The sequence below is a fragment of the Tachypleus tridentatus genome, chromosome 13 (genome assembly GCF_004210375.1).
Source record: "Tachypleus tridentatus isolate NWPU-2018 chromosome 13, ASM421037v1, whole genome shotgun sequence".
Lineage (NCBI taxonomy): Eukaryota > Metazoa > Arthropoda > Merostomata > Xiphosura > Limulidae > Tachypleus > Tachypleus tridentatus.
In genome coordinates this window covers 55,493,188-55,637,366 of record NC_134837.1, presented here as the reverse complement: position 1 = coordinate 55,637,366, position 144,179 = coordinate 55,493,188, and the positions used below count along the sequence as shown (strand labels likewise).

At 34.0% G+C, this 144,179-nt stretch overlaps 3 protein-coding genes and 1 long non-coding RNA gene across 6 annotated transcripts in view; all 4 read right to left on the bottom strand.

Moving 5' to 3' along the window:
* The window catches only part of LOC143238628 (uncharacterized), a 6,363-nt gene extending 4,808 nt beyond the window's left edge, over positions 1 to 1,555 (bottom strand). For all 3 annotated transcript variants that reach the window (XM_076479016.1, XM_076479017.1, XM_076479019.1), the window contains exon 1: positions 1 to 1,555. This exon is cut by the window's left edge and continues 3,143 nt beyond it. In XM_076479016.1, the coding sequence (XP_076335131.1) occupies positions 1 to 1,457 (1,457 nt within the window). In that variant the 5' untranslated portion in view covers positions 1,458 to 1,555.
* A 31,748-nt stretch (positions 1,556 to 33,303) lies between these two features.
* On the bottom strand, positions 33,304 to 71,429 carry LOC143240027 (max dimerization protein 1-like). Its single transcript, XM_076481790.1, has 6 exons — positions 70,657 to 71,429; positions 70,218 to 70,305; positions 62,728 to 62,757; positions 49,209 to 49,323; positions 48,274 to 48,451; positions 33,304 to 35,761 (listed from the first exon to the last, which is right to left on the bottom strand). Exons 1-6 carry the CDS (start codon positions 70,763 to 70,765, stop codon positions 35,616 to 35,618), a joined length of 666 nt encoding a protein of 221 aa, XP_076337905.1. The 5' UTR covers positions 70,766 to 71,429; the 3' UTR covers positions 33,304 to 35,615.
* Positions 71,430 to 78,771: 7,342 nt separating this feature from the next.
* LOC143240028 (uncharacterized) lies at positions 78,772 to 85,175 on the bottom strand. Its single transcript, XR_013021525.1, has 3 exons — positions 81,518 to 85,175; positions 80,113 to 80,566; positions 78,772 to 78,886 (listed from the first exon to the last, which is right to left on the bottom strand). It is a non-coding gene; the product is annotated as an uncharacterized LOC143240028 (long non-coding RNA).
* Positions 85,176 to 103,921: 18,746 nt separating this feature from the next.
* Positions 103,922 to 143,631, bottom strand: LOC143240025 (myosin regulatory light chain 2-like). Its single transcript, XM_076481789.1, has 8 exons — positions 143,439 to 143,631; positions 126,513 to 126,761; positions 126,016 to 126,091; positions 125,353 to 125,457; positions 122,888 to 122,963; positions 115,492 to 115,540; positions 111,858 to 111,974; positions 103,922 to 104,261 (listed from the first exon to the last, which is right to left on the bottom strand). Exons 1-7 carry the CDS (start codon positions 143,439 to 143,441, stop codon positions 111,861 to 111,863), a joined length of 672 nt encoding a protein of 223 aa, XP_076337904.1. The 5' UTR covers positions 143,442 to 143,631; the 3' UTR covers positions 103,922 to 104,261; positions 111,858 to 111,860.
* Positions 143,632 to 144,179: the final 548 nt, after the last annotated feature.

The window sequence follows — 144,179 nt, the reverse complement described above, 5'->3', positions numbered from 1 at the left end:
TTATTCTTTGAAAGAGCCCAGTTTTTACCAATTACTTTCTGCGAGTTTATTTTGTTTGCAGGCGTTAAGTAGACAGGTAGGTGTTTTCGTTCCCTTCTACCTTTAATTTCCTCTTTCAACGATATGAGAGTTTCGTCATCATTTTTTGGAGATTCCATTTTTTCACGAGTCTTTTCTTTCGACTGGTTACCGTGTGCATATAAAGTTAGCACCTTGTATTTTTCTTCGATTGAAGACATATCTGATATTATCTCCATTTTAATAACTTCTGTTCTTTCTTCATTCTGCCTTTGCTCCTCACTTATCCGTAGCTCTCTTTCTAAAACATCCAGTTTATTTTTAAGGATACTTCGTTCTTTTTCTTTTTCGCGTAGTTTTGGATATTCATTTGCAGTTTTTGTTCCTCTCACGACATTCAAGTTCTTTTTATTTTGTTCTCCTTCTTCCTCTTTATTGCAACCAGTGCATTTCTCAGTTATGTTAGCCTCTTTTACGACTTGTGGTCTTTCACTTTCTCTCACCTTCTCTGCAAGAAACTCGCGAGTATTCAAATTTTCGTCCTCCACTTTATTTCTCCAAGAACTGTTGCTTGGAGTTACTTCTTTCTGTTCATCATTTTCCTCGTCAATTGCTTTTAATTTGGCGCCTTGATAACCGCTGTCAAAGTAATATTCAATTCGAGGAGAGTTATCAGCTTTAAGCATATTACTACCGTCTTTGTTCTCGTCAACAGAACCGCGGAGGTCGTATTCCTTATATGTGTTTCGACTTTCCAGTATGGTGAAAGGAATATCAATAACAGATAAGAGATTGTTTAAACTTGAACACTTTAAGCCTTCAAGGTAACTCTCGACTATCTTTTCTTCACGCAGAGGAATAAGATTTTCTAGCGTATTAAACCCCAGTTTATGAATGTTATCCATTTTAATCATTCTAAAAACATCAAATATTTCAGTATCCTTCGCTAGTAAGATTTCACTTGAATCGGAATAGTTGAGTTTTTCGTTTAGTAATAGCAAGGTTCTTACACTAAATACTTCCCATCTTTTAGGGTGAAGACTTTTAATCGGTTCTATTCCTTTGACATTGTTCGATCTTATGTCCGTTGTTGTCATGTAGTTATAACAGCATTTTCTTAGTAAGGCTTGAGAATCATCCAAATCAAGAGGTTTCTCACGAAATTTACTAGACATTACCTGAAAACTTTCATGGTACGAAGATAATCTATCATTCTTATTTTGAAATAGAAGTTCAATCTTGCGCTTGGATCTCAAGATATGATTGTTTATACTAGAATCTAACGTTTCGTTGTTTTCTACATAATTAATACGTGTTACAGCAGCAGGCACTATATCTATCTCCATACCATTATTATTATTTCGCCACGAGCCTCCAATAAAAACCAGAAACACAAAAATAACAACGCTAAACAATCCCAGGGAGAAAACACTAGCCATCTTTCGTCAACAAATCACTACACTTTGCCAGCTCTATTAATATGGACGAGAAATGAATGACTAATAATTCCGCTACCCAATATGCATTGCACTGTCGACTTGCCCAATTAGGTTCATTTACATGGGCTTGAGCGACATCGTTTATGTACTTCGAAGATTGTTAGTTGTTCGTGTGTAGTTCGTTGCATTATAATGTCACCGGGGGTGGGACTTTAATTTTAGTATAACGCGTGTGTAAAATTTTAAAGGACGTAGAATGTAAGAAATACTTTGACGTTAATAACTAATCTTGGAACAGTAAATATTATGAGTGCTCGATTTACTAATAATATTTCAGATTTAATGTTCGCATTTTGGATTTCTAGAATTCAAAATCTTGGCTATTTTCATCCATGTAAATTCTGCGTGAAAGAGAGATCACTGCCCCACTTGTCAGGAACTTAACAGAAGAGGAAGCTTTTATTGAAATTTGTGCAATATGAGAAGTTAGTATTTTTTAATGTGATTACTAGATAATTAATATTTACGATTAATTTATCAGCTTGGCTTGTAAATCTATTAATCTTTTCAGGGGATATAAAATATATATATGTATATATATGTCTGAGAACAAAACATAACTGATCTATGTAGTAGCTGTTAAACAGTATTATTCTGATAAATTATAACATCAAAATTGTTTCAAATGTTATGTTGTGAAGTTATTGCTCTTCATTGGAGACACAAGCATGAGTATATATGTCAGAAAGAAATATCCTTCTAGCAGCTTTCACTACTGTTTACACGCATCTAAAATTGTACCACACATTAGAATTGTTAGGTTGGTTTATGTACAACATAGATAATGTTTTTTACCTTTCAGATGGAACTAAAGACTCCCTCTAGGTGATTATCTCAGGAAATTTACAGATGAGCTTGATGAACATTACATCACGTCACGGGTCAGTGGTGGACCTGAGAATTATGGATACTTACATGGAGATGGAAAGTCCTGTTTTAAGATCAGAGGATTTACCTTTAATTTTATCAACAGTTAGAAATTAAACCTTGATGAAAAATAAAATGTTGGATATTTTATTCCTTCTCAGTATACCATTAGGGTAACAAATGACAGAAAAACATGTGAGGATATGAAAGCAATAATTATAATTAATAAACTTGAAAGCAAAAAATACCCCCCTCTTTTTAAATGTATTTCTGATCCAGTCTAACAGTGTTTTACTTAAGGTGCAATGATGTATAATGTCAAAAGAGAGAAAAGTGAAAAATGCTAATTTATAGAATTTGCAGAATAATCATCTTATATGAACATTCCAAAGATGTTTGGTATGTAGAAAAATGAAGATCGTATTCTTGAAAGATCTAAATGAGCTGCATCTGAATGGGCTCATTTATAATAAATGAATGTTGAAATGTATAATCATTTTTTCTTGATTGTTGTCATGGGCTGTTATTCCACTGCTGAATCTTGTTAATTTTATCAGTTGGCTAAGGCTTAATTATGCCTATGGTAACAGACAGATTACAGCTACTACTACAGAGAGTAAACCAGACAGAAAAAGTAGTTCAGCTTCATCAGACATAGAAAATAGTATGTACAAAACTTTACAAGCTATTTATTATAATAGCAAATATTATGCTAGCTATGGTGGTGTACAGATTTTATATAGGTCAATAAAAGCATGAGGTAAAGTCTTCAGTATAAATCTGTCGAAGACCGGTTACAAAACTAAGAAACATATATCTATACATTACACAAACAGTAAGAAGTATATTTTAAAAAAACATGGTGATAATTTCTTCTATTGATGAACTGTGGCAAGCTAATTTAGTAGTTCCATACAGCTAAAGTTACTAAAACAATCAGTTTAAGTATTTGTTGTCATTCCAACCATATGCTTTCGAAATATGCATGGATGGTTCCTGAAGTATTTGTATAATACAAACACTGAGTATATGCATGTTTAAACGTTCTTAAAGAAGTGCATTTTTATTTGATTACATATATAAAGTATGGTGTGGTAAAAGCACTGGATAAAAAAGCTATAAAAACGTGGAGACTAATTAGTGAACCACACTATCAAATAAGGAAGATACAGACTCAAGGCCTTTTCATGAGTTAGCTACATATACATTCTAAGTCTTTATCTGAAAATCACAGCTGCGATTTCTAATGCTGGACAGATGTGGTGCATTGAGATAAAACTAATTGTTTAGATAAAGTATTTGATGAAATTAATCAATGCCATAAAAATTGTTAATAGGATGGTGATGAAAATCAATGAGTAAGTTAATATTAGTAAGAAGCCCTGAGTTACACAATTTGTCATTATATACCCTAAGTTAATTGTCTTAAATGATTTTGCAATAGTTATTAGATAATGAACAAACATAAGAACTGTAAGGACCAATGACAAAGTGGATTTTGTTTACAGTCTGATGGAAAAGCCCACTTGTTGATAAAATATTCCACTCATACTAATCATTCAAATAAATACTTTTAAAAATAGATCTTTTGAACTTCGTAAACAATTGGAAAAACACTAAACATTGTGTATACAATTCAGTGTTTCCAACTCAGCAAACAGTTGCTCCAGATAACTATTCTGAATCCACACAAACTCCTTGTAAATATATTTCTGATCCAGTCTAACAGTGTTTTACTTAAGATGCAATAATGTATAATGTTTAAAGAGAGAAAAGTGAAAAATGCTAATAGTACTAAAGAAAAAGTAAAGCTGATAATGTTTATTGTGGAACTACTTAAAGAAGAATTGTTAATAAAGTTATACACATTATGACCATGATAATTTAACTGCCACTGTATCTGTGTTATTAAACGTAATAGAAGGCCTTATTAGTAATCACCTAGATTTTCACAATGAATAATTCAATGATTAAGAAATAGTGTTATTTCGACAAAACCCCGAGAGTTTAAATAAAGATGGACTGTTTAACACTGTATAAAGAAAGACGTTATTTAATTTGTGTTCTAGTGTCTCTGTGTGAGTTCTTTATTCCAAAAGTAATTTTTTTTGAGTTTGTGGCTTGCGTGCTCTTTTCATAAAAGAACAACCCTAAGTCCAAATAGATTTCTTTGTAATGAATGTAAAGTCAAACCCTTTGACAAAGCCCTTGGGCTGTTCACACATCCGTTACAGGTGACGCACTCAACAAAATAGTTTGGATACACCAACAACAGACTGTGAGAATTACAAATAAGAATACAATAAGATAAAATAAGTAGACATAAGTTGTATTTGTAGACTTACAGCATAGTAATAAGTATCTAAAAATATGGCAGCTCCTATTTATATACTGCTATGGTAGAATACCCATGGCCAAAGTCTAACTTGGATTAAGAAGCTGTGACAAATCAACCCCCACTATTACGCCCGTGAAGCATTGAACAATCTGCATTTCACAAGCATTATACCACTCATTTGAAGTAGAATTTATATAGAAAGTTTTAAATATGTTATAAATATAGCTGCTATAAGTTCAGGTGGACTGGCACTCAAAAACTCAATATACTCAGGCTTAGAAAGATAGGAAAAGAAAAATGTAATATTAGAATATATTAATGTAATATTAGAATTAGAAAAATGTAATATTACATTTTAATATGATGACTTCAGCGAAACTGTTTATTTTTATTATTTATCTTGAAGGATAGTACAGAAGTATAGAAAGTGAGAGAGACACCAAACACAATACTAACACATATTCACCATCAATGGAGTATAAAGGTGAGTCACTTAAACAGAAATTACATGAGCTAGAAAACAGACTTTACAGAACTTATATAGATCCAAATGAATTAATGATACAAAATACTTTAAAGTCTGACTATAAGTGACGTCTAATTTGTAGCATAACTAGCTGTAATGTAAATGAAGCAAATATACATTACACAACCATATTAGATTTAATAGAAATGTCTGCTAGACATTTGGTCTACTAGACCAAAATTACAAGACAAATTTACTGACCTCAGCATACTGCTACAAATACAGTAAGTAATGAACATTGAAAGAAGCTGATGAAAGCAGGAATCAAATAAGCCCAAGAGTTTAAAATAACTGTAATAAGGTAGGGCTTATGGCAAAGAACTGTTCTTAGGAAAATATTTGTGGATTAAACTCACATGACAACAAATCACAGATGCCCACCAAAAATAGAACATGAAAACCATAAATGCTCAAAATTGCAAAGGAAAGGTTCGTGAAAAAATACTATTAGGAGCTCAGCAATTGCTTGGAGCTTACAAAAATGCAATTCCAGCCAGAATTATGAAACAAAATGATAAATATTTCTGGTAGTTTGGAGTAAGAAATTGAGTTTTAATAGTTTCAACCAAGTTACATCAGTAGTTGTAACTCAAACAGAGGGTATAGAATGTTGATTTTTAGTTGACACAAGCATTCAATTTTCTTTGCTAAATTCAAACTTGTTAATGAAAAATTGGAAGTTTTAACTACTGCTTTGAAAAAAAGTATCCAAAATTGTATTAATATTTTTGAAAGAATAATCTGTTAAAACCCTAGGAAGAATAGGACATTCGGAACTTGACATTCATTTTACGTTGGTAAGCAAATAAATTTAGAGACAAATAGTATTTTAGGAAAATACTTCTTACGAGATTATGACACTGAAACGTCCTTTATCAGAGTTGGAATGCTCATAGAAATGGAGATCTTATATTCTGAAGAAGCTGCATTTTCAGATTTGTGTGCTAAAACTATGACAACTGATAATTTCTTGCGGACACTGAATGCCAGCATTAACAGAGTTAAGGATCAAACGTCCTCCTAAATACAGCGATACACGAAAGAGTCGGCATGGTATCAAATGTTCAAAGAGAAATCTAGTTAAAGAGAATAGATAGAAAACCCTAAGTCTAACAAAGTCATTAGTAGTAATAATAATGAAATAACATTTCAAAGAATGCTAAAAAGAAAGTAAGTGGAAATAAAGTAATTCAGAGTAAGATTAATAAACTTAAGCAGGAAAACAGTAAGTCAGGACCCTCTGATGACTCTACTACACTTATACATAATGCAAGCAATAGAGCATCCCAACAGGAGTGTTTGATAAAGAGTACCTGTAAGATTAAGTAATGTAACTGATAATGAAGTATTAATTATACCTGAGATGGAGGAGTTTGTATATCTGTTTGTATTAGTAATGTGTCTGATAGAGACAGTATGCCTCTATCTGTAAGAGTACCTGTAAGATTAAGTAATGTAACTGATAATGAAGTATTAATTATACCTGTAGAAATAGAAGGAGGAGTTTGTATATCTGTTTGTATTAGTAATGTGTCTGATAGAGACAGTATGCCAATCAAAGTATTAAACAAAGTGAGAAAAAATAATACTACTTACGCATATTATGGATTGTAAAACTAGCACATGAAAGAAAGTAGCGAATTTAAAACAGCAAAACAGAGAATTTACTAGATACAGGCATCACACAGTAAAATAGATTAGAATTCTCTCTTAGAAGATGTAGAAGAGAAATATGAACAGAAGCTAATAAGGTTGCTATTCGTATATAGAGGCATATTCACAGAAAATGGTAGTTCTAATGGATGTACAAATACGGCTTAACATAACATAGTATTAAGTGATAACAAATACTATGGTATTAAGGTAAAACTGAAGGAATTGCGTGCACAAGGTGTAATATAATATAGTAATAGTCCATATGTACCTCCAGATTTACTAGTTTCCAAACACGATGGCGGCAATAGTTCTGTATGGTTATTAGAAAGATTAATAGTGTGACAGTTACATACACCTATTTATTACATAAACTCAGGAGATGTTAAATAGGTTAGGTGAAAGTGGACTTTAAAGTGGATATTGACAAATAGAGATCAAGCAAGAAGATAAAACTCTGTTGTATTTGTACTGTTTTTACGTAAGTACCAGTTTAATATAATGCCATTTGGTTTATGGAATGCTCCTTCAATATTTTAGAGGTTAATAGATGCTGTACTAACTAATTTATAATATTCAGAATACTTTGTTATTTAGATGATACCATATTTTTTGGCGAGTTTTGAAGAACGCATAGAAAGATTAAGACATATTTTTGACAGGTTGTGTAAAACGAATAAAAATCTAAAACTTAGTAAATGCAGTTTCTATGAAAAGAAGTCGAGTATTTACAGTCATGTGAAAAGGTTAGGACACCCTACCCCCTAATAGCTAGTGTTACCCCCTTTGGCTGAAATAACTGCAGTAAGACGCTTCTTGTAGCCATCTACCAGTCTCTGACATCGGTCTGAAGAAAGTTTACCCCACTCCTCAATGCAGAATTCTTTCAGCTGTGAGTTGTGTGAGGGGTTTCTTGCATGTACAGTCCGTTTCAACTCACCCCACAGAGTCTCAATGGGATTAAGATCTGGGCTTGGACTCGGCCATTCCAGAACTCTCCATATCTTAGTTTTCAGGCAGTCCTTGGTGGATTTACTGGTATGTTTTGGGTCATTGTCGTGTTGCAGGGTCCAGTTCCGCTTCAGCTTTAATTTTCGTACAAATAGTCTCACACGATCCTCAAGCACTCTCTGATACACAGTAGAATTCATGGTGTATTCTATGATTGTGAGCTGTCCAGGTCCTGCTGCAGCAAAGCAGCCCCAAACCATGACACTTCCATCTCCATGCTTCACAGTTGATGTGAAGTTCTTTTACCTGGAATGCTGTATTTGATATACGCCAAACATGTCCTCTGTTCTGGTGTTCAAATAATTCAATTTTGGACTCATCTGTCCAAAGAACATTATTCCAGAAGTCCTTGTCTTTGTCTAAATTCTCTCTGGCAAACTTCAGTCCGGCCTTGACGTTTCTCTTAGAGAGCAAAGGTTTCTTCCTTGCACACCTCCCATGCAAGTTAAACTTGTGCAGTCTCTTTTTGATTGTACAGGCATGCACTTTCACACCAACAGTAGCCAGAGCCTGCTGTAGGTCCCGTGATGACATGTTAGGGTGTTTGGAGATCTCTTTTAGCATATTGCGGTCTGCTCTCGGGGTGAACTTGCTTGGACGACCAGACCTGGGCATGTTGGCAGTTGTTTAGAAAGCCCTACACTTGTTGATTATTTTCCGGACAGTGGAATGGCTGATTTCAAAATCTTTTGGGATCTTTTTAAATCCCTTACCAAACTCATAAGCTGCTACAATTTTCTTTCTGAAGGCCTCAGACAGCTCTTTTGCTATTACCATGGTGCTCACTCTCACTTCAACAGTCAGGAGCACACCAAACTAAATGTCTGAGGTTTAAATAGGGCAAGCCTCATTCAAAATGTTGAGTAACGATCTTCTAATCACGTGCACCTGGTGTGATACACCTGTGTGTGAGGTGAGCCATTTTAAGTGGGAATAAATGTGGGGGTGTCCTAACTTTTTCCTCAATTAGAATATGCATTTTTGTAGCATTACATTTACAGAAGATCTTAAAAAGTCTTTTCTACAGTTTTAATTGTTTAGTTATATTCCTATAATCCCTCAGTATTGTTAAAATTGAGATTAAATATCTATATATCCAAAAATGTTACAAAAATACACAGGCTTTCATAGGATGTCCTAACTTTTTCACATGACTGTAGATCACATGGTAACTGCAGAAGGTGTAAAACGTGCCCCCAAGAAACAAGAAGTTTGTAAAAATCGCTCAGTACCAAAAACAGTAAAAGAAATTCACGCATTTTTAGGATTCCTAAGATTTTTATGTGAGATATATCCCATATTTCGCGAGCCTAGAGAGACCCTTAACTGAATTAAATTTTAAAAAATGTAACAGTTTGATAGACAGATAAAAAAACAAGAAGCATTTGAAAAACTATGAGACTCCATATTAATGGACCCAATTTTGAGCTACCCAGACTTTAGTGAAACATTCATTTCGATTTTAGATGTTACAGATTTTGGTACAGATGCAGTTTTTCTTTGATAGATTGTTTAGGCAGAGTATTCATGATGAAACTTTGCAGAATGGACAGCAACTGCCTGTTGTGGAGAAACAAACGTCGTCCTCTACGTTTATGTCTCCACACCACTCAGTTGCTCTCCATTCTGCAAAGTTTGAGCAGTTTTGTCTCAATTATACGAAAACGGTAAAAAAAACGCCATTGCTTATCAGAGTAGACAGGTTGAGAAAGTTTAATTACTCCATAACTAAATAAGAATGCTTAGCTGTAGTGCATAGTATTAAAACTTTCAGGTGTTATTTGTAAGACAGGAAAGCTTCCATAACACAGACCATAAACTCTTGAGGTGTTTAATTACCTTAAAAGAATGTATCGTCTAGATTAGCTAAATGGTCATTGTTACTGCAAGACATTGATTTCAAAGTTATACATAGACTGGGTGAAAAACATTCGATTGCAGAGGCCTTAAGTAGAATATAAATTGAAAACGTAGGCAACAATAAAAACCGAGAAATCATTACAATTTTATAATTACAATCAGAATTGTAAATAATTATGATATATTTTGGGATTTAAACCATGTAATTAGTGAGAAGAAAGATGAAACGATGAATGCCTTCAGGAATAAAATATTACAGGGATGAGATACATAATACATCTTAGACTATGCAGTATTATGCAGAAACGTAGCAGATGAAGAGCATAACAATAAGATATTACATATAGTCATACCTCACAGTTTAAAGTAAAAACTTATGAAAACTTATTGCGTTACTCCATTTACAGCTCACTTAGCATTTGCAAAAGCTTATAGTAGAATCAGTGAACGCTTATTTTGGGTGCATTTTAGAAAATACATTAAAATTACTGTGAGTCATGTTTATAATGTCAAAAACGAAAAACTAGTTCGTATCTAAAGAATGCTTCTTTACAAAGGATGCCTAGTTTAACAACAACTTTCCAGCTAGTGGCTATGAATATGTTATGTCCACTTCTACATTTTATGCAGGAAATATATACGTTCTAGTCGTTTCTGACTATTTCGCTAGATTTCCAAAAACGATCTGTTTACCTGATCAGAAAGCAGAAACAACCATTAAAGCATATTTGAATCAAATTGTGGATAGGCATGGCATACCACAGTATATATTAACAGATCAAGGTACAAGCTTAATTTCTAAGCTAATGAAAGAAAGTTGTAATACACTAAATTTATAGAAAATAGAAACCATTGCTTTTCACCCGACTGCAAACGGTAAAGTAGGTAAACTTAATAGAACATTATTAGGTATGATCTTTCAGTATTGTCAACAAGATCAGAAACCTGAAATGAGCACGTTGTTTTGTTACTATTAGCTTACAGGAGTGCTGAGAATGATTCTACATAAGGAAGACCTTTCCCTCCATTACATGTTTAAAATGTAATGATAATTTATGCAAGAGATATAATTCCCCTGAAAAATTAACTTTGCGACAGATGAAGACTACAAAGTTGAAATGGTGCAGAAAATGCAAATAGCATTTGACTTAAGCGGCTGACACCGTTAAAAAAACGGATAAATAAGAAAAAGCAGATAAGTGAAATAAAATTAGGTAATCAAGTTTTATTAGATACACCTAATGTTAAGAAAGGAAATGCAAGAAAAAACTAGCAAAGCTATCGAGATGACTATTTACGGTTATTAAAGAAACAAGTCTAGTTAACTTTGAGATACAAGAACATACAGCAAACGTAAAAAACTAGTACATGTTAACAGGTTAAAGCTAGCAAGGACTTTTAAACCATGCCAGTATGAGCAATTGAAAGACGAACCTGAAGTAAAAAAACAATGTAAAAACTTACAAAAAAAAAACTGAAGATACCAGCGAGCCTGAAATATGTTTGTTCGTTTTTTTTTTAATTTCGCGCAAAGCTACACGAGGCCTATTTGCGCTAGCCGTCCCTATTTAACAGTGTAAGACTAGATGGAGGCAGCTGGTCATCATCATCTACCACCAACTCTTGGCCTACTCTTTTACCAACAAATAGTGTGATGGACTGACATATTACAACGCCTCCACAGTTGAAAAGGCGAGCATATTTGGTATGATGGGTATTCGAACCCCGACCCTCAGCTTGCGAGTTGGGTTCCCTAACAACCTGGCCATGCAGAGCCCGAGACTGAAATAACCCCTAATGTTGACGAACTCATGGAGATGGAAGAACTTATACTAAAAAAAAGAAAAGAAGAGGGTATTACACTGGGTGCTGAAGTCGTAACTGCTGAAGATATTCAAATTAGCGACCCTAGTGATGTAAGTAGCAAACTGAAACAGAAAATGTACCAATTATACCAGTAAAAACGCAAGCCAATGGAATCACTCATGAATACAACTTACAGTCATGAAGCCTAGTAGCGGATCAATCAGAAATAACTCTTACACCAAGAACAAAGAGAGTAAGATGTGATCCTCGTATTATTTATTACATATACACATGTGATGTGAAAGTAATTAACAATGACTCAGGCAAAATGAAAGGTAATGTATCGGGAGCATTCGACAGTATGATAGAGTATCTGAAGAGATATGGCTAGGATGGGTAGAGTATATTTGTATATACTATTGTACATGATTTACGTTTCAATATGATATTGTTATGCGCACTAATAGTAGACATATTCATAGTTACACCAGGACCTTTGTGGTACTAACATTAGAAGTTGTGACAGGAGAAAATGTAAGTATTGTTCCTGTTGGAAACAAGATAGGTATTGTAAGCACAGAAGAAGGTAATTTCATGTAGTGATAAATGAATAATTGTAGAAGACATACCATTTCTGTAATTTGTCAAATTATTAATGTGATTAGAGTTAGTAATATTTGAAGGCTCGCTTAACAGTGATGTTAGAGTAAATTTTAAGCTCGTAAATATGATAAAATAACAACGTTCTCAAACCTAAGAGTAGGTATTATGATACAGTAATATCTAAAATAATGAAGATGGTATCAATAAGAAATTATAAGAGACTCGTAAGAGAATAACACAATGTTATCAGAAAACTGTTGTTAGAAAGAACTAAACAACATACAATACAGCGTTGCTATATTCGATCGTAATCGACAGAAATATGGTTTAATTAATGCAGGCTGAAGTATTCTAAAATTATTATTTGGAACCACAACTTCGTACGATTTAACAGAATTACATAAAAAAGTTGAACAGCTAAGATACACTTCCAAGGAATTGAATTCCACGATCAGGAAATAAGTTTGTTTGTTTGTTTGTTTGTTTTGGAATTTCGCACAAAGCTACACGAGGGCTATCTGCGTTAGCCGTCCCTAATTTAGCAGTGTAAGACTAGAGGGAAGGCAGCTAGTCATCATCTCCCACCGCCAGCTCTTGGGTTACTCTTTTACCAACGAATAGTGGGATTGACCGTCACGTTATAACGCCTCCACGGCAAAAGAGCGAGCATGATTGATACGACGGGGATTCGAACCCACGACACTCAGATTATGCGTCGAACTCCATAACCCACATGGCCATGCCGGGCCAAGGTAAAAAGAGATGGAAAAATATTCAAAATTTACGTTCTGAAACTATCGAGGTAGCAATATTAACTGACTTCGAATCGCAAAATTAAGTAGATCCCAGATTATTACGTAGATCGATGACAAAATTGGATTAGATAAAAAGGCAATTCAAAGACGTTAGTAAATTATAATATAGAATATTAGTAATCAAAGTAAGAGGCAAAACTAATAAGTTTAGTTTGATTTAGTGTCAAAAAGTTGAGTGCGTCTAAGTACTAAACCTGAGAACGAGATTATCTATACATTGATGAAGAAAGAACAGTGGAATATCTGAAACCGACATTCGAAACAAAACGTTAGCCTTGTGAAACCGACCTTCGTAAGACAAATCCAAAGAGAATCAATACGAAATGAGAATGAAACAACACGAAACGTATTTGTTATTGACTTTTATAAATGTATAAATGTAACTTGAGAAAATGTGTTGTGTGTTAAATTTACAACTTCCAAGTTAGAGAAGTGTAATTATTCAGATCGAAGGTTTTCACTACAGCAGAGATATATGAAATTAAGGAAATGGCAGTCAAGCTATTCCATGAGTTGAACTAACAATTATAATTTCCAACCACCGTTTCCCCAGGAAATAATTTCAGAGCAGGCAAAGTGGGCTACCACTTACTTGCACGGATTGTACCGTAAGGGGGCCCAGTTCGAATTTATGGAGCTAGTCACTTTGTGCTGGAGTTTAAAAATAAACTAAACAAACTGTATGCAAAAGAAATAAAAAAAGATCAAAGTGATGGCTCAAATTACACAACTGCCTTGCATCAGCATGGAAATGTCGGAGTGTCCTACATACAGGAGTCTACTATCGGAGTGCTCTACATACAGGATTCTACTATCGGAGCAAATGAATCGCAATTGTCACTCTCATCCATAAGAACATTGGAAAGTGTGTATATTACATACCTGGCTGAGGAAATCCTATACAATTTAAAGTTTTACAATGAGTTATAAAATGTAAAAAAAAAAAAAGGGCCCGGCATGGCCAAGCGTGTTAAGGCGTGCGACGCGTAATCCGAGGGTCGCGGGCTCGCATCCCCATCGCGCCAAACATGCCCGCCCTTTAGCCGTGAGTGCGTTATAATGTTACGGTCAATCCCACTATTCGTTGGTAAAAGAGTAGCCCAAGAGTTGGCGGTGGGTGGTGATGACTAGCTGCCTTCCCTCTAGTCTTACACTGCTAAATTAGGGATGGCTAGCACAGATAGCCCTCGAGTAGCTTTGTGCGAAATTCAAAAACAAAAAAAAAAAGTAAAATAAATCAATATTCTTTTATTGTTTGATTTATTGTAATATTACTTTGTGGCAGTAAAGATATAAATAACCAGTGTTAATCCAGATATAATTAGTATGTAAGCGATATGTGATATATATATATATCATAGGTATCACTTTGTAGTACGTTTTACTGAAGGTTGTTTATTCACTAATTTTAGAAATGTTTGGTATTATGGTATTATTTTAATGCATAAGTATGGATTAATTGGATTATATCAAAGCATATGTATGTTTCTGTTTGGCTTTTACTTTTCAGTGTTTTGTGTAAAAAGGAGACTACATATAAGTCTTTATGTAGGAACTTTGATTAATTTTTCATATTAGAGTTTGTTGTTATTTGAAAAGTTCTGTAAAAAGTAACTGTTAACTGATGTGTGTCCTAATGGAAAAATTCGTTTTAGGGTAATTCAGAGTAAATCATTGTTAGATGCCTTGATAGAGTTAGATAAAGGAGATTTTGTGACGAAATTTTTATAAGCGATAAAAATTCCTAAAGAGGGAGAAGTAAAATATTTGTGAAATAGAAATAATAGTTATATAAATATTTAAAAGTTTTCAAGTTTTATAACAAATATACAAAATGTATATTATGGAGAAAGGAGCAGACAAAAGAAATGTTATGAAAACGTGGACAGTAACTAGTAAACCACACTAACAAATAAGAAGATATAAGCTTAAAGTACATTGCATGAATTAGCTAGAGATACATTCTCAGTCTTGACCTATGAAGTGCAGAAAATCACAGCAACGAATTCTAACGCGAACAGACGTAGTATGTTAAGATAAAACTTCAATTGTTTAGATAAAGCACATGACGAAATGAGTAAATATCATAAAGAGAAACTGTTAACAGGATGGTGATGAAAACCAATGAGTGAATTGATATTAGTGATGAGATATGAGTTACATGGTTTGTCTTTATATATCCTAAGTTAATTGTTTTAGAAAAGATGGAAGATCTCGCACCAGTTGAGTTGAAAGAATTACTAATTAAAAGTAGACCTGCTGAACTTGAACAATCAGAAGAACACTAAATATTGTATATATAATTCAGTGTTTCCGACTCAGCAAGCAGTACTTCCGGGTCATTGTTACGACTCTAGAACACGGAAGATGGCAGTAATCCAGAATGTACAAGAAGTTTGCCATAAAAACTTCTTGTAAGAATAATATTTCTGATCCAGTCTAACATTGTTTCATTTCAAGTTCAATGATGTATAATGAAAAGAGAAAAAAGTGAAATCGCTAATTACACTAAAGAAAAATTAAACCTGATAATGCTTATTGAGGAACTTCTCAAAGATATCTTAGAAGAATCATTAATAAAGTTATACAGATTATAACCAAGATAATTTAACTAACACTGTGTCTGTGTTATTGAACGTAATAGGAGGCCTTATTAATGATCATCTAGACGTTCACAATGAAGAATTAAATGATTTAGAAATAGTGTTATCTCAACATAACCCTGAGAGTTTAAATAAAGACGAACTGCTTAACAGTTTATAAATAAAGAAGTTACTTGATTTGCATTTCGTTGTCTCTGTGTGAGTTCTTTATTTCAAACGTAACGTTTCTTGAGTTGGTGGCTTGTGTGCTCTGCTCGTGAAAGCACGACCCTAAATTCAAATACATTTCTTTGAAACAAAAGTCAAACAAAACGACAGTTACATTCCACTCATAGATAAAAAAGAGGTCCTCAAACAGACTTAAAAACAAGGTCGAAGACCTTCTAATTTTTAAACAAATGTTGGAACAGAATTTGGTAATAGACTGCTTTAATATTATCTCAAGGAACAAGACATCCACTCGGAGGACTCAGCAGATAGCCCAATGTGGCTTTGCTATAAGAAAATACATACACACACAAGACATTCACTTCTTTACTATATATAATGAAACAAAAGCCTTAGTATTAAAATGAGACTAATAAACATTAATTGCACAAATCAAAACTTTACAAACCATATGGAAAAAAGGATTTTTAATTCCTTTTAAATGATCGAGTTCGAATTAATAAAGAGAAACACCAATTTAAGAATGGATATGTACCTGTGTGGACAGAAGAAATATTTACAATTTACAAGAGTGTAAAAACTGCAAGACTATCTCGGAGAAGAATTGGATGGAACGTTTTACGAATCTGAATTACAATGTGTTAGTAAGTCCTTAAATGACATACATGCTGGGATAGAAATATTACATGAAGACCAAGAGATAAAACAAATAGTGTTTTATTAAATGGAAATGATACTCAGATAAGTTTGATAGTTCTATCCGTCAAGTCGATAATGATTGGTTGTCATAATTAAATGGTACGTTTACTCTTTTACCTCTCATTTGAAACGAATCGGTTGTATATTATGTTACCCAGCATTATTTCTATGAACTATTTTGTCAACAATACTCTGACGAATTATATTGGGTTGAGGAATAATTCGTGAGCGTTTTTTCAAGTTAAAAAAATATATTCATAAATGAAACGCTTTCGCAAAATATTTCATGTCATTTGGTAGATAATTTTTTGCTCTAATAGATGGTGTGTTTGATTTTCATATGTCTTTAATTTTTGCTTTCATTTTCAGCTCATTAAATGGAATGTCAAGTGGACAAAATCGAGCGTTTTCGACACCATCTGCTTTTCGCATTTAATTTCTTGCAATTTCGTTTACAACAATGCGTACTATATACCTAGGTATTACATGAAATAAAGTATCATAATAAATGTTTTGGGTGTAATGTGTTCATGCATTGAAGTATTGTATAGTCTTGCATGTAATGCTTGAATGAAATTATTTAAAAACGCTCACGAATTATTCCTCAACCTAATATAACACATCTGCCGTAGAAAGTGACCTTACTGGTGCAACAGCATCCACTTAATTGGTATAACTTACCTGGCATAGGATGGATAATTTTCTTTCCTCGCTCTATTGGTTGCAATAAAGTCATTTATATTAGAATGGGTCATTACAAAGAGCCCAAAGATTTCATTAGAACGCTAGATCAATTAGAAAAGTTAGTTGTTTTTTTTAATCCCACACTTATCCTGTATTTGGCTACAAGTTAGTGTCAATGTGAAAGAAGGATCTTCTACATTATTTGAGCCTGTATTACTCGGATGTTAAAATACTATTATAACCCACTATAGCTTCTATTAATATGCATAGAAGATTTTATTCACTCTATGTTTACTCAAATGTTGTGGAACCTAGAAATAAAAGAAAAACGTTGTAGGTCAAACCACCAAGAGGTTAACTACATTAGGTCAAACCACCAAGAGGTTAACTACATTAGGTCAAACCACCAAGAGGTTAACTACATATATATACTTATACTTTCGATATAACGTTTCGGGCAATGCTTTCCTTCAGGTATCACTAACCGAACAATCAATCCGCAAACGATAACATTTTAAATTGAAGGTCGCGTGACAACGTAACAAGTGAACAGAAATAACTATGCTTACAAACACTTGAAACAATAGAAAGTTTTATACACACATTCTTCTCACTATATATACATAGATACATCCACAGAATAGATTATTAAATAGATACATAATTCACTGTATAAAACCATCTCAGTGTGGTTAAAATTAAAACGAGAAATATTACAAGAAACTAAACATTTCATGAAGTCCATTGGAGTGAAAAGTTCCCAGGTCAAAAATTATTTTGTTTTCTTGTAATTTGCAGTTATGTTTGTTTGTAGCGCCCTCTTCAAAATAAGTATTTTGAAATTGTCAAGGACATGGTTATACAAATGAAAGTGTCGGACCGCTGGTTTGCCTGCGTTCTCTAAGATGTTCTCGGGTACGTTTTGCTAAAGTAATAAACGTCACGGAGTTTAAAAACAAAATATTTATACAAATTATACTTCTGATAATTTTCTGTTATTCGGATTCATCTTTTTATGTTCGTCTGAAACATAAAGAAAGACTTCAAATAGCTTTAGACCAGAGGTTCTTAACCAGGGGTGCCCGCACCCCTAGGGGGTGCGAAGATGATTCCCAAGGGGTGCGAGGATGCCCATGAATAATTAAAGCAAATCTATATTTTTACATAAGAGTATGCTTTATATTTCTCCTAAGAAGAAACATTGAAATTAATTTTTCATTATGTACCCTGAATTTTTGTCTTGAAAAAAGGTATGCTGTATGTATGAAGATTAAAAAAAAATTTTTGATTACATCAACTTTGTATTTTTAGCTTTTTTTATATTTAAGTTTCCAGGGAATGCGAAAAATGATTACTGATTTGAAAGGGGTGCAAACACTGAAAAAGGTTAAGAACCACTGCTTTAGACAGATGCTCTGGGTAAAATAGGAATGCAAATGGGCAATATTATATAAAGTAAAAAGAAAATAAAAGATTACTAGTAAGATATCTGGTAAAGATACGACACGTGATTTACAATGTTAAAATATTTCGAGTCATATTACTTTCTTTGGTCACGCAATAACATCGTTGAATGTAAGTAATGGTTCGGCCTGTAGTCTCGAAGTTATAGTAGTATTTTGTAAACGTGTAAAAACATTCATCCATGACAATCGTCTTTCGGGATGCCCTGTAAGTCACTGTTTTATATAAAATAACTTTACATTGAGAAATAGAAAAATGTTAAAGAAAACACTGTTTTCTTTCTGTTATCTTTTAGGTATTTCCTGATGGTCTGTGTAACAAATTTAATATTATTTTAATATTTATGTTTGATTCAGTTTAATATATATTTAGAAATGGATGTAACTTATATTGCTTAACTTATTGCATGTGTCTATTTTGCAGACCGGCTTAGAAACGGGTTAGAGCACTTTGATGACATACATTTTAGAAAAGAAAAAGATGAACTTCATTTAATTATGAGTTAACAATGTCGTCACACTGAGAGATGCTAAATAGAAAATTCTAAACACCGAACAATTTGCCAAAAGTGACGTGACTTATTAACAATTAGTTTTCGTGGTTATTATTTCTTGTTAGTAGTAACTTGATTTCAATAATTCTTAACTAATCACAGAAAGCGTAAAGCAAACAAGAAATTCCAAGTGTTATCCCATAAACAGCAAGTGAAACGTGAGTTTTGCTCAAAAAGGTTGTTACATATTCGAAAAATTTGATTTTGGGTCATTTATATCATTTTAAAACTAAATTCACTTTGTGTATTGCTCTTAAATTTTCAAGTTTTATTTCTCTACTACTCTACATTACCTGAGTTCATTTTGAGTCAGTTTAATCCCTTGAACATGGGAGTATTCTGAGACTTGTTCCAAACGCAGTGTCTGGGGTGAGGTATAAAAGCTAGGGAATTTAGTGTTACTTTTGTGCCCTACCTGTTGGCGACGCGTTTTCAACTCTGTAAATATTTTACATCTTATGCCAGGTCCTACTAACGTAGGTTTGATAAATCAGATGGTTGCCTACGATAACGCTGGGTTGAAACAAGGCAGTATTGCAAGACGATTTGGTGTATCCAGGCAGACCGTCAACAGAATTTTCAGAAGAAGAGATGCAACCAGAAGTGTGAGTCCCAGCAGACCTACGAGCCACTATAGCACGCGATGACCGCCGGATCCTCACCTCACCATTGCTCATCAAAACCGTACAATGTACTCCAGGTCGATTGCTTTTGAGTTACGTGTGCAACAACTGATGCGGATTTCACGCCAAACAGTTAATCGACGGTTGGTGCAAGCTGGATACAGAGTAGGACGGATGGGTAAGAAACCTAAACAGACAACTAGACACCGCAACAACAGGCTGCAGTGGGTTCAGAGATACTGTAATCTGAAGATCACACACTGGAATCATGTAGTTTTTGCTGACGAATCCAGATTTCCACTCTACTCTACTGATGGACGGATACGAGTGCGCAGACTTCCTGGAGAACAGCTGAATGATAAAAATGTTCAACCCAATGTCGCAGGAGGCGGAGGTTCAGTGCACATCTGGAGTGCATTCTGTTCTGCAGCTGTAAGCCAATTGGTCATTCTGGATCAAAACGTCACTGATGCTGTGTATTAGGAATCCTGGATCGCCATTTACTGCCATTTGCCCAGGGTATTTTCCAGGACAATTTCCGGCTGCAGCAGGACAATGGAGCAACCACCTGTAAGTCCAGATACCAACCCGATAAAGTATATCTGGGATGAACTTGGCCGTGCAGTCAGGAATAGGAATGATTCCCCTACAACCCTACAGCAGTTACGCCAAGCACTGACTGAAGACTTGAATAAAATTCCAAATCAAAGACCCGTAACGTTATTGAAAATATGCCGTGCAGCCTAGCGGACATTCTTGCCGCACGTGGGGGCCACACACGTTATTGAGTTAAATATTCTAATGCAAATGAAACTGTTGCACGTTTACTGAATGTTTCAGATTGGTACTAAATATTTTCACAAAATTATAGTCTTATTTGTTTTGACTTAGAAGCGGAGAATAAAAAAGTTCATTTTTGGTGGTACAAATCTTAAGTTTTACAGAAATTTCCGTAAAAAAGACATAATCATGAAATATTACACGAATGTTCATGTTATAAACATAATTTCCAATAATTACCAAAGGAAAGACATTGTACACATTAAAAACACAAGAAAAATAACAAATACGGGACAAACCAGCTCACAATATCACATGTGACAACCTTTTTGAACAAGAGTGTATTATCAATAGGGGATTCTTAAGCTGTCCACATCTTATATATTTTAACCAATGCGAGAACAAGTCCTATAACTGTGTCGGTCCATTTCGTTTGGCCTGGTATCAATGTAAAAATTATTTTTACTAAAAAATCTTAGTAGAAATATTCAATATCAATGGACTCTAAAGAAAGACTGTGTTGGACCCTGAACACATGCCTTAAAATACGTTGATGTTAATTTCATCTCTTAAACCTACGACACCATGCATGGCCTGTGCTCTTGGTTTGGACTCAAGATGTGTTCTTATCTCAGTATTAATGAAAATGCACGAGTACCATTAGGTTTAGCACTTGATAACAATCAAGCATCGTCATCATGCATTTTGAATATAATCTCCGTCTGCCAGATCACGATTTTATCATTGCTGAAAGGCACCAGCTTGTTCCTTCAGTTTATAACATGATCAATGAAGTTAACCCTTTCAACTCTTCCGTAAGATTCAGTGAGCCAAAACAGTGTCATTAAGCAGTGGAAAGCATCACAGCATTAACACATTTACCAATGCTAGAGATATCGAACATTTATTTACCAAGGAACATTTCCAGAGTGAGATGTGAGATGCTAGTGATGTTTCAAAACCAATCCGTTTTGCAAGCATCGATGATAATCCCAATTTGAACCTTAGGTTTTTGAAATCACTCACTGTTGGTTGCGAATGATTTCAACATCAGGATTTGGATGTGTACTTGGAAGCTACGTAATATATAAAAAATTGAGCATTCTTGGGTGCCCCACTTAGCAAGTGCTTAGTGTTTGAAATTTTCCCTATAGAACACTGACTAGCTCTTTGCAGACAAATAAAAACATTATAATAAATAAACACGCGGGAAAATATTGAAAAACAGCAATGTTTTACTTTGTGCAGCATAGATAATGATTGACATTTAGAACAGATACTTTCCACAGAATCTCACACTTGTTCTTTGATCGAGAAGAACAAAATTCCCTACATTTATGATAGAAGAACGAGAATAAAGTAAATATGATACATATCTTACTATTAATCAGTACAATAGATAGAAAGTGTAAATTACAAAAGTTAGTTAGAATTTCATTTTATAATTTTATTCGCAAAAATAAAATGAATTCAGTGCTCGAATTGAGGAGAAACGAAAAGGAACGACGTTTATACCGTTAAAACAAATATGAATTTTGATCTGCTTATTCACAAACTCATGAACAAAATGGAAATTACCGAGAGTGAGACTCCACTTACTGACTTAGCTTCAATTTAGGCACGTGTGTTACAGTTGTACTGATTCTGTTTCCATCAACCATTGATAAAGTTGGATTTTAGTCTCCTTCTAAAGTTTGTTTCATACGAAATTATTATTAAGTCTTAATTTTGACCTAATTAGTGACTGATCACTGCGGTAGTAAAGACACGATATTAATATATGAGAATACCAGTATACACAGTATGCGAAAAAAGTGTTAGAATAGCGCTTCTCAATATTCTCAACATCAGGCAGGGGATCGGTGTTTCCATTAACCGTTGAACAAGAAGCCATCGTGATTTATGTGTCAATATTTGTTGTTGTTGTTGTTTTTTTTATGAAACCGCTCGCGTCAGCAAAATTATTGTAATGGACTAATGCCGATCAGTGGACCAGTGGTTGCGAAACACTGATACACAATATGTGGTCTATGATCTATTCTAAACTAGAAACTTTTTATTTATAGCGATAGGTTAATATAAGAAAAAAAAAAATCTTTTATACGTTGAGCCAGCCCAAAAAGAATGTGAGGATTATCATGTATTATCTTGTTTCAGTGTATCACATCAAACAATGAATGTCCTTCAGCGGACATATGATATCAGAAGAGTGTAGAGCACAACATTAAAATCAACAGAGTTACTCTGCAGTTTAAAATTAATTTTTTCAAGGACATGATACCATATTGTTTAAACAAAAGAAGAAAATGTACACAATAAAATATGTTATTTAGAATGAGTACATTTTTATTATTTATTTGTCTGGAATTAAGCATAAGACTACACAAGGGGCTAACAGTGCTCTGCCCACCAAGGGTATCGAAAGCCGATTTCTAGGGGCGTGTAAGTCCGTAGACATACGGCTGTACCAGCGGGAGCTTTATTATTCGTTACTCGCATTGTGCATCTTAATATGATGTACCATTTTTACCTATATTATTTTGTTATACCTTTTAAAGAAATATTATGTGCGCTTATTAAAACACAAAGGAAGTTCAACTTCGATCTATTTTTTATTTTATTTTTTGAAGTTCAGTAAGAAATTTGTAAAGTATATTTTGAATGATTATTTTTAAATTTTGGTATAAAATACAATTACTCGAAGCATGTGTTAGTAAATTTAGTTTTACATGTGGTGGCTTTCACAATCTTCCGTTATATCATAAAAAAATGCCCCCCAGTGGTACTGCGCTAGAAACCGGGTTTCGATACCAAAAGATAGACCATTGTGTAGCTTTGAGCTTAATTCCAAACAAACAAAAACAAATCGTTAAAGCCTTCTTGATTTTGACTCTCAGTGGCTCAAAGGTAAGTCTTAAAACTAATAACGTTAAAAACCAGATTACGATATACGTGGTGGGCAGTACACATGTAGTTTATTGTGCAGGCTTGGGCTTAAAAGTAAATTAAGATTTTAGAACAGGGAAAGGTAGGAAATTTTACGATAACAAACACCAAACTAACAGAAATGCATTCTATAAAGAAACAAGTTGCGGAACAAAGATAAGAAAAAGTGGAGAAATACATGTGAAAAGATCGACGATGCATGATGTATATTATTAACCAAATACAACTTAAATTCAACTCCGAGTTAATCAAAACCATAATGGAATCAATGAATTTACGATCTACCTACAAACCTGCTAGGATGTATGTATTTTAAAATCGGATGAACACATGAAAATGTGTGCAAAACATCAAGTGCATTAAAAGGCCAGTGGACTTCACAACAGTGTGGATCCAAAATCAAAGATAGAAGAGCTGTCATCCAATCTCTAGTAGGCGTTCAATGCATAAACTTATTGTAAGTATCCAATAGTACCCTCTCTAATCTAACAACGTGTTAATAAGTGATCTATAATGTGTGAGTATAAAATGATGTTAAAAGAGACCTCACTTATCGTCTTAGCAAAATTCATTGAAGAAGTAACAGCATTGTTAAGAGATATTTTAGAAGTTTCAGTTAAATCATTTAAACTTAGTTATGTCTCACAACGAATAATTTTATGTTTTTAATATGGAAGCTCTTCAGGATAATTTTATATTTTAGATGTGTATGAATACAAGAGTTTCCAAATTACAGTTTTGCATGTCATTCGAACATCATTCTCTGAGTCAATTCTTTATTTCAATCACAAACTTCCTCAAGTTGGTTGCTTGTGTGCTTAACCCACAACTTCATAACCCGGATTTAAATAAATTAATTTGTAACTGGTGTTAAATTTTACCTTAAAACGACTATTCCACTGGCCCTTTGTTACAAGTTTTATACTTTTCAATGCCAGCTCACCAATAGTATTATAAAGGTTATCTATTCGAGTTCTATGGACGATATAATGGGTACCTGAACATAAATGAAGTGCCCAGTCTAACCTGAGGATTTGGATTTATCGGGAAAATAAATAGTGCAGAGAGTGATCCTCTACGAATGAAAAGTTTAAATATTCGAAAGTTTCCCACGAGAAACCGAAATACAAACCGATATTTGTTATCTATTCGAGTTCGAATTTCAATTTAAGTTTTTAAAATTTTTTCGATTTGATTTTTTTTCTGATTTTATTTCATGAAAAAGTATCAGCTTTATCAGTTGGCCCGGCATGGCCAAGCGTGTTAAGGCGTGCGACTCGTAATTTGAGAGTCGCAGGTTCGCATCCCCGTCGCGCCAAACATGCTCGCCCTTTCAGCCATGGGGGCGATATAATGTGACGATCAATCCCACTATTCGTTGGTAAAAGAGTAGCCCAAGAGTTGTCCGTGGGTGGTGATGACTAGCTGCCTTCCCTCTAGTCTTACACTACTAAATTAGGGACGGCGAGCACAGATAACCCTCGAGTAGCTTTGTATGAAATTTAAAAAAACAAACAAACTTTATCAGTTTATTAATTAGAATTCAATTCAGTTTTCTATCCATGTTTTAATCAGTAGAGGTGATATGTGCAATTAAAACTTTCTCAGGATATGATGTCCTGAATACAACCTTTAACATTCAGTCATTTAAACAAAATGTCCCTTGTCTTCATTATCTTCAGGACGAATATTCATTTTTAATACATTACATCTGTTATGTATAATTTCAAATCCCTAACTAGTAATAACTGGAGAATATCTAAATGTTCAACTGAATTGTTGTGTTAACGAAACAAACAAGAAACTCACCAAAATGGTTTGTATGGAGATGATTATCACTGTACGTTTTGAAAATATTCATCACAAAGTATACACTCATAATTGTATTTTGTACAGTAATTTTGCACGCTTATCTGTATATTTATATATAGCCTAAAACAAAGGAACTCTCCAAATCTGGTGGGTTGAGCAGATAGCCCTTTGTGGCTTTGTTATAAGAAAAACACACACAAACACACTCTCCAAATCGTGGCACCAAAGCATAAAAGTGTGAGCTATGCTTTAACCTTTAATCATTAATTACATACATCGATGACCACTACTTGAGAAACAATCAGTTCTCTCATGTACTGAAAACAAGAACTAATATGCTATATCTGATATACACAATGCAAAATACTTACTGTAACTCTTGTATATTATTAAAGACGAAACATTATTGATGACGAGAAACCCACTTGAAATAAAAAATGTGTCTCAGAACGACTGGTATGGGTATTAACACTTTTACTGATAAGCAGAGAACAACGTTTTCACCTTCTTAGGTCATCTTCAGGTTAACAAAGAGAGAGTTTGCAACTCACCGTTGCCGGGCACATATCTTAGGAGCGAGAGTACAAATGGATAGGGGATTGTAGGGGATGTTGCAGTTGGATATTAGGTTATTAATTGGTAAAGGTATAAAGGTGTTCCTTTACATTGTTTTAATTTTGGTTTTAGTTGTTGTATAAGAAGGACTTCTTTGATTTTGCGTTTGTTTATATTTGTTTCTTTACTTAGTATCTGGGTGTTTTCTATGGTTATGTTGTGTTTATTTGATTTGCAGTGTTCAAAAACGTGTGAAGGTGTTGGTTTTTCATTCTTTGAATCTAGTTTCCATTTTTCTGCTTGTTTTCCATTATAAAAGTGGTGGCAATTTTAGCATCGTATTTTATAAATAATGTTGGTGTTGTGTTTGTCAGTGTAGTTTTTACATAGTATGGACTTTAGTTTTGTGTCTGGTGTTTGAATAAATTTGGTGCTTACCCTTCCATGCTCGCCCTTTCAGCCGTGTGGGCGTTATAAAGTTACAGTCAATCCCACTATTCGTTGGTAAAAGATTAGTTCAAGAGTTGTCCGTGGGTGGTGATGACTAGCTGCCTTCCCTCTAGTCTTGCACTGCTAAATTAGGGACGGCTAGCACAGATAGTCCTCGAGTAGCTTTGCGCGAAATTTAAAAGAAACCAAACCGAGAGAATGCATAATCCAGTATGGGTAATTTTTTATGTTATTTGGTTAGTGTTACCTGTTCACATGGGAACTTAATGTTGGGGAGTATCGAGTTAACGTGGCTGAAAAACTAAGTGTGTATTCTGTAGATGTTAATCCAGCAATTGTATCATCAACATACCTGTACCAGTATAGTGGTGGGTGTAAGGCTGAGTTGATCGCTTGTGATTCAGTCTGTGTCATAAAAATGTTGACTAGAACTGGTGACATGGGATTCCCATACTTGGACCATCTATTTGTAGGCAGTTTTGGTTATTGAACATAAAGTTAGTTTTGATGGTAGTGAATTCTATAGGGGTTGGTAATTAGTTGCTGAGGATGTGTATCAATGGGTTGGTTATAAAGTTCTAAAGCTATCTTGCAGGCTTCTGTGGTCGGATCTTTTAACTATGAGGTTTATTGGTGGTTCGTTGTGTTGGCGTCTTTTTTGTTCTCGACATCTTAATTTATTTAGTTTCTTGTTGTGGCGAACCTTCTTTTCGTTGCCGTCCTTACTATTGATTTGATTTATATTGCATTGTATGTGTACATAAATGTGTGGTTGAATGCAGCAGGCCAGTTCATAGCCTAGATTCATTTTTTGTTTCTGCAGGTCATTTAGTTCTTTATATTTGGAGTTTAACATGGCTCTTTATAGTTTTTTCTGCAAATTATGGATAATGTTTTATACACTGGTTAAAATTATTCGTAGCTTTATATTCACAAAAGAAATTCTGCCTGGAAGACCTAGCTGGAAGACGGGTGATCCACTCTACACAAACTGAAAACACCAACAAAACAACGGAAAACAACCACCAAAAAAAAGACAACTTCAGCAACAATTCCACCGATATCAAACAACCCATATTTCCAGGTAGAACTGAAAACATCTATTTCCCCGAAACATCTGAAAACAGTATCTTAAGCAGCTTTTTCAAAGAAATGTCAAATAAAACCATCAACATAATTTGACGGAAAAGAAAACTAATAAACAACCTCACACGAAAAGATACTAATTCTATAAACAACTTAAAACACGACAACAACATCAAAATTCTAAAAGGAGATAAAGGAAATGCTATAGTTATAATGAATACAAATTAATACATTCAAAAGATGAACAACATCTTATCAGATACAAACAAATTTAAACTAATAAACACATATCCAACAAAAAACACATGCAAACCAATTAAACAAAATACTACTACAAATGATAAAAACAACACAATCTTAGAAAAACCTTTATTCTTACCTACTAAAACTGACTCATGCACGCCACAACTATATACAATGTCGACCTATGAATCATTTAACTACAGACTCGGTAAATATATAGCGTGGGAATTTTCTAAATATGGAATATCAACCGGCTCCTTTTTCAAAGACTCTTTTAACTTTAAATCTACTCTTAATCAACTAAACCATAAAGCCTTAATGGCCAGTTTTAATGTAATCTCCCTTTTCACAGAAGTCCCAACCCCTGAAGTCTGGAAGATAGCTTTAGAACTTTACATCTCAGACCCCATCCCATTGATACACATCCCCAGTAACCAATTAGCAACTCTTATAGAATTCACTACCACCAAAACTAACTTTATGTTCAATAACCAAAACAACCTACAAATAAATGGCCTAAGTATGGGGAATCGTGTGTCACCAGTTTTAGCTAACCTTTTTATGACACAGGTTGAATCACAAGCGATCAACTCAGCCTTATATCCATCACAATACTGGAACAGGTATGTTGATAATACAATTGCTGGATTCACATCTACAGAACAAACACTTAGTTTTACAGCCACGTTAATTTCATACACCCCAAGATTAAATTAACCTGTAAACAGGAAAACACTAACCAAACAGCATTTCTTAACTTCAAGATCACTAGAACCGATACACAATTCAAAACAGAAATCCACAAAAAAAGCACCTATACTGGATTATACATTTCCTTGGACTCAGCACATGAAACAAAACAAAAACTCAACATATTAAGAAACCAAATAAACACAGTCACAAAACTATGTTCACCAATAGAATTAACAATGAAATCAACAAAATAAAACAACACTTCATAAACATCAACAAATTTCCTCCAAAAACCATGAAAAAAGTTATACGCACACGCCTAGACCAATAACAAACAAACAATAATAAATTCCAAGATACAAGAAACTACAAAACCTTATACTGCTGCATACTATATGTTCCCGCCATCAGCGATAAAATAACCAACATTCGGTTAAAACGTGTAACAAAACACAACATTCTAGTAAACACCAAATTTATTAAAGAACCAGATACAAAACTAAAATCCATACTATGTAAAAACTACACTGACAAATACAACACCAACATAATTTATAAAATACAATGTGATAACTACCACGACTTCTATATTGGAGAAACAAGTAGAAAAATGGAAACCAGATTCAAAGAACAAAAAGTCACCTTCACACGTTTATGAACGCAAATCAAATAAACACAACATAACCATATAAAACTCCCAGATACTAAGTAAAGAAAGAAATATAAACAAATGCAAAATCACAGAAGCCCTTCTTATACAACAACTAAAACTAAAACAATTTAAGGAACAACTTTATACCTGTACCAATTAATAACCTAATATCCAACTAAAACACCCCTACAATCCCCTATCCATTTGTACTCTCGCTCCTAAGTTATGTGACCGACAACGGTGAGTTGCAAACTATCTCTTTGTTAACCTGAAGATGACCAAGAAAGGTCTAAATGTTATTCTCTGCGTATCAGTAACAGTGTTAATACCCATACCAGCCGTTCTGAGATACAAAGACGAAGAATGTGTTAAATACTGTGACGTTACGTGACTGTATCATTGGAAGAACAAACAACATGAATACCAAAGTTAACGTTTCTAATACAGTAATGTATTTGTTTTGTGATCTCATGACAAAGGGTTTGATCTAAAACTACAAAAAAAATATATACCTATCGTTTTATACAAACCATTTATATAAATTCACATAAAATACAGTTAGACATATACCAAAATGGCTCGAATTATGTCCAGAAACCTTCAGTGACAGACCATGCTTGTCATGACTTAGTATCATTCCTAACATATAGGATAATAACAAACTTTTAGTTTTAACATCTTAAGTGTAAAACGAATTTTTTACAAAATTCACGAAAATTAGAAAAGTTCATTGTAGCAACAGAAATAAGATGACATGTTATCAAACGGTTCTCCCTTAAGTTACAGTTATAAAAAACAACAACCCATCTCATATTAAAGATCCAACAGTCTAATACGAATGAGAAAATGTTATCCGCTGTTAAGTATTTTTGTGATCATCAATAAAACAAATAAACAAACGGTCTTTTAATGGTAAATAGGTGTATATTGCAGAGCCTGATACTGCTGCAATGCCCATTTTCTTCGGCCTTTAGTCCAGTACCACAATTCGTTGGATTGGTTTGTTTTGAATTTCGCGCAAAGCTACACGAGCGCTAGCAGTCCCTAATTTAGCAGTGTAAGACTAGAGGTAAGGCAGCTAGTCATCATCACCCACCGCCAACTCTTGAGCTACTCTTTTACCAACGAATAGTGGGATTGACCATAACTGTATAACGCCCACACGGCTGAGAGGACGAGCATGTTTGGTGCGACGTGGATTCGAATCCACGACCCTCGGATTTCTGGTTGGATTAGCTGAAAATGACACTTTTAAGAAAAGTCTAGTTGTTAGGTTCTTTATATTTCCTAATTCATTGTTTATCAATGTCATTTGAGTTAAAAATCTTATAGACAGTATCAGTGCGATTTAGAAATCAGTGTATGATAATCACTGCAGACGTTTTGATTTAAGCATTAAGTTCGTTCACAAGCTGTACTCTAAAACCACGATGTTTTATACATTTTAATTGTATGGTATGTTTTGTACTTGAAATGAACGATCTATAGAATAATAATATGACTGATTGATATTTTAATGTTAGTGTTAATATTTTAAATTATTTCTAAAATAGTAAAATGATGGTTAATAGTAAGTCATCCATTTATTACATTTAGCTGTAGCAAAATGATTTACTACCGAGTTCATTAACTATTTGTCAGAGGTAGAAATGAAAACAGAGCTACACACATGTATATAGTGTAGTATAAGAATATTTTACGCCTCACATTATTATCGATGAAACATGCGTTTTATATGTACATACATACTTATACAGTGAAGCGGTAAGTTTTCATGTTAAATTATTGCATGTTATTTAGATGTTTAAATAACTGTTTGTGAAAAACTCGTCTTCTTCAGGATGATAATTGTAAAGAGTGTGCTATATAAATTAAATATAGAAGCAAAAATCCGAACTACAGCATATTACGTATAATAAATCATAACAAAATAGTTGTAGAACTATGATATGACTAGTTCGTTCAGTTTATAAAAACGAAACATTACATATCATAAAATTCTTTCAGGACAAATAATTGTAAAAGTATGCAAGTAAATAGTGATATGCTTTGTTTAAAAACGTATCAAGTAAGATAGTATATACGACAGAAAACACGCGTAATAGCTGTCTCTTTAAAATACTGGTTTTACTTACAACTTTTAAGGACATGCAATTTAGTCATGTAAACATACGTTACCCTATTGTACTACCTACCTATTAATACCATCCGCCTATAGAAACACTATCCTTAATAACACCATCCGCCTTTGTAAAACACGTGTTATACACAAATGAAAACTAAAAGAACAAGTTGAAATGTGTATGCAGTTATGCGGAGCTATAATAACTCCATTTGCCCTTGTAAAACACCCATAAAATACGCCTGATAATACCACCCGCCTACAGAACCTGCGTAACACTGTTCGCAGGGATCGAATTATTACATGCCTGACGAAATTAGCCATTTAATTGGTTTTCCCGATCGTGAATCTGTCGTTCGTTCGTAAGCAGTACTGGCATGGCCAGGTGATTAGGATGCTCGACCCGAGGGTTCGAATCTTCGTCACTCCAAACATTCTCACCTTCTACCGTGAGGGCGTTAAAATGTGACGATCAATCCCACTATTGGTTGGTAAAATAGTAACCTAAGAGTTGGCGGTAGATTGTGATGAATAGCTAGCTGCCTTCCTTGTAGTCTTACACTGCTAAATTAGGGATGGCTAGCGCAGGTAATCCTCATGTAGCTTTGTGCGAATTTCAAAAGAAACAATCCAACATCATCAGTATTCCTTTAGTTACGGCCATTGAAAGTGAACATATTGCATGGATTAAGTAAACAAAATAACATTTCATCAAAAGATGTAACTTTATATGTGCCACATCGGGCTATATGTTTTGTCCACCGAGGAGAATGGAACTCTTGATTTTAACGTTGTAAATCCAGCGGGGGACAACTTTATATGAGATAATCTGATGCTTTTGATAGATTTTCCTCCAATAAATGTATTTTTATTTTACTATTTCTACCCCTGTGTTCGCCTATAGTAACTGTCTTCTAGTATCCAACTATGATGTTATCCCGTCCCAAAAACAGCAGAATCATCTGGTGTTACTTCGTGGAACTATAATACTACTTCTACCATAACATTTTAAGTTTAATACTAAGGTTTATTTTACTAGTTCTGCGAGTTCTTGTATATTAACTTTTCTTTGAATGTAACAATATAGTTCAGGGCGAAATTTCCAGTGACAATTCAAATGAAGGTACGCATTCACAAATTTGCATTTTACAAGATATTCAGCTTTACAACGAAACATTCGAACTTTTTGTTCAATAGTAATCTCTGTAACCAGATTAATGATGTAACTATTGGTTTTAAACTGGATCCTTCTTCAACTAATATTTTTATCTCAACGAAATATATTATACAGGATGATACTCCATAGTCTTATAAACCATTATATAATTAGAGGTAGCTAGATGATACTTTTACCATTTTCAAATTACGTTCTTTTGTTTTTGACGATTTAAACAAAAATATTAGATTTACTGTTGAACATCAACAACATAAATCTCCATTTCTAAACATAATATTGCATAACTGCGAATATAATTTAAATGTGAAGTTTATCATAATAAATTATTTACTGGTCATTATTTTAATTTGTCTAGTTATATCCCAATTGTGTTCAAAACAGTAAAAATTTCAGTTATCGTACGTAAAAAAAAGTCTGCTAAACCAGAATTTTCTATGGAAAAAAAAGAGCTTTATTTTTCCTCTTGGATAATTCGTGATTATTTGAATAAATAACCTAATAAGCTGTTGTTGATTTACCATAAAGATGTACAATAGGCTTTATGCGCTCTTTCCATCCAAAGAAATAGAGGCACTTAATGTTTGATAGAAAATTTCTGATTTATGAGATAAAAAGCCAAGGAAGGCCCATCTAACATAAGTTCACAATAAATTGATAAGCTTAAGTTATTTTTTTCTTTGTAGGCCTAATACTTGAGCAGTTACAAAAACTTGCTGACAACAATCAATTGCACACTGTCAAGACAAAGTTGTATTCAAAGGTTTGATATTGACCATCCAAATATGAGTTTCTTTCTTGACTTGAAGATGGACATTTCTTATAAAGAACCTTAATTTATAACTTCAAAACTACTGAAGATTCAATAAGTCAAGGCATTGTAAACCAGAATCACATTATATTTTATACTATTTCTTGTTCTCTTGGTGGATGTTCTTTCTGATGATCCTCTATTACTGTCTTAAAAATATCAATTCATTAGATACATTAACTTCATATATTTTTAAAAAATTTTATTTTTCAAAACTGAGAAAAAGAAAATAAAACATCAGATACATCAAGTTAACTATATTTTTGAAAAACAACAACATACATGGTATACCTAGCATGCTGATAGAACGTTTTTTTTCCTTCACCTTAAAAGGTATGACAATTGCACACTAAAAACAAAATGTTAAGTACCATAAGAAAGTGATAGTTTTTAAGAATTACAATAAAATGAAAGTGTGTTTACAATTAAGAAATGAATAAAAAGTATAGTTAAAAAAAATGGATAGAGTTAATAAAATATCAGGTAAATGAAAGTTTCAATAATCAAAATATTAATGAAATATGAATTACATATGTAAAATGCCATATGCTTAGAGCAATAACACTTCATGGGCTCCACACATGAATTATTTATCTGTCCTTGCCTATAGCAGTAGAAATGCTAGGGTGGACGTGAATAATTAAACATGCCGCTCATCATTAAGGGAAATGCAAATATAATGCCCCTTTATCATGACTAAACTGAAACAACTTTCAAGGTGACTAAAAGTATTAAATTACATAATAGTCAGTTTAACATTCAATTTGCACCAAAAGTATGAGCTTTCTACTATGTTTGCTCAAATAGTATTGCTTTTCTGTTCATTCCAACAAGAACAATGTATACGTCCAATTAACAGGGTCAGATTTTCCTAAACAAAGGAAACCTTGTTTTGTTTTGACATTTTATATTACAGTTAACAACCTGAGGCAAACACACATATACAAATATAATTTACATAATTTTGAACATAGTATGCATGTTATTTTCAATGTTTCATCAAAAACATTGTTTTATATAAAAGATTATTACAATTACCTTAATCTAATTGTCATTTCAACACAAAGTATAACTTTGGAAAATATAATAACAACAATATGAAAAGATCTATTTTTTTTTCTAAATTTAACTCAGTGCTAACTTGTAGAAAGCACAAGATTCAACCTTTAAGGCCATTTTGGTTATGTTCACAGAATATTATTTGCATTTCTGGTAGCTACATGTAGTGTCTCTCATAGAAACAAGTTTTTTGAGCATGCTTTAAAAGAAATTCTTGCCTATTCAATGAAATGATTTAGTAACATATATAATTTGTTTCTATCTGTTATATTAATGTGTTTAAAACATCAAAATAAAAAGAATAACAAACTTGCTGCTAATATATTATCTGAATGTTAATTTTGTCTATATTTATTAAAGAAATATGCAAGTTACATAAAATGTTAAAAAATAACACCCGTTGGTTGATTTGTACTCAATATTGATGTTAATGGGAGAAACTACATCCACACCACAGTACTGTGGTAATGTTTTCATTACAGACACCACAATAAGAAACAGGGACTGACCATTACACATATACACACACACACATAAGGAATATCCTTCTAACACAAAAGAAATCAAAATTTAAAAACTTCACTCATAAATTCAACTTTCTATTACAATGTTTCTCCTAGAAACCTTAAAATCCAATTTATAAATAAAATTGTCTTCACTGAAAAGCAGATTGAAGGAAACTATGGTATGTGAATGTTTCTTTGCCAGGTTGAAAAACGTTTTAGTGCTGGTTAAACTACACAACCAAAAGACAAGCAAAAAGCTGCTAAAATATAAATCAACAAGAAACATTAAAAATTCTTCTTTGCTTTTTTTACATTTAAAATAAATAAATTTAGGATCACTCAATTAGTTAATAAACAAAATACATGCAATGTTTCACATGTTGAATATTAACATTCTTATATAAGAAGTCCAAATAATATTGTCAAAATATTTATACAAATTTACATAAATGTTTTGTTTAAAAGTTTTATTGTTTCTCAAGAAAGACATATACTGCTTCAGCAGTATTATGAAAATTATGTTTGAACATTTGTTTTTATATATAAACTACACTAATGCATGTACACATGCACACTCACATATACGTTATGTATACTGAGGTGTGTGTGTATATACATACATACACAGTCAAGATTATAATATTTTTCACTTGCAAAAAACTCTCTCTGCCTGTTTTCATTTGAAGAGGAGATAAAGAACGTATACTCGGGTTACAGACCATAACATCACAAATAAAAGTACGCTTGAAATAAGTTTCTTTTAGTTCAGACACCTGAAATGATTAGAACCCACAACTGTCCTCGATATTAACAAAAAGGAATAGAAATTACTTTTAGAAAACAAATGTAAACCATCAAAAAATAAACTGTATGGAGAGACATTTTTGTTCTTGCAAGGTTGAACCATTACAACTCTTAGTCTTGAACCGAGCGGTGTTAGACAGAAGCTGTAACCAGCTCTTCCTTCAGTGACAACCGTTTAGTACTGATGGTGAATCCGCCATCACTAGTTTGGCTCTGAATGCTGCTATGGTCATCCGTGTCGCTTTGGTTACTGTTATACCCCAAGATATCCACCTCGTCTGTAAACAAAGACAGACATTTTGATAAGTCGCCTTTAGTACTGTTACTTAAATCAACCATTATTATTTTATATATTAATACAATAATCGAGAGGGCCGAAACATTTTTGAGATGGTCTAACTAATTTCAGAATAACTGTCAGTTAAAGAGCTAATAATATTCAAATTATGCTAACATTTAATAAAACTGGCACATGTTTTTATGACTTTGCAAAAAAAACAACAACAACAACAGTTACAAAGAATAAACCACTTATAATCAGTCTACATTTTGTTACCGATGTTTAGTAATCTTGTCTTTACTAAGTAAATATCACACCTTACAAAGAAAATAAAGCCATACCACAACACCTTGAATGACTTCATTTTCCAGTTTATTTTATGTAATTATCTACATAAAATATTACTGCATACATTCTTTTATAATTTTATAAATTATGTAATACAAAAATAACTCGCTAGTATTTTATAGGTGGATATTTTACAAAAATTCAGGGATAACTATATAGCATAGAGATTTAAAATTATCTTGGGGTTGCTGTTACACTGGAAGAAAAACAACATTCACTCACGCATGTATTTGTAGGGTATCAAGAGATTTTATTTTGTATATGCATTGTAATAATAACAAGACAGGTTAGTTTCTGTGAACATAAATATAATTACTAATTAACAGACCACGTTTCATACAGTGCAGAGTTAAGTCTGACCCATACGTAGCTTATAACAATATGTAAAACAAATTTTGTTCCTGGATAGTATGTGTATTTCTTAATTGCTTATGTTGTAAAAGTACAGAAAATAGCCATTATTTCCTTCAAACATTGCTTTTGTGACCTGGATAATGAAATTTATTTATTAATCTATTTTTTTTTATGTAAAAACAGACAAATCTGCACATTTTCATTTACATAAGGTTTGAACAAAACAACATGTGAATCAAGATTTACATGTATTTATACTAAAGTTATACAGAAATGAAAAATGTTTAGAAGTGAGTAGTTTTTCGAGATTTACGACTGTAATGTAAATCACTTTCACGTATCAGCCCCCCAAGTCACAAAAGCAAAGTTTGAAGACAATAATAGGTCTTTTCCATTTACTTTGGGCATAAGCAATTGGGAAAAAACACTTTCTATCCAGGAACAAGAAAAAGTAAAGATTTTGTTACATAGTGTGATCAGTGTTCCGTATGGTGTTTCTAAAACTACGTTAGTTTAAACCTTACTGACACAGTCGAATTTAAATGTGTATCAGGCCGTCAAAATGCAATATAGTCTTCATAAAATCTTACTGGTACATCCATACTGAGACATCTATCAAGTGTCAAACTGTTGTTTACACATTCATGTTGATTTATCACAGCGTCAACGAACGACGTTCTAAATATTTACCCACATATCCACCACAATTCCGAAGAAAATACACGTCTTAATATTCCATCAACTTACCTCTGATTTTTAGAATGTTACGTAATTATATCTTATAGAAAAATAAATTACAATATGGATAACAGCTGAGAAAAAAAACACTTTTTTTGTAAAAATTAAGTTCTCTGGTTAATGCTCAACTACAGTGAGAAAGAGTTTCTTTCTAAAAGACTTATTATTACTAACTGTGCTGCTTGCATCTTTTTATGTTCTATGATACACTGTATAACGAAATATGCTTACTTCACCTTTGTACCCGATACCAAATCACAGCTGTAATACAAACATCCAACACCATGGCACAAATTATAATATGCCCTGGTTTTTACTAAGACCCAAATTGCATTGAGGGCACAACGTCTATCCAGTTTAACCTCAACTTTGTTGGCTCACATGATTAAGAAAATAAAAAAAATTAAAATTCGCTGTATGCAGCCAGATGCGGGAAACTGGTTGCTCACAAGTAAAAAATATAAATAAATAAATAAAACAGCAAGAAATAATATGTATTACACTTTATCGACTGCATTTAACTTCTGTTCGAAAACTTTAGTGTAAATCTTTCAGTAGTGAGATTGCACCTATAACTTTCAAGTTATATTAAGCATTTATGACTTCTCACACGCACTATGAAACTGGAATAGCAAATTTTCCTGTGTGACCAGGGAATGACTGCTTTCTTTCCGACCATCCTTCAGAAAGTTCTGTTAATACATTTTTCTTCCCTGAGGGACTTTCTTAACATGACATGTATAAAGTTCGATAATGAATTCCGTGTACCAACAAATCACGAGAAAAAATGACCCCTCCCCATGTTAAACTTTAATTATGCCACTACAGCCATGGCCATGATAGTAAACTTACTAAATTCACTTTAAGAATAACTTAATTTCGCGTACGGGGTAAAGAGAAACAGCAGTTTCTGAGCAGCCCTGATTATCTTTCAAGCCTTTTCGAATTTCTTTCTTTCTTCTTGAAAGTTTTAGGAAACACACTACCTTCTATAGATTACTCGTTTCAGTTTAACTTAAAACTACTCTACTTCGTCAATTGAAAACAAAGCTCTCTTTTTAAGCCTTTTTTCCCCCTACATCATCAACCATTAACTGAATTTTGCCTACGTTTGTATACGTTAATTATAATTTTTTTTTTTATAATCCTTGATGTCATGGGTTATAGAGATACTATCCTGTTAAAAGTGCCTTTGTTAAAAAAAAAAAAAAAGATAATAAATTCTCTATGTAGAACAATACCCTTCTGTTTAGGCACCGAAACATTCAGCCACTCTATAAATCGTAGGGGATCTGAAGAAGGTAGGGAGTGAGCGCTGTTTAAAACCAAAACAAGCAGTCAACCCTGTAAAAGTCAGTGCCCTAGGGAGCCAGATACGCCTGCTCTCACCCACCAACTCTCATCCTTGTCAAAAGTCACGCACAGTACATTTCGGATTATTCACCGCGTCCTAGTATACAGGTCAAGTTCATGGCATCGTTCACCGAACTTTTATAGTTTGTACCCAGGCGTTTCCATATATATACATTTTTTTAACATCAAGAACTGTTATTTTCAGTTTATGGGCTAGTTCTAATTACTCTCCTGACTATCTAAATCGTGAGTTTATTAAGCACGTCTTATCCTTGAAACAACAGATTGTTGCAAAGAGTTTACTTATTTGCCTTTTGAAGTATTTCTAGTACACATTATCCGCGAGATACACCTTTTCATTGAAACTCTTATCATACATAACACACACGCCTTATCTGTTTACAATAAATGAAAGTACACGAAACGTACAATGCTCTATTCGCTCAAACTGACTGTGCCCTCTATACAATTTGTATAACCATAAAACAAATTGAATGCTTTCCTTCGCTTAAAACCAGAGAAAGGCAAATTTCATTGCAAGGTAGGTACATTGCCGAAAACTTTGATATTGACCAGTGTGTTAAAATAATATCATTTTAAAATTTTAAAAAAGTTTTAATAAAAATAATTACATTACAAGTATTCTTTGATAGATTGTTTAGGCAGAGTATTCATGATGAAAATCAGTGATGACGAGAAACCCACTTGTTGAGAAATTTATATGCAAAAACGGCTCGTTTGGGCTGAGAAAACTCTATGTAAAGTGTTTTCTCAGCCCAAACGAGCCGTTTTTGCATATAAAATTCATGATGAAACTTTGAAGAATGGACGGCAACTGTGTTGTGGAGACACAAGTGTAGAGTTCGACGTTTCGAAAGTCTTCCTCCCTTCGTCTTCAGGTCAGTGTGTGTCTGGTAGGTATTTGAGTTAAATTATTATTTCGTTGCCCCCGAATGGGGACGAAAAATAACCCTGGGCGTCAGAAACTTGTTTCTCTTCACCCCACACGCGGCAAGTTAGTTTAGCACAGGATTTGAAACTTATTAACTGAGCTAGAGTAGAAGTAAACAAAAATCCACTTCACTATGGAATTAAAGGAACAAAACAGTCTACAGTCTCTTGACATACTCATCACTAAACAAGCAAGACAAATAACCACAACTGTATACAGAAAATCCACCTCTACACGGACAGATACCTACACTTCCAGTCCTATCACCCAACCTCGATAAAACATTGTATAATCCAATGCCTAAAAAAGAGAGCAGAAAACATTTGCAATAAGGCATCCGTCGAAGGAGAATGCCAAAAGATCGTAGAGTTTTAAACAGAATGGTTACACCTCCTGCTTCATCAAAAACTTCTTGAAGAAGATCACGATAGAAAGAAAAGATCAAAAAGTCACCGCCATTTACCTACAACATTTCAGTGAAAAACTCAAAAACATAGCCCAAAAATTCAACATAGAAGTCCAGTGGAAACCTACAATACCTTAAGGTCCGTTCTGATAAAAAACAAACAGCGACCCTACAAAAAGAATCTGTAAAACGTCATCTATGAAATTCCGTGTTCCTACAACGATACATACATTGGAGAAACGGGATGAAAACTTGCGATAAAAATAAAATAACAAAGATAGTACAAGACTCACAAAAACACAAAATTCAGCCACTGCAGAGCACGCCACGTCAACTGGACACAGAATAAACTGGAAGAAAACTAGAATAATCGACACAGACAAATTCTGGAAGACAAGAAAAAAAAAAATCATTTTACATTAACACTATTAAACCTTCACTAAACAGATAATCTGGACCAGAAGTGAGTAACCTATGACTGTCATTGGTTGAATCTACAGGAAATCTCTCCTGCAATCAGAAACAGTGATAATCCAACCAATCATAACACGCTCTCCACAATCCACCAGACACTATAAATGACCAATAACACCTACACACACACACACACACACACACACACACTGACGTCGGGCTGCAGTTTGGATCTCTCTGCTTCACCACGAATTTTATCTTAGGGAGTTCTTTTAATAAAATTCTTCCTCACCGAAGTAGCCCAGCTGTCCTGCTCCTCGGCATTCCTGTTTTCTCAGTTTTCTTTGACAATAACAAATAAAGATTTTACCTTATCCTTCAAGACGGGTTTAACCTAAGAACGCGTGTGGGACTGAAGAGAAACAATAGTTTCTGAGGGCCCCTGGTTTGCCTTTTGGGTTTTCCCATGAAGGTTTTTAAAACCAAAACTGACTACGATGATATGTATACACACACACTGACCTGAAGACAAAGGGCGGAAGACTTTCGAAACGTCGTCCTCTACATTTGTGCCTCCACAACTCCACAAGAGGCAGTTACAATCCATTATACAAAGTATCATCATGGTCACGAAAGTTAATGGACTTTGAATAAGGCTTATGTCATTTTTTTTGCAAAAAAAACAACAACACACAAACAAACCAACAACAACAAAACCTTTATAACACTAAATATGACAAAAAGTAGTATTTGGTATAGAAAAGAAAGTTGGGCCAAAGCCATCTTCCAGAAATATGACCTTGGAAGCGAACGTGTTAAGCAACCTCGATGATTTTATTACAGAAAACTGACAATGGCGAAGTGAATACAGTTTAATGCCTTATCTGGGTTTGGAAGAATAATCTCTCTCTCCTATTGGCCTTCAAGAATTGACTGCGGTCAATACCCAGCTGTAAAGTCAAAGACTTTTATTAAAACATATGAAGAGACGTAATTTCGGGGGCGGGGAAATTTTCAAGGACGTTCTCATTTTGTAAACACAGGAGATTCAGGCGCGGACTATCACGTGGAGCGAGGCTGACATTTAAACATCGGAATAAAAGAACTCTAGATATATATGAAATGAATCAGTTTCCTGACGATTGTCAATCATATTATGTTTCCATTAGTAACTTTAAACTCCATATTTTGTTTTTCTATATATCATAACGATTATTTTAAGTTTTACAACACTAAAACTGCAATTTTTTTATCCTATGAAACAAAGCAAACCTATACTCAGAATACACACAGAATCTATAAAACAAAAAAAAATATGCTTATTCACAAATAATAAAAGACGATAACAAATTAGAAATTATTTCTCTCGTGTATTGCGGCATACAATTATTTTTCATTACGTTTTATTTAAATATATGAAACCGTTTTAATTTTATTTCTACTATTAGTTTAGTTACGGTACTGAAAAAATAAAAATGAAAAAAAATGTCTTGCATATAAAATGTTTTAAATAATATGTATATTTGTCGTTTCAAATCTCAGAGCACCAACGTTCCCAATTCATGGATACCGCAAGTTACTGAAGTAATAAAATTAATCCCAGCTGGAGTACCCGGATGGACGTTATGTGAATTCTTGATTAATGAAAGGTTATTTGAGGACATGAAAAGTTGCTTCCCTTATATGCAATTCTATAAACAAAAAAACGCCCATAAAATCTGTATTATTTGTTTTGTTTTTGAAATTCGCGCAAAGCTACTCGAGGGCTATTCCTAACTTAGCAGTGTAAGACTAGAGGGAAGGCAGCTAGTCATCATCACCCACCGTCAACTCTTGGGCTACTCTTTTACCAACGAAATTATAATGCCCCCACGGCTGGGAGGGCGAGCATGTTTGGTGCGACCGGGATTCGAACCCGCGACCCTCGGATTACGAGTTGAACGCCTTAACACGCTTGGCTATGCCGGGCCTATAAAAACTGTAAAGCAAAATATGAAAACCAAAGTTTCCCTGTACGTCCGCATAGACCTTGAAAACCTTTCAGCCACATATGGGATCTAATATATACCACAGGTTTTGAAGGCGGCTTCGGAAGTAGAACCCTCAGTGCAGTGAGGGTACTGTCTATCAATCTTAACCTCTGTTCGCTAGTTTAACAGGAAGTAATTATAATAAATAAGTAATCAAAAGAAATATAAACTAGGAAAGCGAGATGTGGGTGCCCATCAATAGAGAGCGAAGTAGTTAATGGTTAAAACTGCAATTTTTTATGCATCTCCCAATGAACTCGCTTAAGAAACCTTCAAGAAGTAATGGTAAAAAACGCCCGTAAAATCCATAAAACTGAAAAATGTATGTACTCCCGCATGGTGAAAATCAATCCACAAATAGTTACATGAACATACAACAGGCAGTACTATTCTCTTTATATAGATTTACTAATTATGTTCAAAGTTAAGTGATAAAAGACGCTAAAATTGAAACACAAGGAGACTATAGAGTGACTATGCAAATACTTGTGAAACTTAAATCTTCCTGTACAAGGCCTGAAACTATAATCCTGAACAATCGTCATGTCAGAACCATAAGATTTCAGCTCTTTATCGAGAAAAAACATGAGAAATTCGCACAATCTAATTACTATTATATGCTGAATTGTTGGAAAGGCTTGAAGTAACGGTTAAAATCGCGAGCGGTTGTTGTGAAATTTGGCTACAAGTAGTTAACCGGTTAAAGCAAATTCTTTATGACTCAGATAAGTTTTAAATCTGAAAGTGAAATATAGAAATAACAGCGTTTTTTCTGAATTAAAACAATCACAATAGTTAAAATTGGCTTGAGTTTTGTGCTAAAAAATAGCACACAATGAAAATTTACATCATGCGTTGATTTTTTAATGATTTGTGTTTGAATTTCGCGCATAGCTACTCAAGGGCTACCTGCGCTAGCCATCGCTAACTTAGCAGCGTAAGGCTAGAGGGAAGGCAGCTAGTCATCACTACCCACCGCCAACTCTTGAGCTACTCTTTTACCAACGAATAGTGGGATTGACCATCACATTATAACGCCCTCACGGCTGTGTTTGGTGTGACGGGGATTTTTTAAATGTTTGTTTGTTTGTTTTTGGAATTTCGCACAAAGCTACTCGAGGGCTATCTGTGCTAGCCGTCCCTAATTGAGTAGTGTAAGACTAGAGGGAAGGCAGCTAGTCATCACCACCCACCGCCAACTCTTGGGCTACTCTTTTACCAACGAATAGTGGGATTGACCGTCACATTATAACGCCCCCACGGCTGGGAGGGCGAGCATGTTTGGCGCGACTCGGGCGCGAACCCGCGACCCTCAGATTACGAAGTGCACGCCTTAACGCGCTAGGCCATGCCCCCCCCCTATTTTTTTTTAATGAGTTACTCGTTAACAACTTGGGTAGTTCCATTTATTCAAAAAAAACGTAGTTTCTCTTGAACGCGAAAATTAAACAATTGAGCTTTTTTGTTTAGAAGTGTATGGAAAATAACAATGATATTCATAAATCATTTAAGAGTTGTAATCTTATCACAAAGACTGAACAATGATAAGATGATACTGCGACTGGATTTACTATTTCGTTCCTTATATTTTAACGTATGTGGCGGATGTACCGTTATACGTTTATTTTAATATCTACGTTTTTTTCACTTTGATGCATATGACGCATATTGTTAGATGTGTATTGCGCAAGTCCCGCCTGTTTTCTGAATTTGTAGAAAATTCTCAAGAGCAAGAATCAACAATATGCAGTTTACGTGTTTTCGAACATTGTTGCACATTCAAGAATCTGACGTGATTGGTATGTAAAACCGACGCGCGGAGAGACAAATTATTGGTGAGCTACAATCAGTATACGTTCGTACCCCCGTGGAACAGCGGTAAGTCTTCGGATTTACAATACTAAAATAAAGACACAGCAGATGGTCTAATGTGGCTTTGCTACAAGAAATCACACAGTATATTATAAGCCTCGGAAGCTATAATTGTGATTAACATTTATTACTCGGAAAACTACAGAATTTGACTAAGTACTTTTATAGGTTTGGAGCATTATAAATCGTTTAACTCCTGTGAATTAACTTCGGGCGTTAGTATTTCTACGAGGACACAATATATTGCCGACGGTGTAAGCTTACGGGTACTTGAAGCTAGTCTGCCGTCAAGAGATGTATACAGGTGTATCAACAAATAACTAATTTGCTTTCCGTGCTTGTCAATAAAAGATTCAGTTCCAGAGAAGATACACGACTCAGTACTGTTTGAACTTTGTAAAATGTTGATATTTAAACCATCATTCGTAATAACTGTTAGTAACAACCGTTATTGTAAATTGTAGTTTTTGTATTTTAAAATATATTCATGTTAAGAAAAACAAATTACGTCAATCTTGTTGGCAAATATCATAAATTTAATACTTACATTTAATTAACTTCTAAATTAAAATTAAAATGTTCGGTTATTTAAAATTATAATACGCAACACAAGACCATAATCAACTAAAGCAATATATTGGTGTACAATCACCACACAGCAGTACATATCAACTACCCCGTATCCACTGAGTTTGTAATGGGATCATTAGCCAATCAAGTAATATGCCAACTTCCATCTCTATCTTATTAGGTTCATTTTTTTCAAATCCAGTAGCCGGCCCTATATAGCTTTTTTTTTTTTTTTTTTTATTTGGTGACAATTGTTTTACCTATAAATTCTGTTTCCTACTAACACAAACAATTTACTGAAGTAAAACAAGGTATTCCAGAACATGACACCAAACATTCGCTCGTCTTCTTTGACACAGAGCCAAAAGTGAAGATCAATGCTACCATATGTTGGGCATAGATCCTCGTAAAGGGTATATCACCAAACTTTCTCTGACAAAGATCCTCGTAAAGGGTATATCACCAAACTTTCTCTGACAAAGATCCTCGTAAAGGGTATATCACCAAACTTTCTCTGACAAAGATCCTCGTAAAAGGAAAATCACCAAACCTTCTCTGACAAAGATCTGAAAAGGTTTCTCTGAATAATATTTTTATTTTTACCGTTCACGTAAATATATAAATAAGTTTATGTTTTGAAAAAGTTCATCCCCACCTTACCACACCTGTACAATGAAGCACCTTTATTACACGTCTCAAGGGCAAATGCAACAAGCAAACGAAACAAAATTGACAAAATTATTATTTTTGTAGATTAATAATAATTAAAACAATAATGTTTACGAAAAACAGAAAACGGAACCGATTCCGATCCACGCATATTTTATTTGTTATATTGAATCTGTATTCAGTAAAAAGACCAGAGATAGTCTAAAATGGATCATGCAGCAAGGAAAACTGAGTGTGTGTTATCGCATTTCCGTGTTTTTTCTCCAGCTTATTCGATGTTAAAAAGTAATGTGAACACATAAGAACAAGTGTGTGAAAAACAGATTTAAGGACTCAATCATAAAGTATATTCGCTGCCACTAAACAGTTATCTCAGTTTCTTTCCGATTAATAATCCGTCACTCATATCTTGTGAGGCATGAATGTACAAAAAAAACCAGTAACAGTGCCATACTAAAAAAATCGCACAATTAAAAAGAGTATAATTAAAACAATTATACTGAACAGGTCAGGAAAAGTGTAAAAATACAATTGAAAGTAATCGTGATTCGATAGATAATCCATTTTACAATCTGTATAAATATGGATTAAATAAAATCCAATGCTGAAAATGTTACCTTTAAAATTATCGTAACTAGCAATGTGCCTAAACAATAGTGCATGGATGTAAGACAAGTTCAATGAAACCTTTTAAAAGATGCGTATTAATAAATGTTTTAAATTTTTATTTCGACTTCACTTTTATATTAATTTGGCTCGGTTAGGCATAAATTCATCCGTCCATATAATTCTTTTTAATATAAAAAGTGCTTCTTATACCCAATGAACACAGTTTCACATACACGAGGGCGAACTTATAAAGTACTAAGTCCTGAGAAAAATGTACGGGCTTTATTATTAACACTGAAAAACAAACAAACAAGGATACTGTTGAAAAGTACTTGAGATACAAAGACACTTTTAACTAAGAATAAGGCCCGGCATGGCCAGGTGGGTTAAGGCGTTCGACTCGTAATCTGAAGGGCTCGGGTTTGAATCCCCGTCGCAACAAACATGCTCGCCCTTTCAGCCGCGGGGCGTTATAAGTTACCATCAATCCCACTATTTGTTGGTAAAAGAGTAGCTCATGAGTTAGCGATGGGTGGTCTTACACTGCTAAATTAGGAACGGGTAGCTCATTCAAAACAAACAAACAAACAAACTAAAAATAATGCACTCACCTACGCTGTAAAACCCCATGCGCAAGTTTAATATTAAGACACCTTCACGGCAAAGCCATAATACACTGAAATCTCGCTGAAACCGAATCACGACAAGGCGGATCTCTCACGCACTTCAAAATTTCAGGCCTATCATAAAAGTTAATTAATCAATGTGAATTATGTGTGTTTTACCCTTGATGTCACTGATCTGATTCTTCAATGCTTCTCTGAAATTCTTGTGAATATCAACATCGTCTTATTGCTTATGATCTGTAACAATGTTCGAAAAACATTAATATGCATATATTAATTTTAAAATTTTACATTTTTTAAATAAAATTTGTTTTTTGTCTTCGTTTATTCACGGTTTCTTGACAATTTGGGGTTAAATGGGATGTGAATGAACATGTCGCGGTTTCACTTTATGTGGATGGCTTGACAGGATATCAAATTTCAAATACCGTGGCATGTATTTACGTTTTTGAGGAAAGATTTTTTTTCACCTTCCCGAACTGGGATGTTCGGAGATAAGATCATCCTGCTTCGTGTAGTTCATGTGTATGGTATAGTAATTTCGGGGGATTTAATGATTATAATGTCTATGGTTGTTAGTGTATGCTGATTAAAGGATCTGTTGAATATCTGTCCCGAGACCCAGCAAACGTCCGGAGGAAGAAAGAGGCAAAATAAAGGTCAAGGTCAGGGCCGTGGTCGTCGATAATGGTGGTGACGTCTCTCATCTGTGGAGTTTATTTGGAGGTGAGAAGAAGCATGTCGGCAGTGTTCGGACAAAACATCACATCAACGGACCCTTCAGCGGGGCCACCTGTGGCTGCTATGTATAAATCCAATGCCGTGGCTAGGATATAAAGCCCAAAAGAGAGCCAGTGAATCAGTTCTGGTTTGTTGTTGGGGGGTTGGGGGAGGAGGAAACGGGAGGGCATCGAGAAAACCCACTTTCACAAGACGGGCGCCGAATATTCTACCTACCTGTCCTGTGTCCAGCGCTGAAAACATATCAGTGTATTAGTAATGCCTCTTTAGTGTGTTTAGTATTCTTTCATAGGGGATTGTCATTAAACCACTTACAGAATGAAGAAAAGTAGCTCCTCTTTTGTCAAAGAAGTATTTTGTTTTCTTGTTGTCTGTTAGTCCTAGTAGAGCTGCTCTATGCCAATCTATTTCTTTCTTTTTCAGACTTCCTATGTACACACTACAACTTTCGTTTGTTTTCTGGTTTCTCTAATGAGAACTTTATTAAATATGTGCAAAGATGTACGAAAGCTAAATGGTTTCGTATATCCGAGAATATTGTATAAATTACATTAATTCTTATCAAATAGCTCTCGCACAGCTTTACATGAAATTAAAAACAAAAAATATTACTACTTGTGTGTTAATTTTTCATCAATTAAACTGTATGCTTACATCTGGTGAAAAAAGATTGCGGTTTAAAAACAGTCATTAGACATTAAGGCATTGTGGCACACTTACGTTTAAACATATATCCAAACAAATATATTTACAAGACAATGCTTTTCAGTTCTAATCCTGTGACTAAATTCACACAGTATATATTTTTTAATAAATGAAGAGGTTCACCTGTTTCTGAGGGGGAGCTGGCATAGAGGGAGGTAGACGAACTACATTCACTGACACTTCTTCGCTTGTAGATGTGTAGATGAGACCCTAACTCGTCTAATCTCCGCCTTAGGTGCTTCTGTTCTCTTACTAACTGTTCTCTTTGCGACTGTTGTTTTTTTTCATTTTCTTCCAGATTCTGAAGGATAAAGATTCATATTACTATGTTAACGAAGTATTGTATTTACCTTTTTATATCCACGGGTAGTTTAAATAACTGTAAACAACAATTAATTTCTACAATTAAATAAAAGCTCGGAGTGAGGAATTCTGGAGTGATGTTTTAAAATTTATGAAGTTATTTTACCATGAATGGATTGCAAAAATTTTCAGTTTACTTCCAATGTTATTATTCTTCACATAATTCATGTTTTGATTACCAACTGTATTATATATTTTTCTTTAATTTTCGTAATTGCTGAAGTATGCCTTAATAAAAACCAGCAAGTAAAAGTGAAAACCATTTTGGCGGTTAAAATTACTGATATTCATTCAAGCATTGCACTTTCCAGAATACACGAGGTCTAAATCCTGAACTGTTAATGACAAAATAGCAATGTTGGTGAAACAGAAACAGGTTAACTGCTACACATACGATATAGTTACTGATCATATTAACCACATTCATCTCTAAAAAGTATGCTCACATTTTTTTCTTTCATAATCTATTCAGTTATAGTACAGTATCTAAAAATCCACAAATTCCACAAACACGTTACATCAGCTTTGCGGAAAGTGAACTATTTGCACGCAATTAAAACAATTCAAAAAGAAGTCCCTTACAGTACATTTCTTTGTGATTATGTAAGAATAAGCGAACTGTTTCAATTAATAACTTTATTTTTAAAATGCGAATAGATGAAAACGTATCTACCAAATTCACTGAATCATATTACCTTAATAAATAACCTGGCTTTGGTCAAGAGACCTAATGTGGTATGACGACTAGATTCAGGTCCTAAAGGTACCAAGCCCTTTAGCTTCTCTAAGCAGTTCCGCAGGTGGGCTCGCCTGTGGATGACAAATTCTAATTGATAAACAAAACTCCAAAACTTCATCTATATATGGGAGTAATAATTTGAAATTTAGTTTACTGGTTGTAATAGTATTTATTATCAAGCCTAATAATTAATATTATGAAGTTACAAGAAGCCCTTAAGCGCTCATGTTCATATTATGCATATCGCTTACAGAACTTTGTTTTCAAACAAATAATAAAAACACATTAAAAAGTTTATCTGAAGTGTAGTGGCCTACTGCCAGAATTATCACAAAAGTATGTTATAATAATTTTATAAATTTAAACAGTCACACTGGAAATCTTGAGTTGTCACATATCTCAAAAGGATTATATTTTAATTATTTGTCTCATACTTTGATAGTGCAACTGAAACTAAACATGACGATTAGTGTCGATCCTTTTAAACAAAAGCTAATTAAAAACGTTATGAACTTGAGTAGGGCGATTATTGTAAGACACACAGAATCACAAAAGCGAAAAAACTTACTACAATAAATAATCACTTCAAAGCTTTAAAACATCATTAAAGTAGCAACAACAAGAATACACGGTCTACTCTTACTTTATATACAAGACGTTTTAAGAAATGCTAGATAAAGTTATTACTTTTATATTATAATGCTCTCATGTATTTCACACAATACTGGAGCACAAACACCAAGTTCCTTTTAATTATTTTCGATGAAACAAAGATTTTACGCATATAAGAAGTGTGAGATTTGTAAAGCATTCACTCAATAGATTCACCATTGGAATCAGGATAGAGATGCAGTTATTTAAAACATGTTACCGGGATAACAACATGATTTACGTTAGATCTCCGATACATGGAAACTTGTGAAAATCATACTATATATAAAGTATGCCAATGGTTTCCAAACTTCTTCACTCCATGAACCAGCAAAATATTTGGTGAATCATTAGGAACAGTGTTGTTTCTTAATTTAATTTCAAGAAACTTTGAAGTGGAAGTTATGAGATTTAATTATTTTATTGTGACCTAGGAATGAAATAACATTCTATTTCTGACACAAGTATAAATTTCATGGAAATCGAATATTTCACAAGACTTCTTTTGCGTATCAGCGGTTCGGCACCACTAAATCGTTCTGATATAAAGGTTCAAACTGCGTTATATCACGACCTTGGGAAAGACAGTGTTCGTTTGCTTTTTAATTTTGCGCAAAGCTACACGAGGGCTCTCTGCGCTAGCTATCCCTAATTCAGCAGTGTAAGACTAGAGAGGGAAGGCAGCTAGTCATCACCACCCACCACCAACTCTTGGGCTACTCTTTTACCAACGAATAACGGGATTTACCGTAACATTATAACGTACTCACGGCTGAAAAGGCAAGCGTGTTTGATGCGACGAGGATTCGAACCCGCGACCCGCATATTACGAATCGTACGCCTTAACCCACCTGGCCACGCCGGGCCTGACAGTATTCGACAAAAACTAAACCATATACTCGGATATTAATGACCTTTACAAATCACTTGGTCTTTTTAATTTAACGAACAAACTAGCTAACCCATTCTGACCTGTTGAAAATGCAATAAAACTAAAGTATTCGCACATTATTTTTTTGTGTGTTTTTTTTAGGGAGTTGATGGGTGCAGTTGTATCTATTCTTTTGCATTTCCTATATTCATCAAACACGTGCACCTCATGAGTACAAGCTGATAGTAATCATCGTTGATCTTTTCGCTACGAAAACATAACCATCAGCACCAAGAGAGAAACCCCAGCGGAATGCGGAATAGGCCTGGATTCCTCATCGGATAAAGGATTCTAGTTACATTACAGACCGGAATAGTTCAAGTGTTAAAAACGTGTGAAAGGGAGAGGTAGTTTACACAGGTGTGTACACCATGCGTGCAAGGGGAGGGAAGGATTTTAAGTTACTGCATACACCAATTTCGCAGACCGTTTTATATATAGGTTAAACACTTTGATGACATACAATTAAAAAGGAAATGATAAACTTTCACTGAATTCAATTATGAACTAAAAATAGCGTCATATTGTGAGGTACAAAAGAATTACTGAAGAGATAATTCTAAATAACAGACATTTTGCCAAAGTGACTTGTTAACTGTTGGCTTTTGTGGTGGTTACCATTTCTTGTTAATCCTTAATAACATGATTCTAATAATTCATAATTAATGGCACAAGTAAAAAGCAAACGAGAGATCCAAGCGTTATCTCACAAAGATTAAGTGTAAAGTGGCTTTTCTTTGCTTCAGTCTATCAATACATTGTTAAAAGCGGATACTAAAGCCATCCACATCTTATACATTTTAATCAATGCGATAAGCCCTATAACTGTGTCAGTCTTTTTATCCTGGCCTGTTGCCAAAGTAAAAAAGTAAATATTTTAACTGAAAAATCTTGGTAGACATATTCAGTATTATTGGAATCTGAAGGAAGACTGTGTTGGACCCTAAACACACGCTGTAAATAACATGTTGATGCTGATTTCATCTTTTCAACCTACGACAGCATGTGCTCTTGGTTTGGACCTGAGATCCAGTTGGCCAAAATAGTGTCATAAGCAGTGGAAGGCATGACAGTTGTCATAGAGATATCGAAAATTTACTCACAAAGAAAAATTCCTGAGCGAGACGTGCAATTGTTTAGATGCAATGGAACCAATTCAAGTTGTAAGCATAAATGGGGAACTTCATGAGATCTGTATCTAGACTTGAGAAAATCTAGCGGAGAAAATGTTGCCTTACACATCCATGTGGATCCAAAAATGGAAATTAATATTGAAATTGCTATCTTTAAATTTGGAAGACTGTCATTTATCAGAATAGTGAGCCATATCTTACACTGCAAATTCAGTAAGATCATCAAAGTACAGTCACTGCTTTTCTTCAAAGACTCAACAAGCTGTCGATGGATGAGAGAGATTCCACTTCTAATATAATATTTGTCCATCAAAATTTTCAATTCATCACTTTTAAACATTTGAGCACATAAATTTTCCTGATGCAAAATGCAATGAAAAGATGGCAGCATGGACTTCACATTATTTACAGTGAAATGCTGCTTCAAAAGAGAAACAAACCCTAATTTCGCCCCAGTCATGGCGGGAGCACCGTCTGTAGTGACAGAAACAAGTTTTTTTAAAAATCCAGACTGACTTTTTTTGACATTTCAAGAAATTTTTCAAAGATGTTTTTTCCGCATGTTCGATCTCGTAATCCACAAAGACCAAGCATTTCTTCCATAACTTGAAGATCTGAAGTTACATATCGAACCAAAAATAACAACTGTGCAGTGTCACTAACATCTGTTGACTTATCTAGAGCTAAAGAAAAATAGTCTTTTAGTTGTTCAAGCAACTGATTTTCTGTCTTTCACTAAGTCTAGCATTCTACGGACAATTGTTCTTCAACTTAATAGCAAATTATTTACCTTTTGAAGAATATCATCTTTTATTTTTTAATTATAATTTTCCAACAGAGTTTTAATGACAATCAATATTTCTTTTACTAGTTCAGCATCAGAAAATTATTTTTTTGAGCTAGAATCCAATATACTTTATAGTTAGCTAACGTAACTAGTTCTGTCGATGATAAAATCTTTTCAGACCTCCCTTTTGTTCATGAAGTTTTGCTTTCAGACGGCTAGTTTCATTCATACGATTTTTGCTATCAACTGGAAATTTTACATCAAATTCGTTGTGAAAATTGTCAAAGTGTTGCTTAAGGTTGTATACTTTTTTATTCCTAAAAACTTTGTTACAAAAGACACACTGACTTATTATTTGCTTCAATCACTGCAAATTTCAACTCCCAACTTTCATTAAATTTTCGTTTCACGTTTTTCTAGTCACGCGCCATTATCGGCAGTAAACTGTATTTTCAAAGTATTCATCATCATCTGGATGCTTTCGTTTTCGAATTATCCACTTATTCATATTATGATATTAAAAACAAATTATTTAAACACTTGAAAGTTGCACAGTAGAAAGATGTTAGCAATCGTATGCAAAACAACGCACACTCGATAACAAACATTTAAACCAGATTGACGTTACAAAATGGGCGGAGTTTGTAGCAGTGATAAAACGCGCGACATTAGTGATGACGTGAGGCAGAGCAGTTGCTGATTACCAAATTTGCAATAAAAAATAAATGATGAAAAAAGTTGATTCTAAAACACGAGCTGGCCACAACTGTGCTATCCACATGTGGCCAGTGACCATAGAATTGCTCATCCCTGCGCTAGTGTAACATAATTGTTAAGGCTACAAGTTACATGCAATGAAAACATCTTAAGTAAACAAACTGAATAAAAAACAAAATATCATTTTCCTCTTTAATATAAATGCTTTCTCGAACACGAATATTAAATACAACAATTAACCGAATCATTTTTTGTATATATATATATTAATAATATTCTTATGTCTGTCAGCACAGAACTTTTCATCCAAATTTCTCGTAACGTTAGGAAGGCTTTATTCATAGGATTCTGGGTTGTTTGAGTTTTGCATTCAGAATAACATAACCTGTTTTTTCCTTAATCAAACTTTTTAATACAACGAGTATGCTACACGATGGTACAATGTCATTGTTAGTATATAACGACTAGCTTTAATTTTAACTTTTTTTTTTGCAAAGTATTTCACATGAACACTTAACCCAAGTATAATTTTCTAAAAAATAAACACTACACTAAATGCAATTCTTATGGGCTTTCTCGACTTAGTTAAGTCTAAAATATGCATTCATAGTTCTTTATAATCATGTGATTTTGAGAACAGACATTCAGACGTTTTTGCATATACAATGAAGTTTTCCTTCATTACAACTTTACTTTTACTTTGCAATACTTTAGCTTCGGTTCATTTCATAGAGTGCTATAAACATTCTTAAGCTACTTTTTTTCTTTCAAGTATGAGTTTTATTCTTAGTTTCTTTGTTTCAACTCGTGAAACCGTCTCATATACTGAAGGTTCATATAACTGTTTCACACCTTGTATACTATTACTGGTAACAAAACATTTTATTATAAAATTATTTGAATGGAAAAAAAATCAGAACTAAAAGCATTTGGGATAGGAGGAAAAATCTGCATTACCTGTTCCTGCATTCCATCACCGAACGTATATGTGCGTCCACCTACCCTGTGAGTACAGTGTATGAGTGATGGAATGAAGAAACGAATAAGGCAGATTTTCCTCCCATCCCAAATGCTCTCTAGTTTTTGATCTTTTCTCATCCCAACACCCAAACAATTTTATAATAGAATTCTGTTACTAGTTTCTACAGTTTTTATGAGTTAAAGTCTTGGTTTCCAGCAAGGTTTTTAACTCATTCTATTCTACTGGATATGGAGCCATAACTCTTGAAGCAAGATAACTCATAACCAGAATACTGAACGGCATGGGTAAGGAGTAGATTACCTTACTTCATTATAAAGCACATAACGACTTCGATCAATATTGGATTAATTGCTGCTTTAGATATGAAAAGGCCCATACCAGGGAGTAACGATATGTTTTGATGTGCAGTCACACTGTGGTTTACGAATTACAACTGAAGAAGAGCGAAGATGGAAACCGATATTTTTGCAACCCGTCTTCCAGATGTCAAGGATGGTCAGACGAACTTAGAGACAATATTTATATTATATTAGTGAAGGGCTTTTCGTTTCTATTTGTTTGGTTGAGTTTTACCGACGTACTGGCATATGCGCAAACGATACGTAACGTACAGGCCGCCATTGTTAACAGATTTATAAAATGTAATCCTTACTTTGACCTACAGATAAGTGTATAAGTTGCCAAAGTAGGGATTAATTTTTATAAATTTGAAATTGTAATTTTAATTCTTGTTTTATTACATGTTATAGCAGAGTCTATACTTCATTTTAGATTAATAGTTTTTAATACTTTTCTCTGTTTACTTATGTTATACTTGCATAAAACATACAATTTACCTTTAAAAACAGTCACGTGATTATTGATCGCTATTTAGCGATATGTAATTATACCGATTTGGGTTGAAAAGATGTTTAAGTGCATGTATGATGTGTTTATCATTTATATTATACTCGTATATTTATATATTTTCATCAGCATATCGAAAGCAGATACACAGAGACCAGCCAAATAAGCTAGAGAAATCTCGCAGCGATAGTCCAACTGTCTAGGCGTCTCCACTGATGTGATCGGGAGGTTATATAGTAGACGAAATAACTGTTGTTTTAGAAATTTATGAATTATTATAACTGAAATGTTAGCAACCTTTTCAGCATATCATTAGTATATATGTTGCATAATATATTGTAATCAATACTTTGAAGGATCAGATAGAAATTCTATGGGGTGTTTAATTTTTACGGCGAGTGAATTATTTGGAATCCTTGTCGATCCCTACCACGAAGTACTACCTCTACTTAAAGTAAAATACAGACTTTTAATTTACTGTTGCACAAGTTAATTTATTATTTCGTTCTTCTGTAAATATTTGACTTTCATTGCATTACAAAATGCCTATTCAGTAATAATTAAATACTACTACAATGTAAGAAGTTAATACAAAACAGTTGATGGAAACTGAATCACTAAGTATACAAAATGATAATTATGTATACAGCGATAAATGGTGCATCAGCCTAGCAACAACTTCGTATGTATACGTATGTATGGTTGTCCAAGTTCAGGACTCAATCTTATATGGTGTTGATAAAGAAAGAAAAAGTTACATATGATTAAACTATCGCTGTTAGAACATTACTCTGTGAAAGGTTAGTTGGTTTAGTGTTTTATGGCACAAAGCAGCTAGGCTACCTGCGCCAAACGTCCGGTAAAAAGGTAAAAGTAAATTCAGTAAAATTCATAAAACGAAATTAAGGTAAAACAAAATAAAGTTAAGAAATAAATAAATAGCATAAAACCAATGTTTACATCTAGTTTACAACGTTAAGAGAAAAACTAGAGTGATTCAAGTTGTAAAGGACTTTCTGTAGCGTGACTGTAATAATCATAACTCGCCAGGAAGACTAACAGGTAAGTACAAAAACCACCGTCAGTCACCTGAAGTTGGCCTTTCCAGTCCTGATTTCAAGTTACTTACTGTTACGGTCAGTTTCTAATTTCAAATTGAACTAGATGAACTGTGATTTTTAAAAGGGAGCAACATTAAAAAGGTCTAATGAATAAATTAAAAACTTAAATGGCATTAAAAAGATTAACGGCCTTTAAAAAACTAAAAACATTAACAAAATGGACAGTGTCACCATCACCAATGACACCGTCTAACGTTATGTACAAACCTTGGGACAGAACATGCTTAAAATGGTGCCGTCGTTATGAATCATAATTACGATATGACGTCTTCGAGTGACCAAACCATTGACATTGGAAACATTGAAGAGGATTTGGAATGTATGGCCGTACTCTGCAATTAAAATAACCTGCCTTGATGGCGGGAGGCGCACGTAAATGTCAGAATGAGGACATTAGTCGGCACCATAATTCCATCTTTGCGAGTGGATATATGCCTCACTGCAGAAACTCCTTGGGTGGAGAAACCAGCAAGAATTTTCGACTCTGGGATGTTCTTCAAATCCTTCTCAACAATAACTCCTCGTGATGAATTCAAAGTAGCATGAGGTGTAGCCTCTATAGTTATATCCCTAATAGCCTTGAATGCAACAGGAGTTCACTGTGTTGAGATGTGGATGTTTCCACCAATATGTCACCAGATCGAAGCTTTTTTACTGAACTTTGGAGAGCCAGCAAGACCCTCTAAATGAAAAAGGGAGACATTTGCCCTAAAGATTTGTCTGAAAGCGAGTACAATATAAGAAAATGAGGTATAACAGGTGGTACAGATGGTGAGGATTGCTGCTCAGAATCCTTAAGACATGGTTGTTTTCCTATTGACTGTTTTTCAGTATTTTATTAAGATTTTTAATTAGAGTATCCATAATAAAGAAAGGGAAATTTCGGTGCCCACTGACCCCACCCACCATGGAGCCCTACGAGGGAACGCACTACAATGTCAAACAAGGACAATGCAGCAACGCCAGGGTTTCGTGAGCACTATACCCAAACACCAGCATCAGATAGAATGTCCACAACACCTGTTGAGAACATCCAAACACTGGTACTTGGTTGATCCTAGCCCGAGTTGACCAGCCAATTGACCCAAGGGGGCCACCCCAAGGCCGTCCCGTCTACAGGAATTCAAGGCCAAAGTGATGTGTTAGGGTTGGACCCCTAAACCACCAGGATCCTCTCCTCCCCTTCGCGGGTTGCTACGCACAGCAAACACGTGGGTGGATGTTTAGATCCTTGAGGAGGTAAACTATAAGAACAGAACCTTCTCTGGGAGGTCCCCTCACCACGTACAGGAATCCACACCGAGGGGCTCTGTGAAATGTTCTTTCACCGAAATTACATGCTGTAAATCAAAACGTGTCCATAAAAATAGTCTGTTGATGTGTTAATGGCCTAATTAACCTGTTCACATCTTTATTATTAATGTATTCGTTTACTTTTAGAACAAATGAACCTGTGAGTTATTCCATCAATGGAAGGTTATTTTGAAATATACTGAAATTATTTCAGTATAAAACACGTATTATCGATAGATCACGAGTATGAACGACACGATAACAATACATCAATAGTAAATTTTGCAATCGATAACAACTGCCGATAGTACCTTCAAATAAACACTTTTTCGATAGTTTGCAAATTTTATTTATTTTTTCTATTCGTTTTATTTTATTTAAGCTGTTTCGGTAATTATTTTTGTTTCATGCTGGTTTTACGATCACTACTTACCTGTAAATCAAATGCAAAAAAAGAAACTTTTCTTTTGGCGAAAAACTTTATAATGATAGTTTTATATCATTATGGAAGAAATAATTATTTCCTAAATCAAATGAGCTAAATTAAAAACGATTGTAACGAGTGATAACATTTTCACTTTGGTTACTTAAGCAATCTTCACACATTGATTGTCCTTTCTGCTAAAAAAAAAAATCATTTTTATACTTTAGACCAATGAACTGAACTGTAGGGATTATATTTGTTGATATTCGTTACAAAATGGCGACACGATGAATCTGACTGATAATTTATATGTAAAAACGGCTGGTGTGGATAGAAAAAGCTCTATATAAAGGAGCGAACAACGTTTCGACCTTCTTCGGTCATCGTCAGGTTCACAAAGAAACAAAGAGGTAACTGACCGGATAGCTAACCACATGTCTGAAAGCGGTTGTGTAATTGAGTGTAGGAATGTAGAGGGCGTGCTTAGATGTAAGATTATATTTATTAACATAGGTATAAAGGTTCCTTTGTATTGGTTTATTTTGAGCTTGAGTTGTTGTATAAGTAAGGCTTCTTTAATTTGTATTTGTTTATGCTGCCCTCTACATAGAGCTTTCTCTACTCATACCAGCCGTTTTTACATGTATATTTTTTCTCTACAAGTGGGTTTTCTCATAATATCTTATATCTTGGTTACAAGAGATGCTCATCCTTCCAGACTACATTTGTCAAAAAAAAAAAAAAAAGGTTTCAAAGTAAACCAGGAAGTAGAGAATCAATTGAAGATGAAATAGAAGGATAAATACTTTGCATTAACAACATTAGGTTGGACGAGTACAGCAACGCAGTCTTATATTACAATCACCAAGCGCGCTGATTAGAAATGGAAAGTTATGAGCCCTAGATATGTTAAGTAAAAACATGTTAATAAACAAGAAATGACTGAAGTCTAGATTAGATCAATAAAACAACAGAAATTAAACAGTACGCCGCACAGTAAAATATCATTATTCATACCAAAATGTGAATAATATCATTATATTACTGACTACAGATATGCAAACAAAAACAGATTATACAGAATTGAATAAAGTAAAGCTATTGCAAAATCTAATCAGAACTTTCTATAATTTTACCAGTAAAATGTAAGTAATAAAAGAATAAAACCTTTACAACTTTGTTAACTTAAAGCCAATACCATAGACGAAATTGTTTTTTTGTTTCTTTTTAATTTCGCGCAAAGCTACACGAGGACTATCTGTGTTATCCGTCCCTAATTTAGCAGTATAAGATTAGAGGGAAGGCAGTTAGTCATCACCACCCACCACCAACTCTTGTGCACTCTATCAACAAATAGCGAGATTAATCGTGACATAATAACGCCCACACGGCTGAAAAGGCGAGCATGTTTGGCATAACGGGGATTCGAACTGCGACCCTCAGATTACAAGTCGAGCGCCCTAATTACCTGGCCATGCTAGTTCATAGACGAAATTATCAGCACTACCACCAACTACATCCAGGTTTCTAAAGGTTACATATAGTCACTGCCCAAACACCTACTTTTAAATAACAAAAGGCGGTTGGTTTTCTTCAAAATAACTGAAAGCTTTAAATATTATGACAAAAATTTCAATTGGCTCAGTTAGTTGTTTGAAGACAAATCAACAATTCTGTTTGATGACTTTTGTAACTGGTTTTATTACATTCACCTACACGTATCAATTCTTAAAGCACAACTTGTGACTTTTACAGTTATAGACATATGTTTAGGATCAAGGAAAAAGTGTAATATATAATGAAATAATATGATAAAAAATATTCAACATAACAAAACTTAAACTAAGTAAATTCTGACATACTGGAAATTGATTCTCAATAAATAGAGTTATGTGCTACTACACACTCATATATTGTTGAATTTGTCCAATAGTACGATCTCCCACATTATCGCAACAGTGACTAGTACTAATAGCGTCGCTGTAGACAAAATAATCCTCAGTAGCCAGCCACCCCTATGCTTGATGTGTTATGCGTAAAATTCTAATTGGTAATATTGTTTAAATTCGTATACACTTCACGATATCATCCGGAAAACGCAATACAACTTATAAAAGTAATACTACACGTAGATATGCAAATAACCACACATACAGTCAAATATAACTAATGATATATAACTAACGATATAATCTACAGCTACTCTACAAATGATATGCCATTCTTTTTACCAATTGTACCACATAAGCATCTTTGTACTTTCCAAACAGATGAACTGATCTCTTTCTACTTACAATGATAGGTTTAGTAACACAGCTCAAGTTTTATTAAAACACAACTATTTTTCCTGTAGGCTTGTAGAACAGTATTAAATAATAATAAAAAACAAATGGGTGATCACTATTATAAACTATCAACATGGTTCACGATAAGAAAAATTTAGGTTAAGCACTAGGAATTAAAAAATAACTTTATATTCACTTACTGACTTTGTATTTTATGCATAAAAATAGTACAAATTACGTAATTCATTGTTGTTTTATGTGGATATAAGATCATTACAAATTACGTTATCCCCACGTTATCTAAATCATTAGCTGATGTGAAATACTTTATGATAATCATATATCACAACATATATTAAAAACACAGTAATACCAAAACAATCTTTAAATAGATGTTTTACAATTGTTTTAAATTCCATCATCAGTGTTAGAACCTCCAACAGTTAATTCAAAACATTATTACTACAAAAGTAACTATCTAATGAGCGAGTTATTTTCATATTTAATGGGAAGTTTAGAAGAAACAGAATTAAATGGTTAACAATATAATGAAATATACAATGAAATGTGAGGTAAACACATCTATATAAATATAGTAGTACTGTCTGTTGTTAAGTCCATGTAACCATTTCACAGGGTGGATCCTCACCAAACTTGATATGGAAGTTCACTGGGTCCATGGAGAGATATATATAAATTTTAGCAGTTTTTATGAGCATATTTTGCCACCATTTCAAACTTCTCATTAGATTTTCATAGCATTTTTAGCATGAAGGTTTTATAGGTCCAAGGGAAAAATACATGCAAATTGCAGTTGCATCTTTTGTGTTTTGCAGTATTTATGGGTTTTAGATGTTTTACTGTTATGTACAAGAGAAGCAACTTTTCCTGTCCTGAGATGGCCTTTCATTAATCATGAATTTACATAACTTCTGTCCAGTGGACAGGTAACCCTCCCTACCACTAGTGTTTAAGAAAGAATTTAAGTGTAAAAACATTATAAAGAAAGGCTTAAATATAAGTATAAATACAGCATCTTTAAAATAATAATGATAATAATTATCAAATAAGAACACTGATAATTTGGAATTGATTAAATTAATGACAACAGGAAAGAACTTATATTGTTTAGTGTTGGGTGATCATTGAAAATGGGGAGACTTTTTAGTAAATAGTTTGTAATCTGTGGCTCAAGAGTAAAGAATTGTAAAGTTTTCTAAATTTGTGGGGCACTGTGCAATTGCATACAAAACTCTACTGGATTAGTTAGTTTGTATCCATTTCTGAAATTCCCATGTGCTTTTGAGCACATATTTGTAGGATACATGTAGAGCTACCAATACAGGTAGCTTCAAAGCAACCATAGGTGAATTTATATACAAACCAGAAGCGCATAGGAATAGGTACACTGTTTTTCATTTAAAACATATTTTTAATTCTTAACGTTGATGTAAATAGTACATGCATCTTATATATAGATATGTTTGACTGTTTTGTTTTTTTTCAATTTGGGATTTGATTGTAAAACTTGGTTTGGCCATGAAAGAAGTTATAACAACTAGTGAATATTTTGACACAGTATGTGCCATTTTGGTGAGTTTTATTTTATTTTTACAATGTTTTAGGTGACAGAGTGTAAGAAATTTAGGGCACAACAATTGCTTTGCAATATGTTACAAGTCTGTGAAATTTATGAGTGAATACAGAGGTAGTTGGGACAGATACTATATGCTCTGTTCAAAAGATTTAGTACAATGTTATGTATAAAACATTCAAAACAAGTATATAAACTAACAAATGTTTTCTTGAGGTAGAAAAATTAGGTAAAGAGATAGCTTTTTAGATACCCAAGTAAACAAATAAAGTTATTGTATTTTCCTCTCACATGTGAAGTTTATATATGAATATTGTGCATTTATGGATTTTAAAACATTTGAGAAAATATTACCCTTGTTAGCTATTATCAAGCCTCATAACTGCTTTCCTTTTTTTTTTTTGAAAAATATAAATACTTTTTTTGTAGTAATTACATTAAGCAATACTGATTTACAAACAGTATTATGAATTATTTCCCTTTCATATTCAATGGTCCAGTAACATAATGAATCACTTCTGTACATAATTCTTTCAATGTAGCATTAACTATTACCAAAAAGGCTACTTGTAATGTTTACATTTACAAAAGTCAATAATTACTAAATCTGTATACTAAAAAATGGCAAAAAATGTTAAGAAATTAGTTTGTTTCACTTACCAACACCAGTAGAAATTTTTATCAAAAACTTGCAGATAGTCAAATACTTACCTATTCTTTTCCAGCTCATTGTGTGTTGTTCTGTAAAGAGAGAGAGAAAAAAGTTAATACTGCATAACTTTTTTGATTACAGCAAAATTACTTTTGTTACTGTACATGCATCATGGAGTTTTGATTACCACAGCAAATGTAACTCTCAACATTGAATGTTCTTACTCATTTCCTATCCTAATGTTACCTGTGGATTCAACTTTCAAATTTAAAATAAAGAATCTGCAAACCTTTATATAACTAAACTTATATAACTACAAATTATTACAACCTCACACCTATTCACTATAAGAACATGCAAGGAAATTTTAAAAACAATAAAACTTAAATCTAGTAAAAACAGTATTACATACATATCTTTATAGTGTTAATTTTTTAAATTTTTAAGTAAGGACCCTAACTACATCTTAATTTCACTGTTCAGGTTTCTTGGTTAGGCCATGTTTGAAGTAGTGTTCAGTCCTTGGTACCTTACCATCAGAAAGGTGTGGAACTGTTGGAAAAAATTCAGTGGGTGGCTGCTAGGATGATACCTCATCAGAGTAGTAGATATGATACATATCTATATATTGATAACTCAATACAATATGTATCTAGTAAAGAAGTTTTATCGATGGTTTGTTAGTAAAAATAGTTAGTAGTAAAATAAAAATATATCTATAATTATTTCATTATTGTTATTTTATATTACTTTGTATTTTGTATTTTTGATAAAAGAAATGAAGATAGCATGTATTACTTAGTATTCTTGTTCCTTTACTGATTCATTAATTTTTAGCAAAAATACTTTATTAGAAATTCTAATATTTTTCTGTACAAAAGACTTGTAATATTTAGTGAAAGCTAGCGAAATTTCATCAAGATACGTAAATTGTATCTAATTGGCAGATGCATCGGTAAGTCATTTTGGCTTCACAGTATAATACTCGCATTGTGTAGTTGATTATCATACCTTCAGTGTTGACACAATTTTTTTTCATATTAAATACTGAGCATGGAAGGGACACAATTATCAATTTTTACAGGGTGTCAATCATCTTCAGCCAAATTGGTTTTATCCTTTTAACAAGGTAGTTGGCCTTTAGAATGGCTTGATAAATATTTGAAAAGGGCTGTCATTTAGGTTTTTTTATTAATAGTTTTGTAAATGGGACAGTTGCAATGGATTAACAAGTCCTTTGTTGTCTTAAATTTTATTACAGGTGATAAATAAAATAGAAGTTGCTTATTTGGGGTAAGGCTTTGCTAACAATATCCCTAAACTCAGTTTAAAATTATCTCTACAAAAGGTAATAAATATATATATATATATATTCTCTCACGTTTCTTTGACTAACTAAAAACATGTTAGCATATGAGTCACAAACAAGCCATTGAAATTATAACAGCTGGGTAACAGAGGGTCACTTCGTTATAGTGGCCATTCATATGTTACCAAACATAACCAAAGAACTACATGCCTCACTTTACTTATAAAATCATTCCATAAACTTGTAACTCTTTTACAAAAAAGAAAAAGTCAAGATCTGGACATACAAGGTTTAAAATTTTTGGAATATATAATTTAGGTTTCTATTTTAAATACATCAACTAAACCAAACACTCATATGCAGGATATTAAAGTTTAATAATTTCAAGTACCTGAATTAAGTCACTTTTAGTTCTGGTGACTTAGAAAAACAAATACAAAATTTCCAATCACTTTTCATGGTTAACATTTTAAACAAGTATATTGTTTTGGCTCTCTGCTATTTTTGTTAACATAGTGATATACCTCATTTTGTAATAGTAGAGATGTAATGGGCCAATAGTTGAACCAAACTTAAGTAGCTTCTAGTTAAATTGTCTTATTTTTTCATCTTTATTGATAAGAATAATGTTAGCAGCTTTCCAAGATTTGTGAAAATAACCAGCAGTCAGAAGATGTTAAATAAAGCAGTAACAGTGGAGCAAACTATCCAGTAACTTCTTCACAAAGTAACTAGCAATTCAAAGATTACCAAACAGTTTTTTAAATTCAGAAGTTAACAATGAGATAGAAAGAACTATTCTAGCCATTAATTTCTGTACTTATGAATGTTAAATGACTTTGTAAAGCTGCTGTTATCAGACTCTAGAATTTTTCCTACTATAATAGTATAACACTGTTTTATAATTTGTATATTGAGTACAAATGTAATGTACACTCAAAGTGCAAAGAGTGTTTTTAATTTTTGAGCAGTGTGTGTGTGTGTGTGTGTGTGTGTGTGTGTGTGTGTGTGTGTGTGTGTGTGTGTGTGTGTGCAGGGACGCGACTAGTTTGAATTTTCTTTCTTTTAGTGGATAGCTATATGGATGGAAAAAGTTAAATCTGACTTTAATGCTGATCTTAAGTTTGTTTTTATTTGAAGATTGACACCATTTTATATTCCTAATACTTTTACAATAATATGAACAGTTATGAAACAATTCAACAATTCTTCAACAAACAGCTGCCACTAAGCAAAGGATAAATACAGAACTTTTCTACTTCAGAAAACAGTAAATGTATCTGATTTTTTATGTAACATTTACAAGGAGTCGGTGACTATGTAAGTTGTACATATATATTTTCAAGAATTAGGTCACACGCCTCTATTCGAAATTGATTTCTGGAGCATTTTGATGGAGTGTGACGTAATGAAAGTTTAGATACATTTAAATATTTATTAGGTAAACAGTACTAAAGTTAGCTCTCAAAGGAGTGACAATTATGAGCCTGCTGTAATAATGCTGCTAGATCTTTTGTTTAAAAGAATTTGTAATAATACAAACTCTTTATGGGTATGTAATCCATCTTTGAAAATTTTAAAAGTTTCAATTTATGAAAACTTAATTTCAACACCTTTTTCTGCAAGTGTATTTCCAACAGATACTTATAACTCTGCATACAGTAGCTATTTCTCTCACACCTGCCATTGAACTATCTCCCATCTAATTCATGCAGCAACACCCTCCACCAGTGGGAGGGTGATACATCCTCCATGTGCAATAGAAGATCCTCATAAGTATTTACACTCAAAATAAACTTCATTTGTAGATGAGGTAAGCATAATACTTGCCAATTATCTATTGGAGATACATTTTCAGATAAGGCAGATGCTAACTTCTAAAACAAACCTCTTACTTCTCCTCCCACTGTGGCTAGATCCCACATTTGTGGTAAAGGGGTCATTGCAAAATCACAAATGTAGATAATCACTTTTCAGATAAGGCATCAGAAAGGGAAAGCCCATGAAGCATGACATGTAATGAAAGCTTACTAGAGGAGTACCCCCACAGTAGCACAGCAGTAAGACTACAGATTTATAATGGAGATTAAGATCTTTTCTTGTCTCTCAGGCAGAACCCTTGCCCAATCTGGCTAGTTAGATCTAGTAAACTGGCATAGAATATAAGTGTTTTGGTTTGAATTTCTCTCAAAGCTACATGAGGAATATCTTCAATAGCTATTCCTAATTTGGTAGTGAAAGACTAGAGGGAAGCCAGCTAGTCATCACCACCTGCTTCCAACTCTTGAGCTACTCTTTTACCAACCAACAGTGAGATTGACTGTCATATTATAACACCCATCATGGTTGAAAGGGTGAGCAAGTGTTATAGGTTGGAGACTGGAGGTTCAAATTCATGACCTACAGATTGCGAGACAAACACTCCAACTACCCAGCTATGCCAGGCTTATAATATAATAGTGTGTGATCTGCACTACACTAACAGTGACACACCTCCCATATTTCCCACAACATTGTGTTTCCCAATAAAATTATCTCAGAAGGTACTGTACAACCAGCAAGGAATCCTTCAATTTGATTACCTCAGTAATATGAATCAGGGAATGCAAGTGTTTCTGGTATTTTATACAAAGACCAAAGAGAAATTTAAGTTGGAGAAACTCCAGAGAAAAGATTGGACCCAAACTGAAACTAACAACAGTGGCTAAAAATCAGGAAAGGCATGACTCTCTGTACAAAAACCTTAGTGAATTTGAATTGGGGAGACTATAGAAAGACCTGAACTCAAACTTGATCTATCAAACACAAAGGTTTTTTTTTTTTTATTGGAAAAAATGCAATAGGTAACCAAGAAACCTGTTTTGAAAAACCAAAGTGCATAAGCCAGGTAAGTGTGTATGTTCTCCCCTGATACTATATTTCCATGATAATCCATAAAAAGTAGAGTCTGGAAACTAAAGAATGGTGACTGGAGAGAGAAGTGTAAAAAGAAATGAAACTGACAAATGATGAAGAAAGTGTGATGGGCATTGTCCACACTTGTGAGGCAAGGGATGAATCTGATGAGAAATGATATAACAATGCTTAGGGACAACATGGGACCTATTGGGCCATCTTGGCTGTTCCACACTCTAAACTAAATTATCTTTATAAAAAAATTAAAGCCAGTCCTTATCATTTACATACATAACAAAGTTTCTCTTATACTCATTTAAGTTTATTGACTTTACAACATCTGAAGATAACCAATGCTAAAAACCAACCACCCTGTTAGAAAAATAAAACTGTCCTAGCTGGAGATTACTTAAAACCTGCCAAAATTTATACTTGTGTCCCCTAATCCTACTGTTCCCATTATTATACAGGAAAAATGATTGTGCATCAACATTATCAATTCCTTTAACAATCTTAAACACCTTAATCAGATCCTCGAAACCGGCATCATTACGTGAGATAAACGAGCCAAGGCTAACAGTTAGCATCATAGTAAACACATCAAAGGTGGCTAGTGCTAACCTTTACAATAAAAATAAAAACTACTATCTAACCACATCACTTTTTAATATTTGAAGTATGAAAAATGATAAATTTTGTAAAAAATTAACCTTTTTTAAATAAATTACAGATATTCATTCACTTTCATGAAGAAACTAATGAAAAATAACCACCTCTCAATATGTAATTGGTTCAAACAGCAATAAAGTGAGAAGAAAACATTCTTCCCATTAAGGTCACACTGGAACAAGGTATGGCAATACAAACCTATCATATATATTAAAACTGTACTTTTTACTGCAAGAGTAAACAATTATTCTAAACAGATCAATTCATCTAACAATTAGTGTTCCTTTTTAAAAGCCTTTATTTTAAAAGTTTTTACCTGTGTGCATATTAAATGACGAGATATGTCATTTAAGAAAACTGACAAAATGCTACCACTGTATCAACATACTCATCACAAGCTTTTAATGTGTCAAGTAGATAGTATAACTAATAAAATCTGGAACTTATGAAAAAATCAGATACATATAAGGTTAGTACACAAACATAAATCTTATAATAATATAACTTGGGAAAAGAATGGAATGCTGGTCATCAGGGTTGCACTTAACTGAGCCAATTTTTTCTCATGGTCACCTCACATAGGCTCTAGCCAGGATACAGTCAATCAAGTGGTTAAAAGTTAAAACTTTTGAAAGCAACATTATTAATACACCTTAGTTTTAAAACAAGGCTTGAAATACTACAACTACATATTCTGTCAAATTTTAACACACATTACTTATTAGCAGAATAGTATTTGAAAAAAACTGATATTTTTGTAATATACTGTAGCATGAAAATAATTAACTCTCAATATAAATTCATCAGTGCTAAACTGTTTAGTTATGGTTTTAACCATTTGGCTGTTGCTGCTTTATATGTGTGTGGAAATTTTGCAAGCTATACACTGTATACAACACTTGCATTGAACTGCTGGAGGTGAACTGTACTTTATATGGCAAATCAGAATTAACAGGTTAATTTCTAATAGCCAATGTCTCTTTAATTCATAATTAGTAGTCATATTCTACACTATCAATAGTTTAAAACTGTTCAATAGTTACAAGATTGTCACTATAAACAAACACATTTCAAAATGTCTGATGTACTTATTGATTGTGCCAGTTGTTACTTTTGTTGCAGAATCATTCTTATTTAAATAACATTTATTCTCATATATTTCTTTTTTTAAATAATTTATATATTGGTAAGATTATGAGCTCTCTGTACCAATATTCTAATAAGATGCACCTTAAATTTTCTAGGTATAACACTACTGTTGTTAAGATATAAACCTGAAAATATAAATTTATTATATGTATATTCCAGTTTCAAACTTCACACCCTTTTTAATAACCAGAATGCCTGGAAATGGTAGATAAGTCTTTTTTTTTTTCCTATAGTAAATTTACTATATCCATGAACAGAATAAAACATTCCAAAAACTTTTGAACCTGTTCTACATTCTCAAATATAGTAAAATTACCATCTGCATATCTTTTAACCAATTCTTCTCATGATAAACATATTTGCTAATATGAGGGCCAATTTAAACTCCATGCTAACTCCATCTGTTTGGTATTTCAAATAAACAAGTTTTTTCACTAAACAAAAATGTAAGTCTTTAGTTGCTATTTAACATAATTTATAAAATCTTCTTTCACTAAATGATTAAAACTACTTTCATCATTTTAACTCAATTTTATATACAGTTCAGTAGTCTCATTCCATAGTATATTTGTTAATAGTAATTCCATATCAAAGCTAGCAGTTACCACATCATGATCAAAATTTGATTCTTTGATGTGTTGTCAATGACTTCAAAACTGTTTTTTAACGTATATTCATTACATAGAAATTCCTTTATGCCACTGTTAAAAAATGTTGCTAATTTATAGTTACAGCATCTTGTATTAGATATGATAGGTCTCGTAGGACAATTTAGTTTATGTATTTTTACGCCATACAAAATACCAGTATGTGAATCAGTTGCTTTTATTTATTTATACACATGCTCATTTAGAACCTTCTCATTTATAACTTTATCAGATAATTTTCTCGATGTACATGGATCTTTTTTCAAAAATAAAGCAACTTAGTAATAGCATTTATAATTTCAGTAACCTTATTATTATAATCTGCTTTATTTATGATGACAACCTTACTTGCACTATGAACATGGTTTATGTTTTTAAAACCTTTTAGATATATACATCTCGGTGGCTAAATATTCAATTTGTTTTTAGTTTTGATAAAAACAGGCATTGAGTAAAATACCATATCTTTATGCATTTTGCAAATGTCAATATTCCTCTATTAACATATACATATATATATATATATATATATAAAGTTTAAGTGAAACATTCCTGTTACAGGTTTATCAAATATTGTTAAAAGTATTCTAATTCATGTGACATTAGTTAAGTTTGTAATAATTATGTCATAGTTGACCTTATCTTGTTTCAGGTGTGACTCATCCTGAAAGAGTCTATCTACACTGTTTAACACCCAGAAAGCAAAACTGTTATACCACAAAGCAACCATTAAACCATGTCTTCTATAACCATGTATATATGGTAATCTGGCTACTAAAGCAAAGGCCTATATGCTATTCACTTTCATAAGATCACCTAAATTGCTAATACTGTCTACATTAATAACAGTATCATAATGAAAAGTTTGACATTAACATACCTGTTTCCTTGGATCTTTCTTGATTTTTGTCGTCTACGGCTGAGATCATTTGGGTGTATGGCTGTTGAAGCATAACCATGTTCAGCTGCTGTTAGTGTTCGAAGGAAAACGAATAACGACTTTATAAAATGAATGTAGCATTATATGTATATATATATAATTGTTTGATTTTTATCATACTATGTTAATTCCGTAAAATAGATTTCAAACATCATAAGTTTGCCACACTACGATAATCATGATTTTACAACAAAAATTAAAGACCCAAATCAGCTGATTTTCAATATAAAGTAAATATTAGGCCTAACCATTACAGGTTTTGAACAGCGAAAATGAAAGTTTCCAAGTTCGATAGTTCATGCGCCTGAAAACAAAAGGGTTTACATTCGAAAATACACACAAGCTACAACTAAAACTTTTAAACTTAAAGCTCTCTTACCTCGTTCACGTCTTTCAATATATTCTGCAGCTTGCAATAAAGCAGCAATGCTCATTTTAAATACGTTATCGTTATAAGTCTTAAAACCAAACGCGAATATGGCGTTCATACAACACTGTTAATACTTCGCGTTATGACGTTTATTTTGTTCTATGACACAAGTTACACACTATTATTAATAACAAGCATACTGAAAACTGTCAGGTAAAAAAAATGTGCATGCCAAATGGCGTCAAATGCGTGCAATTTGGCAGTTGAGAAACTATCAAAGCTTCGCTAACACGGAAAGAGCCGAATGAACCATTCAATCACTAATTGTTTATAGAAACACTTAAGAGATGTATACCCACGTGCCCTTCCAACCAGTTGCTTCGATAACTGCAGTTTCTGTGGTTTGAAATGAAATATAACAAACTTTGCTAGGTGAGAAATGTGTGATAAGGTATTTAAAATAAAGAAAAAAAAAAAAAAGAGACATGCTTTTCGGAAATTTTTCTATAACGATAATGTCAGATAATATAAATTCAAGCAAATCCAAATAAAATAAAGCGTACTCTTATGAAAATTTATATACTTTTTAGAACTCATGATTAAATTATTTAAAATTACACTTTTGGAACAATGTGAAAATAAATACTTGTAAAAGCATTTCTCATCGTATTCGCTTGTTAAGCAATAAACATTTTATAAAATGTCTGAATTCTAAAAAAAAGTTGAACATTGTAATTGTATGAATAACTCTTCCAAGTTGACGAAACATGATTGTATATGATGTACTGTCATGTAGCGCTGTTTATACAATATAGCTGACTCATAGATATCTGCACAACATTGTGTCAGAAGACACGCCCACCCGAAGATATGGATATGGAGCAGTTGTAATCTCCAAACAGCCTATGTTTAGAAGGTGACCTAACCAACAACAGAATAAAGTATGCACAACGTTTTGATTTATTCCTAGTCGCAACCTGAAACGACAAGATGAAACCTTTCAAGCCTCAGTGTTCTTGCATATGAAAAAGCCATAAGAATATACAGCACGTTTGTGTCTGAACGATATCAAACGGATAGTTGAAGCAAATTGTTGACGAAAAAAGAACTACATTCTAAAGGCACGTCTTTTTTACCACTCCCAACAGAAAGGTGAAATAATCGATGCGTATGCGAGGGATTTAAAAATAAAGCAGCATCATGTGTGCTTGGAAAACTGTGAAAGCCTTAAAAGGATAATATATACTGTGTGACAAGCGACGTATTATAGGAGATACTGCTACGTGAATCAAAAAAGCAACAATTAGTTAGCCTGTGTCATCAGGACAAAAGATCAGCAAAATGTAACCTGGTACAAAAATATGGAAGTAAAAAGCGTATTTCAAATCCAAACTAACAATAAAATATTTTGAGGTCCTAATAATAATTAAACACAGTGCAGCATTGAAAATAGCCAAACCTAGCTCTCAGGGAGGGACAGCTAGATTTGATTACCATTAAAAGTGGGTAAAACCATGGGTCACAGCCAGGCGCGTAGATCCTGGGGAGATACATCCCCACTTCATTTTAGGAGGGAGGTATGGTGCATACAATCATCCCCCCTATGGTTTTGTCTATTGAATTGTTTCATTGCATCACAGGCCTACAAATTGTGTTTGTTCTCGTGATTCTCGTGTTCTTACCATTCGAATTACATAATTAGGCCTAGATGTAGGCTTTTTCAGTAGCCGAAATGTGCATCTTTAATATAGGCGAGCTTCTAAGCGATAGTTCGTAAGTATCAATCAGTAGGCCTAAGTATACATGCAAGGCTTACAAGCACTATCACAGAATCTACTTACGTCTTGTACGTAGCATAAGATTAAGTAAAATTTTCATCACAACAGATTGAACAGAGCATGAAATTCGAAAATATTACTCCAAAGCGTAAACTCCTGTGATCTAGATCTGGCAGGCCATTAGTAGCTTGTAACTGCATCAATCTTATGTGTATATTGTGCGATTTTCCTACGCCATTTGTTCTTATGCATGTCTAGCTGTTTTCATTGTCGAATGCCTTACTCTCCTTAACTGCCGAATGCGCTGACCACAGTGTACGTTTAGTGTACAGTTAACGACAGGTTCGGGCCGTTCGGATATAGACGCGCCCTACATTACCCCCCTCCGCTCCCTTTAGTCTGAGCATCGATTTTACAACAAAGCTCATTAGACCTATGTTTGCGGCCCTCATTAATCCATGAAATTTCAGATTATCACCGCCCTCTAATAAAGTGTAGATGCTTTATGGTAAAAAAACAATATATTCTCTTATCATAGATAATAAATATATATTGTATTTTCTTGTATAATTAGAACACAAAAGGAGCGATTTCAACGGCCTGAAGCCTCCACTCGAATTGTATTGCTCGTTTTGTTTAGATGTTTTTATTTAATAGACGTGGTTATAGACATTATATCACAACGTGTTTGCTTTTTGATGAGCTTTAACAGGATTATAATATATTTGTGATTGCTTAAGTATTTTTCGAGAAACTTGCAATTACTTGTGTTCTAACAAGCACACATTATTGTCCCAGCGATGCCCAGGCGGTCAGTCGGCTCGGAAGTCACTGTGAGGTTCGCGCGTTCGACTTAAATACATTGTACAGTTCAGTGCTACTTCCACTCGGGCATAGGACAGGTAAATCTTTCGGCGCTTGTCCTGTGAAAGTGGGTTCTCTCGGGGCACTCCCGTTTTCTCCCACATCCAAATCTCAGGCATTGGATCTTTAGATCCCAGCCAAGGCATCATATTGCCATGCCCTGAATTGGGTCGTCTTGCGTGCAGGTTCACATTTGCTTTGACATCTGCTCTTTGGAATCTGGTCTGGCTGGTCTCTCCAGTGCTACCTTTGTCTCGCTGATCAGTATTATGACCAACCTCACTCCTTCACCTAAAAAGAGTCAAAATAAACATGCAAATTTCAATAATCTTTCACGAGAGGGGACGAAGAGGAACCACAACGTTCCTGATCACCCCAGTTGGAGAAAGAATTCTTCAGATTTCTCTCTCTCTAAACTAAACCCCTGCCACGTTAGTTTGCGTTTGCATTTCCTACTTCCATTCTGTTCTATCGTCCTTCGTTGTACGTTAGCATTTTTCAATAAAGACTGTATTTTAGCCTGTTCAGTCATCTGGGAAACAGATTCCAATTATGACAAGCAAGCGTCTGAAACTTTCCGATATTAGACAGTTCTGCAAGCCAGTTACTAGTGCTACAAGTGACAGTGCAGATGCAGATAATCCAACAACCTCAAGCAAAGGAATAGAAACTTGCCATGTGCAACTATTGCACATCATGAACCACCAGATAGTTGTGAAACAAGTTTGTGCAGTAATGAAAAATCTGACACTCCACAGATACAGTGTTGAAAGCCATATCATCCAGACGCACAACTAATACCACGACAGAAAGCAAAATCTCAAAATACCAACTTCCAGGGCAAGTGGTTTGATGAGTTCCCATGGCTGCACTTCGACTCAAAACTCACATGCTTTCATTGTGCCAAGGCGGAAAATAGAGGCCTTTTTACAGGGAAATTGGAGAGGCCAGTGGAGTATACCTTCATATCCACCGGATTTTGCAACTGGACAAAGGCAAAACAGAAATTCAACGAACACCAATCCTTCTTTCAGCACAGATTCGCTATATCTCCAGAAGGTTCACTTGATGTAACTCCAGTGACTGTCTAGTTACATGATGGAAAAAAAAGCAGCAAGAAGAACACAAAAGAAGTCTAGCCAAAATATTCAGAAGTTTACGTTTCTTACTGCGTCAAGGTTTAGCATTACATGGACATACTGTTACGGAGGGGAACTTCCTGCAGTTAATGAAGCTCCTGGAAGAGGAAGATCCTGAGTTTACGGCCTACTTGTCAAATAAAACCATATTTACATCACTCCAGGCTCATAATGAAATAATGGATATGTTCAACCATCAAATACTGAGGAAAATAGCACACGAAGTGCAGCAAAGTAAAATCTTTGCATTAATGTTTGATGGCACCCAAGATGTTACAGGTGCCGAACAGGAAGCAATATGTGTACGATACGTAGATGAGAACCTTGACGCTCATGAGACATTTCTTGGTTTGTACAGTGTTTCCAATACAACTGGTGAAACAATATCCTCGACTGTGCTTGATGTACTGACTAGATTAAATTTACCACTGTCAGGATTAAGAGCACAAACTTATGATGGAGCCGCTAACATGAGTGGTGCGTACAGTGGATGCTAGACAAAAATAAAAGAGAAGCAACCATCAGGTTTGTTTTTTCACTGCAGAGCACACAAGGCTAATTTAATAATGCAACATGCAGTTGAAGCTTGTGAATGTGTTCGAGATTCTATCCAGTGGGTACATGAACTTGGTGTCTTGCTTCAGAGGTCATGCAAATTCAAGACAATCTTTGAAAATATTGTATCGTTAGACAGCCACAATGGTCCAGTTAAATACATCCGCCCACTGTGTCCAACACGCTGGTTGTGCCGCCTATCTGCAATTACATGTGCTAATGATCATCACAGTGACATTGTTGATCCTTTGTCTGAATTAGCAAATGAAAAATCAGATGTAGCAGTGAAAGCACGAGGTCTGCTGGACAGATATGACAAAGAAAAGACAGTTTTAGGATTGTTGATGGCTCAGCATCCACTAGCTGCATTGGAGGAACTAAACCGTGCATTCCAAGCAAAATCAGCGATAGTATCTGGCATGATTGAAGCATCTGCAATGACAGTTGAGCAATTGCGAGTATTGCAAACAGAGGTAAATTATAACAGTATATTTGATGAAGCTGAGAAAAAGGTAACTTTCCTAGATCTGGTTCTTATTGAACTACCACGCATTCGCAGACCCCCCAGAAGGATCACAGGTGATTGCTCAGCACACCATTCTGTAACAGCTAGAGATTACTACAGAAGCCAATATTTTGAATTTGTAGACACAGTCATAGAACATCTGACCACTAGATTCAATGTAGACAACAATAACTTGAGGCAATATCTGGCACTTGAGAACATGATCACATCTGGCAAGATTGACAACTCGGTTATAAACTTCTATCCAGAAATCTCTGCACAACGACTCGAGTTTCAGTTGCCCATGTTCAAAGGAACAACAAAAGCAGTATCTCTGACAGGTGCGAAGGATGCTTACTGTAAAATGCATGAAACAAGACAGCAGATGTTTAGTAAAGTGTTTCTTCTCATGAAAATTTTGCTTGTATGTCCAGTATCCAGCTGCGAATGTGAACGCAGATCTTCTGCATTAAGACGGTTTAAGACGTGGTTAAGGTCATCTATGTCTCAGTGCCGCCTTAACCATGTGGCAGTTTGTCACACTCACAAAGATGAGGTCGACAAGATAAATATAGAAGAGTTTATGAAAGAATTCATAAACAGATCATCACAAAGGAGGTCTACGTTTGGGAACATGTAGACTAGAGGACTAAATGAATCTTACTTTAATGAAAAGTATGAATAATTATGTGCTACATTGTATTGATGTGTAATTGTTAAGAGTTTGCAAAGACATTTTAATTATTTTTATCAAACAACATGAACAATTTTTCAGTAGATATAAATTTATCAAGGGTAATTACTAATTTTATTAATATTTGAAAACGTAATTCATGCAATGAAAGTTATTAGTAACCATGTCAAGTATAATGGCCATCTTTTAGACTGTGCAGTGTGCAGGAATAAATTCATGTAGCAGTTAATTTGTGATGTGACACATTTGTCTTTATTCTATTAACATTTTGAAAACTGTTCACAACACCTCACTTATACAAACCTACATGGAAACCTTGAAGTATCGTGGCAACAAGATTACTCTGTGACTGCATGTTTACAGCTTTCAGGTTCACGCAATCAGATATTACCAATTTGTAAATTGAACAGTCCACATAAGTGGTTGAAAAAACCTTTTCCTCCTATCGGGTGTAAAAAATCTTCGCCCCTGGTCACAGCAGTGTTTAGCGTTCAATAAAACCTTGAAGACTTTTTAAGAGTTAGAAGAGTATAATAGTACTTGCACCATATAATTTTCACCGTATCCATTGCTAAAGTCGCATTTCGTTTAATTCAAAAAAAAAAAAAATTAAACCGACAGACACAAAGAACACAGTAGTTGTTGGAATATTATTTACATAAGTTATTTGTTGAAACAATAATTGTTATCGTTCAATTCTGACAAAGCATGATAATAATTATTCATGTCATGAAACATTTGTGTTAGGCCTATTGTATTTATTAACACTCAACATTTCTTCAAGCTTTTACGCTTATTGTAACTTGTAGGTCCAAATGACCTTTAAATTGAAATATCTTACTAATAGTACTGTTACTAAAGTAAATATAAACTTGTACAATTTTACAGCTAACAGATTGAATAAAATGTCTACTCAATACTAGTTCACTGTTACTCCTAAACTAACCATCTTCTTTTACGTATGTTTGTAGCATAATTTATATACAATTCTTAAAGTCTTAAACATAAACATTTCCAGATATTTTAAATACTCGAGAAGTTTCTTAATCTTAACATCATGTGTTCCTAGTGAATATCTAAATTACAACCTTAAAATTTAACTTATGTAAAACACATGCATCGTCTATGAGTCCGATTTTCAAGTGTAAACATTTTGCCAAATCTCAAACAAATATTGCTTGCACTCTTAGGATTGTTTGTTTGTTTATTTTTAAATTTCGGGTAAAACTACACGAGGGCTATCTGCACTATCCGTCCATAATTTTACAGTGTAAGACTAGAGGGAAGGCAACTAGTCATCACCACTCACCGCCAACTCTTGGGTTATTCTTTTACCAACGAATAGTGAGATTGACCGTAACATAATAATGTCCCCACGGCTAAAAAAGCGAGCATGTTTGGTGCGACGTGGATTCGAATCCGCGACCCTCGGATTACGAGTCGAACTCCTTAACTCACCTGGCCATGCCGGGCCTCGCTCTTAGGAATACCTAAACGAACACAAACCGTTTACAGTCTGGCTTATATTTTTGCACTCTGCCGTGCAATTGTTTTTGTGTGTATTTCCTTTCACACCTACAAGTTTTTGCTGATCTCCATCAGCCTTAGAATGTACCCTTAGACTTACCGCTTACTTGTTACGATTTCAAATAGTCTGAAGGCAACTCAGCCAAGCTTGTTAAAACGTAACAAATCTAGTTTATTATTAAAACCTTTATATAGGTATTGTTTTAAAATAACTGTGTTCTCAGATGCTACAGTAAAGCTATTAAAGATTTAAATCTCAATGGTCCAATCTAAATTATTATTGTTTCCGTTATTTGGTTAATGTAACTCCTCTTTATGCTTGTTGTTACATAGTCTTACAGTTAAATTATTTTAGAAATCAGTAAGAGTTTGTAAAACTATCTTAAGATTAGTAAAATGTTGGTTAGTGAAGAGAAATTAACATTATGTACATTTTAACATTTGTTTCTCATTTAATATGTCTTCAGTAACACAGCAGGAAGTGTACGGTTTATTTATTACTTTATTGTTTGTAATTAAACTCAAAGCTACGCATTGGACTATCTGTGCTCTGCCCACCACAGGTATCGAAACCCCGATTGTAGCGTTGTAAGTCTGAGATATACCATTGGGCCACTAAGTATACGGCCTTATACCATTAGAAATCGGGTTTTGATAGCTATGAAAGGTATTGCATAGATAGCTCGTTCTGTAGTTGTGTACCTAATTACAAGCAAACGAACTCATTTAATACAACATTTAATGGATGCGTAAAAGCGAGATTCTTAATTAGAATTTGTAATTTTTCATTACGTAAATTTATTTACAGAGAACTGTTAAAAAACCGAGCAAGCTATCTTTAAGCTAAAGTTATACATATCAGCTTATTTTATCCCCCTAATAAATTATTAATTTTTAAACATTCATAATTACTGAAATAAAAAATATAATTTTGAGTGGTTCCTCAAGACAACAGAACAAACAGCCAAGTCAAATACTTCTAGTATTCAGGTAGAGTCATTCCTATTTTTGAGCTACTTACCGGATAAATAGCAAGACCTGTCTCCACAAGGCCTTTGTTGGGCAGTTTGAACGAAATAATGGAATCGAATGTCACTTTTAAAATGTCTTCAAATGTAAAATTGCGTATGTTGCTTAACAGGATAATTTCTCGAATCCCGGACCTTTCAAACACAATCTAATACGTAAAGTGTAGACAGAACAATCTAAATACATAGTAATCCAAATGAGTTTTAGAAAATAAATACGAACTTCTTTAACAGAAATTTAAACACAGAAAAGTATATTTTAACATTTGAAAAATAAAATATTTAATTGAAAAAAATAGTGATTGAGAATGTTTTAAATACATTATCATTTGCTATGTATGTTTGTGCGAATTGCTAGTAAAATTACTGAGAAAATATCAAATAACGAATAATATAAACACAATATAAGCAATACTTTTTCGATTCTTGGTGGACTCAGCAGATAGCCTGAGGTAGCTTTGCTAAATGAAAAAACACACACACGCTTTTTTCGAGATTATCAAGATTTAGCAAGGATATTTTTTTGCAATAAAAACGAAAACTATAACATTATATTTGTGCATTTGTTCTTTAATTGATACTTTCGATATTAACACAAAGAAGTGAGGTAAAGTTTTCTTGTCAAGTTTAGCGAAAAGCTATATGCAGGCTATCTGTGACAGCGATCGCTAATTTATCAGTGATAATCTACAGTAGGGAAGGCGACTAGGCAACACCACCCACAGCAACTGTGAATGGTAGTAATGATCGATACATTATAATTTCCCCATAGCTAAAAGGGGGAGCTCGACATGGCCAGATGGTTGAGGCACTCGACTTGAGATCTCTAGGATCTCTCTTCGTTGGTGGTACCTCGATTACTATGACAGAGTATACCTTTTTAATTTTCCACAGTTTCCACTACTAGAAGCCATAATTTCTTCATCGATAGCAGAAATTGTTGGCTGAGTCGTCTGACTCAACTGTCACATTTATCTTTACAACATCAAAGTCTCGCTGCAGCCTATCTTGCCTTCAATTTCTTGAAATTTGGACATCCTCGTGATACGTCCAACATGTTCTGGTGGCTATGGTTGGTTCAAATAATAATTTGTAAATTTCAGGTTCAGAATGAATTCCTTCATTGAGCATATGTGCCCTTTAGGCTTTCGGGACATTATAAATGCTTGCCAATCCCACTATTCATTAATAAAGAGTCGTCTAATAGTTTGTGGGGTTGACTAGTTACTTTCCTTCTCGTCTATTTTTTTTCTAAATTAGGAACAGATAGAGGAGATTACCCTCGACTAGCGTTATGTGAAATCCAACAAAAATAAACAATCGATTAAATTTAGCACTGGGAAGCTCTTCTTAAGCTTGCAAATGTAGTAATTACACTAAAACGAGAATGGGTCTGTCTTCTATTCCTAGTACTATATTGTATGATTATCTGCTCCCTTCTTTTTTTGGTCTTCACCCCACGTGGGTTGCACTAATTGTGGTACTGACTTCTGGTTCTGGAATACTTGAAGGTTCGGTTCCTCCAGATGTAACAGTTTTTGTTTTGATGATCTAATGCTAAGGACTTGTCAACAGCATCTTGGCCTTCATCCGTCATTGCATGCAGCTCAGCTCTTGGAGACGTTAGTGCCAACCTCTTTATCTATTTGGTAAGATCTTCCAGGTCGGATAAATTGGCAAGCAATATATTTTATGCAAGGTCTCACTGATAATACACTTTACCCCAGTACTCTGATATTCTATTATGACTTCAGTCCCTTTGCTGTATAAGAAATATTGGATGCCCTGGAGCAGTTACAAGGCTTCATAAGTCGATGAAGAATACGTAACTACAGTTAAAGAGAAAAGAAAAGCAGGAATTGCAACTGCAACAAAGCAGAATTACTGGCTAGTCAATAAAAGAGACTAAAACCTAAACTTAAATATTGAAAGTCAGGATTTAAATACCGAGGTTTACAAGTACTAATTGGCCAAATGTGTAGCTTAATATGTAGGTTAGGGTCCATAATGTATGGTTACGACTGGAAATTGTTATTGGTCAAAAGGCATGTTTGCAGTTTAACCCTTAATGAACAGGTAGGTCAAAGTGTGCATGTTACGACATATTACAGAGATACATTCAAAAATTAAATAAAGTATTTTATCATCAATGTATATAAATAATAAATCAAGTTTCAATATCATATAAAGTGTATGTTCTTAATATTACAAAGAAATATCTAAACAAATCATTAACATCACCTTGTATAAGAATCTTGACATTTATTATCTTGGTCTATCCTTTTCTAGTTTATTTACCATCCCTTTCTGAAGTACAGAATTTAGCGTAAATTACTTATTATAATATAAGGCAAAGTATAATTTTTTATAGCTTTTAATCTTATTTGTTTACGGAGTCATAAAATAGAAAACCAGACTCACTTGCCACACAAACCAGACACATCCTCTCTTTCATAAATAGCCAATAGTTCTATTTACTTTTATATTATATTATTTATAACCTACAGAAACGTCAATTTTTAACATATTGAATAACGTATAGGGCTATATTATACTTTAGTACAAATTCTTTAATTTAGTTTTTAGTTTGAAAGATTATCTCGCAGTTTTCATATCGAAGAGCTAAAACATATCGTGAATCTTTCTCGCATTGGTTAGAAAGCTAGTTAACTTTTAATAATTATAGGACAATGTTTGCTTTGTGAGTATTATTATGCTGTGTTTTTAGGTGCATTATTTAAATAAAAAATTATTTAGCATGTTTGGAATTAAATACATACCTGCATTGTCCACTACACGTATCGAAATCTGGTTCTAGCAGCGTCAGTCCACAAACATACTACTGTGCCACGTGAGGCACTTAGTGTATTACTACCATCATTATAAAAAAGCAGACTTAAATTTCATCTGCAACAGACAGCAAAAAAATACCAAAAATGATAAGCAAGTACTATATTTATTGTTTTGCATGTACATTTTTATTCATTATTATAAAAGTAACAATAATGTGAAAAATGAGAGTCTTACAGTTTAGATAAAGTTAAGTTAGGTAAGACAATGAAATAGCAATACTTTTCGAGGTATGCTCGTAATTAGCTCGTGCAGTATTTCATTGACTGAGGTAACTTGAGCTTTTCGTTCACAGACTGACTTAAAAAGTTATTTGGCAGGATTAATAGAGCATTAAAACATTAAAATTAAGTATAAACAGGTGTATAGCGTTATGAGGCGTAAGTTATTTAGGATTTTGTTTTATGTTATCGTCAGGTTATTATCTATGGGCTGGATTCTTTATAATGACTTGCTGGCAATAAACCTCAACCAATAAATAAACAGCATACAGTCCACATGTTTTAAATTAAGTTAAACACATATATAAATGTTTGGTACACTATTGATTATCATATTTGTATTTAGAGCTTTAAATAATTGCCTCGTTTTCGTCAAAGATCACACAAGCTGATTCAGTTACTTTAGAACACAATTTGACAAGACTTTATCTATCCACAGAGAAATTTTTATTTAAAATACTTAAATAACAATCTGATCATTTGAATACAAAAGATGTGTCATGTTTACAAAAAGCTTGCCAAATATCGTGAATATACATATATAGAAGTAAAAGTTATGATATGCAAACTGATGGTTACTTTGTGGTTACAAGATTGGTCACACCGACTGAATTAATATAGAAAGAGTTAACAAGTGTTATTATTGTTCATATAATATGTACCAAAAACATTAAGGCCTTCCTGATTCCCTAGTTTCCATGGGTTTACTTTTGACCAGCTATCTATAGTCGTGTTGCCAGACAATTGGAACAAGCAAGTCAAAGTCTCAGTTCCAGTCTCATCTGCAGCTTATTGTCTGGTTGTCATTCAGACAGAGCCCAGTTCTAATAGAAAAGAACAGGTTTCAAGACTCCTTGGATCCTACACACTAGAGTTGAGTCGGGTTAGACACAGTTAAGCTCATCTTTGACCATAAACCTCTGCAAATACTGTAATTGTCTTTTTTCTAGGGAGTTTCTTCCTTTTACAAACTGTATAACAGTTATAGGATGAACTATTAGGTTTCACTGCGTGTATAGTACTTTTTACCTTTCTCTATTTCACTTGCAGCTTACATTTTTATGCTTCAAACTGTAATTTGTAATAAAACAATGTTATGAAAATATTCAGCAAAACTGTTTGCTTATCAGTAATATTTTAATCAACATGACTGAAAATACTCCTCTCATAACTAAATAAAACAGTCGTGAATATATATTGAATATAAAGTCTATTAAGTGTAAGAGTTATTATTTAGTTCATTTTATGATAATATTTAATGAGTGTTTAGCTTCTAAAACAGAAGTATTGAAGACGGATTGTTTTAAAAGTGTTAGTTGTGACAAGTTTCGTTAAATAACTCTGTACGAATCGTACGTTGTGTTTACAATTACATTGTTGTCTAGACTTTACTAATATCGTTTACGTTTCGTTACTCGAATTTTCGGTGTTTTTATCATTTTCTTAACCGAATGTCATTACATTATAGCATTGCTCGTGTAGTTTATAGAAAGTTCGAGGCCTTACTTGTTGGAGTATATATATATATATATATATATATATATATAGCTGAGCAAGCAAGAGCAAGCTAAGTAAAGTTAACTGAAAGTAAAGGTTCAATCAGAAAAAAATTAGAAAACGTGAAGCTAATCATAAGTAAATGAGTAGCCACAATGGGGGATATTTTAAAGTGAGTTTCACAGTTTGATAGAGATATGGAGGATAATTTGTCTTGAAACTGAACTCATCTATGTGGACTTTGACGAAAAGGAGACAATTATTTGAAGTCCAAAATACACTGTGGTAACCCATGAAGCAGCGTATTATTTACTGGTACTATTGTACTAAGAGCAGAAAAATAGTTTATCTTGTCAATTGGATCCTAAAGTAATTGAATCAGTTTAAGTGGACGTTTGACAAAAAAGAGAATTACTTAGTGTTTTAGATACAGCTATGATATTTTACAGCATAAAGAGTTTTGTACATATGTTTTAATTGTTTTGAATATATTAGTTTAAAACAAATGGGTTGTATGCTGTCAATTTATTGCAAGAACTTATAGTTAACAAGTCACAAAGACTTACTGTAAAATAATCCCAGTCTACATGTACTTAAAACTGTAACAGTATACCACATGTTTTTATTTATTTTATATCTGTGAATTTCGTGTAATTCTGACACATTCATTCACACATTAATGTTTCAACTGGATCAAATGAAAATATCTTGACGATGTTCTTATGAGAAACATCATGTAAAATTCTATTATAACCACTGAATTAAAGTGTGTTCTCTAAAACCTTACAAAAATCACGTTTTCTCTCTCACTGTAGTATGAGTTTGTCAGTATCGCCTTTTCGATAAAAAATCTATTATTCTGTAGAATGCCTGAACGTCAAAATTACAAGTACATTGCACGTTCCAATAATACTTTACATTCTTTTCTTCAGAGGTAACCTTGAATTCATAATTTCTTAACTTCAATATTCAGTTCTCCACCTCCATGCTCTTTCTGCTTATTTCTTATTTTTCATTATTTATTTTATTTGTTTGAAACATTAGTAAAGAACTTTATGTAATTTTTCAGGACGCATGCATTGTCAGGTGCATTGGTACATGCGTATGCCTCATTATGTTTCATCAGGTAAGCAAGTTTGTTTTCTGTTTTTGAACTTTGCGCAAAGCTAAACAAGGGTTATCTGTGCTAGCCGTCCATAATTTAACAGTGTGAGACTAGAGGAAATGCAGCTAGTCATCACCATCCACCGCCAACTGTGGATTTATTCTTTTACAAACTAAAAGGGTGAGCATGTTTGGTGTTATGAAGATTCGAATCCGCGACCCTCAGATTGCGAGTCAAGCACCCTGACCACCTGGCCACGTCGGGCCCCAAGTACCCTAGTATTTTATACAGTTTGCCTCTGGCGACAACATGACAAACATTTGTAATATCAGTGTTAACTGGTAAAGGAACATTTTTAGCAACAGTAATGTCATTTATGGATACCAAATTCTATTTGTTTTTATTTAGAGCTTTACGAAATATATAATCACTGGTAAACTTCAAATGAATGAGGACTTTCGACTAAAAGGTTATTTACAGAACTACAATAAACGCTGAAATAGCTAGATTTCATTGTCAATCGTGGAGCTGATATATCTTCCACGAAAGCTGATGAAAAATTTAGCAACCTCCGAGTAATATGATCTGTGGAGTTTCAACCATCCAGCTATATTTTCGGAGTGTTTTCAAGAACATCTGATAACGTTTCCTATCAGAAAATTCACTATTTGCTTTAGAGAGCAAGAAATCACATCGTCCTTTCAATCACATGATCATCCTAACTTTTTATAATTAACTGATAATTCTACAATGTAGTACAAACATTACATCTCAGAATCACTTGACAGCTTAAAAAACAAAGAATGCCAGTTTCTTTCAGTCCAAGACTGTAAGGAAAAGTGACTGTCCTAGAGGTGAATAATTGAGTAGCATCTGGAAAGTGTATTTCATACTATGCATCTTACTTATTGGCAGTTAAGAAAGCAAGGAATGTTATTTCCTGTCAATCAGTAGTTGCACAAACAATGTCTTTGAAATTGAAGCAGCATTCATATGTTGTTGTAAATACGTGGTATTTTGCGTTACCACTCGTGTATTGGAGACCAAGAGATTTCTATACTTTTCAGTCAGTAGTTTTTTAAATACGTGACCGTTCTAGTTTCAAGTAACCAGGTGTAAGTTACACAATATAGTGCATACATTACAATGTGCTCAACTTGCTAGCTTGAAAGGCAAGGAATACTGTTATTTTTAAGTCATCAGGCTCTTGATGTAATGATTGTTCTAGCTCTGATAAAAACAGTAATAATTAATATGGGTTTGGAAAGAATTATCATTCTTTTGATTACATGTCTCCCTAATCTTTATGATCAGGCAGTAACCATTTTGTAAAGTGTACCTCACCTTGCTTTTTAGGATTGGAATGCAAGAAGTCACTACACCCTTTCAGGCAGTAACCATTTTGTAAAGTGTATCTTACCTTGTTTCTTAGGCTTGGAATGCAAGAAGTCACTACACCCTTACAGGCAGTAATTTTACAATTACATAGATATCCTAGCTTTTTTATCAAGCAGTAGCAACAAAATATAATTCATAAATTCTGCCAGAAATTACTACCCATTAGCCCAGAGCGATAGGGATGCTACTTCCATTTAATAATCATGCTTACACCCTGCTGATCCTTCTAGGTGTGATGGATGATGTATCCCATCTTGAATGACCTGGAGAATGACTTTGTATTTTATCCACCAGTCAGAACAAGTATTCACTTCAAGTTAACATAATATATCATAATGTTCTGAGATAACATGGGACATACTGGCCAATTTTTTTAAACTAAACTAAAACTATTCATACTTATATTTTAAAAACATATCTTAAAACTAGCCCTTATCATTCATATACCTATCAAGCTTTCTCTTAAAGTTAACTATCCTCTTAGGAAATAAATCTGTCTTAGAGATGGCTCCTATCCTGTCAGAATGTAATTTATATTTGTGTCGTATAGTCCGACTAACTTTATTGTTAAGTATGAAAAAAGATGATTCATCAATATTATCAAGTCTTTTTATATTCTTAAACACATCAGTCAAACTCCACCTAACTCTTCTTTAAAAAAAATTAATTTGAGAGACTTCACCCTCTTCTTTTATGACAATTCCTTTTGTCGGTGTGGATTCCTGTATGTGGTGAAGAGACCTCCCGGAAAAGGTTATGTACTTTCAGTTTACCTCTTCTAAACATCCACTCACGTGTTTGCCGTGCGTGACGACCCGTGAAGAAGAGGAGAGGATTCTGGTGGTTGAGAGGTCCAACCCAAATACACTACATTGGCCTTGAATTTCTGTAGATGGGCGGCCTTGATGGACCTCCAGGGTCAATCGGCTGGTTCACTTGGGCTAGGGTCAACCAAGTACCAATGTTGGACATTTTCAACGAGTATTGTGGACATTGTGTCTGATGTTGGTGTTCGGGTATAGTGTTCACGAAACCCTGGCGTTGCTACAATATCCTTGTTTGGCATTGTGGTGCTTCCCCTCGTAGGGCTACATGGTGGGTGAGGTCAATGGGCATCGAAATATTCTTTCTTTATTATCAATCTCCCAACTACAAATAAAATTAACATAATAAAAACTGACCATAAGTAAACGATCGCATCTTAAATATTCTAAGTATTCTGAACAGCAATCTTCAACTTTCTCAACACCAGTATCTCATTTTTTGATATTACATTCATTATCAGACAAATCTTTAGGGCAAATGTCTCCATTTTTTTATTAAGAATGGACTGAAAGGGCTTTCTGGCTCTCCTAAGTCACACAAAAAGATACGTTCTAGGGACATCTTGTTGGAAACATAGCTCCAAAACAGAGTAAACTCCTTTTGTATTCAAAGGCAATTGGGGATAAACCCATAGAAGTTATTCCCACGATACTTTGAATTCGTCACGAAGAATTATTGTTGAGAGAGATTTGAAGAACATCCCTGAGTCAGAGATCCTCGCTAGTTTCTCCACTCAAGGAGTTTCTGCAGTGAGGCATATATCTACTCACAAAGATGGAGTTATGATGCTAACCAATGTCATAAATTTAACGTTTGCATCACCACGTCAAATTGCTACCATCAAGGCAGGCTATCTAAACTGCAAGGTGAAGCCATATATTCCAAACCATCTCGGATGTTTCTCATGCCAGCAGTTTGGTCACTTGAAGACAAAATGTCGTTGTTTCTCGATGTGTGCTCGTTGCGGGGGCAAAGAACATAGTACCTACGAGTGTGAAATGGACCATCATTGTACTAATTTGATTGGCTCTTAACCGTTTGACTTTCGTTCTTGCCCTAGATGGGTGGAGGAAAAAAGAGGTACAGCATCTGAAAATGGTTCACAATATTTCTTACCCCAAGAATTGAAATTTACTGTCCACTTCTCCATCTCGGATGCATGCTGCTGCACTTCATTTCACTGTTATAGTGGTATTGCAGACAGATTTACCCATGTATCCTAGAGAATGGTTTTCAAACTACGTGAAGAAGCTTTTGCGCTCCGTGGATAAAAAGAGTTGACAAATCAACGTCAACAACTATTTCTCTCCCCACCAGTCCTTCCAGTGGCTCGCCAAATCGAATTCCCTTGGCTATGGCTTCTAGCGTTTTTTCGGGTCCATATTCTTCTTCGGCCTCGAGATACAGAACGATTATTCACTTTAATCTTCATCTACTGATAGAGGTATGCCAACTCGACCCAGGGCAGGATCTATGGATGTCAATAGATCTTCTAATAATAACAGGAGGGCTCTTCACGCAATTCTCTTTTACATACGTAAAAATGGCCACTTTGATGCAGTGGAACTGTCGAGGTTTGAGTTCTAATTTGGATGACATCAAAGCACTGATTGATTCTTACCATCCTGTACGTCTTTCTTACAGGAAAAATTTCTGAAATATGCCGATACAGTCATCTTTCGATATTTTTAGTTGTATAGAAATGACAGCTTATATGATGGACGGGTACATGGAGAGGTGGTACTGCTGGTTGATCAGCATGTGTCAGACTTTCTTTTTACTAGATACACCCTTGAAAGCTGTAACCATCCATGTTTCCTTGGGTTGTACCATCACTGTTTGTTTTTCTACCTGCCTCCTTAGAAGACCTATGAATAGTCAGATCTTGATGCTTTCATTGAACATTTGCCAGCTCCCTTTTTAATCCTTGGGGACTTTAATGGACGAAATCCCCTCTAGGGTTGTGATGATATTGATAGGACGTGCCTTCTGTAAAGCATATGCTCTCAGATCATAACTGTTCTCTCTTTAATACTGTTACTTATACCTATTTTCATGCACCTAGTCAGACTATTGAACTCTCTATCTGCATAGCTTCACTTTTTTCGTTTGTCTTTGGGGTTGACAGTGAACAAAGGGGCAGTGATCATTTTCCTATCATATTGAGAGAGTCAGAATGTGGTTTTATAAACCGACTAGAATGCCATGGTGAAAACTGGACCAGACCAACAGACCCTCTTTCACTGCTTTCTCGGAACTTGATCCTGCCGTCATCTGTAAACGATCGATAGACGACTGTGTTGCAACAGTAACTGTCCAAGCAGTTGCTCAATCTATTCATAAAACGTCAACAAGTTCTCCAGGGCATCCTCGTCCATGTTGAAAGCCTGCCTCTCACATGGTACGGAAGGCTCAAAAACAGACCTTGGATAACTTCATAGATATCCCACTTTCAAACTGCATTGTTTTCCCTTGGGCCCGTGCACATGTAAAAGCCAGAAGGAATCTTGGATTAAGTTCACAACTAGCATCTCTTCTGCCACCAGTTCCAAAGCTATATGGGACAATTTTCGGACGTCAGAAGGTAGTATACTTCTGCCCTCTTTCGATTTTGCGCTCCAATGGCCAGGAAGTTGCTGATTCCCAGAATATTGCTGATACTATCGGCGAAAACTTTTCTAATGCATCTAGCATTTATGCCTGATCTCCTACCTTCTGAGCCATCAATACTCAGGCAGAGCGATCACCACTTTCCTTCCAGGCTGATCGTTTCTATGAGTATAATCACTCTTTTACACTGGTGGAACTCAAACTTGCTCTTCATTTCTTTGGCAGTACATCAGACAGACCTGATGATGTTCACTATGAGATGCTGTGCCATCTATCTCCTGTCCCTCTTGCTATTTTTCTGGTTGATTTTAACCAGATCTGGAAGAGAATGCTTTTCCTGATACTTGGCGCCAGGCTATTGTTCTTCTTTTTTTTAAGCCTTGGAAGGATCTCAAGATACCTTCAAACTTCCGTCAAATTGCTCTGACTAGCTGTATCTGTAATATTTTAAAGAGGATGGTTAATGCAAGTCTTGTTTGGTTCGTTGAATCAAACAGTCTTCTGTCGCCAGCCAAGTGTTCTGATGACAGTGCTCCATCATGGAACACTTGATTCGACTTGAAATGTCAATAAGGGAAACCTTCCTCAAGCGAAAACATCTTGTTTCTGTATTTTTTGACCTTGAGAAAGCTTATGATATCACATTGATGTATGGCATTCTGTAAAACATCCACTTATTCAGGTTGCTTGGCCATTTGCTCATTTTTATTAAATATATTTTTTAATGGACTGGCTATTCCAAGTCTGAGTGGGTTCGACACTTTTCCGTTCTTTCTCAGAAGAACTTGGAGTCCCTTAGGGCTGTGTCTCGAGTGTCACGCTTTTCGTTATAAAGATTAATGCCATCAGTGGACAACTCCCCCATACAGTTTCAAGCAGTCTTTACACAACTGGCGTCAATCGTCGAGTATGAGGTTTATTGAGCAGCAGCTACAGATTTGTTTCAATTGTTTACTATAGTGAACTACTGCAAAAGGTTTTACTTTTATTTGCTCTAAAATAGTTTACATGAACTTTTGCCGTCAACGAGATATTCACAGCAATTATGAACTCTGTCTCGGAGAAGTTATGTTTCCCTTGTTCCATGAGGTAAAGTTCTTGGGGCTTATCTTTGACCGTAAGCTGACCTTGATTTCACACATCAAGCAGCTACATGTCAACTTTATGAGGCCATTGAACATCCTCCATGTTCTCTCTTCCACCTCTTCCAAATGTGACCTTTCTTTAAGTCATCTGAAGAAAGAGGATACTCTTGATTGAAAGTACCGTCATCTGTTTGTTGAACATCTTTAAAACCATCCTTCCATTCCCATTGATATGGATGGTTTGAAATCAAGTCACTCTGTGGGTTTTACCATGGTTTGTTGTGGTTCGGTGGTTGCACACAGGATCCCCTCTACATTTTCTGTGTTCATGCCGAACTGTACGCCATTTCTCTTGCCCTGGCTCACATAGAAGCTATCCAGTACATGAACTGTGGTATTTATACCAATTTGCTTAGCTCTTTACTGGGCCTGGAATCGCTTCATGTTAGTTCTCACCCTGTTCTCGTCGATATTGGAAACAGAATGGCTCGTTTCTCTTTATCAACCATTTCTATCTAGTTCTTCTGGGATGGGCCTGGCATGGCCTAGCGCGTTAAGGCGTGCGCTTCGTAATCTGAGAACCGCGGGTTCGGGCCCGAGTCGCGCCAAACATGCTCGCCCTCCCAGCCGTGGGAGCATTATAATGTTACGGTCAATCCCACTTTTCGTTGGTAAAAGAGTAGCCCAAGAGTTGGCGGTGGGTGGTGATGACTAGCTGCCTTCCCTCTTGTCTTACACTGCTAAATTAGGGACGGCTAGCACAGATAGCCCTCGAGTAGCTTTGTGCGAAATTCCAAAACAAACAAACAATCTTCTGGGTACTGGGCTACGTTGGCATTCGCGGGAACTAGCTCGCTAACACTACAGCTAAGTCTGTGTGCTCTGGTGCTATCATGACTCTGCCTGGTCCATACATGGAGTACAGTCCTGTGTTCAAGGTTCGACTCCATGCCAGTTAGCAGTTGACTTGCAGTGAGTAACGCAATAACAAGTTTTCCAGATAAAAACCTTTTATAGAACTTTGGCCATCGTGTTTCTTTAAGGATGGGAAGGAGGAAGTTATCTTTGCTAGGCTATGCATTGGTCATAGTTTTTTAACTCATCATTTTCTTTTATTTGGTATTGATGCACCAATGTGTGACACTCAAGTCACAATAATCAACATTTTATTGTCGTGCCGTCGTTACAACCGTTAGCGACGGCAACATTTTAAACATATTTTTACCATGGGATCACCCTTGACGTTGGACAATATCTTTGGTGATAGTGACACCGTCCACTTCAATTGTGTTTTTAGATTGTTTTTGACTCTATGTAAGTGTTTAATACAAAATTTCTACATTGTATTGTTTCAACGTGATTCCTCTTTACGCATTTCAATAATTTTACATTAATTTTTATCGGTTGTTTGGCGCAAATAGCCTGGTTGCTTTGCGTCAATAAACGCCAAACAAACAACCAATCATGACAATCAATTCAGTGTATTTCCTAAGGTAAAAATCCCAAGACTGAACACAATACTCCAAATGCGGCTTAACCAGTGACTTGTACAATTAAATTATAACCTCTTTAGATATGCATTCAATATTTATGTAGATAGAAGCTAAAATTCTATTTACCCCACCAATATCAACAGCAAAGTGGTTAGATGGCTTAAGAGACTCATCAGCTATTACATCAAGATCTCTTTCTTTCATGACTTTGTTAGAGTTATTCCCATCCAAATTATACTTATAATAAGAGATCGTTCTTACCTACGGATATAGGGTATATAAAAATAAAAGTTTGGTTTGAATTTCGCGCAAAGCTACTCGAGGGCTATCTGTGCTAGCCGTCCCTAATTTAGCAGTGTAAGACTAGAGGAAAGGCAGCTAGTCATCACCACCCACCGCCAACTTTTGGGCTACTATTTTACCAACGAATAGTGGGATTGACCGTCAAATTATAACACCTCCTCGGCTAAAAGGGCGAGCATGTTTGGTGCGACGTGGATTCGAACTCGCAATCCTCGGATTACAAGTCGAGTGCCTTAATCCACCAGGCTATAAAAATAAATCCGTCTGTACTAAAATAATCCAAATGCAAAATTACTGCTTCATTGCAAGAAGTGTAAGTCAAACTCCACAGTAAATAGCCAGTTGTCATTACAAGTCTCTTTTGAACTACATACATCATAGTAACCTTGTTACACGCTGTGTTTTACAAGTTTATCTTTGCTTATTCAGCTCCAAACCACGGGCAGAGCATAAATAACCAACCCATTGAGTGGCTTTGTGCTAATAATAAGAAACATGTTCAGCGCAGTCAATTTACCTATAAACAATTGTTTCTCCATCTAGTGGTATCATTAAAAACGTCTATCGCTCTTACTTAAAATATACGAGACTTTTATAATATTCACAGTGATTATAACCGTTTGGTGAATGAGGAGCTGCAGGAATATGTACTGTGTGAGGAGTTGCGGTAATGTTTTATGTGAGTGTTTACTGTCTTATTATTTGACAAATTTTTTATCAGTATTCTTCTGGGCAGTGTATTATGATATGAATCATGTAATTAGTTCTGTAATTCCTTGTTATGCAATGTTATTAACATATTCTATTCTAAGAATATGATGTACTTATGTTTATGTTCCTCTATGAGGATAGATTAATAAAGAAAAAACAGTGGTATGTTTACGGGCTTACACTACTAGAAACCGGGTTTCGATACCCGTGACATAATTGTGTGCTTAATAACAAACAAACAACAATCTTATTGAAATATAAAAAATATAAAGTTAATTACACAGTATGACAAAGTATCTTATGTTTAGCATAGATTATTGGTGACCTTCCACCGTCATTGTTATTTTATTATTATTATATGATTTTTATTACTATTGATGTTTTATTTCTGTAGGAATTGTTGCATCATGTTTTATGTCAGAAACCAGTAGTTTACTGAGTGAAGCTATTTCCTCTTATAATAGACTATCACTTATCTGGAACGATTTTATGAAATTCATTTAAATTCATTACCAGTTGTACTGCTTTTGAGATCTGTCATTATTGCGTAATGTTTCTAAATTCTTGTAGTTACATAAATTACTGCTATCTGTCGTTACATATAAGTGTTTTATGTTGGATGATATTGCTGGGTTATCAGTATTTGTTAATTTTTCTAAAGCAATACAGAATAAACAAAATTTAGCTGAGGTTTAATGTCAGTTGTGTGTAAATTTTTATGACGTTGATGAATGAAATGTGAACCTGTATAACCTGAAGGAACTCTGGTTGCTGAGCTGAGCAAAATTACTGTAGTCGCAATCCTTCTATGTTATAAATGCTTACCTAATTATATTTATATGTTTTAAAACATAAGTGATATATTAAACTGTATAATAACTCAGCACTTGACAACTCAGAAAATAAAACTTTCTTAGAAATAATCCTCTTAAATATTGTGGCGCAATTTCAGTTGAGATATATCGTCTTTTATTTTCAATACGTAGTTAAAGAATCCCTTCCTGCTAATAAGATATTTCTGTACTTCTGAATTCTATTATCTGGAGACATTTTTGAATGGCATAACAGGTTTAATACTAGCTCTTCTTCTTTCACGCTGGACGATAGAATTATATGATTTTCCCTCAACGCTCTTAGAACAAAAAATATAGTGAAGTCGTCGTTGTTATTGACTGCTCCTACCATGTTTTAGAGTGGGAAGACACTTTGGTTTATATACTGAAGTCTTTCGCTATGTATATACCGCCTAACACACCCTTGAAATACAACAACATGTTTTTTTAATTAGTAGAAGAATAACATTTTATGCAAAATTATTACTTTTCTGACAAACTGACTGACATTGTCTGAAGGTTTGTGCATTCATTTTGTAATTTAAGGTCGCGGATTTAATTCCAATTACTGAACACAGCCATAGTTTTAGACTTGGTGGCGTTGTAATGATTACGGGCGATTTTACTCTTCTTTGATAACAAAATTGGTGGTGGATGGTGTTGACTACTTGCCTTCCCTCTAATCTTTTACTGCTAAATTAGGGATGGCTAACGATGACAGCCCTCAAATGGCTTTACGCAAAATTCAACAAATACACAGATTTACTTTTAAAATTTCTCTATACAAATGTATAAGCACCTTTTATTACTGTCAAACATCCTAGAGAAGGTTCAAACGTCTTATAAACTGTCACATCCAAAGTCTTTTAGTGGTTTAGAAATTCAAGCCACAGAGCAGTCTAGGTAATGGTTATTGTATTTTTTAGCTCAAAGCTACATAGCAGACTATCTGCTCTCTATCTACGTTGATAATTGAACTAGCGATTTTAGTACTGCTAGCTCGTGAGCTTACGGTTTATTCACCATGGGATCAAGAAAATAGGCAAGCATTATTATATAATTGTATTTGTGTCCATGTTACCTTATGGAATTAATTTCAATATGGTTTGGCATGGCCAAGTTGTTAAGGCATTTGATTCGCATTTTAAGAATTGTGAGTTCGAATTTCCATCACGCCAAACATGCTCGTCCTTTCAGCCGGCGGAAAGTTATAAAGTGACGGACAATTCCATTATTCGTTGGTAAAAGAGTACTCCAAGAGTTGGTGATGGTTAGTGATGACTAGCTGCTTCTAGTCTTACACACCTAAATTAGGGACGGCTAGCGCAGATAGTTCTTGTATAGCTTTGCACGAAACAAAAAAGAAAACAAAAGAAACGAATTTATTTCATTATTTTAATTAATTGAACTAAACGGTGACGTTTATTACGTTTACAAGGTATCTATTGAATTATATGATTTTGTTGATGATTTATTTTAATTTGATCACCATAAGGGTAAACCTTATTGCTTATTTGTGTGTTTGTTTTGAATTTCGCGCAGAGCTACTCCAGGGCTATCTGCGCTAGCCGTCCCTAATTTAGCAGTGTAAGACTAGAGAGAAGGCAGGTAGTCATCACCACCCACCTACAACTCTTTTACCAACGAATACTGGGATTGACCGTTACATTATAACGCCCACACGGCTGAAAGAACCCGCGACCCTTAAATTACGAGTCGAATGCCTTAACCCACCTGGCCATGCCGGACCGAATTTAAAAGGAATCGTAATACGTATACCATACATTATGCATATAATGAAGATTTTCAAAGTAAATATAAATTAATAGTATCACAAGTTCAAGATAGACAGCGTTTTGTTCTAAAGAAGTGAAACTTGAATGCAAATGGAAAGAAATCCAAGACTGGATTATAATGAACACTTAAAATTTTGCAGTTAATTTATATGATAACAAATTACGATCTTCATGTATTTAATGATATAAAAAACATGGCTTCAGATTACTGTTCTTTTTTTGTGAATTAATGGAGAATATGACAGGCGGCCATAATAGATGATTACCTAATAATACCACAAACAAGAGAACATGTTTCTAGGCAGCCATTACAGGCGGCCATGAAACAGTGACTCTTAAAACACATGTTTGTATATAAAAATAGTTAATCAGTGTGAATTATTAACGCGATATTTAATTAAATATCAGTGGCGGCGTCAGGATATTTTCGTTGTGGGGCTGAGGTAAATTGTGGAGGGGCTGACTGCTAGTACCACTTCTTACTTCCAAGTTGTGTCAGTTTATATGAAACAAATGGGAACTTCTCTCCTTATATTGGCATTATGGCTTACAAAGGATATTTATTTCAAACATCGAAATCAAAGGAAAAGATATAACATGCATACAATTGGGTCATTTCATATATAAGGAACAAATAACAACTAAACATAGTAAAACATTACGAACAACTGCTCTGCGGCATTAAAATCACCAAATTATATTAATAGCACATGAAAATCCAGAACATATCCGTGAAATACTGTTAGAGATAGTGTTTATCTTTAACCATATAGCACAAGTACTTAATTAGAGGGTAGTGATAATGTAAAATTACAGGGCTAATTAGGGAACACAAACACAGCTTTAATAGGGCATGTTGTAAAACTGTGGGCGGCTAATGGGAGTGAGCGGGGTGTGTGTGTGTGGTGTGCGGCTGGCATCTGGATCACGATGGGGCTGAGCCGATCGTTAGCCGTACGCAGAGCGTACATCATGGTCAGTGGCTCGGTGGTCATACGCTTAAGGCGTTCGAGGCGGGAATCGCAAGCTCGAACAAAGCAAACCCGCGGCCTGGATATTGAATGGTCATAGTAGCACCAAAACAAAATGTCTGAATTGCAGTTGACTTTCACAGAAAGGCTGTTTTCTTCATAAGTTCACATTATTCATACAGGCCAAACTGTGATTGTGATATTGTTCTTATTATCATAAGTGTGACAAGCATCTGTTACAATAATGTAGCTACTACATTACATTAAATTAGGCACTTCTAAATAGCCCAATGACAATTTCAAAATTAATTCTAGAATTGTTTAGAAATATTATTTGGTCAGTTAACATGTAAGGTTATTATCTAATCATAAATATAACATTAATTGGATTGTATGCCATAATGTTAAGTGTATGTCACAATCATCAGTACAATTTTGGATGGCTGATACACAATGCAAAATGATCTCACAGAGGACACAACACCAGCTAAATGCTTCATAGTTTTGACCTCCACACAATACACTTACACATGCATGCTATGTTTTACTTTTCAATATGAAATTAATAGGTAAATACCTGTAAAATCTTTGATTTATCAAGTAAAATCCCTGATGATATGTTGTAACTTGAAATCAACGTGGTTGTCTTCAAGATAGAATGGCACTACACAGGGAGCGGCAATACAGCGCATGAGTTTCAGTGTATTCAGTACGTTTTTGTGGGACGCATGACACATACTTCCATCTTAATGAAGACGTTGAGTTCTACAGATCTATGTCTCTTTGATGTTAATTGTTAAGCAACAACGACGATTGTGATTTCCGTATTTTATGAATATATGTAGGTACAATATTGGGGGACTGAGGAAGCTTGGCTCATTTGGGGGGCTCAAGCCCTCCAAGCCCCCCATGGGCGCCGCCACTGTTAAATATGTTATAATTAATTCATCATAAAAAAGGACGCTTAATTCTAATTTGTTAGTAATTAATATAATTATAATTAAATCAAGTTCTGAAAAAAGACTATTAAAACTAACTTATCAGTTCTCATTTATAATTTTCCTTATCATTTAAATAGTCCTAAAAGGACAATATCTTAATTAAAACTTATTATTTAAATATCAATCAAGTGTTTAAACATTTTTAGTAATAATTTATTTATCTATTGTCCTAATAGGATTATATCTTACTCAATCAAGTGATTAAGGATTGTCACTGACATGAATGTAATTCAAAATTCATGACACAGTAATTAATTTTTACTAATTTATTTATTTTCTCCGAATTGGAATCTAATTTACATTAGATTATCTATTAAGGGCATATTTACATGAAAACGTCAATTAGTTACCATTACTTATATAGCTGTGCATTTTAACAAATCGAAACGTATTTTCAGATTATCCACAAAACAGTAAAAATATTGTTGGATCACCATTGCAGATGAACATTGTAGATAACTATAGTTTTAAATCACTTATAAGAAGCAAATTTACACTTTTTTAATTTGACGTTATACAACATTTTATATCTTTAATAAAGCGTTTATTATGAAATAACACTTTCGCTAATTTGACTTTATAATTTGACATAATATTTTACATGTAACACTTTATCTCATATTTTGAAAAAAAGGCGAATTTTCCCATATGTATATATTTAATTAATATCCATGAGATGATAACGAATATATTGTAACAGTACTTCCACATATGATCAATGTCACGATTTAATCATGTTAAAAGCATTATTTTGCATATTTTAACATCTGTACTAAAAATAATAAATTAATGACTTACTATTTATCCATCCATTTTCTGTAGAGCCATTTTTCACTGACAAAGAAGCACAAATACCATGAAAGTGTAGATTACATAAATTATTTTAGATAATATTATGTTGTTTTTTATTTATTTCATGTAAAGCTACACGAAGACTATCTGTGATAGCTGTCTCAATCCAGCAGTGTAAGACTAGAGGGAAGGAAGTTAGTCAACACCACCCACTACCGGCTCTTGGGCTGCTCTGTTATCAAATAAATAGCGGGAGTAACCATCACATTATAAAACCCCCCATTGCTGAAAGGGTGAGCATGTTTGATGTGATGAGGATTCGAGCTCACGACCCCCAAGTTACGAATCGAGAGTCCTAACAAATTGACCATGCTGGGCCTGTTCTGTTGGAAACTTACCGTTCCATTTTCAGAAATCTTGCTTATTATAATCAATACTACTTGCACTTCTAAGTTTCTACTTGCTATTTTTGATCTAGAACTCTCCACATCTAAATATAATAAATGAACAACTCACTGATTATTATTAATTAAAATATCAGAGCTCTTAGCTGGTCTGATGCAAACACACTATTAGGAAATCACACATAAACAAGTGGCTTATATTTAGTTGATTGTACACGTTGTTTTTATATTTACTATTATATCTTTACACACTAACAAAACGGTATGTTATGTCAAACTAGAACACACATATAGGCAGTTATTATAAGAAGAAAGGACTGTGACAACGTGTGATCAAATGTCAAGCTTTCTTTAACAGTACTTTGGATACAGTGAAGTCACCAACCCTTTACACACAGTTGTTCAAGTCTGACACAATATATTTCATTGACAGGCTTAGTTAAGAAAATCACGGTCGTTTCTAAATTGACCAAGTCTATTTCACGATACACAACATAACTAGCTAGGTAGCTCAAGGACCATAGAATATAAATCAACTGATTAAATTTTTGATAACATGAATTATACAAAACATTGTTTGTCATATATTATTATACATCCTTAACGAAAAATTCAGTGACTATAACCTTTATTGTAAGTGTATATTTTATTACTTAGCATACGATTATTACATACTGTGTTTGAGAAACTATTAGTATTTCAGTCCATTTAGAATAGACTTTTCAAAATGAAAATCGATTCATCACGTGAAGAGAGAGTAAACCTGATATATAGTACGACATTCTTTGTTAGTTGTAAAAGACAAAACTCCCATTTCAGCATATAAAAACTTTTATTAAAGTAATAGTCAACTGTAACACACTGTTGCTATTTTCTTATTTCAAACCGGCCCGGCATGGCCAAGCGCGTTAAGGCGTGCGACTCGTAATCTGAGGGTCACGGGTTCGCATCCGCGTCGCGTCAAACATCCTCGCCCTCCCAGCCGTGGGGGCGTTATAATGTGACGGTCAATCCCACTATTCGTTGGTAAAAGAGTAGCCCAAGAGTTGGCGATGGGTGGTGATGACTAGCTGCCTTCCCTCTAGTCTTACACTGCTAAATTAGGGACGGCTAGCACAGATAGCCCTCGAGTAGCTTTGCGCGAAATTCCAAAACAAACAAACAAATCAATTCTTTCAAACATATTTACATCAAATAACGCGGCCCGGCATGGCCAAGCGTGTTGAGGCTTGCGACTCGTAATCAGTTAAATATATTTGCTCGGTAGTTAAATAAATTGTACATTTCTAAAATTTAATTATCAATAACAAAACGTCGTTATTTGTGTTAGTTAATTCCATGGTGAATAAATTTTTCATTTTAAAAAGTATGTTCTGGTGGATTGAAATACTGAAAGTTTCTCAAACACAGTATGCAATGATTGTAAGCTTAGTAATAAAATAAACATTTACAATAAGAATTATAGTTACTGATGTTTTGTTAAGGATGTATAACATTATATGACTAACACTGAATTGTATAACTCAAGTTATCAACAACTATAATTAATTGGATTATATTTTATGGTCCTTGAACTGCTTAGCCAGTTTGATTGTATATTGGGAATTAGACTCGGTCAGTTCAGAACTGACTTTTGTTTTTTTAACCAAGCCTGTAAGTGATAAACTGTGTGTTAAGGGTTGGTGACGTCAGTATATCCAAAGTACTGTAAAAGAAAGCTTGACGTATGATTATACGTGCTCTACGCTGGGACAGCGGTAAGTCTGTGGACTTATAACTCTAAAAGCAGGGGTTCGATTCTCCTCGTTGGACATAGCAATTATCCCGATATGGTTTTGCTATAAGAAGGTCACATGTTGTTACAACTTTTTTTTTACAATAACTGTTTATATGTGGTCTGACATCAGACCAGTTCATTAGTTTTCTGAACATATAATAGAAAATGGAGAAACTCGTGTATAATCAATCAAATCTAAGTCCATTGTTTATGTGCAATTTCTTTATAGTGTCTTAGCATTAAACAGTCTGAACGTTCTTGCATTTTAAATAATATCAGATCATCCCTTAAGTAATATCCGATGATAGGTTCAGAAAAAGAGAAAGGATTTCAAACGCTTTTAACTTTATTTAATCAATAATGTATGTTCCATTATTATTAATTACTTCCTGCCAATGATTCACAACTTTTGAATGCCACTGCTATAAATGTTCTTGGGGTTTGGAGGAAAAGAATGTAGAGAAGGTAGTTTTGATATTTTCATGTGTTTCAAGCTCTTTTCCACCAAGATAGTTCTGCAAACATCGGAATAAATGATAATCAGATGGGGCAAGGTCTGGTAAACAAGGAGAACGTGGAAGATTTTCCCAGTCTAGCTCTTCAGTCTTTGCAGGTGTGATCCTTGCTGTATAGGGCCGTGCATTATTCTGGTTTAACACAACACAAAGCAAGCCTGTTTTCTTTCATTGCAACATCCAAGCGCTCTTCTTGACAGTAGAAGTCTGATGTAATCGTTACATTGAGTGGCAGCAACACAAAGTGGATTATACCAAGCCTGTGTGACAACGAATATATTGTTATATCTCGTTACTGTTAAGTAACACTTAACAAGACTTTCCTAGGGTGTAGGCCCATTTTGGGTTGTGCTTTAGCCAGTTTATCTGCACTGTGTCACTGTCTGCGGCGCTTAGCATTTTTATAATATATCCATTTTTCATCTCCAGTCACTAACCTGTCCAAACAAGGTGAGTTATGTTCACGAGAGTGCAGAAAAGTGCAAATGACCACTCTTGCTCTAAGGTTGACTTCTGTCAAATCGTGGGGGACCCATTTTCCAAGTTTTGACACCTTTCCAAGTTGGTGCAGATTATGGTTAACTATTGAATTGGTTGAATTAAGCTTCTGTGCTAGTTCTTCAACTGTTACAGCACAATCTTCATCACGTGCAGCCAGCAGCAAGTCATCATTAAACTCAACAGGACAACCTGAACGTGACACATCATTTAAGCTGTAGCCACCTGATCTGAACTTTTGAAATCACCTTCGACATTTTCTTTTATTGAAAGACTTCACACCATAAACACCTTGAATGTTTCGTGTAGTTTCTGCTGCACTATTGCTTTTTTTAAACTCATAAAGCATTATATGCCTAATGTGCTTCTCAGACACATCCGTCTTCATAAGGTTTTATTTGATTAATAGTCTAAAAAAGTGGAGTTGGGTTAGTTTCTTTTATTTGTCTGAACATTTTTATACATGTCTTACAACATATTTTAGTCATTAAAACCTTCTACAAAGACAGAAATGATGATGCACTTTCTGTATTAAATTTTCGGACATTACTTGTGGGATGACCTGATAGTTATCAGTATGTCGTTCAATTATTATGTTTAATATATGATTATTATTAATTATGATTCGTATGATTTATGAAAGTAAAACAGTAAGTGTCCGACAGAACACTTTCTGAATGAAGTTATGTAATTTATATTTTCACAAAAGAGTTTTTAAATAACTATATAAAAAATTGATAGGTAAACAGTAAGTCATTCATTTATTATTTTTAATACAGATGTTCAAATAAGCAAAATGATACTTTTAACATAATTAAATCTGGACATTTATCACATATAGATGTACTGTTACAGTATATTTGTTGACATTTTGTGGACAATTACTAAAATAATAGTTATATATATACATATGAGAAATTTTGCCTTGTAAAACGTGAGATAAAGAATACTATGTAAAATATTATGTCAAGTGATAAAGTCAGATTAGTAAAAGTGTTATTACAAAATAAATGCTTTGTTGACGGTATAAACTGTTGTATGAAGTCAAATTAGTAAAAGTATAAGTTTTAATTAATAGGTGATATTGTTTTTTTAGGTGATTTAATAGTATAATTATGTATCATGGTCGTCTGTGATGGCGTCCTAGTAATATTTTCACTGTTTTACGAATGGTCTAGCAATGCTTTCTGATTTGTTAAAATGCACAGTTATCAAAATAACAGTAATTAATTAATGTTTTCATGTAAGTACGTCTTTAATAAGAATTGATGTAGATTAAATTGCAAAATTGAGGAAATAAATAAATTATTAAAAATAATTATTGTGTCAATAATTTTTAATTATATTCATGTCACTGAAAATCTTTAAATACTTGATTAATATTTAAATAATAAGTTTTTATTGAGGTATTGTCTTTATAGAACCATTTAAATAATGAGAAAATGTAATTAATTTAATGATAAACATCCTTTTATGAGGGATTAATTATAAATGATTTAATTAACTAATGCATTAGTTAAGAGTTTTCAGGACTTCATTTAATTATAATCTAATTAATTTCTAAAGAATTAGAGTTGAGCATTCCTTTTAGGATGAATTAATTATAAATTATTTAATTAGTTATTGAATTAAATATAAATTATTTAATTAGCTATTGAATTAGTTATAAATTATTTAATTAGCTGTTGAATTAAATATAAATTATTTAATTAGCTATTGAAGTAATTATAAATCATTTAGTTAGCTATTGAATTATATATAAATTATTTAATTATCTATTGAATTAATTATAAATTATTTAATTTGCTATTGAATTATATATAAATTATTTAATTAGCTATTGAATTAATTATAAATTATTTAATTAGCTTTTGAATTAATTATTTAAACTGATCAGTTATATTCATGTTGAGACATGTATTCTATGAGTCATTGTGTAATGGATGCTAAGAAACACGTCCTCTACGTTGTGACATTATTATGTAATCATTAATTATGGCCACCTGTTATGACGACTTAGCAATGCATGTGTAACAATGCGCTTCTGTGGTGGTAACTTTTGTCGTCAAAGAGGCATAGTAACAATGTTTGGAACTATGGCATCATCATGTTCTTATATATCCTTCACAGGCAGGCACACGTGTATTGCCTTTTGGCTTAATGCCATGCAAGTGCTCGGTTTACTATTTGCATAGATTTCATGAAGTGGAAATATATTCGAATATTTTGAGGAATTTTAAATTATTTAAAGTTTTTATTGAGATTTGTTTTTAGTACTTGAACAATATTATCAGTGTATCACTTATTTTACCCTTTAAGGATTTAGTACATCTTTTTTTTACAAGTTAGAAATTTTACTTGGAATCAGGATGCTCTAGACATTTTAATAAGATCCTGCAAAACAAGTAAAGAGATGATCTATAGCAGTTCTTCATATTAAAATATTTTTAATAATATACTTTCAATATTTTAGGAAGTTTTGGCAGAAATAAATTCAGATTTGTAGAAAAAAATCTTTATTACATTTTTAAGTTTGTAAAAGTCATAAAGAAAGCCACAACATACCAAATAAAAATCATGACAAATAGCTTTAAGAAACGCCACACAAATATTACAGTAGAGCTCAACACAACAATATATTTTGGTAACCACTGTATTTGTTTTTGAGCCTGAGAACCAAGAAAATTTATGAATATGGGAGTTATTCAAACTTTCTCACACAATCTGATCAGTTGCTGTTCGAGAATGATTCTGATTGAAAGTGGGTAGGTAATCACAACTGGTAGTGTTAGAGATTTCAGCACAACAGAATATCCCATTTTCCGTGTTCCTCTTGTGCCTTTAATGTAAGACCATATTAATTCATTATTTAAATTTTGTAACGTAAATTGGAGCATAAAATGTATTTTAGTAGTAGTAATAAATGATCTTACAACATCAAACACGTTATTTGTCTTCTTTAATTGAACACTTAATGTTTCACTTAAAAGCTTCTTCAGGAGTGTTCCACTAAAAAACAAACTATAACTCACAGTAAAAAATGTCAATCACTTTAAATAATAAATTCTAACAGAATCCACAGCAAATGTTTGGCATTTTAGGTAGTAAATCTTAGCATTATATTTGTCATTAGGCACATTTCATTTTTAAACATTACTTTTTAATCTTTTTCAAGAATTGAAAGAGGGTTTTCCAACCATCTTTTTTTTGCCGACTTCTGAAGGACGTGCACACTGCAATAACAGTAAAGCGTGGTGTCGAAACAATTGTATTAACGAAATAATAAATTCTTATCTGTTGTAAACAAAAATTTTATTTAACTTATAGATTCAGGTAACATAAATAAAAATGAAAAGTTAAAATAATTATAAAATATAGGTCCTATCCTTCGTCTCTGTTCATCTGGGGATATAACTTTTTTATATTTTCAATCGGTGTACTTGGTGGCTTTGTTAAGGATCTGTACAGAAAACGGTGGACTCGCATCATGAGTTATTTGTCCATAATTTTTTAAAGAATGGTATGCACTACACTTCTTTCCTGTTGTTTATAAAGAGAATCAATATGTTATCCAAGCCTTGTAGGTAGGTTATTCCACCTTCATCAATGTATCTATGAAGATAGCTGTGACGTGTAAGTTGTTAAACAACATTAGAGGCTAACTACCCATCTTTAGATTATAAACACGTTTTTGTAAGACAGTTGGCTTTATTACATTGCAGGATAATATAGAAAGACGGATATCGAGGGTTGGATGTAACCGTCATGTTATTTTAAAAGCGGGGCAGAATCTGGTTAAGGAATTTATTTTTCTTGGAGACACTTTTATCAGTTGGAGACACTATAAAAATAACTTTTTGTGATACCATGTGATAACCGTTGAAAGTTTGCTCAATATATAGCGGTGCATTCTCATTGCTCAAAAGGAATGATTTTAGTTTCGAGCGTGTAGCTTCATAAATTCTTTTCACCACAGGTGCGGTTTATTCTTTTTAACTATTCGATAATTTCGTTTTTGGAAGCTTTTAGATGATGAAAGTTGAAGTTGAAAAAAAAAATTCTTTAATTTATTTGTGAAACAAGGTAGATTGCATACTTGTATCAATCATTGAGGTAACTCAAGAAAATACTTACTGCTCATGTCATTCGAATGATTCAGAGTGAATTACATGTTGTAGTTCATGGAATTTCAAAACTCTAGAAATGTAATTAAAAAAGAAGGTCGGAATTTTTATTTGAAACTGCTAGCTGAAGGACCTGGTTTTGCAGTAACAATTAAACATTCCAACAAAGCGTGTTCGAACATATTGTATTATATTTAACAAACTTTGTATTATAGTCGATGGAACCATTTCTATGGAAATAAAGAAAAGACCTTTACTACGAAGAACAGCTAATTAAACGAAGATCACGGATGTGGGGAGAAAGATCAGGACATAAAAATCGCCATATCAAGTCTAACTTAGATACATTAAATATCTTAGAAAACAATACCAACATCATCATTATATAATACGACAAATGTAAAGGTTTTGTGATTATAAAGAGAAATATTCACGAACATAAATTATAAAAAAACGAGAAAATTTTCAAATGCTTAATAGTAACTCTATTAAAAAATTGATACGAAAGCTAAAGAGATTGCTTATGAATTTAAGAAAACAAGCGAACTCCCAAAGAAGCTTCCAGATGGACTTAAAACCTCTGACAGCCATATTTCAGAATTATGCTACTGAATGTTTGTCTTGGCTTGTATATCCAATTTTAGGTCCATTAATAAATTATTTAGGCACTCTTGAATAATACACAAGACCTGCTATTGCAAAACAGTTTCGTGTCTCACAGAGTGACGAACACAACAGTATTCTTTACATTGGACATTTACATTTATAAAGATCCATCTCTACAGACAGAAGATGACATTAACTCAGTTATGCATCAAATTTACTGTGAATCAGTGGAATAAATAATAGGTTTTCTTGAAACTGCCTTAATAATCTATAATTACAATAATATACAATCTATCTTGTTTCACAAACCAATTAAAACCCTCTTTTTATTAACTTCAACTCCGTTATCTAAACGTTTCAACGAAAGGTGAAATTGTCGAATGATTCACAAAAATCGATCGCAATTATAGTTTTAAAAGAAAAGCTACACTCTCGGAACTAAAAATCATTCATTCTTAGCAGCAATTACCCACCATTGTGCATTGAGCAAAATTTCATGGACTATAATATGAAAAATCTAGTATCTCACCTCCAATGTGAAAAAAATATATAAGAAAAAAGACAAATTTTCAAACAAATCACAAAAGATATTACTTTTACACTATCTCCAAGAAAACAAAATCCATAATCAAGATATCTGAACTGCCAATTATAATTATAGTATGACTAGATCCAACCCTAAGAAGCCATCTTTCTAAATTCTGTATTATAAAAGTGTATACGTAATACTGAAACTTATATGTGACATAAAGGTGAGTGTGTTGTCTACAATGTTGTTTATTAACTTACATTTAACATCTGCCATCATACTTACATGGGAGAAATCGAAAGAACCCTAGGATAAGAGAACATATTGACTTTCTCTATAGATCTCAGCAGCACAGCTGCATGTCTGCGGACTTTATTGGTATAAATCGAGGTCGATATCTGTGGTGGGAAGGGCAGAGAGAGCCCTTTGTGTGGTTTTACGCTTAATAGCAAACAACAACAACAACTCTCTCTATAAACAGCATGAAAGAGGCGCAGTTGCAGATTATTTTTAGGTAATCATTGACAAATAACACCTGACATGAAATCACCATTCTCTTTATAAATCCTTACTGTAGTCGTTAAATACACTAACAGAAAATTTAAAGCAACTCTTCTCATTGATAACTACGACGAAGAATAACCCTTATAATTATAATTATTATTTTAGTTTTTCATCTTAACTTCTGTTATTTTAATATAACTTTAGTTAGATATAAACTTAGATATAACTTTTGTTTACTAAGAATAATAATTTATTATTTCAACAATACAATTATCTCAACATTAAACTTTACTACTTAACATGTCGAAACGCACGCCCGAGAAATGTTTGTTTTTGAATTTCACACAAAGCTAAACGATGACTATATACACTAGCCGTCCCTAATTTTGCGGTGTAAGACTGTTTGGAAGTGATTGAAGCTTTGTCTGTCCCTTACAGGTTGTGCTTTAGTGGAATACTCCTGGTGAAGCTATAAAGCGAAACGTTTTGTGTCCAATTACAGAATAAAAACAAATTTGGTATTATAAGGTCGTTTATTATTAGTATTAAAGAATATAATAAATTACAAAATGTTATTATATACGTGCGTAGTATGTTTCTCTTAACAGTTTCAATCTCAAGTTATGCTTTCAAAACAGATATTACTTGGAATTAGAATCTTCTGATTAACAGTGGAAAGAAAAATGTCAAATAAGTAATAAAAGTATTTTTTTCTATTTTTAATCTAGTAGAAAATAAAACATAAACTGATTATTTTAACTAACATTTTTATAAGCATAATAAAATCAAAAACAAAATCATTTGCTGCCCGTTTTCAGTGGCTCAGCGGTAAGTCTAAAGCCGTACAGTGCTAAAATCTAGTTATGTTACCCGTTGTAGGCAAAATACAGATAGACGTCTGTAAAGTTTTGAATTTAACAACAACTAGGCCAGCTGTGGCCAGGTGGTTAAGGCATTCGACTCGTAATCCGATGTTTGCGGGCTCGAATCTTCGTTACACCAAACATGCTCGCCTTTTCAACCTTGGAGGCGTTGTAATGTGACGATCAATCTCACTATTCGTTGGTAAAAGAGTAGGCCAAAAGTTGGTGGTGGGTTTTGATGACTAGCTTCCTTCCCTCTTGTCTTATACTACAAAATTAGGAACATCTAGCGCAGATAGCTTTCGTGTAGCTTTGAACGAAATTGAAAAATAAGCAAATAACAACCAAAACGAGAATCGTTCTCCTGTTACCGTATTGTGCAGACCCTAATGGTTCAGCGTTAAGTCTGAGGGTTAACACCACTTAAAAACGGATTTTGATATTCGTTGTGGGCACAACATAGAAATCCCGTTGTATAGGTTTGTGCTTAACAGCAAACAAAACAAAATATCCTATCCAAATACTTGTCCTTTTACTGTAATGCGCAAACGTGTGATAAGACTAAACATTTAGCGATTAAAAAGAAAAAAACAAGTCTTTGAAAGTTACAGATAATCTTCAATAGCCGCGGCACTAAAAATTCTTTTAGGCAGAATTAGAGGAAATTAATCTAAGATATTTCCCTTCTTTTATTAGCTATAAGTTTGTGTGCTAGCTGTATCAAGTTTGGGGCATGCGCACACCCGATTCAAATGTATCACTTTTCAGGATCTCTACAGCCTACCATCAAATTGCAATTATTTTAGGCAGGATTAGAGTAAACCTATATATATATGAGATCTACGACATGGTCAGATACATCAGTCGAAAAGTTTGACCTCTTGAATATAAAACTTTAAATAGATCTCAAGTCGGTCAAGAGATGAGGGAGATATGAGTTAAAAGCTTGTACTTAAAAGAAACTAAAAGTTAAAGCTGTCTTCTGAAACCCCATACCGCGACTAAAAAGCATGCAACATTTCCTTAACTCCTTTTAAGTATATTAGTCAGTTTGGTTGCTTGGTTCATTTTTAACCTCGTGTTGCTTTTAAAATTAATAACAGCTAGTCTGTTTGTTTTTAATTTCGCGCAAAGCTACTCGAGAGCTATCTGCGCTAACCGTCCCTAATTTAGCAGTTTAAGACTAGAGGGAAGGCAGCTAGTCGTCACCACCCACCGCCAACTCTTGGGCTACTCTTTTACCAACAAATAGTGGGATTGACCATAACATTATAACGCCCGCACAGCTGAAAGGGCTAGCATGTTTGGTGGAATGGGGATTCGAACCTGCGACCCTCAGCTTACGAGTCGAACGCCTTAACCCACCTAGCCATTCCGGACCTTCTCTGTCAGCTATAAATAAGCTTTTGCTCATAGTAGTTCTAAATCCTATCTGTTCGACAAAACTTAGTCCAATCGCTATACTCTTCGGGTTTTCCCATCGTATCTACTAAAAAGACTTTCTGATGAAATATAGAAGTACACATAGACTTCACAAGTTTTGGTCATTCGCTTTTGTCAATGAACGTGTATCATTTAGAAAAATAGATTCGTTAAAATTTGTTTATTCTTCACTATTTTCAACAATATTCTCATGCTGTAATCATGTTTCGCCTAATACAATATTTGGTTTTGTCACGAAAAATGGAAATAATCGATTTTAAATTCTCCGCGAAAATACCAACTCTATCGTAAACAGCCATATGGCAGTGATAAGTATGCGTGTGACATATTTGGTTTTGTGGTTAATCGTAAAGCTATACGGAGGTCTAAATGCATCGTGCCCATGCAGTGTGAGCTTTCAGAGTTGTGGCTAACCATCAGGTGAACGCAAGTGACCTTAGTGAGGTTACAATCGAAGTAATCCTTCTTGTAACGTAAGTGTGTTAAACAATATATTATGGTAATATTGCCTGTATTTTCTCGATTATTTTAGCAATTTAGTGTTTTTTATTTCATAAAGTAAAGGTAAATTTTGTTCGTGAACTTTTAATTCAAAAACATTATCGCTTATAGCAGATGTATTTTTAGCATTTCACAATGTTATTACCGGGCAGTTAGTGTTAACTTTGAGTTTGACAGTTATGTGTCGAAAGTAGTTTAAACATGATTTTTAATTACAACCAAGCATGAATTTACGAAGTACGACGGAAAACCCCGAGCGAGGATCAGATATGGGATCACACTAGTAGCACATCGCGCTTCATCAAAATAAGCACGTGTAGTTTAAAATTGGTGCATAAAAAAATAAAATGAAAATTTCAAGTAAAAATTGTTATTTCTCCCGGAGATTGGATTGTTTTATGTTAAAAATTTTATTATCGTATCATATAAATCAGACATAGCTGTTTATTTAGTGTTAATTATACACGTACTAAAGACAGTGTTCTCTCTAATATTTTTTAGTTCACGCGTGTAATGAATTTTTCCATGTGCACCAGTGTTAAGGCAATAGGTGGATGTGTGCTACCAATTGTTTTTTTTTGTTTTTTTTCGCGGAAATGGGATATCTAGACCATCAATGCTATTGTATCGTTAGGCCACTGTGCAATGCCGAAAGCTGGTTGCTAGGACTATAGGCTTATCCACTGTCTGGCTTATTAAGACCGTCAAGGTATTGAGACTTTGCACTGGGCCTGGCATGGCCAAGCGCGTAAGGCGTGCGACTCGTAATCTGAGGGTCGCGAGTTCGCGCCCGCGTCGCGCTAAACATGCTCGCCCTCCCAGCCGTAAGGGTGTATAATGTGACGGTCAATCCCACTATTCGTTGGTAAAGACTAGCCCAAGAGTTGGCGGTGGGTGGTGATGACTAGCTGCCTTCCCTCTAGTCTTACACCGCTAAATTAGGGACGGCTAGCACAGATAGCCCTCGAGTAGCTTTATGCGAAATTCCCAAACAAACAAACAAACAAAAGACTTTACACTATTACTGAAGATGGCGTGGCTAAATGACTAAGTGTGCGGTATTTGATTGGTTATTCTGCGGTCGTGCAGCTTGAATGGAACACTGCTCATAGACCAGGATAATGGCATTTGAAACGACTGCAGTTTCACACATTATACAGTATCATTTCCACACTATTTGCTAAATTTCTTGCTGGTTCTTTAGTAATTCTGCGAAATAATGATGCATTTTAATCACAATGAAATTGTGGTGTTGTATTTTGTTTCAAATTCTACAGTTTATTTTATTACATTGTTTCTTTTAGACAAGCTGCCCTAAGCACTGGTTATTGAGAGGAATCAAACTTCGAATTTTCGCAATTTAAGTCCATAAACCACTGAGCTAACGAAGAACTTGTTACTAGAAGACTCAACTTTCAGTCTTTAAAAATATCTTTGTTTTGCTTTCTGAAAGAAAGTTTAAAAGCATGAAAATAATAATAGAGCATCGAAAGTGTTGTATTTAGATTAGTAGAAATTAGACCGCCAAATATTTAACATCTTAAACGACTATCCTCTTCTACGACTCATTTCTCTGTCTGTTTGTTGACATTTTAAAAACGTTAGGTTTTTTTCTACAAGAACAATACCTTCAAGTAAGTATGGTAAAAATACCCAACTGAATAAGAGTAATTATTTAATTAACTAAAATGTTGTTAAAAATGGCGGCGTGTTCCACTTTAAGATGAAAGCACTCTATCGAACGAGCGTAAGTTATAAATGAACATAACTTAACAAAGTAATTATTTAAATTAGCGTTGGATGTGTAGCAGTTTATAATCATTAACAATTATTTAAAGATGTTTGTTATTTCTATTTTAAATTACCGATTACGCTCCTGCTTCTTCCTCCTCATCAGCTCCTCTTGTAAGAATTTGAGCAAATTTCTTCAAGTCGATTTTACCATCGTTGTCGATTGGAGCTTCTTTGAATGCGTCTTCAACCTAGCGTTGGTAAAAGAATAATAATATAACAAGGGAATATTTATGTATCTAACGAAATATATATTTTAGTCTTATTGCGAGATGGAGAAGCTTTATACAAAAACTGTTGTTACTGATCGGTGTTCATATAAATATTTTATATTAACTTCCGATCACAGCAAGCTATGTACTTAAGAGAAAGATACAAATCATCCTAGCTATAAAATAGCTAAATTAAATAGACTCTTCTTACTTACGTTCGTCACAGTTTGTTCCTTGATAATAACGTCATTTATAAAGTTTTTCTTCGTAGGGGGCTTATTTGTTGTTAAGCGCAAGGCTACATAAGCGTATCTGCTCTTCCTACTGCGAGAATCGAAACTCGATTTTTAGTGTTATAAGCTCCCAGAATTACCGCTGAGCCGCAGGGATTATAGAAAGGGAGGGAAAACTGTAACATATTGTAACGCTGCCTTAATAACACTAAGAATAACGAAATAGCTTTTTATTTCACTATTAGCCTATAACACATCGTTATTAAGGTAATATTATCACTTTGACTATATACATAAGCCATTTCTTGTTAGAATAACAGGTATTATGACGTAAACGCTCTTAAAAATGGATAATTGGATAGCTCCGTTTTGTGTAAGATAAAATTCACACAACTAGTTCCATGACATAATAGAGACAGGTCAACATAATTATGTATCTTCAAAGTAATATAGGGTCTGAACAGAGGAACAGAAAAAAATTCTGTAATAAAACCAGCAGCTAAAGAGTTTAATCGAAGCTGAATCCATATAGAACTTAACATTTTGCTCAGCAGATTAAAACAAACGTTAATACCTAAATAATGTTTAGAAGTAAAAGACAGAGTTGCTTAACAATTAGTTTCATTCATTATCAATAACACTATGTAACAAAAGTTTTACTTTTTCTTGTTTCTGGGCGGAAAGTGTTATTTCTCAATTGCTTGTGCCTAAAGTAAATGGAAAAGGCCTATTTTTCTCTTCAATCTTTGCTTTTGTGACCTGGGTAATGAAATTTTCAAGTTTACTTTTTTTCTAGAACATTCCAGGTAGATTCAGTGCTGAGTAGGTGACAGAGAATTTTCTCGAACTTACAAGAATTTTCTAGAGTGTTGTAGGACTTACGGGAATTTTCAAGAACATTTTAGTAATTTCTAGAACTTTCCATAGTAATATATATACAGGGGCTCACCACTCACCACTTCAGTTTAGTTCTAGCTGCCAAAGTTAACACAAAGACCTATCTAATTTTATCAGAGATGGTATTAAGAAGCTGCAAGCATTTTCTAGACGCATTCTATTATGTATGTGACCAATTTATCGAGATAAGAGCGAAAAAGTACTCTGTGACAGCATTTGCTAAAATGTGTGAAGCCTACAAGGCATATTTGGGCATACCTGTCGGGGATCATACAAACCCTGCAAGCACTGCAAAACAATTCTAGAAGGTAAGACGGACAACTTTTGCTTGCTTGAATAGTAAGATTTTACATTATACAAATTTTAGACCTTTTAAAATTTAAATATCTTTTTTTTAATTTCCAATAGTATAGAAAAATATCACATATAAAATATTTTGCATGAACCTCTTACACATTAGTTGCGGAAGAAATAAATTTATTCTTCACAATAATTTTATTTTGCTCTTTTGCAGGATGGTATATAGGGGAAAAGAAAGCCATGAAGTTCGCTATTCCAAGAATTTGGCGTGAACCCACTGACCACTCAAGCAATTGTTACTTCTGCATAGTAGACCCTTCCAAACGTCGGGCTGGCAAGAATGCATCTGCTTTCATGTATCTGGACCTTCCATCATCCGTCGCTTCAATGCCACACTGCCCGAGCTCCCCGTACTCACTCCTCCAGAGATAAAACAGCCATCCTCAGAAGAGAGCAGCAAAACAGAAGAGGAGGTAGACGTTGAAGATCCAGATTATAATTTCAGAGGTGCAGTTGGTGAAATAAACCCATACTACTCCAATCAAAGAGACATCAATGACTTGATCAGAGATCTTGGTCTAACAAAGTCGAATGCCGAGCTTTTGACATCTTGGCTTAAGGAATGGAATTTATTAGATGAAAGTGTGCAAGTCGCAAGTCAGAGGAAGCGTCACCGACATTCTTCAAGCTTCTTCACTCGTCAAGATGGACTCTGTTTCTGTCACAATGTATCCGGTCTGTGCGAGGCAACTGGAATTGCCTGTAACTCGAACGAGTGGCGCCCCTTCATTGATAGCTCATCCAGAAGCCTCAATACTGTGCTGCTCCATTACGGGAATAAGTATCCGTCTCTTCCCCTGGCTCATTCGGTGCACCTCAAAGAGCAAGGCGAGCGCTTCCACCAAGATATACTGAACTTTGAACGTCACTACCAAGAAGCGTGTAACGAAAACATGGTGGGAGACTATCTGGAGGCTGATACGTGAAAATGATTCACATTACAGTCGTAAATCTAAAAAGAAACTACTTATTTCTAAACATTTTTGTATAACTTTAAATACATGTATACATGTAAATCTTGATTCATATGTTGTTTTATTCACACCTTATGTAAATGAAAATGTCCAAATTTGCCCGATTTTACATAGAAAATAGGTTAATTTGTAAATTTCATTATCCAGGTCACAAAAGCAAAGTTTGGAGGGAATGATGGTCATTTTCTGTACTTTTACAACATAAGCAATTGAAAAATAACACGTACTATTCAGGAATAAAATTTATGTTACATAATGTAATTTTTATATGGTAAGGAATTCATATACGTATTTATGGTAATGAACTAAACGACATTTCCTCAGCGAAGCAAGGTGAGTGCTTGTTCTATATTAATTCAGACTTTTCAAACCACTTTAATAATTGGAGGAAATAATATTATGACAAAACAAAGTCCTGACACTATAAAATCAAGAAAGCGCGAAGAGAAGGCTACATTCTGCTACATAGCTACCGGAATAAGTTTAGGCAAATTTAATGGCCATCTTCCTAATAGATGAGTCGTAACAAACATCATTATAGGTTACGTATAAATTCTTGAAAAGTTAAAGTTCTTTATCTCTTATGGATTTACATATAGATGCTTAAAACCTATTAGTATTAAATTTCACAGTTACTTTATACTGGAACACAAATTACATAGTGAAAAGAGTGAACATCTTATCAACAGACCAGCTCGAAAGATGCGGAGTCGTTCCGGTTGACGAATAAACTTATTTTATTCTAGAAATCAGTTATATATTTAAAGTTTCCGTTCCTGTTCTAATATTAAATAAGTGTACTGCTGTTGTGAAGTAATTTCGTATTTTGTACTCTAGATTTGATCGATTAAACAAAAAAGTTAATTATTTTTATTAAAACCTACTAACATTTTCATATATTCAAACTTTACAATAAAACTGTGATGTTTAATACACACATACAAACATATTATATTAGTACAAAGATCTTTGAAAGGATTATTTCCTTTTTTCATATTTAACTTCACATAGAAAGTGATTAATCATTTTTACCTCCTTATCAGAAAGTTTTTCACCCCAGGTCATTAACGCATGTCTTAAGCTGAAAGAGTAAATTATAATTATCAGTGATTTAGGTAAAAATTCGTGGAAAACTAGTATTAAGATACTAATTATTATAACTGAAAAGTTATAAAACTAGAATTAAGTATCTTTTATTACAAAAACATGATACTTCAACTAAAATGTATTCTTGGATGTCCATGCTTAAAAATGTCTTGGATATTTTGTGCTTGCCCTTTGAATTAAATATTGATAAAATATTCAGTTCTAGACTAGATATAAGACTCAGTATAGTTTGTAAAACTCTTGTATATAAAACAATATTTGTAATAATCGTGTTGAAAAAAAGAAAATTGTGTGTATCAATTTGATTGGCAAATATCATAAATTTGATGTATAATGATATTCAGTTAACTTCTAAATAAAAATAAAAATTTCCGGCTACTTGAAATCGTAATACGTAAAGTACGTAACCAAATAAATCAGAGGCTTGTCTAAGAGAAATTATAATACAAAACAACAGATACCTTTTACCTGGCCGGAATGCTAGCTATCTCTATTCCTCACAAGTGACTTCTTTCTGCAGAAGTTATGTGACGACTTCGTAGAAATATTAACGTCTCATGTTAATACTCTGGAGTTGAACGGGTCGTGTTATTATAAACGTTCCTGGTGAAATATCTGTATTCTTTCTGATTTCAAAGCGTTAATCACAGTTATAGTTTTCGAGGCTTATACTGATTGTAGCCGACCGACAATATTTTAAAATTGTATTTTGCTGTGGCTTGCTTTTATACTCATTAGGCGAGATTCTCCAAAGCTGAACAATATTCGAAGAAGCGCTAGTGTTTTCGCAAAACATATAATGTTGATTCTTACTCTTGAGAATCTTCTACAAAGTTAGAGAACAGGCGAGACTTGCCAAACACACATCCAATAATATGTGTAACATGCATCAAACTGAAACAAACGCAGATATTAAAATAAATTTAAATCCATTACAAATTTTACTAAAAGAAGCATGTAATAAGTTAAATTCAATTCAGGTAGTAAACTCGAAGGCGAAGAAATAGTGTAGAAATCTTACAAATGAATTATAGTAGTCTCGTCATGGCACAAGTTTTCAACCCTAAGCACAAGTCTTGCTCACGAGATTAGATTTTTTACAAATATAATATCATAAATATATGATGTTATGAAATGTTATGGTGCTTTATCAGTCAAAACCAAGTGAATAAAAATATAGTAGTATAATTATTGTGTATCTATGGCCCTGCAGAGAACAAAATGGTGGAAGTAATATACTTAAACTTAAAAATAACTTTAATTTTCTATCAGAAGAATAGCTCAACAAGTTTCATTGTTAAGACTAGGTAGTTGCTGTAGTCTCAAATTAAAAGTTACAAATTAACTTCTACCTTTTTGGGAAAATCGTTTTTACATATATATATACTATGCTGGGAAGAATTGTATTTTTACAGGCTCCATTCGGAACAAACTTAATATTTAAAATATGATAATGTAGACTTTTATTTTGGAATTATGGGTTATCCAATAATTTATGCAGTGTGAAAGCCTTTTGTAAGCAGACGATGAATGATTTAAAATATATATATTTGTATAGGACAATAGATTTACTCTTGTTGTATATTTGTTAACACTAGAATATTTATTCGGTCCTTTAGAGTATTGACAAGAAGAAAATGCATGTATAATAGTATTTTAACAACATATTACCGACGATTGATTTCGCTTGTGAAACTGGCTGTAATAAAGAAACACATTAGTTGTCGGAACACTATATCATAAATCCTGAAACAGATCTTAGGGAAAACAGAGAAACAATGATACAAGAGGTAGAAATAATATATCGAATTGTTTTGTAGGATCGGTTATGCTCGTATTTATGTACGGAAATGATGTGTCGACTGTTTGTAATGTTTAAAACGGTATTTTTCTCCCAAAATATCAGGTCGATTTGATGCCTTTTTAATTGGTATAATTATCAAACATTCACTCCGTCTCTCTAGCCCTCCAGTGTTCTGGACCGAGCGCGCACGTAGCAGGTGTTCTGGTTTACATCTATTTGTCTCCAAGCCAAAGCTTGGGGACAGATATAACAGGGGCGCTCAGAACTTTTCTTTCTCTTCACCCTGCACGTGATTTTGAATATCTCGATGGGCTTAATATTAAAAATAGCATTATGGGAAAAAGATTAAAAAATTTAGAAAAATATTTTTTGACAAAACAAGCAAAAAAAAACAAAAACGGAATAAGAATTAGAAAAATGAAAGTGACAACATTGTTAAGATTCACTTGAAGTAAGCCGGAATAATAATATGAAGGTTACTTGAAGATTCTTTTTATAACATTTAGCTCTGCAAATGAAAACTGGGTTGGGTGTGGCTTAGATTTTTACGAGAGCTATGTGTGCTAATCGTCCCAAATTTAGTAGTGGTAGACTAGAGGGAAGGAAGCTAGTCAACACCACCCATCGCCAACTCTTGAACTACTCTTTCTTCAATAAATAATGGGACTAACCACACATTATAACCTCCTACGGTTGAAAGGACCAGCATATTCGCTATTACATAGATTGATACCCAATACCTTAGATTTTATTGCAAGTCGAATCGCAAATAAAAGAAATTTTCTTTTTCTCAATATTACGAAAAAAACAGTATTGGCCATTGCTAATTTGTAAGTGGAAGATACCGGCAAAGATCAATGGAAAGTGTCAGAAATTGAACTTACAAGGGATTTCAGTTTCAAAAATTCTTCAACTTCTCAGTGGGGTGCAAACCTTTCCTTCCGACATCCATTTATTTGGACACCTCCTTTGTGAAAATCCTGGATCTGTCCTGGGAACAGTTTGTTAGAGTAACGGCTCTAATGTTAAGTTGGAAAAGCATGATTATAATCAACTATATTTGTCATAAGAAAATACATTATTATTATTATTGTGTTTTATCAATACATTCTTTATAGTGTACATAGTGTGATTCAAAGACTATTATACTGTTGTAAAATCCCTCAGGGACCGAGTGAAGAATAGTGTTAAAAATACAATTATTCTAATACTATATCTGAAAATTTAGACTAGCAGTGTTACGCCTAAGTTACTTTCACCGTAACTGGGTTAACTTTCTAGACTGAGAGTTATGGATTAAATCTGGTTAAGAAGTCAGCAAACAAGATCGTACACAAAAGTTGCAGTGGTGTTTAAGAGAGATCCAAAACTCAAGCGCTATCGAATAGTTCAATGTTCTTTTTCAGGAAAATAGAAGGTTGTGGTTAATGAATGTGATTAAATATATAGGCACGGATGTCAACGTTTCGTAAATCGGATGTTCTGAATAAGTTGGCCTTGATAACTAGGCAATCATAACTTAGAGTCGTTGGTGTCAAATTCAGTTTGTTTCAAAGATGTGTGTAGAGTAGATAAAAGACTTAAGTGTGATAACAGTTATGAGAAATGTTAACCGATCTTTACCAAAAACAATTAAACTAAAATAACAGTAAAAGGTGGTGGCAAGTATTGTAACTTTTATGGCAAATTGAGATATGATTGATGTTTCATTAAACATTTAGGTTTTATTTTTAAGCAGTCATTTCTTTTTCAGTTGTTAGAGCTCCGACAAGTAAAATGTTGAAATGGTTACAGTAAAACATTTATTTAAAATTTTATTTTCATTTAAGTAACTTTACAGTAGGAATACCTGTGTTTAATGTAAAAGTTTACAAGAGTAGTTTCATCATACTTTGTACATAAAGTTTCATGAAGTCTGATATATGTGTTTTGCGAACTATTCTGGAACTTTATATAAAGTTTACTACTGTATAAAGCAAATAACATACTTATTTTTATTAATCATAGATTATAAGTTGGTTTTGTGTTAAGATTCGGTTTGTTATTTTTAGCGAGCTTGTTAATCTTTAGGTGTTTGTAAATAGAATCAGATTAGCAGCATTCCTTTGGCTTTCATACCGCGTTTTGATGATTTTCTAAAATATTGTTTTAATAATCCATGTTACGTAATACTATAGCTGCTGTTGATTCATATGAAAGCATATAAATAAGATTATTTACATTTTAGTAAATGATATTGTTGAAATAATTTGAAACTTCTTTAAAATATCAAGATTAATTATTTACATATATATTTTAGTGTAAAATTAATTGAAAAGTGTTTGAAAATTATAGGACGCGAAAGCGAACGAGTGTCTGTTAACTTCTCGTTCATGAAGATATTTCAGGTTCAATAAGTTCTATTTTTAATGTTGTAATTTGTATATTAAAAAGAAAGAGTATAGTTTTCAAAGAAACTTAAAACTTCTAGAAAGCTCTAAGTTAACTTTAAACCTTTTTCCCGTTTTCGAAACCATGTATAAATATGAAATAGTTGTGAACTATATAGAGTTGTTATAAGACTTAAGAGTTGAATCAATCAGTGTGTTTTCATGAAGTATTTGGATCTATATCTGCTGTCGCGCTTGTTGAATTACATTGTACAAATTGTACGTCTTTAGAATACATGTTTAGTGGACCAGTATTTGGTAATATAGTCACTTTTTCTTTTCACTTACTTATGTTACAACACTAAAAATAGGAGTTCGATTCCCCTCGGTAGACTCAGCAGATCGCTTAATGTGGCTTTGCTATAAGAAAACACATACACATACACACACATTTACTTATGAATTGAAAAATAATGTCTATGTTTACAGTTTATGAAGATAATCATGACAAAACTGATTTCAATAAATTATAAAAATAAAGATCTCATGTTTGAACAATCACATAAAAAAGTCTTATGGGACTCAAGAACAATTAAAATAAAGGACATTATATCTCATCTTTAATCTGAATATTTAATATTAAAAGTATTTGTTCATAATTGTGAAAATTATATTGGAACAAATAGTGGGGATTATACGATTTATATTCAACAGGTTGATTTGAACTATATGAAAAGCTACACGAAGGTTATCTGCGCTAGCCGTCACAAATTAAGTAGTGAAAAGAAAGCACCCACCGCTAAATCTTGGGTTACTCTTTCAGCAACGAACTGTGGGATTGACCATCATATAATAACGCCTCACGAGTAAAAGAACAATTAAATGTAGTGACAACATTCGAACTCATGACCCTCAGATTAACTTTTGAGCACTTTAACCAGCAGGCTATACCAGCCTTTAACAACAACACAAAATGAAATATGTTTGAAAATAAAAAATACAGTCTGTCAAATATTAAAGCTTTAATTAACAGTATAAGCTGGTCATAAGAAATGAAAACGTGTCTTAAGATAACGACGAATCGGGAAAATCGAGAGTTTGCTTTAAAAGTGTGAGAAAAATTGTGCTACATTAAAGAAAAATGTGTGAATTTTTACACTTGGAAAGCAAATAAGGTATGAAAACAACTAAAATCAGTACCTGAATCCTAAAATTTAAAACAAGTGTGTGAACTTTAATGCATATTTCGATTTTTATTTCTACGTAAGTAAGTTCTGATTTACACTCTGAAAGGTTGAAAAGTTACATCTGTTTTAAGTGGGTAGTTTTTAATATGGTGTGAGGATTGCACATGTAAAAACTTACTTTTGTTACAAATTTGTTTCAACGTGATTCATTGTTCTTTCAAACATTTTTTGTGGACAACCCTATCAGCACCATACTTAAAGATAACCATAGGTTTAACTGCCGAAATATTCATTGATTAGTGTTTGTTTTAGATTAAAGCCTTACTGGGTTATCTGTTTTGTCCACTGTGGAAAATTGAATTCCGGACGTTAGTGTGTAGAAACTCCTTAATTAGTGAGAGCAGGTTAAGCATAACAGTTTACTAAATGCTTGCAAAATACTGGCTTTTACTTATACCGAAACTTTAAATAACTAAGTATAAGTTATTTGAGTTAATCAATTAATATAGACAAAAGAGATTGTAGAAAACTACAACTGTTAATGTTGTTTTATAAAAGTGAACTTCATTATGCGATACCCGTATTGTGTAAAGAGAAAATTATGTCAGAAACGAATGTATAATACAAAATTTGGAAATGCATTCAAAACTTTAAAAAACTAGGTTTCCCGAAAATACAGGAGTAATGTTTCGGTTTGGCACGTTTTCCTGTCATTACTATTTTACGCAAGTCTTTAAAAGATTACATTCTGAAAGGGATAAATAAAGGTACAGCTAGTTCAACGTTATAGATGTATTAAATTTATGATGTTTGCCAACAAGATTGATACACACAATTTTCTTTCTTAATACAAATATATTTTGATATACAAACAATAATGCAATTTATAATAACGGTTATTACATATAATGATGTATATACAAAAGTTTTACAAACTTACAGACAAAATTGAGTCTTCTATCTAATCCGGAAATTCCTTGGTATCTTATCAAGAGTTCGCGACGAGCGAATTAATTCTGAGTTGCTATCGGTACAATTCACTAAACGAGAAGTTAGATAGCTCTTCACACGTGATTTTTTTCACAGTTAAGTAATACAAGTCTTCATAGAAATACTAACGTCCGAACTTAATCCGCTAATGTTAAACGGTTTGTATTGTTTTTTTGTTTGTTTTGGAATTTCGCAAAAAGCTACTCGAGGGCTATCTGTGCTAGCCGTCCCTAATTTAGCAGTGTAAGACTAGAGGGAAGGCAGCTAGTCATCACCACCCACCGTCAACTCTTGGGCTACTTTGTTATCAACGAATTGACCGTGGGATTGACCGTCACATTATACACCCCCACGGTTGGGAGGGCGAGCATGTTTAGCGCGACGCGGGCGCGAACCCGCGACCCTCGGATTACGAGTCGCACGCCTTACGCGCTTGGCCATGCCAGGCCTCAAACGGTTTGTAATGTGCAAAATTATAAACGTTTCTGGTCAAATATCTATAGTTTCTCGACTAACGTTTATCACAGTCATAGCTTCCGAAAGTTATACTATACTAACTGTAGCAAAAAGACAATATATATTGTCTCTTAGCGCGTCCATTTATAAACTTTAGAGCGATATTCTAGAAATATGAGTTGGCCCAACAATACTTGACGATACGATATTGGTTTCGTAAAATGTATATTGTCACTATTTATATTCGAGAAATGTTTACAAATTTAGTGTATAGGCGGGAATTTCGCAACATATTTAACAGTGTGAGTTATACATATTTCTAAATATATATTTAATTGAAACAAACATTGATATTAAAATAAATTATATAATAGTAAATCCTCTACAATTGCTATACGAAAATAGCTTATCTCACATTAAATAACAAAAACCTAACCTCGAGAAAAATAAATTATTGATACTGATCTTTAAGGTTATGAATGTTACATGATAAATATACATAAAGAGGAACTTACGTATCCTCATGGACCAGACCTTCCCCTTCATCGAAACGAGTAAAGGCGTTGACAACGACATCTTCTTCGTCAGTACCTAACAAAAATAAGTAATGATGTGTGTTTTTATGATTTCGTGATCTTATTTATAATTGTTTGTTTTTATTTATTTTTTGAACGAGGCTTATCTACGCTAGACGACACTAATTTAGCAGTGTAAGACTAGAGGGAAGGCAGCTAGTCATTACCACCCACCGTCAACCCTTGTGCTACCATTTTACCAACGACTAGTGAAATTGACCGTCACATTATGACGCCCCCACAGCTGAATGTGCTCTCATGCATCTGTTGCATTGTTGTAGGTCTCGAAACCATCCTCCGGAAGGTTTTGGTCTCGATGTTTTACGGGTTTCAAAAACAAGACCGACTATATTTAAAACTTTTACTAGTATTTGAACATACCCACGATTATTAATAGCTAAATTTTGATTACGGGGAAATTTATATAAGGCGCGGGATAGCTTAAAAGACGTTTTAGTAGTAAACCCATTAGGTAGGTGGTACTATACCTTTGCAATGATGTTTATATCGCCTCCTTTGTTTTGCTTACGTCACCAACTGCCATATTACGTGTATGTCAATCCGCAGCTGTAAGATAACTTATTAAAAATTACTTGCTACTATACAGTATATTACGCACAAGCTTACTACAAGTTTGTATGAACTTCATCTGGTTCATGTGTTAACGATTATCCCTAATATTCAACATGTCCAGTAGATCTGCTGTGAATCTGTTTGGTTTCAAAGATCGTAAAGAATTTACTCCAATAGTACTGGTTTTAGTTTTATTTGTTAACCTTATAACAGTCTTTTATTTACATTTTGTTTTTCATAGGATGAGACAAAAACATAAATTGTGGGGTTAACGTGTAAAAGATTTCTCGTTAAGATGTTAATAGTTTGTTTGATGCATGTGATTTTTATTCTTCTCGCTTTAATTTTCACTGTGCAATTTATTAAACATTGAGGTCTCAAGTATAACACTGATCTGTTCTGTTAATTCTACTTGCTTTTGAAATGTTAGAGAATAAAATTCAGATTTACATAAGCAAAATTATTATATACACTATTGTGCAAATTAATTGAAACAAGACGGAAAATTACGATTTTTTTTCAATTTTTTGCGTTTTATTTCTGAGAATCCCAAATTACTCATAAATTAATACATGACGTGACTGCCTTTATTTTCAGAAGATCATTAATCCGCTTTGGCATCGAGTCCACAAGTTGAGTGCAATCTTTACTAAGTTTTGGATCTCGGTACCACACCTCAATTATGGCCTCAATTAGCTTATCTTTCATAGTGCAGTCTTTTCCCCAAAGTTTCTCTTTACAAATCGCCCAAAGATTTTCAATAGGATTTAAGCCCGGAGAGTTTCCAGGCCAGTCCAGCACCTTTATTTGCGTTGTAGTCATAAAATTCTTCACAAGTTTCGATGTGTGGCACGGAGCCAGATCTTGCTGAAAAATGCCAGATCCATCAGGAAATCTCTTTTTCAATTCTGGAACGACTCTTATCTGCAAAACTTCGATGTACTGTGGTCCTCACATCATACCTTCTACGATATGTAACCCTCCGACGCCATAGTAGCTGAAAAAGCCCCAAAACATCTTCTTCAAGGGATGTTTTATGAACTGATTGATGTCAGATTCTCGAAGTTTCTCACCTGGAGATCTGTGAACATGCAGACATCTTTGACCCTGTACGAAGAAATAAGTCTTCTCACTGAATAACACCTTTCTCCATTGTTCTTGCGTCCAGTTCTTGTATTTCAGACCCCATTGATACCGTTTTTTCTTCATTGAGTTGGTAAGAAATTGTTTTTTGACTGGTCTCCTTGCCCTTCTAACGCAATTTCGAATGACGTAATATTTCTCAAAATTTCATCATATATCCCAAAAATAGATCGACCCTACTGCAAAACACAGCTAATGATGCCGTCTGTGTGAAAAAATGACTATTAAAGGAAATCAGCGGGTCCTGCGAGCCTACACTGGCCACCATGCTGAAAATATTGTAAAATGACCATTTGTTTCGATTAATTTGCACAAGGATGTATATGGATTGCAAGTGTGTTGTTAATTTGTATCACAAAATCTTTAGTCGGTGTCATCATAATTAGATCCAGGAGAACATAACTTAAAACTAATACCTTCATTTAAACAGTAATATTGTGTGGAATTGTATTTATCGTTATTCTTTGATTGTTCAACCCGGAATGATAATTGATAATTTGCATAATATGAAATTTCGTGGATTACAGCAGTTGCTGGAAGTTTAGCTGAAATGTACATTAAAAAAACCACTTCACAGGTGCAGTACTGTGCTTCTCTATTTAAATGTGAATTATAATTTTTTATCGTTTCTAAAAATATATACTAACCAACTTAAGATACGACAAAGATGTGCACATAACTGAACATACCTTCAGTCATTTTGTCAGCAAATATAGTGAGAAACATAGTGAAATTAATAGGGCCTGTTGCTTCCGCCACCATACTATCTACCTCAGGGTCAGAAATAAGTCGACCTAAATAATTATAAAGATAAAACAGTAATAAATGACACACATATATTACTAATTCTTTAAATCCAAAGGTTGGTTTCTACTTTTATTGAAGCGATACACACATGACAACAGTTTTTTCCCACGAAAATAGTTTATATAAATCCAGTAAATTAATTAATAGAATAACGATTATTTACATGCAAGAGTAATATATCAAACCTTCTAAAACAATATGAATTTATAATTTCTAAGGATATTCTATGGAACAAAAAGTTATTCGGTAAACAAATTTGGCATAGCACGGAAGCCTATTTCGCAGCTACGTGATTAACAACAAACAAACAGTCATTAATCATTTCCACAGTGTTTAAATAAGAGAAATGTGGAATTGTAGATCACATAACGTACTAAAGACAATTTCATAATTATTATCCTATCCTAGTAAGACCTCTTTCTGTTTATCTGTTTCCCAGTCCACCCATCTATTTGTATCTCAATATTAATGGAAACAAATCACATTTACAACTGCACATGACATTTTTTTACGACATATAAAAGTAACTGGATGAATATTCTTACCTAAAGAATCAAAGGTGATTTTCAGATCGTTCTTTGAGATAAAGCCATCTTTGTCTTGGTCAATGAGCTGAAACGCCTGAAATAATCAAAATTACATGAAAGTCTTTTCCAACACGGCAATATGTTCAATCTTTATAAGAATATGCTAGTAAAATTTATGTTATCACAAAATACATTATGATTTGTGTGGACAGTGTGGTTTGCATCGTAGTTCAGTAAAGAAATTAACCACTACGTATCAAATTGTTTGATAAAAAGATTGGAGTATGTTATAAAATCCATGAATATTACATATATGTTATGAGAAGTTGTTTGAAGCTGCATTAGAAGAACGTAGCAATCTTTTGAAACTACCAATTTATTATATGGTAATACTTTCCATTTTAGAGTTATTCTACTGAGTAGTGAATAGGAGCGAAAGAAAAATACTTTCACTTCCTCATTTCACTTCTTAGCTTACTTTACAGGAGACAAATCTTATGAACTAGAGCGGTTACCTCCTTAAATTCTTGAACTTGATGCTGAGTAAACATAGAAAAAACGTTTGAGCTGGATCTTTTAGCTCTTTTAGTGGATCCTTTAGATGCTGGAGTACGTGCAGGAGCAGAGGGAGGGACCACGGCCGGTGCAGGAGCAGAGGGAGGGGCCTCGGCCGGTGCAGGAGCAGAGGGAGGGGCCTCGGCAGGTGCAGGAGCAGTCTCCTCCTTTTTCTTACTCCTCTTTTTTTTCTCTTTTTTCTCGTCTGCCTATAATATAGATTAGATCTTTTAGTAACTTATGACAAAGTACCCTTTCTAGGTACTGCTTCTCCTCTTTTTTATTTAGTTAAAGTCGATCCTGGTTATGGATTTTGTAAGGATGTTGACTAAATTCTGAGAAACGAACAAAGGCTAAAGAGTAGAAAAAATACCACCATCAGATGTGATCAAGAAATTAAAGGAGTGCTTGCTTTGATATCTGAATGCTTAGATTTCTGTTATTTTATCATAAAATGTAAACACAGGTTTTGAAATTAAAAGTGTTCTAACCAGGGGCGTAGATCATGGGGGGTTGGGGATACATCTCCTTCATTTTAGGTGGGGGGTATGGTGCATACAATCATCCCCCCTACAGTTTGGTATGATGAATTGTTTTATTGCATCACAAGCCCACAAATTGTGTGTTTGTTCTTGTGATTCTCGTGTTCTTACCAATCGAATCACATAATTAGGCCTAGATGTAGGCTTTTTAAGTAGCCGAAATGTACATCTTTGATATAGGCGAGCTTCTAAGCTTTTCGATCTAAGCGATAGTTCATAAGTGTCAGTCAGTAGGCCTAAGTATACATGCAAGGCTTGCAAGCACTATCACAGAATCTACCTACGACTTATACGTAGCGTAAGATTAAGTAAAATTTTCATCACAACAGATTGAACAGAGCATGAAATTCGAAAATATTACTCCCCAGCGTAAATTACTGTGATCTAGAACTGGCAGGTCATTTGTAGCTTGTAGCTGCATCAATCTTATGTGTATATTGTGCGATTTTCCTACGCCATTTGTTCTTATGCATGTCTAGCCGGTTTTATTGTCGAATGCCTTACTCTCCTTAACTGCCAAATGCGCTGACCACAGTGTACGTTTAGTGTACAGTTAACGACAGGTTCGGGCCGCTTGGATATAGACGCACCCTACATTACCCCCTCCGCTCCCTTTAGTCTGAGCCTCGATTTTACAACAAAGCTCATTAGACTTATGTTTGCGGCCCTCATTAATCTATAAAATTTCAGGTTATCACCGCCCACTAATAAAGTGCTGGTGCTTTATGGTAAAAGAATAACATATTCTCTCATTATAGACAGTAAAAATATTGTATTTTCTTGTATAATTAGAACACAAAAGGGGCAATTTCAACGGCCTGAAGTCTCTACTTCAATTGTATTGCTAGTTTTTGTTTAGGTGTTTTTATTTAATAGACGTGCTTATAGACATTATATCACAATGTGTTTGCCTTCTGATGAGCTTTAACAGGAATATAATATATTTGTGATTGTTTAAGTATTTTTCGAGAAACTTGCAGTTACTCGTGTTGTTACTAGCAACATTATTGTTCCAGCGATGTCAATGCGGTCAGTCGGCTCGGTAGTTCAGTCCTACTTCCATTCTGTTCTATCTTCGTTCGTTGTACGTTAGAGTTTTTGAAAAAATACTCTATTTTAGCCTGTTGAGTCATCTGTGAAACAGTTTCCAATTATGACAAGCAAGCGTCTGAAACTTTCCGATATTAGACAGTTCTGCAAGCCAGTTACTAGTACTACAAGTGACAATGCAGATGCAGATAATCCAACAACCTCAAGCAAAGGAATAGAAACTTGCCATGTGCAACTATTGCACATCATGAACCACCAGATAGTTGTAAAACAAGTTTGTGCAGTAATGAAAAATCTGACACTCCACAGATACAGTGTTGAAAGCCATATCATCCAGACGCACAACTAATACCACGACAGAAAGCAAAATCTCAAAATACCAACTTCCAGGGAAAGTGGTTTGATGAGTTCCCATGGTTGCACTTCGACTCAAAACTCATATGCTTTCATTGTGCCAAGGCGGAAAATAGAGGCCTTTTTTAGGGAAATTGGAGAGGCCAGTGGAGTATACCTTCATATCCACCGGATTTTGCAACTGGACAAAGGCAAAACGGAAATTCAACGAACACCAATCCACCTCTCAGCACAGATTCGCTATTTCTCCAGAAGGTTCACTTGATGTAACTCCAGTGACTGTCCAGCTACATGATGGAAAAAAGAAGCAGCAGGAAGAATGCAAAAGAAGTATAGCCAAAATATTCAGAAGTTTACGTTTCTTACTGCGTCAAGGTTTAGCATTACGTGGACATACTGATACAGAGGGGAACTTCCTGCTTTTACTGAAGCTCCTGGAAGAGGAAGATCCTGAGTTGACGGTCTAATGAAATAATGGAGATGTTCAGCAATCAAATACTGAGGAACATAGCACAAAAAAGTGCAGCAAAGTAAAATCTTTGCATTAATGGTTAATGGCACCCAAGATGTTACAGGTGCCGAACAGGAAGCAATATGTGTACGATACGTAGATGAGAACATTGACTTCCATGAGACATTTCTTGGTTTGTACAGTGTTTCCAATATAACTGGTGAAACAATATCCTCGACTGTACTTGATGTACTGACTAGATTCAAGTTACCATTGTCAGGGTTAAGAGCACAAACTTATGATGGAGCCGCTAACATGAATGGTGCGTACAGTGGATGCCAGGCAAAAATAAAAGAGAATCAACCATCAGCTTTGTTATTTCACTGCAGAGCACACAAGGCTAATTTAATAATGCAACATGCAGTTGAAGCTTGTGAATGTGTTCGAATTTTTATCCAGTGGGCACATGAACTTGGTGTCTTGCTTCAGAGGTCAGGCAAATACAAGACAATCTTTGAAAATATTGTATCGTCAGACAGCCACAATGGTCCAGTTAAATACATCCACCCACTGTGTCAAACACGCTGGTTGTGCCGCCTATCTGCAATTACATGTGCTAATGATCACTACAGTGACATTGTTGATTCTTTGTCTGAATTAGCAAATGAAAAATCAGATGTAGCAGTGAAAGCATGAGGTCTGCTGGACAGATATGACAAAGAAAAGGCAGTTTTAGGATTGTTGATGGCTCAGCATCCATTAGCTACATTAGAGGAACTAAACCGTGCATTCCAAGCAAAATGAGCGACAGTATCTGGCATTATTGAAGCATCTGCAATAACAGTTGAGCAATTGCGGGTATTGCGAACAGAAGAAAATTACAACAAGATATTAGATGAAGCTGAGAAAAAGGTAACTTCCCTAGATCTGGTGCCTATTGAACTACCACGCATTCGTAGACCTCCCAGAAGGTTCACAGGTGATGGCTTAGCACACCATTCTGCAACAGCTAGAGATTACTACAGAAGCCAATATTTTGAATTTGTGGACACAGTCATAGAACATCTGACCACTAGATTCAATGCAGACAACAATGACTTGAGGCAATATCTGGCACGTGAGAACATGATCACATCTGGTAAGATTGACAACTCGGTTATGAACTTCTATCCAGAAATATCTGCACAAGGGTTCGAGTTTCAGTTGCCCATGTTCAAAGGAACAACAAAAGCAGGATCTCTGACAGGTGCGAAGGATGCTTACTGTAAAATGCATGAAACAAGCCAGCAGATGTTTAGTGAAGTGTTTCTTCTCATGAAAATTTTGCTTGTATGTCCAGTATCCAGCTGCGAATGTGAACGCAGCTCTTCTGCATTAAGACGGTTGAAGACGTGGTTAAGGTCAACTATGTTTCAGTGCCGCCTCAACCATATGGCAGTTTGTCACACTTACAAAGATGAGGTCGACAAGATAAATATAGAAGAGCTTATGAAAGAATTCATAAACAGATCATCACAAAGGAGGTTTACGTTTGGGAACATGTAGACGAAAGGACTAAATGAATCTTACTTCAATGAAAAGTATGAATAATTATGTGCTACATTGTATTGATGTGTAATTTTCAAGAGTTCGCAAATACATTTTAATTATTTTTATCAAATAACATACACAGTTTTTCAGTAGATATAAACTTATCAAGAGTAATTACTAATTTCATTAATATTTGAAAACGTAATTCATGCAATGAAAGTTATTAGCAACCTTGTCAAGTATAATGGCCATCTTTTATACTGTGCTGTGTGCAGGAATAAATTCATGTGGCAGCTAATTTGTGGCACATTTTGTCTTTATTCTATTAACATTTTGAAAACTGTTCACAACACCTCACTTATACAAACCTACATGAAAACCTTGGAGTATCGTGGCAACAAGATTACTCTGCGACTGCATGTTTACAGCTTTCAGGTTAACGTAATCAGAGATTACTAATTTGCAAATTGAACAGTCCACATAACTGGTTGCAAAAATCATCCCCTAATCGGGTGTAAAAAATCTACGCCCCTGGTTCTAACGCTTATAAAATAGTACATTTCATATTGTAAAGTGAACTGGTCGAAGTCTTATATATCTTTCCCGAGTATCTTTCTTGTTATAATATCAAAGTGATTTTTAACTATGCTGATCAATTTGTTAATGGTGCATAAGGAAAGAACTATTGGAAAACTAACTTATGGAAATTGCTGTTAAGAAAACTATAACAACAAATACTTAGCATTCGTGCTACCATAAACAAATTCACACATACACACACATGTGCTTAGCTATCCTTAGACCAGGCGAGACTTATACTGATGTTAAACAGGCGATAAAAGGCCATCTATTAAAGTCCTCTTAATCAGCAAAATAAAGAAATCAGTCTAGCATTCGACAAACGTATACTCGGTAAAGGTTAGTTCAACGTTGAAGAAGAAAATATCACCAATTGAAATAACTTATTTTATTGAGTTCTCTGGTGTGATATCGTTAAGTCTACGGATTTAAAACGCCAAAATTAGGCGTTCGATTACCCTCGGTGGACATAGCAGATAGCCCGTTGTGGCTTTGCTATAACAAAACACACATACCCACACATCATTTATCGAATCGTTTTATTTTTCATTCGCCTATTTTACAATGTGCATGTTTCCAATGTCGCGTGTTTAGTTATATACATATATCTTAATTTGTGAAGGACACATTTCGAATACTTTTGGTACTATCGGAAATTTCGTTTTCTGTAAAACGTTTTTACCATTACTAAATATTTTTATTCCTATATTTGAGTTAACTTTATGGTTTTATAAAAGTGTCCCTAATACTGCACTTAGTAATGTCGTCAGATGGATTATGCATGCATCTCAAACTCAACAGTGGAATGGGCTTTTGTATATAATCTGGAAATACACGAAATTTAATAAAATAATGTCGTTTAAAATATATATTTTAAATATTTCAAAGTATTTCAAATATTGGTTTATGCATAAAAGTTTTACAAACTTACAAACTATACTGAGTCTTCTATCCGGTATAGAACTGAATATCTTAACGATGGTCCACGGCGAGCAAAGTAATTCTAAGTTGATATTGTTACATTTCGCTTCAAATAGTTAGCCGTCTTTTCTTGGCTGACCTCACACCCTTACAAGCTGACTTTTTAACGGCGGAGATATTTAATGTTTTCGTAGAAATAATAACTTCCGTAGTAATTCACTGAAGTTGGATGGTGTGTAAAGTTCGAAATTTATAAACGTTCATGGTCAAATTCTGTAGTTTTCCGATTAATAAGCGTTAATCACAGTTATAGCTTTCAAGGCTTATAGTTTTCTGACCTTTGCTGACTATTAATAAAAATAACTGTTTCTTGGTGCATCAGTTTACGTAGTTTAAGGCGAGATACTCGAAGATTCAACAATGTTTGAAAACACGTTAGCGTTTTCTCAAAACAAGTATTGTTGATTTTAGCTTTCGAGAATCTTCTACAAATTTAAAACAAAACAGATGAGACTCGTGAAATACACATCCAAAAATACATGTTACATGTCTCAAACTAAAACAAACGTATGGATTAAAATAAATGCATAACAGTAACTCCCTCACACAGTATAATGAAATTTTAAATATAATTCTCAAATTGAGTTTTTGATTTTCGTCATATTTCATTATATTAATTTGATGGTGTATAAAGACAAACTAGTTTACACAATACAACAAGGCAGTAAAACTTTAAATACATTTGAGTTTGTATATTTCATTGTTTGATAGTTTTTTCGTATTTATAATTTCTTTGGACATCAATTCTTATTTATTTGTTATTTAACTTTATCCAGATGTGTAATGATAATAATTTGGTTAAGCAGAGGTTTCAAAATATTTTGTAAAAACAAATATTCAAAATCGAAAATGAGGTATTGTGTTTATACACCAGTAAAAAACATGCTCCAAAAGGTTATAAGTTGAAATCTAATCTAACAGACAACGATTCGTCTTAGCCTTTGTTCCATGTCACTGGAACAGCTGGTACACGTATACTATTTTTAGACGATTTGTTCCATATGCTTATATGGTATTTCTCTGTAACCAAGCTACACTAATTCACGAAGTATATCAGGTTTTATGAGCGTAAAACCAGTGCAGTTGGCGAAAAATGCCCTATAAAAATTAATCCAAGAGTTCAGCTTCACAGTTTATTTGTTGTTCTTGTCTGTTCATTTTTTTCTAGTAGTAATACAGTGTTAAATATCTGACTATAGGACATCTTATATTCAGAATTCTTAGCTGTGTCTAAGAAAACAAACAAGTAATCTTTGAATTTATTGATGTGTAGAAGTCGTAGAAAAGAATTACGTGTATTAAATAATATATTGTAGGAGTGTATCTCAGGACGGCTGTTATGTGTATTAATACTTTTACTAATAAAGCAGAAAACAACGTTTCGACCTTTTTAGGTTGTTAACCTGAAGATGACCTAAGAAGGTCGGAATGTTATTTTCCGCTTATCAATAAAAGTGTTAATACCAATACCAACCGTTCTGAGATACATTTTTACTTCAAGTGGGTTTCTTGTCATCACGAAATACTGTAGGAATGTTCGCAATCACTTACTTCGTAAACAACCTTATGACCTGCTAGAAAAGTTACCTTATGATTTATGACTTTATTTATTTTTATTTATTTCACAAAACTAACATATATTAACATGTTTCGCATATTAAATTTGCCAAAGCAAAAACAAGGTTTCTCAGATAAGCTTTAAGACAAAAGCTTAACACTTTTAAACAAACCAATAAAACTTTTTCTTTTCAACCAATATGCATTAATATATATCATTTATGACTTTTTAAAAAAATTTGATAAACAACTTACTTTGTTTTCAAGAATCAATAGGAACAATAATATATTTCTGTTGAATTTTCCGGATTTTATCATTGTATTGAAAAAAGTAAAATCTGTTGGATATTTAGTTAAATTAACACAAACTAATTTTTCTTTAATTCTATTAATAGCATATCTCCATTCTAAAAGCCAATTTGGAGGATAATGTTTAAAATTATTAAGTTTAAAATATAACTATCTTCGTTTATCTTTATGGAATTTATAACGTCTTCTTTTTTACAATTTGCAGCTGTTCTGTATTTAGAATCTTTTTTGTTGATTTTTCCCCAAATAATTATCTTTAATTATATCCAAATTTACAGCAATAACATGCTTATAAAAAATCTGTTAAGCACGATTTATGGACTGTTAAAACAATGAACCTATATTAAAAACTAAATAAATTAAATAAACACAATTAGCAAATACAATTCAAACATACGATTTTACTGCTTTGTTTACATTTGTACCACTTAATGATTTGGTAATAGGGAAAAATTCGTTAATAAATTGATTTATAGATCTACCCATAGAAATATATAAAAAAAAAACTTTACTGTTAATAAGATTAAAAGCATATTCGGTTTTTAAATATATAATAATTATACAGTGTATTTATTTTGACAATTACAATTATGAACAAGCAGTCGGTATACCAATGGGTACTAATTTTTCGATCAGTGTTTCCAGTCTGTAAGTTCAAACATAATTTCTCAACTCCGGGATTACTTTCCTTAACATATAGATCTATCAATGATTTTATTAGTATTAATAATCCAGGAATAAGTAATTGTATTGGTACCATTTGTCCTACAGTTATACAGATTGAGAAAAATTCTATAACAAATGCTGAAGTACATTAATTAGATATAAATATTAAGATTATTAAAAATTATTGTAATGTTAATATTTATGATAAAATGAATAATTTTACGTTTAAAATTTTGGACTCACTTTTCCGAACAGTAATGTACCAACAAATGCCATACAGAACATTATACACCTACAGCCTCTTAGGCATCCTAGAATTTGAAGTAATGTACAATTATTAATATATAATATTAATATATTAGTGCATAAACTGAAAATAGTGATTCAAACAACATAATAATATCTACTGTAAAAATAATTTCTAAAATTATTTTATGGAAGTAATTGAAACTACCTGTTAGACATTTCATATCTTGTATAGGTAGATAAATGTAAGCATAGTTGCATTATCTTTCCTATATAGGGCCTGCTACTATGTAGATTTTTTTAGAACCATTGAAGATCTAGATAATAACATGGTAGAATGGAGGATGGAAACTATACTAATAATTTTGGTTAGGCTTAGTTTAGTAACACTGTAACATCTTTGTATTTATGTTCAAACATCATACTGGCAGTTGAAGTGCAATTTTCAACAGTTTTACAGTTTCCTGTTTTGATGTATTGTATTTAATTATATATTGTTGCTTTTATTATTTTTGATTATTTTATTTATTTTACACACATACTCTCACACACATATATATATATAGAAGTATAAATAATCTTAAGATAAGTAATGTTATTAACACTATTTACTCGGTATAATTAGAAATGGAAAATACTTTAATTTCTAATATAGAGGCACATTATTTAGATTTAGAAATTAAAATAAATTTAAATGATAACAATCTAAATATTTTTCTTTTCCACCATATGGTTTATCCTTGTTTAATAGTAATGTAATATACTCTTCTGTTATAAGTATTATAACTTCACAATTATTCAGATTCTGTACAATTTGTAAAAAGTTCAATATTTTATTAACAATGTTGAAATGTTGATGCAAGAAAATAATATTTAATGCATTTAATAAATTAACTTTAAATAAAACTATTAAAATATTCTGTGATAAATATGAGAACGTATTACATAAATATAAGAAAGTAAAAATTTAGGAAATGTCACTGAAGTTTTCAGATAAGTACTTTTAGTTGTTTATTATGTCATTTAAACAACTTGGCACTACTTTCATGCGGATTACCACCTTACCGCATATAAAGGGTTGTTATAGTTTTTAAAGGTCTAAAAATTGATAGTTACAGTGGACTTAATGGGTGGTGGTTGGGCGTTATACTAGTTACCTCTATAGTAGTATAATTTTTCTATTGAGCTACTAATTAAAGGTGCTGGAATATTAACTTCAGGAGGTAAGTTTACCTTACTTATCCCCAAGTGGTAGTACCATATTATTATTACTTTATTTTTATCTTTCTTATCCCCAAGTGGTAGTACCATATTATTATTACTTTATTTTTATCTTTCTTTTTCATTACTTTGGAGAGCAGTCACCTTTCCACAACTGTTTGCAGACAGTACAGCATGATATTGTCGTTGGACGTTGTGGGATTCATGCCCCCATCTCGATCTACTAATTGCTTTTTGTTTTGATTATTTTATCATTTGATTTTGAATATTTTATTATTATTATTATTTATGAATTTATTCATATGAGATTAGCGAACGTAGGTTAAGCCTGACAGACACTGTAGCACAACCACAACGGGTGTTCTAGTTCTTCATTTACCTTCAAAACTTAAGGTACATTTTATATTCTACATTATAGCCTGTACCCTGAGGATCCTTTTTTATGCAGAGTTTTCGATTTTTGTTTGGGCTTGGTTTAGTTTATAAGAAAATGCATGCACACATTTACATGTATGTAAATAAGTAGAAAAATGTAAAGGTGATTCCCTCAGTGTGGATTCCTGTACATGGCGAGGCGACATCCCAGAGAAGATTCTGCTTTTTCAATTCACCTCCTCTGGGATCTACAATCCACCCACGTGATCGCCATGTCCGACAAAGGGAGGAGATGATCCTGATGGTTGAGGGGCTCAACCCTAATATTCCACTTTAGCCTTGAATTCTTGTAGACGGTCTGCTTTGGGGTGGTCCCACCATGGTCAATTGGCTGGTTCACTTGGGCTAGGGTCAACCAAGTACCAGTGTTGGATGTTCTCAACGGGTGTTGTGGACATTGTGCCTGATACTGTTGCTTAGAGATAGTGCTCACGAAACACTGAAGTCGTTGCAATGTCCTTGTTTGACATTGTAGTGTGTCCTCTCAGAAATCACCATGGTAGGTAGGACCAGTGGGCACTGAAATTTCCCTTTCTTTATAATGGATACTCCATTTAAAAATCTTAATAAAATACTGAAAACAGTCAATAGAAAAACGACCGTACAACCTTTATTATACACCCTTGTGCAAATTAATCAAAACAAATGGTCATTTTACAATATTTTCAGCATGGCAGCCAGTGTAAACTCGCAGGACCCGCTGATTTCCTTTAAAAGTCATTTTTTCACACAGACGGCGTCATTAGCTGTGTTTTGCAGTACGGTCGATCTATTTTTGGGATATATGATGAAATGTTGAGAAATATTACGTCATTAGAAATTGCGTTAGAAGGGCAAGGAGACCAGTCAAAAAACAATTTCTTACCAACTCAATGAAGAAAAAACGGTATCAATGGGGTCTGAAATACAAGAACTGGACGCAAGAACAATGGAGAAAGGTGTTATTCAGTGACAAGACTTATTTCTTCGTACAGGGTCAAAGAAGTCTGCATGTTCACAGATCTCCAGGTGAGAAACGTCGAGAATCTGACATCAATCAGTTCGTAAAACATCCCTTGAAGAAGATATTTTGGGGCTTTTTCAGCTACTATGGCATCGGAGACTTACATATCGTAGAAAGTGTGATGCGAGGACCACAGTACATCAAAGTTTTGCAGATAAGAGTCGTTCCAGAATTGTAAACGAGATCTTCTGATGGATCTGGCATTTTTCAGCAAGATCTGGCTCCGTGCCACACATCGAAACTTGTGAAGAATTTTATGACTACAACGCAAATAAAGGTGCTGGACTGTTCTGGAAACTCTTCTGACTTAAATCCTATTCAAAATCTTTGGACGATTTGTAAAGAAAGACTTCGGGGAAACGACTGTACTACGAAAGATAAGCTAACTGAGGCCATAATTGAGGTGTGGTACCGCGATCCAAAAATTAGTAAAGATTGCACTCAACTCGTGGACTCGATGCCAAAGCAGATTAATGATCTTCTGAAAATAAAGGCAGTCACGTCATGTATTAATTTATGAGTAATTTTTGGATTCTCAGAAATAAAACGCAAAAAAATTGAAAAAATCGTAACTTTCCGTCTTGTTTCAATTAATTTGCACAATGCTGTAGATCCCCCAACTCAAAATAAAAATAAAATAATAAAAACAAACCATAGGTAAACGACCACGTTTTGAAGATTCTGAACAGCAATCTTCAACTTCTTCAACGACTGTACGTAACTTTCTGATATTATATTTTTATCTGACAAATCTTAGAGCAAATGTCTCCAATTTTTATTCAGAATGGATTAGAGGGACTTGTTAGCTCTTCTATGTCAGACAAAAAGCTACATTTTGGAGACATTTTGATGAAAACATCCACTCCAAAACATAGTGAACTCCTCTTGAATTCGAATGCCATTGGTGGTTACTCCCCATGCTACTTTGAATTCGTCACGAGGAGTTATTGTTGAAAAGGATTTTAAGAACATTCTCGCGTCACAAATTCTCTCTGGTTTTCCACCCAAAAAGTTTCTGCAGTGAGGCATGTCTTCACTAACAAAGATAGAATTATGTCCTAATTTTGAGGTTTACATCAGTCTATCTGAGACCATCAAGGCAGGTTATCTAAATTGTAAGGTGGGGCCATATATTCTAAATCTGCTCAGATGTTTCCAATGTCAGTGGTTTGGTCACTTAAAGACATCATATTGTGGTTCCTTGATGAGTGAGTACTTATTGTGGTGACGTGGAACATGTTGCCTTCGAATGCAAAATGGACTCTCATTGTGTTATTTGTAGTGGCTCTCATCCCTCTTATTTTCGTTCTTGCTCTAGGTGGGTGAGGAAAAAAGAGGTACAGCACATGAAAATGGTTCACAACATTTCTTAGCTCAAGGCTCAAAAGCTACTGTCCATCACTTCACCTCGGATGTATGCTGCTGCACTCCATTTCACTGCTACGGAGTCAATTTCAAACCGCGTGAAAAATCCTTCCTTTCTGTGGTTAAGAGAGTTGACGAGTCAACGTCAAAACCTGTCTCTATCTCCACCACTCCTTTCAGTGGCTCTCTGGATCCACTTTTAGTTCCAGTTTTTAGAAAATTCTCGGGTTCATCTTTTCTTCAGCCCCAAGATGCAGAATGATTATTTGTTTATGCCCACACCCACAGTCATTGGAACTTTCATATACCGATAGAGACCTGTCACTCGACCCAGGGCAGGATCCATAGAGGTCGATAGATCTTCTAGTAAAGAGAAACGATGTGGTCGCAAACAGAAGGGCTCTTCTGTGTGTCATTCCTTACAAAAAACATTTCTGAAACTTGCCGATACAGTCACATTTCGGCAATTTTATTTGTATAGAAATGATCGATTGTGTGATGGACGGGTGCATGGAGGGATGACACTGTTGACTGATTAGCATGTGCCCACTCTTGTCTATACTACTCGATACACCTTGGAGGCTGTAGCCATTCGTGTTTCCTTGGGTTGTACTATCACATTTTGTTCTTTCTACTTGTCTCTTGGAGAGAATTATGATCAATCAGACCTTGATGCTTTCATTGAACATTTGCCATTTACCCTTTTAATCCTGGAGAATTTTAATGGACACAATTCCCTCTGGGATGGTGTTGATATTGATGGCAGGGGTTGTTCCACAGAGTGCATGCTCTCGGATTACAACCTTTCTCTCTTCAACATTGATTCTTACACATATTTTCATGTACCTAATCAGTCTTTTACTGCTATATATCACTCTATCTGCTCCCGTTCACTTTTTTCTCATTTAAGTTGTCAGTTGACAATGTGACCAACGGGGCAGTGATCGTTTTGCTATCATTTTAAAGGAGTCCTACCGTGGTCATTACCACCTGACCCGGGTGCTACAGTAGAAACTGAACCAGGCCAACTAGCCCTCTTTTACTGTTCTCTTGAAAACTGATATTGCTGGCATTTGTAAGTCATCGATAGACGACTGTGTGGTAGCAGTAACTGAATGTATTGTCTAATCAGATGCTCAATCTATTCCTAAAATCTCGACAAGTTTTCCACTGTATCTTTATTTATGGTAGAATCCTGCTTGCCACATTGCACGGAAGGCTTAAAAATGAGTAATTTGCTGAAGTGGATGACAGCAAACGGTTTTACATTTTTTTTCTCTCTAAATCCGTTTGCGTGTACTTTTTCCACACAAGGGGTACTCAACCTGATCCCGAACTCCATGTTGGTGAAGTTGTGATTTCTATGGTTCCTGAGGCAAGACTCCTGGGGCTTATTTTTTATCATAAGTTGACTTTTATTTCACACATAAAGAACTACGTGTCAAGTGTAGAAAGCCATTGATCATCCTCCGTGTCTGTTCTTCTACCTGTTGGGAAAGAATCAATGTTCTATGCTAAGAATCTATCGTGCCCTCATATGATTAAAACTGGACGATGGGTCTCTGGTCTATGGCTCTGTCAGGACCTCGGCCTTGAAGATATTGGACCTTTTCACCATCAGGGGCTTTCTGTTCTTCTAGAGTTTGTACAATGAGTATCATGAACTCCTCTACACCTCGGCTCTTTGCAACTGTCTTTAATGTACACTTCAAAACTTCTATCCTTACCACAACATCTTACCTGAGGTTGTGTTTTCCTTTCTCAGAGGGTGGTGCTTTTGCAGAATAGACAATCTATTATTGTTCCTTTTACCTTTCGTATTCAGGCATAAATGGATGTATTTGGTCTGTCCTTGGATGACATTGCTTTCTCCACTGGTTAGGCAATCCCACTGTGGTTTATTACCATCCCCAAACGTGACCTCTCTTTGAATCATCTGAAGAAGGAGAATATTCCTGATTGGAAGTACCATTAAACATCTTTCACTCCAATTTACAAAGATTTTTCGAAATCAGGCGACTCTGTGGGTTCTGTTATGGTTTATTTCCTTTTACAATTTCTGTGTTCACTGACAAACTGTATGCTTTTTCTCTTACCCTGGATCATATAGAAGCTATGCAGTACACGAACTGTATTATTTATATCAATTTTCTTTGCTCTCTAATAGCTCTGGAATAATTTCACGTTAGTTCTGACCCTGCTGTCGTCGATATTCAAAACCGATTATCACATTTCTCTTTATCATCCATTTCTATCCAGTTCTTCTGGATATCGGGCCACGTTAGTGTTCGCGGGAACGAGCTCGTTGAGACTGCAGCCAAGTCTGCTTGCTCTGGTGTTATCACAGCCATGCCTGCAGTCAAGGTTCTGCTCCGCGTCAGTTGACAGTCGACTTGAAGTGAGTAAACGTGATAACAAGTTTTTCCAGATAAAAACCTTCTGTAGGACTTTGGCCGTCGTGCTTCTTTAAGGATCAGAAGGAGAATGTTGTCCTAGCTAGGCTACGCATTGAACACAGTTTTTTAACTTATTGTTTTTTTTATCTGATACTGATGCACCAATGCGTGGTCTGTGTGACACTCAAGTCACGATAGCCGACATTTTACAGTCGTGCCGTCATTACGACGGTCAGTGACAGCACCATTTTAGACATACTTTTATTATGGGTTCACCACTGACGTTGGACAATACTTTTGGCAATGGTGACACAGTTTACCTCAGTTGTGTTTTTAAATTTTTAAGGGTCATTTGCTTTCTAATTCTATTTAATTTTTTAATTCGTAAATTAGACTTGGCTTGGTTTTAACATTATACCTTTTCACGTATTTTAATAATTTTACATTAATTTTTTAACAGTTGTTTGGTGCAAATGGTGTAGTTGCTTTGCGTCAATAAACGCCAAACAACCAATCAACCAGCGAAGGCAATCAAATAAAGAATTTGGACTTTTAGAGAAAAATTACCTTTAAATTACCATGATAGTAATTTATTTAGTTGGCAACGTTTCAAACAAACTCTCTTTGTCAAGGCAGAATGACGTTAATAACAGTTACAAGAACGTTTTATGTATGTGTGTTCTTATGTATATGAATGTATTTAGAACAAACGAAAAATTTTAATAAATAATTTAATGTAGTTCAGGGTCATAATTATATGCATTTAAGAATACACAAAACTGTCTAATTTGAAACATGTTCAATTGCAATAAGGTTCTGACACTTACATAGAATACCCGAAGCTGCGCACTTTGGAAAAAGAAATGAGAAGTTTGCTGACTGACTTGGAGCATTGTAACTTTAAGATTAAAGATCTTTATATGTAAAAGACAAAGTCTAAGTAAAACTAACAGTTATTATTCTATACTGTGGAGTATATCCATAGTTTGTTTCTTAATTTTTTCTAAAGTTATATTGTTGAGATATTCACGAAACAGTGTTAATAATAGAAAGGAGAAAACAAAGAATATACATTGTTTTTTTCAAGCTCTAACGTACAGTTTAACATTTTATTTATTTAGTTTGTGAAGTGTCATTATTAACAGAATCTTTTAAATGTAAAATATAGTGTGAGTCGTACTTTGTTACTTGCTAGTTCACTCTTTGTCGTAAAGGTTCATTCTCTCTTTAATCAGGATTTGTTTGTTGTTGTTTTTTATTTCGCGCAAAGCTACTCAAGGGCTATCTGTGCTAGCCGTCCCTAATTTAGCAATGTAAGACTATAAGGAAGGTAAATAGTCACCACCAACCACCGTCAACTCTTTTATCAGCGAATAATGGGATTGACCATCACATTATAATGCCCCAACGGCAGAAAAGGCGAGCGTGTTTGGTGCGACAGTGATTCGAACCCGCGACCCTCAGATTACAAGTCGAATGCCTTAACCCACCTGGCTATGCTGGGCCTCTTTAATCAGGGCCTAATATAGTGCAATGCCTTCTTATTTTCTTAGCGAAATTTTCTTTTCGATTGTTCAGACAGATATTTCTTCTTATGGACACCTTCATTTATTTCATGGTTTTGGCTTAAGAAGAATTCTAACATATCGATAAAGTTATGTACTTTAGTGGGTGTTTTACTAATATTCACATCTTTGTGATGGTAAGACATAAATATATTATAAAACTCAAAACCTTTTGAAGCATGAGTTTTTAAACGTTTCTTCACTAACAGATATGAAAATATAGAACACTCCGAAATTGTGCATGTTTTATATATAAACCATAATGCAGGAAAACAAACAGTTTTATGCTTCACAAATATTTCATTACAACCATAGGGTAATATGGTAAAATTACAACCGTTAAAGGTAGGGGAAACTACGGTTGTAATAAATGAAATATCTGATAAAAGTACAATTATTTTTGTTGTCGTCAATTTTGTAATTACGGCATTTCACCAAGTACCGACGGTTTCAAGTATTAATTATAAACTATTACTTTTAAGATAATTTGCTTGCAAAATATATATCTGCGGACTTATACTGCTAGAAACCAGGTTTTGATATCCGTGGTGGGCAAACAGCCCTTTGTGTAGTTTGATAACAAAGAAACAAAAACAACTGACAATGACAACGCGAAACGGTATGAAATTAACTTACCATTCTACTAAACTGGAGAGATGAAGAAGAGGTAAGTGGAAATGAGGTTCACCTTTCTCCAATCGGTGTTTGAAAGTGAAGTACTAAGCAATCCTCCAGCTTGGCACTAGTCAGTATTTTCTGACGTCATTGTGTAGATCCAATGAAAGGCAAGATTCGTAAGGTCTGTGTATGTATAGAATAATGAAAGAACCAGTAATGCAACGTGTTATATTTATCTCACGACCGTTAAACCCGATCTTTAGAGAGCAAGCAGAATTAGAGATGCCTGTTCCATATATGAAGAAAGTGAACCACACTTAAAATAAGAGCAACTGTAGAGATAAGTAACTCACAAAACTATTTTGCTTTCTAAAAGATCGGTTACTAAACAATGTAGTAGGAAAACAAACTTACAATAATATAAGGAAAATTATAATACTTTTGTTTGTGCACATAATGTCTGAAAGAAATACACAGTTTATTTAATTATTCGACAATTACTGCTTTTTCAGATGTGTTAAAAGTTAAGTTCGTTTATATGTGCTTATTGTACACATACATATAAAACAAAGAACTATAAGGTTCATTTGTACACCACTAGGTTTACCAGTTTTAGTTCTTTTGTTTCGATTGATGTTCTTTTTCTTTTCTCTTTTGTCCCCCCCCTCCGCCCCACAGTGGCGCAACGATACTTCTGTGGACTTATACTACTAGAAACCGGATTTTGATACTTGTGATTGGCAGAGTACAGATAGCTTT

Coding starts and splice junctions, on each gene's coding strand:
- LOC143240027 (XM_076481790.1), bottom strand. CDS start 70,765: ATGAACGCCATATTCGCGTTTGGTTTTAAGACTTATAACGATAACGTA. Junction 70,306..70,656: donor TATTGAAAGACGTGAACGAG/GTAAGAGAGCTT, acceptor GAACACTAACAG/CAGCTGAACATGGTTATGCT. Junction 48,452..49,208: donor AAGCCAGGTTATTTATTAAG/GTAATATGATTC, acceptor TTTATCCTTCAG/AATCTGGAAGAAAATGAAAA.
- LOC143240025 (XM_076481789.1), bottom strand. Junction 126,092..126,512: donor AAGTTCAAGAATTTAAGGAG/GTAACCGCTCTA, acceptor TGATTATTTCAG/GCGTTTCAGCTCATTGACCA. Junction 125,458..126,015: donor AATCACCTTTGATTCTTTAG/GTAAGAATATTC, acceptor ATAATTATTTAG/GTCGACTTATTTCTGACCCT.